This window comes from Mixophyes fleayi, chromosome 5 (assembly GCF_038048845.1).
Source record: "Mixophyes fleayi isolate aMixFle1 chromosome 5, aMixFle1.hap1, whole genome shotgun sequence".
NCBI classification, from domain to species: domain Eukaryota; kingdom Metazoa; phylum Chordata; class Amphibia; order Anura; family Limnodynastidae; genus Mixophyes; species Mixophyes fleayi.
Window position 1 is genome coordinate 251603957 of NC_134406.1, and position 144179 is coordinate 251748135.

The 144179-nt window shown below is 41.1% G+C and overlaps 1 protein-coding gene across 1 annotated transcript; it reads right to left on the bottom strand.

Moving 5' to 3' along the window:
- Positions 1-38873: 38873 nt before the first annotated feature.
- NCALD (neurocalcin delta) lies at positions 38874-118315 on the bottom strand. The gene is made up of 4 exons (XM_075213899.1): positions 118132-118315; positions 57193-57589; positions 46547-46652; positions 38874-41757 (listed from the first exon to the last, which is right to left on the bottom strand). Exons 2-4 carry the CDS (start codon positions 57568-57570, stop codon positions 41660-41662), a joined length of 582 nt encoding a protein of 193 aa, XP_075070000.1. The 5' UTR covers positions 57571-57589; positions 118132-118315; the 3' UTR covers positions 38874-41659.
- Positions 118316-144179: the final 25864 nt, after the last annotated feature.

The window sequence follows — 144179 nt, forward strand, 5'->3', positions numbered from 1 at the left end:
ATTCTGCGCCTTCGGCAAGGGCAGCAGTCTGTGGGCCAATATGCCGTTCAATTTCAAACACTTTCCTCTGAACTATCTTGGAATAACGATGCTCTTGTTGCGGTTTTCTGGCAGGGCCTGTCTGACCACATTAAGGATGTATTAGCGTCTCGGGACTTACCTACAACGCTAGACCAATTGATTACCACCTGCAATCGGGTTGATCTTCGGTTCAGAGAAAGAGCTCTAGAAAAGAGGAAGCTGAAACGGGTCCGTGTACCGTCTCCTTTCCCTGAAGGACCCATGCAATTAGGCAAAGCATGTCTTTTACCCACCGAGCGAGAACGGCGAGTTAGAGAGAAACTTTGCTTATACTGTGCCAGTTCCGGACATCTGTTACATCATTGTCCTCGTAAGCCGGTTAAACACAACCTCCTAGCTGACGATGAGGAAGTGAGCCTAGGAGTGGCTCTTCGCTCCCCACAAGGCAAGGACTGTATTATCCCTGTCACTCTGAAACACGCTCAAGGCTCCCAATACATTTCAGCCCTGCTGGATTCTGGAGCAGCTGGGAATTTCATGTCTGCCAGATTAGCTGCTGAACTAGCCATTCCACTAGAGAAAATTCCAGTGACCATCTTTCTCTCTGCGGTTGACGGTAGCCGTATTCCAGGGGGTACCATTACGCATCAGACTTCTCCAGTGACGCTCCAAATAGGAGTTCTGCATTCTGAGTCTCTTACCTTTTTGGTCATCCCAGAAGCCACTAGCCCTGTGGTTCTCGGGTTTCCATGGCTTCAAACGCATAACCCCCATATTGACTGGTCGACTCCACAAATCCTGGCGTGGGCTCCAACTTGTTTCGGGTCCTGTTTACAACGTGTTCTTCCACATTGCTCCACCTCTGATAAGGAAGTTTTGCCAGTTCCTTCTGCCTACCAAGAGTTCACAGACGTTTTCAGTAAGCAGGCCGCTGAAACTCTACCACCTCATCGGGATTGGGACTGTCCCATTGATCTTGTTCCGGGTAAAACCCCACCGCGTGGCAGAGTCTACCCTCTTTCTATCCCTGAGACAAAATCTATGTCTGAATATGTAAAAGAGAACTTGGAAAGGGGCTTTATTCGCCCATCCTCCTCACCGGCAGGAGCCGGGTTCTTTTTTGTAAAAAAAAAAGATGGTGGATTACGTCCCTGCATCGATTACCGAGGTCTCAACGACATTACCATCAAGAACCGGTATCCTCTGCCCCTCATCACAGAGTTATTTGACAGAGTCAAAGGTGCGCAAATATTTACGAAGTTGGATCTCCGCGGGGCCTACAATTTGATCCGTATCAGGCGTGGCGATGAATGGAAAACCGCCTTTAACACCAGGGATGGGCACTACGAATATCTTGTCATGCCATTCGGTCTGAGCAATGCCCCAGCGGTTTTTCAGAATTTCATAAACGAAATCTTTCGGGACTTACTGTACCATACTATTGTGGTATATTTGGACGATATCCTCGTTTTCTCCTCTGATATCCAGTCCCATCGCAGACATGTTAAAGAGGTCCTCAGCCGTCTCAGAAGGAATAAACTGTATTGCAAGCTTGAAAAATGCACCTTCGAAGTTGAATCCATTCCATTCTTGGGGTATATCATCTCGGGCACCGGTCTCCGTATGGACCCAGAGAAGGTGCAAGCTATTCTTAACTGGCCTCAACCATCTACACTAAAGGCAGTACAGCGATTTCTGGGATTTGCTAACTACTATCGAAAATTTATTCGTGGCTACTCTACTGTAGTAGCACCACTCACCGCCCTCACCAAAAAAGGAGCTAATCTTGCCAAGTGGTCTGAAGAAGCCCAATCTGCTTTTCAACTTCTGAAACAAGCATTTATTTCTGCTCCCATACTGAGGCAACCAGATTTAACCTGTCCATTCTACTTGGAAGTTGATGCCTCATCTGTCGGAGTAGGGGCAGTTCTCTCCCAAAAACCAGCTGATGAGCAATGGCATCCCTGCGGGTTCTTCTCCCGAAAATTTTTACCAGCTGAACGAAATTATGCCATAGGGGACAAAGAGCTGCTTGCCATCAAATTGGCGCTTGAAGAGTGGAGACATTTACTTGAGGGAGCTCGTTATCCTGTCACAATATACACGGATCACAAGAATCTGCTCTACCTTAAAACTGCACAGTGCATGAATCCACGTCAGGCCCGATGGGCACTATTCTTTTCTCGATTTGATATCCATGTCACCTTCCGTCCCGGTTCCAAAAATCGCAAGGCCGATGCTCTGTCACGTTCTATGGTAAAAGAAGAAGATTCCATCATTGTGGATCCACGGCCTATTATCAGCCCACTCAGCATCGCAGTCAGTAGACCCGACAATACACCTCCCCAGGGGAAAACTTTTGTTCCTGAGAATCTGCGTAAAAAATTGCTCCAATGGGCACATTGTTCCAGATTTGCCGGTCATACTGGCATCCGCAAAACTCAATCTTTCATATTGAGAAGCTACTGGTGGCCTACGCTTCATCAGGATGTTCAGCAATTTGTTTCCGCATGTGGCAGCTGTGCCCAACATAAAAGTTCAAGACAATCTTCAGCTGGTCAACTTTTGCCTCTGCCTATTCCCACCAAACCCTGGACCCATATTTCTATGGACTTTGTTTCCGATTTGCCCAATTCTAATAATTTCAATACCATCTGGGTCATCGTTGACCGATTCTCTAAAATGGCGCATTTTGTTCCTCTCCGTGGACTCCCATCAGCACCTATCCTGGCTCAGCAATTTATAAAGGAGATCTTCCGTTTGCATGGGTGTCCTGAAGAAATCGTCTCAGATAGAGGAGTTCAGTTTGTGGCGAAATTCTGGAGATCCTTGTGCCAAGCACTACAGATCAAACTAAACTTCTCTTCGGCCTATCATCCCCAATCCAACGGGCAAACGGAAAGAGTTAATCAAGACCTAGAAACATTTCTCCGTTTGTACATATCCTCTTCTCAAGACGACTGGGTAGATCTGCTTCCTTGGGCAGAATTTGCTCATAATAATCATTATCACGAATCCTCTGCTTCCACTCCATTTCATACGGTCTATGGCCTACACCCCAGGGTACCCTTGTTTACTCCACTTCCTACAGCTTCAGTACCTGCCTCTGAAGTTTTCCTAAAGAATTTTTCAGGCCACTGGCGCCAGGTACGGGAATCTCTACTTAAAGCGTCCCAACGCTACAAAATTCAGGCCGACAAAAAGCGACGAGCCATTCCAAGCTTGAAACCCGGAGACAGAGTCTGGCTGTCTACTCGTAATCTACGCCTCAGAGTTCCATCTATGAAATTCGCTCCTCGCTTTATTGGACCGTTTAACATCTCCCGAGTCATCAATCCAGTGTCCTACAAATTACATCTACCATCTTACCTCAGGGTACCCAACACCTTCCATATCTCTCTCTTGAAACCACTGGTGCTAAATCGGTTTTATACACCCAAACTGGTTTCTCCTGAAGTGCAGACTGAACATGGTGACGAATATGAAATTAAAGAGATCTTGGACTCTCGGTTTCGACATAAAACCTTACAATATCTAGTCGACTGGAAAGGCTATGGTCCAGAAGAGAGGGCCTGGATCAAAGCTTCTGATGTTCACGCTCCATCTCTCATCAAAAAATTTCACCGCAAGTTTCCAACTAAGCCCCAATCTAAGTGTCCAGTGGCCACTCGTAAGGGAGGGGGTACTGTCACAAATCGGGATCTTAGCCGCACTTACCTCATCCGCCGCTGTCATATCACGGCTACCTGGGTCCCTTCTGGTCATCTGCAGCATTCCCGTTCTCCACACCTTCATTTGTAAACAAACACATACTGTCTGTCCTGCTGCATGGGCGCGGCCATCTTGGATGCAGTCAGGTGATCAGTGCAAACCAACCAGATTCAGAAGCTGTGATCACATGAACTGATCAGCCAATAGTTGTTTGGGACATCCTATTTAAACCTGCTGCTGTGATCTGTTCATTGCCAGAACAACACACTTCTCTCCAGAGGATAGTTCTTGGCTCCAGTGTTCCTGACTGCATTACAAGTGCAGTAATCCTGTCTGCACTCCTAAGTGCAGTGTTCCTGACTGCATTACAAGTGCAGTGTTCCTGACTGCATTACAAGTGCAGTGTTCCTGTCTACATTTCCAGACTGCTTATTCCCCTGCTATATTCTACAATCAGCACGAACATGAGCAAGAAGTTCATCCAGGCTGCTAAGTTCTGTTTCACTCCTGCTCCAGCTAGTCCCAAGGGTCCCGAATCGGATCAAGAAATTCAGACGACCGTGACAGATCCCCAGATGTGAGAGAATATATAAGTTTTCTTATTTAGATATGCAGAATTTTTTTCCATAGATGCCAGGTACCAAATTTTATTAATTAGTTGTTGTCTAGATGGAGGATCAGGGTTTTTCCAATGTTTGCAACTAGACATCTAGCAGCATTGAGGATTTGAACGGACAATTTATCTGCGGATTTATCCAAGACCTCGATAGGGTAACCTAGGAGAAACGACCAAGGACACTTGGGGAGCTGGCTGGAAGTAACATCACTAATTAAAGTGGCAACATCATCCCAAAAAAAGGTATTACGTGGGCAAGACCACCAGACGTGGATAAAGGACCTCTGCTCTCCACAACCTCTCCAGCATAAATCAGAGGTGGAACCATATATTCTTTTCAGTCTAGTGGGCACCAGGTACCAACGATAATAAATTGTGTATGCATTTTCCTTGAATAAAGGTGAAATGGATGTTTTAGAAACTCTCTTTCTAATTGTTGCCTACGCATCCTCATTAGGATGTCTACCCAAGTCAGCTTCCCACCTGAGCTCATGAATGGGGGAATCAGTTTGCTTGTAGGAGACCAGGAGGCCATAAAGTGTAGAAATAATCCCCTTTTTGTATGGGCGGTTGTACTTCATGCAAGTATATTCTTGCTAAGTCTGGCTCTGGTATAGACAATTGTCCGTTCTTTAGGGGATAATCCACTATCGATTTATCTGTGAATTTTTGGGACTTTTTGTTTTCGAAGGTTACATCTTTCCTGAGAGATTAGCTGTACTTTCATGATTACAATTTGTTGTTATATCAATACTCTAAACATCCTTAAGAACTTTTTACTGCAAAAATATCTGCTTATGTAAAAGTCCGTAATTTATCTAGAGAACTTTTTTTACAGGAGGTCATTAGCAATTTCTGAACAACACAGCAGTGTGTGATTTTATTACACTTTATATGATTAAATGTGCTTTTCAAAAATAAAGTTTGATTGCAATCACAGACATGAGTGTTTATTTTAACCTATGATGAGTGCATTCTGAAATTGTTCATGACTAAAGAAATAGAGTACATAGCAGCAAAGAAAACGTGTAACGATGCGATTAAACAATGAGGTTGTCACAATAATGACTTGTGGATGCCACTGACTGATATTGACACCACTAGACTGGGAGTCTAACACACCCCCGGTGATCACCAGGGACCCGCACAAGGGAGGGTGATCCAGAGGGTAGGTCAGAAGCAAGCCAGAGGTCAGAATCCAAATAACAACAGAGCCCAAATCGCAAGACAGAGAGAGGTCAGGAACAAGCCGGAGTCAGGAACCAGAGAACAACAATAGGAGCAAGGGAGTAGGATAAAGCACGCTGGAGTCGGTGAATCAATACTCTGGCACAGGTGTGTGGGAGGAAGTGCCTTAAGAACCCTAACCAAGCCCCTGATTGGAGAGTAAACAGAGGCAGTCAGGAACACCTGACTGCCGGCAAACACTGAAGAAAGAAGCGTCCCATTGCGAACCCTACTGCGCATGTGCACCAGGCGGACCGGTAGTACGTTCCGTTGCTAGGCAAGGGGGGGGGGGTAAACGGAATTTGTATGTAACAGGGTTTATACTAGGGATGAGCGCACTCGGATTTATGAAATCCGAGCCCACCCGAACGTTGCGGATCCGAGTCGGATCCGAGACAGATCCGGGTATTGGCGCCAAATTCAAAAGTGAAACTGAGGCTCTGACTCATAATCCCGTTGTCGGATCTCGCGATACTCGGATCCTATAAATTCCCCGCTAGTCGCCGCCATCTTCACTCGGGCATTGATCAGGGTAGAGGGAGGGTGTGTTAGGTGGTCCTCTGTGCTGTTTAGTTCTGTGCTGTTTAGTTCTGTGCTGTTTAGTTCTGTGCTGTTTAGTTCTGTGCTGTTTAGTTCTGTGCTGTTTAGTTCTGTGCTGTTTAGTTCTGTGCTGTGCTGTGCTGTGCTGTGCTGTGCTGTGTTCTGCAGTATCAGTCCAGTGGTGCTGTGTGCTGTGCTCTGTCCTTCTGAGGTCAGTGGTGCTGCTGGGTCCTGTGCTGTGTCCTGTTCAGTCCAGTGGTGCTGTGTCCTGTGCTCTGTGCTTCTAAGGGCATAGTTATTTCCCCAATATTCCCCTGTGTTTAAAAAAATAAAAAAAAGTTTTTTTAAAAAATACCAAAAACTACTTTAATATTTTTTAATTACCACAAAATTTTCACAACCAATCCTGCAGTATAAGCCCATTGGTACTGCAATATTACCAAGTTCACACATTCAGCAGTAAAAGTCCAGTGGTACTGCAATATTACAAAGTTTACACATTCTGCAGTATCAGTCCAGTGGTGCTGTGTCCTGTGCTCTGTCCTGCTGAGTTCCGTAGTGCTGCTGGGTCCTGTGCCGTGTTCTGTTCAGTCCAGTGGTGCTGTGTCCTGTGCTCTGTGCTTCTAAGGGCATAGTTATTTCCCCATTATTCCCAAGTTTTTAAAAAATAAAAAAAAAGTAAAAAAAAATAAAAAATTTTTTTTAAAAAAAAATATATAATAATTATAACCAAATTTGCAAAACCAATCCAGCATTATAAGTCCATTGGTACTGCAATATTACCAAGTTCACACATTCTGCAGTATCAGTCCAGTGGTGCTGTGTCCTGTGCTCTGTCCTGCTGAGTTCCGTAGTGCTGCTGTGTCCTGTGCCGTGTCCTGTTCAGTCCAGTGGTGCTGTGTCCTGTGCTCTGTGCTTCTAAGGGCATAGTTATTTCCCCACTATTCCCAAGTTTTTTAAAAATAAGAAAAAAGTAAAAAAAAATAAAAAATTTTAAAAAAAAATAAAATATAATAATTATAACCAAATTTGCAAAACCAATCCAGCAGTATAAGTCCATTGGTACTGCAATATTACCAAGTTCACACATTCTGCAGTATCTTGTGCTACATATAATGGAGACCAAAAATTTGGAGGATAAAGTAGGGAAAGATCAAGACCCACTTCCTCCTAATGCTGAAGCTGCTGCCACTAGTCATGACATAGACGATGAAATGCCATCAACGTCGTCTTCCAAGCCCGATGCCCAATCTCGTAGTACCGGGCATGTAAAATCCAAAAAGCCCAAGTTAAGAAAAAGTAGCAAAAAGAGAAACTTTAAATCATCTGAGGAGAAACGTAAAGTTGCCAATATGCCATTTACGACACGGAGTGGCAAGGAACGGCTTAGGCCCTGGCCCGTGTTCATGACTAGTGGTTCAGCTTCACCCACGGATCTTAGCCCTCCTCCTCCTCCCCCCCCCTACAAAAAATTGAAGAGAGTTATGCTGTCAGCAACAAAACAGCAAACAACTCTGCCTTCTAAAGAGAAATTATCACAAATCCCCAAGGCGAGTCCAAGGGTGTTGGTGGTTGTCAAGCCTGACCTTCCCATCACTGTACGGGAAGAGGTGGCTCGGGAGGAGGCTATTGATGATGTAGCTGGCGCTGTGGAGGAACTTGATGATGAGGATGGTGATGTGGTTATTGTAAATGAGGCACCAGGGGGGGAAACAGCTGATGTCCATGGGATGAAAAAGCCCATCGTCATGCCTGGTCAGAAGACCAAAAAATGCACCTCTTCGGTCTGGAGTTATTTTTATCCAAATCCAGACAACCAATGTATGGCAATATGTAGCTTATGTAAAGCTCAAATAAGCAGGGGTAAGGATCTTGCCCACCTAGGAACATCCTCCCTTATACGTCACCTGAATAACCTTCATAGTTCAGTGGTTAGTTCAGGAACTGGGGCTAGGACCCTCATCGGTACAGGGACACCTAAATCCCGTGGTCCAGTTGGATACACACCAGCAACACCCTCCTCGTCAACTTCCTCCACAATCTCCATCAGATTCAGTCCTGCAGCCCAAGTCAGCAGCCAGACTGAGTCCTCCTCAATACGGGATTCATCCGAGGAATCCTGCAGCGGTACGCCTACTACTGCCACTGCTGCTGTTGCTGCTGTTAGTCGGTCATCTTCCCAGAGGGGAAGTCGTAAGACCGCTAAGTCTTTCACCAAACAATTGACCGTCCAACAGTCGTTTGCCATGACCACCAAATACGATAGTAGTCACCCTATTGCAAAGCGTATAACTGCGGCTGTAACTGCAATGTTGGTGTTAGACGTGCGCCCGGTGTCCGCCATCAGTGGAGTGGGATTTAGAGGGTTGATGGAGGTATTGTGTCCCCGGTACCAAATCCCCTCGAGATTCCACTTCACTAGGCAGGCGATACCAAAAATGTACAGAGAAGTACGATCAAGTGTCCTCAGTGCTCTTAAAAATGCGGTTGTACCCACTGTCCACTTAACCACGGACATGTGGACAAGTGGTTCTGGGCAAACGAAGGACTATATGACTGTGACAGCCCACTGGGTAGATGCATCCCCTTCCGCAGCAACAGCAACAGCTGCATCAGTAGCAGCATCTACAAAATGGCTGCTCATGCAAAGGCAGGCAACATTGTGCATTACAGGCTTTAATAAGAGGCACAACGCTGACAACATATTAGAGAAAATGAGGGAAATTATCTCCCAGTGGCTTACCCCACTTAGACTCTCATGGGGATTTGTGGTGTCAGACAATGCCAGTAACATTGTGCGGGCATTAAATATGGGCAATTTCCAGCACGTCCCATGTTTTGCCCACACCATTAATTTGGTGGTGCAGCATTACCTCAAGAGTGACAGGGGTGTGCAGGAGATGCTTGCGGTGGCCCGCAAAATTGCTGGACACTTTCGGCATTCAGCCAGTGCCTACCGCAGACTAGAGGCACATCAAAAAAGCTTGAACCTGCCCTGCCATCACCTCAAACAAGAGGTTGTGACGCGCTGGAACTCCACCCTCTATATGCTGCAGAGGATGGAGGAGCAGCAAAAGGCCATTCAGGCCTACACAGCCACCTACGACATAGGCAAAGGAGTGGGGATGCGCCTCAGTCAAGCGCAGTGGAGACTGATTTCCGTGTTGTGCAAGGTTCTGCAGCCATTTGAACTTGCCACACGAGAAGTCAGTTCCGACACTGCCAGCTTGAGTCAGGTCATTCCCCTGATCAGGCTGTTGCAGAAGCAGCTGGAGAAAGTGAGGGAGGAGCTGGTAAGCCATTGCGATTACAGCAAGCATGTAGCTCTTGTGGATGTAGCCCTTCGTACGCTTTGCCAGGATCCGAGGGTGGTCACTCTTTTAAAGTCAGAGGAATACATTCTGGCCACCGTGCTCGATCCTCGGTTTAAAGCGTATGTTGTGTCTCTGTTTCCGGCGGACACAAGTCTACAGCGGTGCAAAGACCTGCTGGTCAGGAGATTGTCCTCTGAAGAGGACCGTGACATGCCAACAGCTCCACCCTCATTTTCTTCCACATCTATGGCTGCGAGGAAAAAGCTCAGTTTTCCCAAAAGAGGCACTGGCGGGGATGCTGATAACATCTGGTCCGGACTGAAGGACCTGCCAACCATTGCAGACATGTCTACTCTCGCTGCATTGGATGCTGTCACAATAGAAAAAATTGTGGATGATTACTTTGCTGACACCATCCAAGTAGACATGTCAGACAGTCCATATTGTTACTGGCAGGAAAAAAAGGCAGTTTGGAAGCCCCTGTACAAACTGGCTCTATTTTACCTGAGTTGTCCCCCCTCCAGTGTGTACTCGGAAAGAGTTTTTAGTGCAGCGGGGAACCTGGTCAGTGAGCGGCGAAGGAGGTTGCTTCCTCACAACGTTGAAAAAATGATGTTTATAAAAATGAATAATCAATTCCTCAATGAAGTACAGCACTGCCCTCCAGATACTACAGAGGGACCTGTGGTTGTGGAGTCCAGCGGGGACGAATTGATAATGTGTGATGAGGAGGAAGTACACACTGTAGGGGGAGAGGAATCAGAGGTTGAGGATGAGGACGACATCTTGCCTCAGTAGAGCCTGTTTAGTCTGTACAGGGAGAGATGAATAGCTTTTTTGGTGTGGGGGCCCAAACAAACCAATCATTTCAGCCAAAGTTGTTTGGTAGGCCCTGTCGCTGAAATGATTGGTTTGTTAAAGTGTGCATGTCCTATTTCAACAACATACCTCTCAACTGCAGCTCATCCCTCCTCTGCGGGGATAATGTCTCCTGTGCTCTGACACGTCACTCTGTGTACTCTCAGCCTCAGGATCTGACACTACAACTACCATGCCTCTTTTAGCAGCCCTCACTCCAGGGCCTCTTCCATGTGCAGTGTCCCCCTCTCTCTTGGGTTCACTATAGTGGCATGGAGTTCTCCCCCTCATCCAGGGCACACATTCCTTGCCCTGGCTCAGTCACCACGCTCAGACTTCCAGGCAATGCTGGGGGAGCCTGGGAGCTTCCACCCCAGGTCCCCAGCTACAACTCTCCTCTCCTGTGTCTTCTCTCTCTTTCTGACACTTTAAAGATCGTGCCTTTAAATGAAAAAGTCAGTCTTCATTGCACGACTATGTGCAACAGGGACATTTTTTTGGGTTTACAAAGTCAAACAATAACACTTCGACCCTGTCTGTCTGGGGTCTCTCAATGACGAATTGTCTGTAGCATGTTTGGAGGAGGTATTGTGGCCCCGGTATCAAATTGGGTACCGGGGCCACCCCACTATGCAGTCCAGATACTTGTTTGGTGGAATTCAGACACGTGGAGGGTTTTTTAATTATATTGTGGCCTCGGTACCAAATTGTGTACCGGGGCCACCACACTACGCAGTCAAGATACTTGTTTGGTGGAATTCAGACCAGTTGAGGGTTTTATTATTATATTGTGTGGACCACTCTATCTATACCACACTACAACTCTATACCACTCTATTTCCTACTTTAATTCTATTTCATACTTTAATTCTATTTCCTACTTTAATTCTATTACTAATTAATTACCATAAAGAGGAACAAAATAAACCAATTTTACCAAAAGTATAATATGACTTAGACTTACAAACACTACACTTTAAAGATCGTGCCTTTAAATGAAAAAGTCAGTCTTCATTGCACGACTATGTGCAACAGGGACATTTTTTTGGGTTTACAAAGTCAAACAATAACACTTCGACCCTGTCTGTCTGGGGTCTCTCAATGACGAATTGTCTGTAGCATGTTTGGAGGAGGTATTGTGGCCCCGGTATCAAATTGGGTACCGGGGCCACCCCACTATGCAGTCCAGATACTTGTTTGGTGGAATTCAGACACGTGGAGGGTTTTTTAATTATATTGTGGCCTCGGTACCAAATTGTGTACCGGGGCCACCACACTACGCAGTCAAGATACTTGTTTGGTGGAATTCAGACCAGTTGAGGGTTTTATTATTATATTGTGTGGACCACTCTATCTATACCACACTACAACTCTATACCACTCTATTTCCTACTTTAATTCTATTTCATACTTTAATTCTATTTCCTACTTTAATTCTATTACTAATTAATTACCATAAAGAGGAACAAAATAAACCAATTTTACCAAAAGTATAATATGACTTAGACTTACAAACACTACACTTTAAAGATCGTGCCTTTAAATGAAAAAGTCAGTCTTCATTGCACGACTATGTGCAACAGGGACATTTTTTTGGGTTTACAAAGTCAAACAATAACACTTCGACCCTGTCTGTCTGGGGTCTCTCAATGACGAATTGTCTGTAGCATGTTTGGAGGAGGTATTGTGGCCCCGATATCAAATTGGGTACCGGGGCCACCCCACTATGCAGTCCAGATACTTGTTTGGTGGAATTCAGACACGTGGAGGGTTTTTTAATTATATTGTGGCCTCGGTACCAAATTGTGTACCGGGGCCACCACACTACGCAGTCAAGATAGATAGATGCGTATTGCGTATCATAGATAAAGTACATTCAGTGGTGTGGGGCAAATTGAAAAATATTCAAAATGCACTGACATTATCAAAAACAAGAGGTTGTCACACGCTAAAACTCCAACATGTATATGATGGAGAGGATGGAGGAGCAGCCGTATGTGTAGTGTAATGCAGATCTGTTGAAGGTTTTTTATATATTTTATTGTGGTGCCCAGTGCCCACTCCTCTACGCAGTCCAGGTACAATTATTGGTGCGAATCATAAAAGTTCAGGGTTTTTAAGATATTGTGGTGACCCACTCCTCTACGCAGTCCAGGTACAATTATTGGTGCGAATCATAAAAGTTCAGGGTTTTTAAGATATTGTGGTGACCCACTCCTCTACGCAGTCCAGGTACAATTATTGGTGCGAATCATAAAAGTTCAGGGTTTTTAATATATTGTGGTGACCCACTCCTCTACGCAGTCCAGGTACAATTATTGGTGCGAATCATAAAAGTTCAGGGTTTTTAAGATATTGTGGTGACCCACTCCTCTACGCAGTCCAGGTACAATTATTGGTGCGAATCATAAAAGTTCAGGGTTTTTAATATATTGTGGTGACCCACTCCTCTACGCAGTCCAGGTACAATTATTGGTGCGAATCATAAAAGTTCAGGGTTTTTAAGATATTGTGGTGACCCACTCCTCTACGCAGTCCAGGTACAATTATTGGTGCGAATCATAAAAGTTCAGGGTTTTTAAGATATTGTGGTGACCCACTCCTCTACGCAGTCCAGGTACAATTATTGGTGCGAATCATAAAAGTTCAGGGTTTTTAAGATATTGTGGTGACCCACTCCTCTACGCAGTCCAGGTACAATTATTGGTGCGAATCATAAAAGTTCAGGGTTTTTAATATATTGTGGTGACCCACTCCTCTATGCAGTCCAGGTACAATTATTGGTGCGAATCATAAAAGTTCAGGGTTTTTAAGATATTGTGGTGACCCACTCCTCTACGCAGTCCAGAAAGATACCTTGTTGCAACGTTTTGGACTAATAACTATATTGTGAGGTGTTCAGAATACACTGTAAATTAGTGGAAATGCTTGTTATTGAATGTTATTGAGGTTAATAATAGCCTAGGAGTGAAAATAAGCCCAAAAACTTGATTTTTAAACTTTTTATGTTTTTTTCAAAAAAAATCCGAATCCAATACCTTAAATCCGAACCGAGACCTTTCGTCAAGTGTTTTGCGAGACAAATCCGAACCTCAAAAATAACGAAAATCCGGATCCAAAACACAAAACACGAGACCTCAAAAGTCGCCGGTGCACATCCCTAGTTTATACCTTCAATAACTGGATATGGTCCAATGTAACGGGGTGCAAATTTCATGGATGGTACTCTTAAGTTTAAGATTTCGAGTAGAAAGCCATACTTTCCAGCAATTGCAAATGCTGTTCTGTCAGCCTCAGTTCCAGGAACCGAATATAAAAATATATATAGTGTTTTAAAAAAAAATCTCTGTATATCCTTAATAATATAGACCACTCCATGGTCTCCCACTAAGCCCGGAATACTGTTATATCTTCATATGAACTACAAACAAGAGATGTGACAAATTAACAGAGCTTCGAGGCTATCTAAACGGACATGCACTAGATGAAGCAGGTGGTAACAGCGATTCCCATCCTATTAGGTTAATGGAGACCATTAAACCTTTTAACAAAGGCATCCAAGTCTGAGACCACGCCCTTGCTTGGTGTTATAACATACTCACTATCAGTGCCGTAACTAGAATTTAATGCCCTGGGCGAGAGAGGCCATTGGCTCCAAATGGACTGCCAACTCTGTCCTACTCTCTCCTACCTGTTCTTGTAGATTTGATTATCTGTTGGTTTCTTCATCAACATCATCAACATTTATAACGCCAGCATATTCCATAGCATTTTACAATTGTGTTTTAAGCTCACTTGTTGCTTTGCAAGATCCAGCTTGCCAACATGAACAAATGTTATATGGAAAAATTACAAAGGAGCTGGGTTGCAGATTTGCGGGGCAGACCAAGCAATGTCCTAGGTCCTTAATCCACAGCACCAAATCGTCTCATGCATTAATGCAGCATTTTTGCTTTTAGAAAAAAAAAGTGTTCCCTCCAGGATTCATGTCTTTTCACCATTCGATCGCTGCTGGAGAAATGTTCCCAGTCAGATAATTAGCCCACATTTGGTGGTCTTGCCCTAAATTAGTAAAATTTTGGAGTAAAATTAAAGAAATGTATCAAAACTATAACCACTGTCAACGCTGCTCTCTCACTGCAACTTTTTCTCCTTCCGTTCCCAATGCTGGATGATAATAAATACTGTGATAAATGAATACGCCACATCTGCAGCTCTGTGACTTCTCAGTTAGCAGCCTTATGGAAGTCACCAGCTCCATCCTCGATCACAGCTATTATTAATAGAGTTTGGAATATTTATAAAACGAAGCGCACCACATGCCTTCTCAACAATGAATCGAAAACATTCCATGTTACATGGAAACCCTAGTTGTCTTACTATAATGTTTATAATACATTTTGCATTAATCTTCTTTATATACTCTGTTTTATACTAATAATTCTAAATTCCCTTCTTATGAAGAGACCGCTGTCTCCCTTCCTCACCTCTCCTCTTTTTCCTCCATTTATTTATTAATATTGTATATTCTTATATAATATTAACGATGATATATTATCTTCTATTGTATTTATTATAATATGATATGATCCAAATATTTATGTAATTATGATTGATAATATTGTATCATACTTGCCAACTCTCCCAGAATGTCCTGGAGACTCCCGAATTCCGGGTAGGTCTCCCGGGAGAGCTGGCAATTCTCCCGCATCTGCCCACTTCCTAGTCTAGTGGGCAGATTTCAAGCCTCCGTTATGCAATTCACCGGGAATGGCATCATTTTGGCACCCCCCCCCCCCCCCCGTGGTAAAAGGATGCATTTGCGTCATTGCGTCACCGGGGGTGGTGCCAAAACACAATTAACAGAGCCCGGCCCCCTTACGCCGACCTCCACACCAAGACTCCCAGTGGCCAATCTTCAAAGGTTGGCAACTATGTATTGTATTTGTGACTACTCTGTTTTGTCTGTCATTAAAAATAATTTACATTTATTTTGGGGGTGGAGGGGAAGTGGAGTTTTACTTATGCTACTGATCTTCCTGTCCCATTTTTAAATGTAGTCTCTATAACATTCCTGCACAACCTGTGGTTCTCCTGATGTTCTGAAAGTACAAGCCCTGCCAGTTATTAGTTGGCTATCATCTGGCAAAGCATGCTGGGACTTGTAGTCTCACAACACCTGGAGAGCCACAGGTTGCTCGGACCTGCTCTATAATGTCACTGATGCTGTGCGCTTGCAGGGAGACTGGCTATTGAGCTGTGCACTGTTGCTGCCAATGGGGCAAGTTAAATTATGCAGCACTGCTTGTCAAGAATTCACCACGAAGGAGCGTTTAAAAACAATAACAGGGGTGCACGCAAATTGTGTATAATTAGGTTTCCTGTCTTATAACATAATTAGCAGCAGGGTGCATCATTTATAATGTCAACCCTTTGTGATCTATTTAATAATACATCTCCAACATTATAGTTTATCACTGTATTTGGTAAATTGTCAGAGCTATAATTGGGCTTTGTTAATATATATCCATATCCAGCAGTGTAGTCATTTTCCATAAGATGTTATTCCATTTTTAATTCTAATTACTCAACTGATTTCTCAGCTTTCCTCCTACACAAGAAACGACTTTGCTTAAAGAAAACCCACATACAAAGACACAAAAGTGCAAACATCACTGATTAGCACCTCTACCCCGGAGGTTCTGCAGCAGCTGAAGATTTTTTTAGTTCTAGAAGTCAAAGTCATTTGCCAGGTTGTACTGTTGCGGCCTTGGCTGAAAATTGCACAACGACCCTCTATTGATGGCAATAGCAACAGTGCCACAAAGACATAGATAGTCCCACAAAAAGCAAAGCAAAAAGAAAGCCCCATGTAAATAATAAAAAGTGCATTAAAAACTACCAAATGCCAATTCATATAGAGATGCTACTACATAGAGTCCCAGTGCTTTGTTATTGGAGTAGAGCGGCCCATATGTAATATTGTGTTGTTACATATAACACAGTTGTGATCAAAAATGGACAGCGTTAGAGAAGGATTTTGGCACACAGAGGAGCGGTGAGAGATCAGTGTACCATTACTTTGCTTGCGTGTCCTTGCTCCGTCTCAATTCCTCTTTTGGGCATATCCCCCGGTTGACAGTCACACGGTGGAAATTGTTTACTCTTTCCTTCTATTTGCCTTAATACATAGACCCCAGTGTTTCGTTTTTATAAGCCTTTATAAGCAGCCTTTTCTTTTTTTGATGATAACTCCTTCCTAAAACCAATACATTCTAGACCAGGGTTCCTCGACTCTGCTCCTCAAGAACTCCAGACAGGTCATGTTCTGAGGAGTAGGATATTTGGTCATTAATTATCCCATATGTTCCTACAAGAGGGAAATCTTAAAATGTGACCTGTTGGGGATCCTTGAAGCATAGTTGCCAACTCTACCTCACTTCCAGTTAGTGTCCCAGGGCTAAGGGTTTGTCACTGAAAATGTCCCTATCTTTCAATATTGACAGCACAATTAAATGTCTATTTTACTGTATGCTGAATACAAATCTTACTATCTAATTTTATTCACTGGGCTTTATAAATTAATATTTCTGAGGAGAAGTAATTCAAATGCAATATGCATGTTATAATCAGATTCATAAAACTGTCACAATGAGGATTGTACTGTTCCAAGGACCTCTGAGACGGTATCGCTCGCCATGTGCTTCAAGGCATCGGCTCAGCAGCACAGTGTTCTTGGAAACTATTTTAAAAATGTTGGCATCTACACTCAAGGACGGGAGTTGATGAACACAATTCTAGTCAAATTAGGGAAAAGATTACTAAACTGCAGGTATTAAAAAAATAGGAGCGGTTGCCTATAGCAACCAATCAGACTCTAGCTGTCATTTTGTTGAATGTACTAAACAAATGAAAGCTAGAATCTGATTGGTTGCTATAGGCAACATCTCCACTTTTTCAAACCCGCAGTTTAGTAAATATACCCCTTTGTGTTGTACTATAGTCACCAGAATATAGACTCTACATTTGGGTACTCTGCATTATTCTGGAACTGACAGCTTTATCGTGGCCTTGCTTCACATGCCCCAACCCCGTGCATGCTCAGACTAGCAGAGAGGGGGCCTCGGGAATTGATGACATATATAGCCGGGACCCCCCAGAATTGTGCTATAGGCCCCAGCAATTTTGTGTTTTGCCTTTTTCTTTAGGGTGCATAAAATAAATCTCAATAATTACAGCACAATAAATACTGTTATGTCTTTTTTTAACCATATAAAAGTCAGAAATATTTGCCTTTTTATAGGATTGTGCCATACACAGAGAATAAGGGATATGCTATTTTTGCTATTGCACAGCACAGTAATTAAACTTTTTTGCCTAGAGGGATGTGGTTGTCTGGTGTTAACATAAGCTGGAAACCCTAGCTTCAATGAACTCAACGACTTACCCACGCTGTTATCTCAATATTTGGCTGTACAACCGTGCGAGCATGTGCTCACACAGATTAATTCCAGGCTCTCTTCCTGTCTGTAAACCAAAGTGAATCTGCAACATGCAATATCAGCGGCAAGCTTTCCTAGCACAAAAAGGTGTTATTATCATCATCATCATCATCATTTATTTATATAGCGCCACTAATTCCGCAGCGCTGTACAGAGAACTCATTCACATCAGTCCCTGCCCCATTGGGGCTTACAGTCTAAATTCCCTAATATAGACACACACGCACACGCACACGCACACACACACACACACACACACACACAGACAGAGTCTAAATTCCCTAATATAGACACACACTCACACACAGAAAGACAGAGAGGGAGAGACTAGGGTCAATTTTTATAGCAGCCAATTAAACTACTAGTATGTTTTTGGAGTGTGGGAGGAAACCGGAGCACCCAGAGGAAACTCACGCAGACACAGGGAGAACATTCCCACTTAACTTCCTACCTGTTCTTCTGACTCTTCCCCTTCATTCCCCTTCCCCTAGCCTTCACTCCCCTTCATTCCCCTCCCTCTATCCATTCCTCCCTCTCTCCCTCCCTCCCCTGTGTCTCTCTGTCAGTCTACCCCACCCCTTAGATTGTACGCTCCTTTGAGCAGGGTCTTCTCTCCTCCTGTCTTCTCCCCTTTTAACTCTGCTCGCCAGCTTCCCTGCCTTCCACCTTGAGGACCCTCTTCTCCCGTCCCCTCTCGCTCCCTCCTCTTCCCCCTGGGGGTCTCCCTCTCATCCGTTCCCCTTCCTCCTTGGGGCCGTTGTTGGCAGACGTTCCCCTCTCCCCGGCCCGCTAGCTGTGCCTTGAGCTCACTGAGTTACTGTGAATATTGTTTACTGTACTGTGCTGTCTCACCTCGTATTGTAATTATGTTTGTCCCTGTACGGCGCCGCGGACACCTAGTGGCGCCCTATAAATAAAAATTAATAATAATAATAATAATAACATACAAACTCCACACAGATAAGGCCATGGTTGGGAATCAAACTCATGACCCCAGTGCTGCGAGGCAGAAGTGCTAACCACTAGGCCACTGTGCTGCCCATATTATTACACAACTGCAGGACTCCATCTTCAAAACCTGACGCATTTCACCCACTTCTAGCTAACAGACAGGAAGAGGGGTGGGAGGTATTCACAGCGGCACAGAGTAGCATGTGAGTGAAGTAGCTGGGCTGGTCCCTGAAGCCATACGGGAAATGCTTTTAGCACAGATTGGTTTAAATGACAATGTTTATGTTTCTGGTCCTTTGAAGGAAAATATATCCCCTGATAGTTAAGCTATGTGAAAACTAATGACACAGTAACTACAAAACGACCTACTTGATTTAGAGAGATTAAGTGCAGTATTGTGTGTAAATGACAGGTTCGCTTTTTGTTTTCTCAAGATTTTAATATTATTTATATATCGGCATCGCTAACCACCAGGAGGATTAAACAACTGGAGCACCAAAGCTTGCTCATCCATCTATACTATAGTGGAGAAAGCTCATAATAAAGTTAATTACATGTAGCGTATTGAGTTCTTGTGTGACTGCATCTATTGGACCCTCTCGTCTAGATGCACACTTTAAGCTGCTGGGAATGGCCTCTCTGCAAACGCATGTGCAGCTGTGTGCTGACACAAATCACGATTCGGAAATACCAGAAAACCATTCTTTAGTGGATCCTAAATGTCTTCTAGCTAGATCTACTATTAAACCTCTGCAGATTAAAACTCTGGTATCTCCTAAGCTCTGAATAAGTTGCTGCACTGGGCACATGTCTCTTGTTTCTCTGGACTTGCTGTTGTCGCGAAAACCTGGCCCTCATTTGTCTAATCTATCGGTGATCCACTGTGCATCAAGATGTGAGATATTTTATTTCTGCAGGCTTAATATGTGCTCAACAACCTCGACAAGCAACTCTGGGTCCTTTGCATCCTCTGCCTATTCCTACAAGACCATGGACCCATATCGCCATGGATTTTATTACTTACCCCAAGAAAGTGTACCACTATTAGTAGTGGTTCATTTCATTCCATTAACTGGTCTGTATCAGACTGTGGAGTACAATTTGTTTCCAAATTATGGAGATCATTATGTAAACTTGAATATTCGTCTCAACTTCTCCGTGATATATCATCCCCAGTTGAAAGGTCAAACAGAATGATTGAATTATGATCTGGAGACTTTTCTTAGGATCTATACCTCTGCCAACCAAGATAGTTGGATGGACCTTCTTCCTTGGTCACACAACAATCACTTTCATGAGACAAGTTCTTCCACTCCTTTCTGAACTACATACAGTCTCCATCCTCAGCTATCAAAGTTTTCCTCTCTGCTTAGTACTGAAGTGACTGCAGTTCATTCATTAAGCTGAGATTTTTCTAAAATCTGTAGTGATGCTATGAAGAACCATAAGAAGTCCCTTATTCCCTACCAAAACATTTAGGATAAGAAACACAGAGTTGTCCCTATGATGAAAATAGGAAACAGAGTTTGGTTTTCTAATCGAATTCTGCAACTGAAAGTGCCTTGTATGAAGCTCATAGCTCAGTACATGGGTCAATTAGAGATTCTTCAACCCAGTGGCTTTCAGAATTAAATTTCCATCACCTGTCCGCATTACCAATACTTTTCATATATCTTTATGCATGCCAGTTCTATTTAAAGATCAGCTCCGTCTCCCATTGGTTCTAGCCTCCATGTCCTGTCTGCCTCCTGCTGTATAAAGCAGCTCTGGCTGCACAATGGTCCAGTTTATGAAGTCTCTTGTCTTGTTAAGTTGACTCCTGTCTCCTGTTCCAGGTTGTTCCTGGTAATTCTAATAGTGTGTTCCTGGCAATTCTAATTGTGTGTTCCTGGTAATTCTAATAGTATGTGTCATGAATCGGGGTCTTAGCCCTGTTTACACCACTCGGCGGTATCATATTACCGTACATCTTCCTCCTGGTCGTATGCAGCATGTTATCCTAGGACAAGCCTGACTTCTGTCTGCAGCACTGGAGGCTGCCATCTTTGGTGATACATTTGCTAAGCTTCCTGAGTCTGAACAGCTGATCCCATTCCCCAATTGGCTTCCTCTGCAGACTATAAGAGTCCCCTCCTACACTCAACAAGTTGCCAGTGCAACACTTCCTAGTTCCTGGTTCCAGATCTACAGTGGCTGTTGTTTTGTTGCTCCAAGCTACCTGCTGAATACATCTACCCTTCATGTGTAATCAGCTTCATCCGGATTACTGCTTCTATTCTCCCGCTGTGTACAGGTCTCCACCATTACCTCTGAGTGAATTCAACCTCAACCTGCTGCTGTATTATGGACTTCTCTTAGTGAGTTTAACCATTCGTGTGAATTCATCTTCATCTATTACATGTACTGCTAACCTTTAACCATTTGTGTGAATTCAACTCATCTGCTGCTGTAATATGAACTGCAAACAATATCCATTCGTGTGAATTCAACTTCATCTATTGCTGTTGCATGAATTATAACCATTAACCATTTGTGTGAATTCAGCTTCATTCTACTGCTGAAATAAATACCTTGCTAGTTATTCCTCGTGTGGATTCACCTTCTTTGCACCTTCAAGCAATCTCTATGAGCAAGACATTTATCCAGCCCCCCAGTTTCCACTACACTCCTGCCACAGTTAGTCCCTGGGGTCCCGACACGGATCCCAGAAACCCTATTGCTGTGACAGTATGTTCCTGATAATTCTAATAGTGTGTTCCTTGGTAATTCTGTTCCAGTGTGTTCCTGGTTATTCCATCTCCTCCTGTGTGTTCCTGGTAATTCAATCTACTATGATATATTCCTGGTATCTGCAATCATCCGCTTAGTATCTATAGTTATATACCGCCTATATACATGATAGACTACATCTATCTGCCGGTCACGTCTGATACCAGTACGAAGGGCCGCGACCTGCGCAGGGTAGCAGCGAAACCTGTAACTCCTTGCATGGGCTCCCCGGTGAATATCTATGTTACGTTAGACTCCACGCCTACATTGTAGGTAGTGTCAAATCAGACCGACTGTTTGATTACAGACTTACCTGACACATGGCCTTGTCCACACCTACCTTTCACATCATCTGTGAGAATTGCTCAGGAGTCTTGGTGGACTCCCAGAAATCCAGGAGCCTTCCAGACATATGAATGGCTGCTATGAGCCCCAGGGCCGGTGCTAGGGTCCATGGCGCCCTAGGCATTTTTACAAAATCGGCGCCCCCCCCCCCCCCCGCAAAAATTGGTGCCCTCCTCCCTCCGTCTTTCCTTACCTTGTCTCACCACCGCCGCCTCTCTGCTCCGTCTCCTCCCCTCCACTCACTGACACTAGTGAGTGGAGGGGAGGAGGCGAAGCAGAGAGGCGGCGGTGGTGAGCAATAGCCTCTCCCCCCCCCCCCCCCCCCCCCCCCCCTCCCCGTGCATCTGAATGCTGTGCGGCGGCCGTGACAGGTATGGTCAGCGGTCGCCGCACAGTTTCAAAGTCATTTACCATTCTGTGGCGCCTCCAGGCGCCCTCCAGAGCCCGGTGCCCTAGGCAAGTGCCTAACCTTGCCTAATGGGAGCGCCGGGCCTGATGGGCCCCCTTTCCCTTTCTTCTTTCTGTACCCTCTTAATTTCCTTTTTGAAAGAAAAATCAATAAAAATTATTGATGGAATAAAAAAGATGCATTGGTACATGATTCTAACAGGCAGTTGCATAGCAATTTTTGCAGCTTTATAAATGGCCCTTACCATGCAGTTTACAAACTCTTCTTCCTCTACTATCCACTAAAACAAGGTATTAATAAAATATGTCTAAAAAGCAAAAGACTGCGGGGAATAGCTCCCTGTAAATGGATTTTTACTGCTCACACATAACACAGCTGGAGTGCTGCAGGAGCCTTTCAGACATGTTATGTAAAGTGCTGGGTGTTCATGTCAATCCCAGTCCATCACTTTGTGTGTAAATACTTTCCCACAAAGTCTGCGACAGAAAGCGTTCTCATACAGAGTGATTGGTGTGAGTGGGATGAAGCTCAGTGTGTCCTTGTATCGGCCTCACGCCTGCTGGCAAGCTGATGAGACCCTAGGAAGAAATATGCATTGTAATTACTGTACCATAATCCTCAATGTTTCTTGTAATTGCACTCATTAATTTGGTGTGGTTGGAAATATTGATACCCCTTAGTAAAAGCATTGCTTTTCATCTTTTAGGCAATTTATATTTATAGTGCTTGGCTGCAACAGAAGACTGTGTGGGTGCAATATACAAAGAGGTGCTGGGCCAGGTTGTATGCAATCCCCAGAGTCATAGAAAGCTTTGAGCTGTGCCCTTGCCCAGGCTGCTGGGTCCAGGGGTCTCCAGCGAGGTGATGCAGGATTCATTACTTCATTTTTCATTAGCATGATTAAGATTTGTTTTACATTTATACAACTGGGGCTATGCCCACCCATCTCAGGGGCAAACCCAGGATTTGTAGATGGGGGTTGCCACACCACCAGTGGGCGTGAGCAGCAAGGCTATAATATTAGACAGTGCTTGGCTGCTCTCCAACTCTTACTATCCCTATAATATATATGGGCAATACTGCCTGCACTACTGTTAGGTGCACACAGATTCCCTTTACAAGCAGAGCCATGTGAAGCGGGGGCAGGGTCCAGCCACCTCAATTATACAGTGCTCCAAGCTTGGAGGGGGGTTTCCAGGCACTAGAAACCTCACCCCCCCTCTTGGTTTGCCTATGCATCTCACTCAAGAGTGCACAAAGAAGGGCAGGTGAGGGCTGGCAAATTTTAGCCCAGGGGACAAGTCTCCACTCAGCAGCCTATTAGGAACATTTTAAAGAAAAAAAAATGCAGGTGACCCAGCCGAAGGTAGCCCACTATGGGACGGCCCAACGGCAGATGCCCCTCTGCCCCCCAGCCTGGCCTTGGAGAAGGGTCTGGGGGAACGGAACCCTGTCCAATCAGAAGCTCAGAACGTGTGTGTACAGATTCCACTGACATAATTGTTTTTCACTATCAGTATTAAAGTGTGAGTAATAGTTTTTAAGAACATACATTGAACATGTTCACCTATGTTTACAAACCCTTACACTCTCTTATAATGGACTGGAACATATAGCAGCATCAATATGAAAATGCAGTCTAGTTGAAAAAGTTATATTATGTATTTTACGCAAGTAATGCATTAATGCTGTGTTTGCAAGTAACTAGCATTATATTACTGTATATTGATGAGTGGTAAACATAAGCTAGAATATCAGGATTGTATTGATTCCCATTTCTCCACAAGCGAGTATTTTTCATCTGTTTTAATATCTTGTGAGCGGTAAATAGAGTTTCATGGATTTTCAAGGATTAAAATTGAATTATTGCCAATATTTTACCTGGTGCTAACCCATCTGAATGCTGCAGGCAATGTTAAAATTGAAGTGAAGCAAAGCCAAGCAGCATCTTGTCTGAAAGTATGTGTGTACTGATCTATTTATATATTATCGTCTAATTGTATAGTGCCGACATATTACACGGCGATTTCCAAAAAATATGGAATCATTCACATCAGTCCCTGTCCCATTGGAGTTTACAGTGTAAATTCCCTACCACACAAACACCAGAGTCTATTTTTGTCAGAATTCAATTTACCTACCAGTATTATTTTGCGTTGTAGGAGGAAACCGGAGAACCTGGAGGAAACACACACAATCTCCATTCACTTACAGCACCAAAGTACGTTTAATAGGATTTAAGAACAACACATAACATTAAAGCCTGTGGGGCTGATTCATTAAAGAGAGCAAAGAATAAAAAAGAACAAATTTGCACCTGAGCAAAACCATGTTGCTTTGGAGGGGGAGGTAACTTTAAAATATGGGGACAGATTTGTAGTTGGGATAGAGCATATTTTAGATCAACTTTAAATTTCAGTGTAAAAATAGCTATCAAGTATTTGTGTGCTACATGAAAAAACAGAGTATTTAACTTATGTGCAAAATAATAAAATCATTTGCACCCCTTGCATTGTAACATGTTTTGTCCAGGATCAAACTTACAGCTTTTTCTTGCTTTGCTCTCTTTATTGACTCAGGCCCTGTATGTACAAGGTCTAAATTACCTGTTTTTCATAACAGACAAGGAAGTTTATTTCTGCATTTTATAACATCTGAGTTATTGAATGTGACACGCGGGATCTTTTCTGTGCTATAAACTCGGAAATACATGCAGTTAAGTAGAAATGGCACTTCCATTTGTCCACTCGCTCAGGAAAGGCAATTGGATTTTAATTTAATTCCGCTGGATCGACTAATATAGCACATTGCAGCAGGGGGAGGGGGGGGGGGGGGAGGAGGGTAGTACACTCTCAATTAATTTACTAAGTCTTACTGTTCCTAATATCCAAGGGTTTCTTTTATTCTGTATAAAAACATCAATTCTCAATGCCTATTCTTATTTTAGGGATTAAATTATTATTTATCAAATGTGTGGATTATAAAGACAAAGAGACAATATGTTATATTGCAGAATGTGCTACCTGCTGTGAATTATATAGATATTGGAAGCTCTGTGGCTGTCGGCCAAAAGCTTTTATAGAGATCACAGAAATCCAAGATGACTTCTAATGTCCATAATAATTTACTATAGGGGATGAATTATTTCTTATAATGCACAATATTTCCTCTTGATGAAGTGGTTTTAACAGATTTCACCAATTATATGTGATGACAACAAGAAGTACTTTATACATATTTAAATGTCACTTGTATATTATAATCGTATTCAATCAATATGGCCCAGTGGACATTATTGGTCACCAATGATTTACCTAGACTGCAGGTCATGGGCTCGTAGAAAATTATTACCAAGGGCACAAGCCCTGAATCTCAAGCACTGCATTGTGGGTCATTTTTAAAAGTTGATCTCTATTTTCACATTTATAGCAACACAAACTAACATGCTCTTCTATCACCTGTAACTTTCCACTGTTAGGGCTAGATTTACTAAGCTGCGGGTTTGAAAAAGTGGGGATGTTGCCTATAGCAACCAATCAGATTCTAGCTGTCATTTTGTAGAAGGTACTAAATAAATGAAAGCTAGAATCTGATTGGTTGCTATAGGCAACATCCCCACTTTTTCAAACCTGCAGCTTAGTAAATCTAGCCCTTAGACTGGTCGTAGTGATTATGAATGTGGTGAACTTGCTGGTTAAACTGGTCATCCGGAGTTCTGCGTTCTCGGTCATATTTAAGGTGCTTTTACACAAGTGTAGAATACAGATTATCAATCCACTAGGACACTGAGGTGCCTCATAAACTTGGAGACAGTCAACTTGTGACTAAACCAATATTAGAATGCAACACATAGCTCCATTTTGTTTCTTAGTGATGTCAGCATTTCTGATTTTCCAGAAGTACCATTTAGGCTCAACAGTAATGTAAAATACAAGTAATGAAAAAAAAACAACCTAACAAACCAGAAAATATTTCTGTCCCTATACCTCTCTAAGGCCTTGATTAAAAGCATGTATCCTTCGAACACAAAATAGGTATGGTCACAGAGGTGTAAAACAAACTGTGCATACCGTGGCACAATGCAAAAGACGACTTCACATAGCGATATGCAAATTTGCTAATTTATTCTGCAGTGTTCACAGAATAAAACATGAAGTTTCGGGACAGCAAGTCCCTTCATCAGATACGATTAAAAGTGACATACTAGACATGTCTATATAGGACTCAACCAATCATGGAGTAGGACAAAGTAAAAAACCTGCTATTGGCAGCACGGTGGCTAAGTGGTTAGCACTTCTGCCTCACAGCACTGGGGTCACGAGTTCAATTCCCAACCATGGCCTTATCTGTGTGAGGTTTGTATGTTCTCCCCGTGTTTGCATGGGTTTCCTCCCACACTCCAAAAACATACTAGTAGGTTAATTGGCTGCTACCAAAATTGACCCTAGTCTCTCTCTCTGTGTGTGTGTATGTTAGACATCACTCCATGATTGGTTGAGTCCTATATAGATATGTCCACTATGTTGCCTATCCCATGAAGGGTCTCACTATCCCAAAATGTCACGCTTTATTCTGTAAACACTGCTGAATAGATTTACACATCGCTATAAGGAGACTTCCCCTACATTGTGCTGCTGTATCCAGTTTGCTTTGCGTTGGCCATGTTGCCTTGGCGCTGACCTCCTGGGTGGTGTCAGCATTGTAGATGATGAGCAGGGATTGGGGGGGATCGGAGGAGGGAGGTTACGACCCTGTGAATAAGGGGAGGTGTTGCATCGTGGCAAGGAATGGTTAAAGGCCAATGCCGCATGGTAATGGCCCTGCCTCCATATATTACAATTATATTGTTCTTCCTTGTTGCTTATTAATGTAAATGGCAATTCCTCAGTTAATGGCAAAATCACCCTTTATTCAGACGTATACTCCATCCATAAAGCCACAATAACAACTGAATGTAGTAAAAATCACACAACTTTTCTTGGATACTCTGCATAATTCTGTATAATCCTACAAAAGACTGATAAACAAAGTTCTTTATTCCTCACTGTGCATCTACCATCCGCTGTTTGTCATGAGCTGACAAGTGTGAGAGCCGAGTACGGAATTACACAATAACAGAGAAACTAATCTATGTTGTGTACGAGAGGTTACAGGACAGAATGATCCATTTTTTACATGTGGCTTGTTTTAGGGTTTTTTTTTGTTTTTGTTGTATTAAAGTCCGACAGCAAGTGAATTCTTGCGGACATATTGGATAAGCAGTTAATCCTGCTCTGGAAGAGCTTATGGCCAAGGTTAATTGGCAGTAAGTTATCTGAAAGGATGTTAGAATGAGATGTTGGAAATGTTATGGCCACAGAAGGCTTTGTAAGATTACATTCTGCAGGGCAGGAATGTCCTTATTGACATAATATCATATGGCGCTCTGGTTGAGCCGCCTCTCCTGACATCTTTAAAACATTTAACTCATATACAATTTAGCAATACGAGCATTGTATATTGCAATGTAACAGCATCATTTACAATTGACAAACTGAAAAATAAAATTGCAATCTTTTGCCAACTACTTACTCCCGGTTAAATATTAAAATTTAACTAAGTTATTCCTCCCGCTTTAGTGGAGCCGTGTGCCCCCCCACCCCCACTTCTGTAGTATAGCACCAACAAAATTGGGTCTGAAAATGGGTGTGAGTGGAAGAAGGACCAATGGGAAGCTCCATGCTTGTGGCTCCATATTGCTCGACGTGGTCACTGACTTTTGTCTGTGCTGTACATTAGCAATGCTAGAGTTCCGGGAAAATCTACTTCGACGTGCAGTTCCCGGGGCTCCACTAAGAGAAGGAGCAAATTCATTAAGCTCTAACATTTAATAGAGAGTGCCGCTCAATTCTTAATCACAGTCATTTGGCTGGACTGATGAAACTATCATTATGTTTCTGTTTAACAATATATAAATCAAATAAAAATAAAAACGAATAAAAGTCATGGACAGTGTTGAGGTGATGTAGTGTTTGGAACCTGAATCATCAGCACACAGCCTACCCATACTCTAAGACCAGTGACACAATGGAGTTTATCACCTGATACAGTTTATAAAGTAATATGGTTTTCACAGAACACCACCTGTATTTACATATTGTAATTTTTAGGATTACGACTACCTTATTGTCACCCAGCCTCCTGTCAATTCAGGGGACAAAATAACCTTGTCTTCCAGAGAACAGAGGCATACTAATGGTATTTTTTCATTGTCCCTTTGGAATTTTATAACAGAATAAAAGGATTATTGTACTTACCGTTAAATCCGTTTCTCCAACATTCTATCAGGGAGACACTGCTACATTTGGGATGTTCCAAAGCTGTCCCTAGGGGAGAGTATACACTGGCGAACGTGCAGCCCGACAAAACGCTTCCGCCAAAGCCCCCATGACACGCTGCCCAAAAGTTACTCACCAGCCGACCAGAGCTACACTAGGCCTGAATGGTGGACCAGATCCACCTGGCTATGGTCACTGACAATTTATCACAGGTGACTAATATTATTATTATTATTATCCTTTATTTATAAGCGCCACAAGATTTCCACAGCGCTGTACATAGTACAGACAGTTGACCATACAGGGTAAAACAGAACAGAACAGTTAACGAATAAAACCAAGACTCCAGGCATAGCAAGTATAGTGAAGTTGGAGAGGGAGAAAAGGTGGAGACAGGAAGGAAAAGGGCCCTGCTCATAAGAGCTTAAATACTAAAGAGAGGGTAAACAGACCGCAGGCAGAACAGGGAGTCAGTGGAGGGGAACAGGCGCAAGAAGAGGGCAAACAGGGGAGAGGGAGGTGAGGAGAACAAGCGTGGAGGTAGGTGGATGGCTGGTAGGTTTTGACGAACAGATGAGTTTAAGTGCCCATTTGAAGGTGCACAGATTAGGGGACAGTTAGAGCGAGGAAGGTCATTACAGTGGAGGGGGGCAGCCCAAGAGAAATCTTGAATTCTGGCGTAGGATGAGGTGATCAGAGTGGAGGAGAGGCGATGGTCATTGGTCGATCGCAGGGAACGGGCGGGAGTGTGAATGGAGGAGGTTTGCAACATAAGGAGTACTGGAGTGGGAAAAGGCCTTGTAGGTGAGGGTGAGGAGTTTGAAAAAGGATTCTGTAGGGGAAGGGGAGCCAGTGTAAGGCAAGGCAGAGGGGGGAGGCAAAGGATGAGCGGAACTGAAGGAAGTAAGTCTCGCAAACGCGTTTAGTGTAGAATGAAGTGGAGCGAGGTGGGAGCGGGGGAGGCCAGTGAGGAAAAGGTTACAGTAATCAGGACGGGAAATGATGAGTGCGTGGATAATGGTTTTGGTGGCATTTTCAGATAGGAAGGGCCAGATGTGGGCGATGTTAAGTTGGAAGCCACAGGACTGGTCGAGAGATTGAATGTGGGGGACAAAAAAGAGTGAGGAGTTGAGTATTCTTATTTCTAATTTATCACACTTGAGTTTAATCCAAACATATAGCTTAAGCTAAAGAAAAAGATCTGAAAACCTCTGAGAATGGTTTTTTGGATATACAGACTTGAGTGTATTTGTGGGACTTGTTATTTAAATATGCACAAATTTTCTCCATGGTTGCTAAGTGTCACATTTTATTACGGAGTTGCCGTTAGGAAATCTAATATCCAGTGCTATGCAAGTAAACATCTGGTTGCACTGGGGATTTGCATGGTTTATCAGAGCATTTATCCAGTCCCTCCAAGGAAGGACTCTCTTTTGCACTTTTAAGAAAGTCTGTTACCATATATATATATATATATATATATATATATCGTGGCAATTGGGACACTTTGCCCCCTTCTAATAGAGGAAAGATTGCAGAGAGGGCTACAGACCCCTCCATCCCTGCACAGGACAGGTGGAGCACCTGGGTCTAAGGAGTTAAGGAATCGGCTAGAGCAGTGCAGGGGAAGAGGCATAAATAGCTACACTTGTGTTGTGGGTGAGAGACTGCTGCTAGAAAGTGGCCAGTGACTAGTTAGGACCTACCTGTGATAGCCAGTGTTTAGGGCTATGGGACTATGTTTATTTCTGTCAATATTTGATTTGATTGCTGAAGACACTGTCAAAGTGGTTCAGCAGAAACCTGTGTGAGGAGCCATCTGTTTGCACGCTTTTCACAAAATATATATATATATATATATATATATATATATATATATATACACACACACACACACACGTACACACACACACAGGATAATATTTATTGTAGGCAAAACTGAAACCAGAAAATCATAGACCTGTGAGCATGACTTTTGTAGTAGATAAGTTATTTGACAGGATTCCAATGCCTGCTATTGTGAAAAATATGGTAGAAGATAATTTGGTAGCATTTTCGTCATGGTTGGATGACCATTCATACAAAACAAACATGATTAGTTTTTAAGAAGAGGTAGGACTGAAACTGGATGTTGACAGTGCACTCAATATGATACTTTTGGATCCTGCTAAAGTGTTTGACATTGTTCCACAGAGCCATCTGGTGCGCAGTATAAGAGTAGTTGGTCTAGGAGAAAATTGACCTTAATCTATGTAGGGTTCTTAACACGGAGCAGTACAGCCACTTGCCACAGAATAAATTTGCCAAAATCAGCTGTGCATGAAAGACAAACAATTTCACATCAGAAGAGGAAAGTATTCTTTACTGTAACAGTAGTTATGTTCTGGAATTCCTTATCATATGAGGTGGGGATGATAAATTAACACATTTAAAAATGGATTGGGTGCTGTTTTTATAAGAAATATTGTAAGTAACTCTAATGAATGGAACATTATGGGAGAGGGAGGTGACTGATCCTGGGAACTTAAATGTTTTGTCTATGTAATCTATGGAATTTCGTGTAGATGCAGAAAACAATAAGCATAATAATAATAATAATAACATCTAATTGTGATAGATACAGGAAAAGGAAAATCATTAGCTGCAAATCATTTCCTTTGATGATCCTAGTGGGGACCTTAAAAAAATATTTTCTAAAATTTAAAAGCATTACACCTTGTCACAGTAATATTATTCCTATTAATTAAAACATTTAAGATATTGTTTGGGTCAGTCTATATTACGGTTCTTTTGCTACAGATCTCAATATTGACAATGTTTATGCAGAAACAGATACCGGTACCTCAATTAGTGACATTGCATTTAGGTGTAAAATTTATACTAAATCACAGCAGCCAATCAAAAATGAGCTTTTTATCTGTCTAGTGCATGTTAGACAATGAAAGTTAGTGTTTGATTGGCTGTTATGCTTCAGTACAAATTTTGCTCCTAAATACAGCGTTAATTGAAGGCTTCTGTGCAAAAACTGTTGGTGCGCATCTATCTCCCTTATTCTCCATTTACAAAAAAAATTAATTTGTTTGGATTTGATTATTGGCATCTGAACTTCAATTGGAGAACTCAATTTATGATTGAGTTCTATATCATTTAGCTACAACCTTGCTGTAATATATAGAAACTTGACAACATTATTTAGTATACCTAACATGAAAACCACATTGCATTTGACATTGGGTGTGTAATCAGCATTTACACTTGCAGTCGGGATGGTCAATAGAGGACACCGTGAACGCGAGTGACCAGAGAAAGTACTGGCCAAAAGCCGCTGCCGCTCCCGACCACAGGTGCAAGCGGGAATGGATTCCTTAGAACCATTATATGTTGCATTCCCATATCCATTTATATACTGCTACTTGCATTAAAAATACTAGTACAAAGCATGATTTTTAGCGCCAATAGACAACTGGCATTGCAGCAATTCACAAACTGTGGTGTCAAATTTGGTGCTAACTTGAGCAACTTCTGGTTTGGTCATTGTGACTGTAGCAGTTCTAAGATGAGTTTCAACATTAGTGGACAAAGTACTTTCAATGAAACAGTGATGTAATTAACACTTTTGTTCATCATAACTTCCCACTGCAGGTCACATGGAGAATGCTGAAGGACTAAAGTTATGGTGATAGCACAAAATTCATGCTGTTATTGTCTTGTCTTTCACTAGGAATATCACTGACTGGTATTGTCGCTACTAAACTGGGAGGCACGGAGTCTAACGCACCACTGGTGTTCACCAGGGACCCCCGCAAGGAGGTTTGTGCTTTGCTGTGTGTGATGTGCAGGTTGCGGTTCTCCCAGAGAGAGCACCGTGCAGAGAGAGCACCGTGCAGAGAGAGCATAGCGCAGACAGAGCACTGTGCAGAGAGAGCACCATGCAAAGAGAGCCTAGTACAGACAGAGCATAGTGCTTAGAGGGCATATTGCAGAGAGAGCACCATACAGAGAGCACAGTGCAAAGAGCATAGAAGGCATAGTGCAGAGAGGGCATAGTGCAGAAAGAGCATAGTGCAGAGAGTGCATAGTGTATAGAGGGCATAGTGCAGAGAGAGCATAGTGTATACAGGGCATAGTGCAGAGAGAGCATAGTGTATACATGGCATAGTGCAGAGAGGGCATAGTGCATACAGGGCATAGTGCAGAGAGGGCATAGTGTATACAGGGCATAGTGCAGAGAGGGCATAGTGTATAGAGGGCATAGTGCAGAGAGAGCATAGTGTATACAGGACATAGTGAAGAGAGAGCATAGTGTATACAGGGCATAGTGCAGAGAGAGCATAGCGTATAGAGGGCATAGTGCAGAGAGAGCATAGTGTATACAGGACATAGTGCATAGAGAGCATAGTGCATAGAGAGCATAGTGCATAGAGGGCATAGTGCAGAGAGGGCATAGTGCAGAAAGAGCATAGCGTATAGAGAGCATAGTGCATAGAGGGCATAGTGCATAGAGGGCATAGTGCAGAGAGGGCATAGTGCATAGTGCAGAGAGAGCATAGTGTATAGAGGGCATAGTGCAGAGAGAGCATAGTGCAGAGAGAGCATAGTGCAGAGAGAGCATAGTGCATAGAGGGCATAGTGCAGAGAGAGCATAGTGCATAGAGGGCATAGTGCATAGAGGGCATAGTGCATAGAGGGCATAGTGCAGAGAGAGCATAGTGCAGAGAGAGCATAGTGCAGAGAGAGCATAGTGCATAGAGGGCATAGTGCAGAGAGGGCATAGTGCAGAGAGGGCATAGTGCATAGAGGGCATAGTGCATAGAGGGCATAGTGCAGAGAGGGCATAGTGCAGAGAGAGCATAGTGCATAGAGGGCACAGTGCAGAGAGAGCATAGTGCAGAGAGGGCATAGTGCAGAGAGGGCATAGTGCAGAGAGGGCATAGTGCAGAGAGGGTATAGTGCAGAGAGGGTATAGTGCAGAGAGAGCATAATGCATAGAAGACCTAATGCAGAGAGCATTGTGGAGAGAGAGCATACTGCATAGAGGGCATCATGCAGACAGAGCATATTGCATAGAGAGGGCATAGTGCAGAGAGGGCATTGGGCAGAGAGAACACTCTACATTCCGTCTCCTGAACAGGGGGCACAGGTGAACACAATTTGTTTTGTTTGTTACACAGTGGTCAATGCAAAATGTATTAACCAAACTAAATCCCAGTGTATAACCTCTTTAATGTATCACTTGATCCACAGAATTCTTGAGTTTCCAGTATTGAAATACTTCCAGCATCTGAATACTGTCACCCTATTGTTTCTGCTCTTGATGCTTCAGTTGGCACCTTGAACGTAGGGATTAAACAATACCAATAGGGTGAACCGGTCAGACTACTCTGTGCTAGTCCCTGTACTTTGAATTTAATGCTGTTACAGCATACAATCTGATTTCCCTAACACAGGCACACAAAGACCAGTGCCAGTTTAATCAGATGCCAATTAAATCATAGTATATATTTGGATCATGAGAGCACCAAGAGAGAATCCACACAATCACGAGTAGAACATACATGAAGAAGTGAAACATACAAACTTCACATAGAAAAAAACCAGCAAACCTTTGTGTAACCATTATATTGTGTTTTTTTTGTTGCTTACACATTAAAACCACAAAGATGGGGTTACTAGGCAGTGTGACATCATCATAATGCTGGACAATTATTATTATTATTTATCCATATTGGTTTTATGCCTGTCAGACTCTAAACAGGATATATTCAGATAACAGTTATTCAAGACATTTTTATTAGTGTTAAACCCAAGCAACAGCTTCCAAAATTGTAGAAAAGTCCTTGAAGTAACTTGACTATAAGCCAGGAGACCGAGAGCTAACAAACATCTATTTATGAAGAAACTGAAAGCGACAGATATAAGTCAGCAAATGGCTTGAGAAGAATTCTTTGTAACTACATCTCAGATATGTAGTTATGATTCCACCTTCATACAGATTTATTGGCATGTTAGCGGACTATACTGCCCTCAACCAATTAACTGTTCGATCCTAAATTATTTCTGGCATGAGTAATATTTTTAAACCTTTATTCAGGAAATAAATGCACTGTAATCACTTCATGTTCGGTTGTATGCGGTGCATGTCCTTCGCAGAGCCAAAAAGCTGCGGCGATGGTGGACGCAGCATCGGTGTATGCCAAAATAGCCGTCAACGGTAAATGAACGCAACAAGCATCATCCATGGTGTCTCCGGAGTTGGTAAAATTACTGTTGGGTAAGACAGAGCATGTGTTACAGGGCTCCATAGATCAATGGTGGGTAAGTTGTTCAACTGCCAGTCCCATTATTCTTTTCATTTTCTGCAGGATGTACTGATTCTCAAGACAAATTGCTCTGTCAAGACTTAACAGATTGAGGCCTGTTTTTACAACACTGATAGGGACCGATTCAATTAGCAGCACGGTGGCTCAGTGGTTAGCACTTCTGCCTTACAGCACTGGGGTCATGAGTTCAATTCCTGACCATGGCCTTATCTGTGAGGAGTTTGTATGTTGTCCCCGTGTTTGCGTGGGTTTCCTCCCACACTCCAAAAACATACTGGTAGGTTAATTGGCTGCTAACAAAATGACCTGTCTGTGTGTGTGTGTGTGTGTATGTTAGGGAATTTAGACTTTAAGCCCCAATGGGGCAGGGACTGATGTGAGTGGATTCTCTGTACAGCGCTGTGGAATTAGTGGCACTATCTAAATAAATGGTAATAATAATAATTAGCGAGGTTCCGTAATAACCTAGCAGTTATGTTTCAGTGCACATTACCAGCAATTGTGGCAAACTTTGCTCATTTTTGTTCGGACCCCTATGAGGTGGGAGTAAAAATGAGCAAAGGCCATTACCAATAACCGCACGCGGTACATCCACCGGGTCACTATGGAACCTTTTCGGCAATCGACACGGTGAAGGGAGCAGTAGTCTGCGTTAGTTGCTCACAATACCAATAAGTCACTGGTATAATATCTGTATCTGGAATAATGTAACTACATGAATACAGACATAACTAATTTTCTAGTGAGTATGTGCGTGAAAAGTGTGTTTACCATCCGTTCCTGGCCTTGTCCATAGCTCTAGACTGGTTTTCCCATTAAGTATTTACACTGGTCCAATAAAGACCTAAAGAAAATAATAGCACTAAAATTGATTCACTATTACTCTTAAAAATTACAAAGTCTTCTATTACGTGTCCCATGGTTTGGTTGCCTAGTGCACGGTCAGTGTCTCTCCAGCTCGTGTGGAACTATATGTCCCAGCATGACCTATTTCCAACTGCCGCTATTTATCTTTCCCTGATTTCTTTAACTCTTATGTTGTTAAGTTTGTTTCCTATATTTTGTCTGCAGCAATTTACAGTCTATATACTGTTTAATAATGCAGCAGGGAACGGCAAAATCAATAAAGTGTACAAGCGAGGTATAACCATGAATATTTATGTCCACTCAACGGCCTCACCTCAACATTATATCCCACATCCTCACTTATAACCACTATCACTGTGTGCGATAAGTAACACGTAAGTGTGAAAGACTGATGGGAGGTTGTGGTTGAAATAGTCTCCCGGCCTTATTGTAAATGGAAGTGTTTCCAAATAGATAGCCCGATGTGAAATGTGTGCCATGACTGTTTATATTTAATTGCATAGACTTGTACAAAAAAGAACATTCTACATCCAAGGGAGGTGCCGAGTTGGGGAAAGAGGGGCTTTAGTTAAAAAATAATAATTATGGCTAGAATTCTCCTTAAACCAATCCCATCTCTCTATCTTGTATTTCAGACACTTCGTAGTAACAAAGGAAACTGAAGGGTGTTTTGTGATATACCAGAGCTATCACTTCCCCTATCAGGCTGCTACAAAAAGCACAGCACAGACTCCGGTATACCCTTCAGTGTGAAGGGTACGAGGGAAATAATTAGTATTTTTAACAGCTGACGTCTAAATTATTAACATTTTATGACAATCCCAATAATGTTTGTAAGATCTTCATTTCCTTGAAGAACCCAGAGGGACTACTAAACATAGACTGCAATTTGGCCTTATACAAAAGACTTCCTAGTGAAGTGGGCAGAATTAGGTCCCAAACGCCGCGATTCCCGGTGAATCGCGGCATTTGGCCCCACCCCCCGCTGTCAAATGATGCGTTTGCGTCATGAATGTGAGTTAATGTCACAATGTGAGTTAAGTAGCTGGGAGGCTATCTAATTGTTCATACCCCTTGGGGTAGATTTATCAAACCTTCTGAAAGTGGAGGTGTTGCCCATAGCAACAAATCATATTTTATCAACCATTTTCTAGAATGTACTAGATAAATGATAGCTAGAACCTGATTGGTTGCTATGGGCAACACATCCACTTTTCCTTTCTAGAAGGATTTATAAATCTACCCCTCTACCAGCTATTACAGCAAAGAAAATGCTGATCACTTTCCAACAGATATCAAAGCAATTCTGTTAAGTATGTATATGGTTTACATTTTATTATTTTAGAATTATTACAAATAAAGTGGAAGATTCACTTTAACACTGCTAAGTAAGGAACATTCCTCATGGGACATTAGTACATCAAAAGCAAACTGATGGATGGGTTGAAAAAGAGAACTTGAAAGGTGTTTTGATTACACAAGACAATTTGGTGAGTGTATATATCATTATCATCATCATTTGTTTATATAGTGCCAGCAAATTCCGTAGCGCTTTACAATTGGGAACAAACATTAATAAAACAATACTGGGTAATACATACAGACAGAGAGGTAAGAGAACCCTGCCCGCAAGCTTACAATCTATGGGTAAAATAACTTTTGACAGTGAGCATGAACTACCTTCCCTGTGGCACATTGACTCAACGTAGCACGGTGGCTCAGTGGTTAGCACTTCTGCCTCACAGCACTGGGGTCATGAGTTTGATTCCTGAACAGGAACCTTATCTGTGTGGAGTCTGCATGCTCTCGCCATGTTTGCGTGGGTGTGCTCCGGAAGAAACCCCCGCAAACACTGGGAGAACATACAAACTCCAATCTTTTGTATAAGGCCAAATTGTATTCTATGTTTAGTAGTCCCTCTGTGTTCTCCAAGAAAATGAAGATCGTACAAACGTTATTGGGATTGTCATAAAATGTTAATTATTTAGACCCAGCTGTTAATGACAAATATTCTCTGTACATCGCTGAGGAATTGGAGGCGCTATATAATCTGATGATGAATGCAGAGAGAAGCACTATCAGTTTTCTCCACTAAAGTCATCAGTGCCTATTTATAGCCACTGGATTTTATGGCCTAGAAATTAACTCCAAGTCCAATCATTCATTACCATTAGCTCAGCATGGTCCATCTGCCATGGAAGGGGCCTAAGGATATTGCAGGATCTTGGCAGCACTGTGCGACCCTAGGCATGACAAAGTTATCTACATGACAAACGATTGTGTGAACTGCCTAATGTCCTGCGCTCTCAGAGGCTGTCACTGAATTTCGGCCTCAGAAATTTATGGACCCTTGTTGGGGATTGTTTTACAACTATTATAAACAAAAATAGAAACTTTCTCCCTAGAGATAAAAAAAAGGGTTCCATGGGGAAGAGAGAGAGAAGAGGAAAGAAGACATCCTCTAACAAGAATCCTGTTTAATCTTCCCTTTGAATGAAATACACTATTAGTCACTGAAATGTGAGGTAGGATTAACTCACCTCATGATTTATAACAGCCAGGTTGTGACATTCTGTTTTAAATACTATGGTAGGGAAAGGAACGCCCATGCCAAGATTTATTTGCTGAAAAAAACACATTGTAATTGTTTATACAGTGAAAGATTTTAAAATTCTACATTCTCCTTTGCAACAGCATCTCTGTGAAAAAATTGCAAACCTTTCTTTTTTTTTTATTAATATTTATTTCTTTACTTAAGAAAAACAAAAAACTCTAGTAACGTCATTTATGTAAACGTCAAACCACATTGTTTTGCATACCAGAAATATTCACAGTTCGGAAAATGATATGTCATGCATTGAAAATGCAGTAGGATTGTTTGACATGACAGAATCTTTGCAATGATAAGCAAAAAAAAAAAAAAAAAGAAGATATAGATCTAGTAGGGGGTGGTGTATTTGGGTATGTAAAGGAAACATTAAATTCACGTTTCTTTCTGGAAGAATTAGGCTGCTTTGTGTCATTTTTCACCGTCTTATTTAAAGCTTGGTAATGATATTTAACAACTAGCAGGAAATAAAATGATTTGTAATAAGTCATGCTCACGTAAACTACACTTCTTTAATCCTTTATGGAAAAGCAAAAAACCATAATCAGATTAAGTCATTATTTGACCCAAATTCACAAGACACTTTACAAATTCTTCAAATACACTAAAAGTTACATCTGTACATGGTGGGGTATACTACTTGGAAAGGTTAACTAGGAAGACCTACAGGCTTGTACTACACAGTCTAAGCACAATGATACAGGGTAACTGTCCAATTAAGTGTGAGCACAAGGATCTATGGGGGGGAAAAAAAATCATAAATTGAATTATTTAAAACAATGGTGCCAGCACAAGAAATGCACTTGGCAGCCATGCAGATATTCGCTCTAGGAGTTACAGCATACCATCACTCTTTGCATCATGTTACTAAATAATTCAAATTGCAGTAAAGTAAAACGATGTGCTGTAACCCATAGCAACCAATAAGATACCAGCTGATAGCAAAGAACAATCATGTTCTGTATACCATAGCGACCAATCAGATGTCAGAGTTCGTTAGTAGGACTACACTTAACTGCTACAAGCTGATCTGATTGGTTGCTATGGATTACACCCAGGGCTACCCACAGGGGAGGACTGGATTGACACATCTCAGAGTAAAAGCCTCAGATTAGAGGGTTAATTTATTAAAACTTCTAAAAATGGAAAAGTGTAGGCGTTGCCCATAGCAACCAACCAGATTCTAGCTAGCATCTATCTAGTACATTCTAGAACATAGCTAGAATCTGATTGGTTGCCAAGGGCAACGCTTCCACTTTTCCTTTCTTGATAACTCTACCCCAAGCTTTTTAATGAGATCTACAACATGAAGCGGTTTTTTTTTCTGCATTGCTTTTAGATGAATGTTCAGTCAGCAAACAAAACTATCACAAATTAAGAAATCAGCTCAGGTCTACGTTAGGACAAGTCAAAACCTACCAACTTCGTTTTATTATCAGTAGAGCTTGAATTAGCTTCTCAGATCAATTTCCAAGATGTAACAGAAGAATTAATAATGCCTGTCCTGTAGCATCTAGTCCTTGATCTTGCTCAGCTCCAGTTTTTTCTTAGTCTACATTATTACATTTGTTTTTCTGTTTAACATGTTATGTTTTTTTGCATTTGATTGCTTTACCTTCCCCAACACATAATAAAATGATTGTTCCAAACTTAATTTTAATTGAGATATAAAATATTTCAAGCTCATCTTTCAGGGAGAGGTGGGCCAGGGATTAAAAATTTCCTCGTGGTGTCATAATTCTTAAGGGCAGCCCTGGTTACACGTCATTGCTCTTTGCACCAAGTCATTCACTAAACCCAATTGTGTTCCATAAATTCACAGACTTCTCTCTCCAAATGTTCAGCTCCTAGGGATTGTGTATACTAGCAGAGGAATAGTGCGATAGAGAGATCTATTAACAGGTGTAACTAGCAGTCACCAGGCCACATAGCAAATATTTGGGAGGGGGGGAACATATCAATTCACTGTTCTGCTCTTCTGATAAACGAGCAGGGCTGAAATAGTCGCAATAGAGCCCTCTTAGAACAATAGAGACCTCTGGATTGGATGATTACACATCACCGACCCCACCCCTCCCCAAAAATACTCACTGTGCCTCGCATACCAGACGCATGGGCTGACACGGCGATAGTTACACCCCGATCTCCCTGCACAACCTCTGCTGCCCATACAAACAGCAGTGATAGAAGGGGAAGACTACAAGAAAATGGTTCTCATACCAATTTCTTCTGGCAACCCTGACGCTGCGCGGCTGCGTGGATCTATATTCCACCCTGTTTCTCCAGAGGTCCCGGATGTGTTGAAAAGCAGCAAAAAAGGAAACCCGCCTGCGTGGAAGAAAATCTCTCCATAAACAAATGAGCGTATGGTTGCCTGAAGCAATCAACTTGTTAATCAGGTATTCGATGAAAACATCATTCTAACCTATGACTGGGCAATAACACGCTTACATCAAATTCTGTAACCACTGAAGTACATCAATCATAGAACTGAGGGCAGATTTAACTAAACTGAGGCACGATAAACGTACTAAGGTGTCATTTTCTGAAAACTGTGACTCCTTTATACCGTTTGAAATACGATTATTTCACCAAATTGTGCCAATTCAGGCAACTTTTGTGGCAATACATGCACATTTCTGGTAATGCTTGTATGCTTTTATTGCAATAATAACATGAATTATTGATCCTAAAATTACCTGTCACCTGGAGGCAGCCATTTTGTGGCCTGAGTGGATAATCATGAAAATGTAATCTACTAAAATGTACTTACATCACTAAACCATGAGGCGCATATTCCTCATGGCTCAGTGGTGTCACTGACAGGCTGAATATTGGACCCGCCCACAAAATGGCTGCCCCCACAGTGTTGGTGCCACTCACCAGCATGAACACAAGTGAGTGTTCTTAAATCACTTTTTAGTTAATGTAAATCGTTTATGATGCTCTGCAATTGGCAACAATGGACTAAAACAGTTAAGGAACTGAACTAAGCCAAATCTCAACCACAGCCATCTTAAAATTTGTTGATCAGCTCTGTAAAAAAAATCCTTGAAGGGTGGCGGATGTCTCTGTTATCCAGCATAGTAAAATGGCAAGGGAAAAAGGGTACAGCAAATGTCCTGCACCAAATGTTGAACCAATTCACTTGTCATCCAAAATGGAAGATACCACAGAAGGAAGTAGGTACGTTTGGCCATGACGTGTTAACACCACAATAAATTTAATTTTGGCAAAAAGAAAAGAAAAGAAAAAAATTTGACGGGTTTTATCGAAAAAATCGTTCAGAACTGTCCGGCACTGCTTGGGTCACATTGAAGTAGGCGGACGATAGACGGGTCGCTCTTCGCCCCTCTGATAAACTCCTCCAGTGACAGTTTTCCTGCGGACAAGAAAAATGACAGATTATTTCTGCTTCAGAATATAAATAGCTCAAGAAACTATAACTAATAGCTAATGAAGTGCTTAAAGGGTTTGAACATAAATTATTTGTCCTGGAGTGCTTTGAAAAGTTGGGGGGAGGGGAGAGGAGGTACACAAAAGTCAACTACCTTTGTTTGCAGCTCTGAGCACTCCTGCATCTTTCACAACCCCCCACCCCAAGCTGTCTATTACTGCGAGTGGCATTAAATACCACTTATATGTTAAAACCCCCTTTAATTCATTTATTATTACCCTTTAAATTGGTTGCATGGTGTCCTTGTGTTCACAGTTGATCATTTCTTTAGGCAACAGTACAAGCTTTGAAATGGCATTAAAACCGGCAATCACCTATAAAACTATATAATCCATATAAAAGGGAATTTATATTGACCTGGAACTGTACGGTTTATCTCTGTGTGGCAGAGTACCGCAAGTGCTCAAACCCAGTCCTCACGAGCTACCAACAGGTCATGTTTTCAGGATATCTGTCTGAAGAAACATGTGGGATAATCACTGACCCAGATAAATAGATGAACTCACCTGTGCATGATTAAAGAAATCCTGAAAACATGAACTGTTGGTAGCTCTTTAAGACTGAGCACCTGTATGCTAAGGTTCAACTGTGTTCACCCTCTTGCTGAAACCTCATGTGAAATAGGGTAGTGGGGGCATTTTCTATTAGTCCACGACCCTTCTAGGATATTGGGCTAGATTTACTAAGCTGTGGGTTTGAAAAAAGTGGAGATGTTGCCTATAGCAACCAATCAGATGCTAGCTTTCATTTATTTAGTACCTTCTACAAAATGACAGCTAGACTCTGATTGGTTGCTATAGGCAACATCCCCACTTTTTCAAACCCGCAGCTTAGTAAATCTAACCCATTGTGTGTACTTCCCCTTAGACAATAATTAGACATTTGACATGAAGTCTCTCCTATGTTCTGGAGTGGATAAATGCAGGGTAACTATATAGCACTAGAGAGCCCATCGCTACGCAGCCTGTGAGCTCACTTTCTGAGTCTCTCTAATGACGATATTATAGTTTAATGCTATTTGATGAAATCCCACGGCCTGTTAAATCTACAGGTGGGCACATGGAATAACTTCAACCTCATTAGCTTCCATTATAAGCCGGCAACACATTAGGAAACATTGTACATAAATTATTTATCCCTGTAATCATTGATGTGCACAGCTGTAATCAGTAAGTTATTAGCAAAACGAACTGAAAAGAGTCTGCAGGTACATCCAATCTGCTTGACACAGGTTCTGATTTCACATAGCATTGCTTGCTATGCTTTTATTAAGCGGGGTGTATGTCATGTATTATAATTCTATGCTTAAGAGCACTTAAACAAAACAAATCTGAAGGTTTCTTGGACGTCTGTATAAATGCATGGTGTGCTCCTTGCACTGCAAACACCCCACATCAATGCTGGAAAAAAGGTTCAAATTGTACTCAGAGAATGTGAGCACAGCTTCAAATACATGAGGTTATATTTCCATAGGGATCTCACTGTTCTCTCCTTTCATATGTTTCACAAAGGCCTCAGACACGCGGGGAACACATAGCTATCTATAGGAATCCTCAAAATAAAAAATAAATAATATATATATATATATATATATATATATATATAAAAACAAATGTATAAGAAGCGCTGACTATATGACTTCAGTACCACCCTCTTCATTAATTACAACTTTTCCAAGCTTTGTCCTTAAAGTCTAGTTGTTTGATCCTTATTTATGTACTAAACATGTGGCGAGAGCCAATTGGAAACCAAGGGGTATATTTACTAAGCTGCAGGTTTAAAAAAGTGGAGATGTTGCCTATAGCAACCAATCTAGCTGTCATTTTGTAGAATGTATTAAAGAAATCATAGCTAGGATCGGATTGGTTGCTATAGGCAACATCTCCATTTTTTTTTCAAACCCCCAGGACTGTCTCTATGGCGTGACCAACATTTCTGTATTTGAAAGGTCCAATTACAATGTGATTTGTGCACACAAAACTGCACTTTCCTGCAGAAAATGACAATGGAAGCTGCAGGAGAAGTGCGATCTAAAGTAAGAACATGTAAAATAAAGTCTACTGTAGTAAACGTTATTATTCTTCCTCCAAACTATTTTTTGTCTCAAATTAATGATGAAAGCGAGGAGACATCATCAGGTGATAAATGTATTAAGTGCTGATTTCTGCAAGTCGCTGGAAATCAATGAGTTTGCAGTTCAAAATTTAAAGCGCCGATGGCTTTAAAGGCAAAACAATGCCTTTAAAGCCATTGCCGCTTTAAATTTTGACTGCAAACTCGACGATTTCCGGCGACTTGCAGAAATCAGCACTTAATACATTTACCCCCAGGACTGTCTTTAAGCCATTTGACACTTTACTGAGTTTAAAGCTTTGTTTTACATTGGGCAAAGTGCAGCCTGTAGGGAGCGTGGAAAATTTCCAGAATCCTTCCAGAAAAGTCATTCAAATAGCAGGAGAATCAATCGGTGCAGAGTTCATCGGAATCAAGAGCATGCAATATAGTGTTTATTGCCCAAGTATTGTGACAGCCCGGCAAGAGAGAGACTATCCTGACCAGGTGACAGTGGCCACCAGCATCACCTGACTACCTAGGGACATCACCAAATCCAGAGTAAGTGGTACCTTTACTAGACACTCAAAATGTTTACTTAATCATAAAAGTCCTGGCCAGGTAACACCTCCTGCGCTGGCTATTGGAACCACTTATCTTTCCTTCAAGGGTGAATGACTGTTTTTAGCTTGAAATTTATAGACAGTCGTAGGACATATTGCTAAGAAATTAAATAAAAGCTGATATTACCGGATACTCTGTATCACCATAGCGGCTATACTAAAAGTTCTTAATATCTATATTGTGCAGAGGTATCTTAGCCATTGTCCTATCAATTATCCTGTACTGAGTGTTGAATTATCAACAGTTAAGAATTCAGTTTTACAAGAGAAATATGTCCTAATAGTATTTCATGTGTTGCTGCACCATATTATTTAGAATTACGTTCTTCTGATACATCAATTATAAGAAGAACTAAAACACTATTCGGGTAAGGTAAAGCTGCACCATAGAGATATCTCTCAACTGTTAGAATAGTAAATTCACCTCAACATCAATGAGAATACCGGTGTAGCTGGATTGTACGTTAACTTGACTTAAGTAAATGAGATTTGTTTAACTTAACACTTAGCCATAAGATCGTTCTAATTGTATTAATGTCTAATTAATCCTGCCCTAACCCTCGATCCAAACCCTTCACCAAACGTCCCACACCTCTCTCTTTGTGTTCTGAGTGAGGTGGACAATTAGGTGCATTTGTGCTGTCGCATTTTATGGGCAGCAATATCGCCCGTAAAAACTTTAAGGTATGATCACAAAAAGCTGTCAAACTAGAAAGGTATATATATATATATATTTATTTATTTGAAGCTTCAAAAGAGCCAGATGAAGTTTACAGTGAATTTATACATTTGTATTTCCAGATTTAGCTATAGCTCACTGATAACTAATCTTCCTTTCTAAATGAGCTTCCCTAAATCAAATTTATTCAACCCTGAGTTTTTAATAAAGTGCTAAAATGTCATTAATGTTATACAAATGAGCAAAAAAAATATTACTATGGAATTTCCAGAGCCGGATGGTTAATGCTACACTAAGGTGCTGCACTGTTGGCCTTAGGAAGATGGGGGTGGTTTAAAGTACACCAATGAGCTGCACTGTTGGTTTTAGGAAACGGGGGTGGTTCAAACTACACCAATGAGCTGCACTGTTGGCCTTAGGAAATGGGGGTGGTTCAAACTACACCAATGAGCTGCACTGTTGGCCTTAAGAAACGGGGGTGGTTCAAACTACACCAATGAGCTGCACTGTTGGCCTTAAGAAACGGGGGGTGGTTCAAACTACACCAATGAGCTGCACTGTTGGCCTTAGGAAGACGGAGGTGGTTCAAACTACACCAATGTGCTGCACTGTTGGCCTTAGGAAGACGGGGGTGGTTCAAACTACACCAATGTGCTGCACTGTTGGCCTTAGGAAGACGGGGGTGGTTCAAACTACACCAATGTGCTGCACTGTTGTCCTTAGGAAGACGGAGGTGGTTCAAACTACACCAATGTGCTGCACTGTTGTCCTTAGGAAGACGGGGGTTTTTCAAACTACACCAATGTGCTGCACTGTTGGTTTTAGGAAATGGGGGTGGTTCAAACTACACCAATGAGCTGCACTGTTGGTTTTAGGAAACGGTGGTGGTTCAAACTACACCAATGTGCTGCACTGTTGTCCTTAGGAAGACGGGGGTGGTTCAAACTACACCAATGTGCTGCACTGTTGGTTTTAGGAAATGGGGGTGGTTCAAACTACACCATTGAGCTGCATTGTTGGCCTTGGGAAACAGGGGTGGTTCAAAGTACACCAATGTGCTGCACTGTTGGCCTTAGGAAGACGGGGGTGGTTCAAACTACACCAATGTGCTGCACTTTTGGCTTTAGGAATTGGGGATGGTTCAAACTACACCAATGTGCAGCATTGCTGGCCTTAGTAAAAAGACACGTTAAGTTGGTGGCTCTTTTATGGGTGCAAATTATCTTTATTAATGACAGATGATTATTCATGTTGTAATATTGAACACAGTGTTTAAAGACTGAAACAACTCGTACATGCCTGAACCCTAAATTGTGCTGTTTGAAAGTTGGACTTCCCCCCCTTTTGGTCAGACACATACCATCTCGGTTGGTATCCATTTGCCGAAAGATTTTTTCTGTTCTCTTTTCTGGTGTTGACTCGTCTTCCGGCATTTTCATTACTGAAGAGACCATCTTGTAGATCGCCTGTAAGACATAAATACATTTTATTATCATGATATTCACAGATGCAGTCAAGATTCCCCAAGGGACCTTCTACTTTTCATGTTATATGCAAGCCAGCTGAGGTTAACATATGTGTGTAACATAACATTCCGGCAATCAGCGAGAGCCCTCTATACTATATATATATATATATACAAGTACTTTTATGTGCAAGGATGTAAGTCTATCGCATAAAGGACTCCGCATATTTCACAAATGACAGCTGCTGTCTCCTCAAATAGCTTTGTGGATCACCGGGGAAATTAAGGAATCAATACAAAGGAAATAATAAGCTAAGAGATAAAAGCAGAAACCAGTATTGCTATGAGTTTTTTTTGTATCAATATACTCTGCAACAGTCATGATTTGCTCTAGTGCGCCAAAAATTCAACCAATATGCATTGGGAGCAGCAGTCTGCACCAGCTGGTGGGGGGGCGATCCTTGCTAAGTACAGAATAGGTGCACCTGTGTATTTAGTTTTGTGGGGGACTACAAAACGCAGATTTAATTTTGTGGAGCAAGACTATTAAAATGAGATAAAAGGGTTGGAGAAAGCACATATTTTAGTCGGAAGTACCCTACTTTGTGTAAGGGCACGTCGCCATTTTCATTCTGCAGTGGGAATAATAAGAGACCGCTCCTGATTGGTTGTCCGTCTATTCAGTAGATGGAATAGTCAAAACGTAACTCATTTGCGCAGGGCCTTAGTATAGAGCAGCTGCGTTGTTACTGCTGTGTATTTATTTATTTATTTACAAGTCAATAGATTCCGATCAAGATTCAGAAGATATAAGTTTAGTATTTCACTACCACACTACAGAACAAAGGGGAAAAAAATGATTTATTATTTAAAATACGAAATCAAAATTATTTATTTATGGAGAAAAGGGGACACACTACATTTATTTAAGGGGGCACACTAGATTCAGTAATAGTAGAAACAGGGCACAGTAGATTAATATAGTAATATTAAGAAAAGGGGGCACCTGGCACTCTTTTTCACTTGTACCCACCAGCCAGGGGTACAAGGAGGGGGCCAATGACATGTTTTAATGGGAGGGAGGGCTGTTTTGCATTGATTTTATTTCTCACGCTGTCAGACAAGATAGCTCTAATCCCTGGGGTTTGAGCCATCCCGCCTCTCAGAAACACCTCTACTATTTTGCAGACGGTTTTCCTGGCGGGTTTGCAAACCACAGTTTAGTAAATCTGGCTGTCTGTAATTTGATCATTGTAATCAGGATTGCGATCTGTAAAGCGGTGGTTTTTAAAAATGTCGCTTTCAGCCGCGTTACTGGCGGTTTGGCCTCTAGAAAATCCCATGATTTGAAGGTTTTGAAAACCGCTAAAAACCACCCTTTTGCAAATCTACCCCTTGAACTGTCTCTACATCAGTGCAAATCTCCATACCAATACCGAATATATAGTGTTATTTTAGGTTTATATATTTTATACAATTTGGTGTACACTGTCCTATGGTGGAATCAACTGGAACTTCATATCTTTTGTATTTAGGGCAGTCATCCAAAGTATTTCATTTTCTTCTACATTAAATGTGGCTGAGGCAAACTCTATGACAATTTGATTGACCAAAACCTGAAAAGAGGTCTAAGAAAATGTAAAACATTTTTTTCATCCTCTCAGAAAAATGTCACTATTAAAGCCAGTGCATGGGTCCCGAATATCAAGTGTGATTTTGTACCAAGAACATTCATCTTTGAATACCTTATGCTAAATTGGGTTCATCTTCCAGCTAAACACTCACTGTATGAAAGGGACACACAGAATATGATGACCTGGATTCTCATTTTTATCATGGTCCTTCCAATATTTGGCCCAATGGAAGGGACATGGTCCAGAAAAATGATCCTGGATTCCTATCACAAGGGAGAGCTGTCAGACCACCTCACTACAATCGCTGGGTAATGTCAGATGGTGTTACAAACAGCTGGTTTTGAGTGATTAATGGATAGGAGCCTCTGATAGGTTCTATGTGGTTCCTGGGTATATTGTTCCTGTGCTTCTTTGGTGGTTTGAGCCTAACGTTGACCTTACCTTTTGTGTCTCTGAACCTGTTATATCCCTCTGTTCCCTTGGCTCTGGTACCCTGTATCCCTATGCAGATAAACACATTTGTCTTGTGCATAAATCCTGGGATCAACTGTGTACAAAACTTGCTTAAGGGAACGTGGGCTGCTTTGGTGGTGTTGATCATCCCACGATCATGTTTTATTGTGCCAAAACAATTCACATCGGTTGATTTGGTTTTTTGAACTTACTAAAAATTATCATTAACAGTGGAACGATGTCGGGCAAACGTGGAAGCGTGTACGCATTCACGACCATTTGTCCAACACTTCTTCCGACCGTTCCTCTGTATATCTGTAGAGTGTGCACAAAGTCGTGATCTTTTCAGCAGATGGTTATGAGAGATGAAGAGCACAGATCTGAAGGTAAATTGTGTAAGTATGTAAGCATGGATGGTCATGCTCAACGGGACTTTCAATCGTTGGTGAAATCATTACAGAAATTGCATGTGAAATAAGATTGCATTGGTATGTACCCAGCTTTACACGTTCAGAGGAAAAAGATTTGTCCACATTACTGTAAGTTCTACGTATGTAACATAAAACAGTTTACTAAAACAGATATCCAAGTGGAACTTAATGCAAAGATGTTTTATAAATAATTATTATTAAATATAATAATAATAAAATCAGTCACAAAATTGTTTAAATCTTGATGATAATCTACAGGAAGATGGTATTTAAGACACCAATTTTTCCTTGACAGATTAAGAAAAGAGATGGGAGTAAAATGCCTTGACACTGGATCGTTATAATGTCTTTCTCCTCTCTCCACCAGGTAAATTAAAACTTATTAGGAAATACAACTACTCCCAATTTCCATATACAGATGAGTCTTCCGTTAATTATCCATTTGGTCCGATGTAAGTGTGGAATTGAGTAATGCGTTTGCCATCTCACATTAAGGTATCTGGAGATTCTCTGTAGGGCATACAGTACTGGTTGGATCACTCACCAGGCAGAGAGAGTAGGAACAGGATATTACATGCTGGGACAACATTATAAGCTTGTGAGTAGGAATTTCTCTTAAAGTTTCCCGTTGGATGATGTGTCAGCTTTCAAGATATTTTTGTGTTAAAGGCCAACCTGGATCCTTATCACATTTTTTGTTGCTGAAGTTCTGCCGATATGTGTAGGAGGCCTGACAAATATTAAATTGCATTCAAAACAACTAAGTCTAGCATTCCAGGCAATATATTTGTTTAAATTACAATGTCTGTCTTTATAAACAGCTCACTCACGCATCTGATTGGAACTCACACACATGAAATGTTGTAGCGTTTAAAAAATGAAGATCGGTTTCATCATTTACAGACATCGATTTTGAAATTTTACTAGATTTTAAATAGAACTGAATGAAATATAATTAGTTCATTCATCTCCCTTACTCTCCTACCACTTTGGTTGACAAATTCAAATTGTTATTTTTCTGCAGAATATTTTGCTATTCCCAATGCATTCACTTCTGATTTTCACACCAGTCTGTGTGGTGGACTATCTTCTTTCTTTGTGTACTGCAATTGTATTTCAATAGTTCGACCTGGAACAAAATAAAACTAAAAAAAAAAGCATGTAAGTGTGTACAATGAACCTTTCTTTATTATAACAAACATCTCCTGACCTAACATGTGCATGTGTGGCCAGTTTACCATTAGGTCAAGTAAATATTTGAAAGCAGTATCCTATGAAACAAATATTTTTTTTTTTTAACATAAATCAATGTGGCAGGCAGTAAGAAGAATGATGATATTTACCATTTTCCCTTGTTTTTTTCTTCCTTCAGACGGCTATCAATGATTTATGATTCTGGACTACTACGGCAACTCTAGTCACATTGCACATGATGTAATGAGCAGAGAGACTTTGGAACAACCCTCTGTCTTCTTTTGGCACTGTGACATCCTCCTCTGCCAGTCCATCACATGCTGAGAGCTGTGAGCCTGTGTCTGGCAGTCTTTTTTGTTTGCCAACCAGAGAGCTTTTTAAAAGGAGATGATGTGTTGGAGTATAGCTGAGAAAAATGACTATCGGGTACTTGCTTCATCAGCCCCACTAATTCCGCAGCACTGTACAGAAAACTCACTCACATCAGTCCCTGTCCCATTGGAGCTTACCGTCTAAATTCCCTAACACACAACACACACACACACACACACACAGATTAGGGTCATACAAACTTCACACAAATAAGGCCATGGTCAGGAATCGAACTCATGACTCCAGTGCTAAAAAAAACTTCTATTGTGGACTGGTGTTTGAAATCACTTTTTTTAAACTCAATGAGACTATTTTGGTTTATCAGACTTAGTGGATCTTGTTCCTGCTGGTAAGCCCCGGTGATGACGTTACAGAAGAATTCTCGATAAAGCGAAAAAATTTGACTCTCACTTTTCACAACATAGACAATGAGGTTGACTTTTTAGTGCCCTAACGCATGTCAGCTGAGAGGGAAAATTGTTTTGTTTCCTAACAATATATATTATGCAGTTTAAGATTTATTTTCACTTTATTTTACTGTGCAGCTAGTGAAAATCTGAAGACGTCGACATATAGCATACTGTTTGCAGGGCTGATGAAAAGTTAAATACCATCCATAAATTCCAATAAAATAGTACCGCCCGTGGTCATTGTTAAAATTACAGCATGTGTGTCTGAGTTTATAAACAATAATTTATGAATAAACTGTTTCCCAAACATGTGAGTACCACCACAATAAGGATCATATAAAACATGTAATATGTTTTAGTACAAGAAAAACCACGAGTAAAACTGCATGTCAAACGTGTTTTTACTTGCAATTGGTCTATAATTGGAGCAGTAAGTGGGATCTTTTCCAGGTGTAGGGAAGAGAACAATGTTAGCATGGGTGGTAGCCGGCTCAACGGTTGACAGCCCCCTAAAATGTCATTAAACAGGTCAGTGAGCCTAGGCGCAAGAACATCAGAACATTTTTTATAGTAAGGAGGAGTGAAACCATCTGGGCCAAGAGCAGAAGATGTTTACAATGATTGTATTGCCTGGTGGATCTCTTCTAGAGAGATGTCGGTATTCAAGAGCAAACTGTTCTCTAGGTAACGGGGGTAGGGTCTTAGTCTTTAAGTAGTCATCTATCAGCTCAATTTGAGTGTTAAGCGAGGGAGGGTCAGATTATATAAAGATTCATAGTAATTGCTGAATTCCGTAACAATTTCCGTAGGATCATAAATGGGAGGGTTGTTGCACCCTCGTCTAATCTTGACAATCAGTCCACGGGCTCTTTTTTGTCATAATTTGTTTGCCAGCATCGTGTTGGCTTTATAAGCCTTGTCATAAAAATGTTGTTTCACATTTTTAAGAATGGAAGCAGCCCATCTAGAGAGTAAGGCATTAAGTTGGCCTTTAACTGTATTTGTCTGAGTGAGATAAGAAAAGGGGGCATTTTGTGACAGGTTAAATTTGAGGCCAAACTAGATTCCAGAGTAGAGATCTCATTTGCCACTTGCCTGCGGGACATGGCAGAGATGTTAAGAAGTTTACCTCGGATTGTCTCCTTACGGGCCTACCAGAGAGGATTCTGGGTGAAACGTTAGGAGTGGAATTAATGTATTCAGTTGAGATATCTTGACGTGTCTTAGAGTCTAAGAGGATGGTGTCATCGAGACGCCAAGCACGGTGCCGTGGGATTGTGTTCGATAAATTTAAAGAAAGGGATGTACTTGCACGGTCAGAACATGAGAAAGGGCATGTGGTTGTGTTGGAAACAAGTTGCATCAAGAAAGGCTAAGAGCATATCTGTGCAAGAGTGGTTACTGTGTGGGGCGGAATAACGAGTGTAGTTCCTAAACGAGGGATGTTTTAGGCGCCATAAATCATACATATTATATAAAGTAAGGTGTGGGACCAGTGCCTGGGCATCCCTAGCAAAAGTAGGAAGAACGAGAAGGGGATGCAGGGGCTTTGTCGATTGTAGGATTAACTACCAAACTGAAATCACCACCAATAAGAAGGTCCCGGCAAAAAAAGGATTTTTTGTCCGAGATTAGAGGCATAAAGGGAGACCAGTGTGAAAAATTTGGAACGGATCGTGCCAATTAATACAAGGTCTTCCGGGTCTGAACGGGAGCTGAGAAGCGTAAAAAGGAACTTTATTGTGGCTAAGGATGGTTACTTTCCATTTTTTCATTTACATGCTTTTTAAGGGGGTACTTAATAAGAAATGTATTTCGACTTCACGATAAAACTAATTTCCTTATGTAATACATTTAAAGAGCAATTAAAAACATGACAGAGCTAAGCATGCAAAGCATACTTAATTACCAGAAAAATCAAGAACGTCAGGAACATTTGGCAAATATTGAAGGTAGGACTACACCGAGATTCAGTATATTATAAACCAGTGGATCAGATACTTATGGGTGCATGATCAGTGGACAGCAACTTTTGGGTTTAATTGAGACCAGTCTTGATTTATGTTACATTTGGTAGTTTTTATATATATATATATATATATATGTGCATTTTTATTAGAGATTGCATATTAATAAATATTTGTATTGGATATACCATTCCCAGCCTATACTCACTATTTACTTCTGCAAAAGAGAGTTTGATTTTTCTGGAAATTAATTATGCTTTGGATGCTTAGCGCTTTCATGTTTTTTGGATTATTTTCTATTTAAAGAGGGTTCTGCACCAACCTCCTGTGTAGTACACCTGCTGGTACTATAGCAGTATTTATATTATTAAGCTCAGCACATGACATATCATCATCATCATTTATTTATATAGCACCACTTATTCCGAAGCGCTGTACAGAGAACTCATTCACATCAGTCCCTGCCCCATTGGAGCTTACAGTCTAAATTCCCTAACACACACAGACACACAGAGACAGAGAGAGAGATACTAGGGTCTATTTTGATAGCAGCAAATTAACCTAGTAGTATGTTTTTGGAGTGTGGGAGGAAACCGGAGCACCCGGAGGAAACCCACGCAAACACGGGGAGAACATATAACTTTTTTCCTACTTTTTCTTAAAAAGCAATTAAAGCCAGTATTTGACGTAATTGTATATGAAAGTCTGTGTGTTACTAAGCTGAATAAAATACATGAAATAACTGGAGTGTTTGTAACTAACTAAATACGTCCAACATTTTTCTTTTACCAGTATCAGATCCCAATAGGACATTGCCCTAAAGGTGTGGGGGGAGTTTCAGCTGTCTGTAATAGTTAGAGCATCCGTGAATCCTGGTTATTCCAGAATAGTCCCCATTTTTTTTAATTTAAAACCTTTAACTCACAATACATATCTTTTCACAATTTAAATTTCCGAGATAAACCCAAATTAACGGGAAGAATCAGAGAGGTTTCTATAACTATTTAACCTTACATGGACCCCATAATAAGGTATGGAGTTGATTTTATGTCCTGAGTAAACTTCTGGTCACATGAGTGTCCCAATTTTATTTTTATATTTCAAAATGACAGGATAGTCAACTACAACGTTTTGTGTGTTTGGAAGGTGTAGAGAAATGTCTCTTTGATATGAAGCTTAGATTTGTGTAGTTTTAGATTAAGCAAATTCTCTGTCACTTTTGTCTTTGTGGCTATATAATTTTGACAGTGTTGCTGAATTATTCCTGCTATAAATCAGGGATTTGAGCCGCAAAATCATAATGATAATTTTTTATTCCTATGGAAACAGATCCGTCAAGTAACACATTTTTCATTCTGACACGCTAAAGAATAAGCTCTGAATAATCAGTTAATTAGAAATAAAGGCCATTTTAATTACAGTAATGGCTTATGAAACTATGCTTCTTAAAATTACAATCCTCTCTAAAAATGAGGTGTCTTTCTTTAACATAATTCATTCTGGCCATCTGTAAGTTGAGAGATCTGCTAATAAATGATTTATTGTTTGCTCAGTGTAATGCGGTTATCATGGTAACCACAGTCACATGACACAGAGCACAGAGGCTTTGGAACCTTTCTGCTGCCATCACATGACCACGGAGCAGCTACATGACTGACTGACTCTCACTCAGAGATCAGGTTACAGTCTTATGTGTTGCAGCAGAAACTGAATTTGTGAGACCATTTTTTTTGCAATGGCAGCTGCAGCAATCTCCCCTACAGATCCATTTTACGAAGGAAACAGAGTTATTGGAGAATCGCACGGACACATAACCGGTTCAACTGCATGTTAAAAAAGTATAAAAGTTGTTGTTTATAAAACAAAACAAAAAAAAATCTACCTGGGGAATCGTGTATTCCTATCCTGTAAAACTGTCTGCACAGCACCTACAAACTCACAACCATGTACATACAAGACACAGACAGAACTGGGAATGAGGGGGCCCAGGTGCAAAAATATATTTTTCCTCATTTTTCACTCTCATCACAAACAACACATACACAGTGAAGTGGGTTTATTGACAGTATAGTATATCAATGTTTTCAACCCGAAGGTATCTTTCTCAAATATCTTGAAAAAGGCCCATGTGAGGCTGATATACTGTAAATGAATCCACTGTACTCCGGTTACTGAACCTATATCAGGTTTCCTTTTCTAGTGATTACATTTACACAAATACCCATACTCCTCTTGGACTAATTAGACAAATGGGGACTCACTTAAAGCCGATTCTGTGCATTTCTGTATTGCGTATGGCCACTAGAAACGCGTACATGTACATCTAGATATTTACATATAGTTGACTTGCGTCAACTAATGCGACTTTAGCATCTACTACTAACACTGTCAAGTCGCATCTCTGCTACCATTGGCCATAAGTATACACATCTGTACGCCTGTCGCCAATCATTCTGAGCTGGATGCTTCTACAGATAAGTCTGACATACATAAATAGGCTTTTTTTTATTTTACATCGAACACTAAATGAGCCCCATGGAGTAAAATACCATGGTATAAGGTAAATGAATCTTAATGGAGACTTGTCACTATCAACAATGTGACTCCTGCCTACTCCCATCTCTGAAACCTCTTACTGTGCTGCTTCTTCCTTTCTGCACATTGCAGAGCATAAAGGTACAAATGAAACATTACTTCCGGTGGTGCCCCTGACTGACAGTTCTGCCCCCGTACCAGTCACTCTCAGCTGCCATGTGATATAATGCATTTCTAACACATTTCAAATGACCACACTACCAGATACGACACTACCAAAGGACACTTTTTCTTAGACACACACAAACTAATTATAATTTACAATACCACAAACCTTTATACCTGGTAATATAATACAAGGTGCATCTTAAAGAACTGGACAACAAATAGATAATCGTGGCTGCCAATTGGAGTTGTGTCGCTTAGACCTCTACAAACCAGGAACAAAAAAAAAAAAAAGATCCGGGTCTAAATGAGACAGTGGGAAGGTGTGTATAGTACGGATTAACTGGGCAATCCGACAGATATAGTCTACATTGTCTAGTCAGAGCTGGGTCCAGGAAGGGTGAAGCATCCTTTGAGTGATGGAGGTGCAGTTGCTACAGAGAGCCGCCTTTCCAAACCCCCTTTATTTTGTCGGCCTGTAGCAGATGTGCTCCAGTGCAACCAGCCTGTTACTAGGACGGCACAATGCACCATACTGAACGATTAGAGAACACACAGCAAACTGTGTCCACTCTAGTGCAGTGACGACATGATGCATGGAGAACAGCAGAGAAGGGAAATAGATAGGAGAAAGAATGAGAGTTACCTAAGTGAGAAAAGAGAGGGAGGAGAAAAGAGTTAATGGAGAGAGTGCTGGGGGGTTGGGGGAATAGCGGAGCTTCAAATTTTGGTACAACGGAGCCTGTAGATCTGCGCTCCACCCCTGCCAGTGTTTATATATAAGTAACGGCTTGGAGTTTTGCTGGTATATAATAGCATGGGTCTATTAAGCTGTATATTATGGACATTGGGACTGAATGTGGTGGACATGGAGATCTATTGGACTCTGTAGTGTACATTAAGGACTTGGGGTTACGTATCGTTAATGAGTATGGCTACCTCTAAGTATTTAATTCTTCCCATAATAAGTGACAGTGACTGATTTACTTGAGTCCTAGTTCCAATCATAAGTCATCCTCAACCACCTCAGAAACCATCACGCAACGGCGGTGGTGTCCTGGTAATCACATCTCTGATTTGGTAAATATATTAGTGTCATTCACGGATTTACTCTTAAAAAATTTAAATATATTCTTGTGTTACATATTAAACCTTGTTGAAGTTTTCTGTGTTTAATACAATGTTGTTTTTGCTTTGAAAAAAAAAAAAAAGGCCGTTACTTCCCTTAGTAGTGGCGGAAGGTGGATGGATGTGTAATTCTGAATAGTTACCTTGGGCACAGAAATGCATTGTCCCCGCTCTGTGTCTATTAATGTTTATCCTCTATAGTTTAGTGTCAGATAATAAGATTAGAATAATAATGTAACCATGACTACACACCTGTACTATTTCCAGCATTTCCGACTTGCTGATATAGCCGTTTCCATCCAGGTCATACATACTGAACGCCCACTTCAGCTTCTGTTCCAGCTTCCCCCTGGACGTCACGCTCAAAGCAATGATAAATTCTCTAAAATCAATTGTCCCATCGCCATTAGCATCAAAAGTACGGAATACATGTTCTGCAAATTTCGAAGCGTCCCCATATGGGAAAAAGTTCCCGTATATTTTCTTAAACTCCTCCATCGTTAAATGTCCACTTGGGCAGTCTCTCAAGAAGCCTTTGTACCACTCCTGGATCTCATGCTCGGTAAAGTCCGTGCTTTCTAGTAAATCCTGCATGACCTCAGGACGTAGCTTGCTGTTCTGTTTCCCCATGTCGACGTTTGGTTTTCAACTTAAGGTAAAAAAAAAAAAAGACAGAAATAGCTGTTAATACAACTAAGCGTATATAAAAACGTATTTAAACAAGTGTTTAGGCCATGCCCTTTTCACAATACCCCCTTTGCATAGTGCAAAGGGTTAGGGTTAGACCATCAAAGGCAATTTCAGGTTTGGCACAAATACTACAGGAGTTGCACTGTGCAATTGTCATACACAGTAAACACATATATACCATTACCTCTAATATATACACAGTGGGACTCATTCAAATCTCAACGTGGCCTTGGGTTCCGCCCTAGTTGGCAGATAATCCCGTCTAGTGCTATACTTTTGGGTGGATTGGTTTGACCCCTTCCACTTGCAAGTTAGCTGAGAAATCCATTTTGTCAGCAAACTTTGCCCAAGTTGTCCTCTCACTCTGATTAATGTAAGCCATAAGGAAAGCTAAACCGAGCAGTATTTAAGAAGGGTGGGGTTATAAGAAGTTGGACATTGACTACAAGGGTGCGCCAGTGCCAAAACAAAGTGATATGTGTTGCGTGTAACCCACGCAATTGTTTACAGGTAAAGTACTAAAAGATGTAGTTGTTTTGTTTTTGTTTTAAAAGACAATAATAACCTTGTACTTTTACCTTATTCAAACATTTAGCTACATTTTCTTCTTCTTTTTTTCAAAAGGATTTGTATAATTTATAATTTTTTAAGTTTACAAGGTTATTTTAGAGTGATATTATGAGATGGTAAAACGCTGAAACACAATTAAATTTTTGCAACTTAGGAAGAATTTTCTTGTGCAACATTATATTTAAAAAAAGTTACTTCTACACAAAAGCAATAAATCAATGAAAAATTGCATAAAAAAGCAAGTAAGATATATCTCACATTATGTATCTCTTATCATACCTACAGCTTACATCTCCACAGTAATAGAACTCAACTTGTAAATGAATAAATAATAGCAATATGACAAAACTACTAAACTGAAGAATCACACACAAACAGTATAACAGTACTTCTTTATAGCTGCCCAAAAAAAGGTAAGTCCACAAACCTACCACAGGGTGGCGACACCTGCAATAAAATAACATTGCAGCCTGCCATAGGTGGGTTACATAAGAAACTGAATAATGTAAATATAATTTATTTGGATAATGAGGAAAGTATTACAGTACAGCTGTTGTAGGAGACTGGGCTTCTGAGTTTCTTTATAACCACAAAGTAAGTTAATACTGCAATTGGAACCTACATATAAACATGGTAGATACAGCCAAGGATGTAGAAACAAACTGCAAAACACTAACTAGGCACTAAAGGATGCAAAGAAGGAATTTGGACTTTGTATTTAGGAATCTAGACAGTGAAAAATGGACCATATCATGTGATGACTACTAGCCTGTGGATACAATCAAATGCTGTCACGTAAATGCTATTTTTCAGAAGACTCTTCACCTAAATAGGAATGGCATATTTGCATATTGTCCCACTAGAGCAAGCCTGGCCAACCTGTGGCAGTCTAGGTGTTGTGAAACTATAGGTCCCAGCCTACCTTGCCAGCTATCAGCTGGATATCTACTGGCAAAGCATGCAGGGGCTTGTAGTTTCAAAACACCCGGAGAGTCACAGGTTGGCCAGGTCTGCTCTAGAGTATGTAAAACTTCCCATAAACCTTTACAGTGTTTCAGTGATGCTGTCTCTATGGTCTACTCTCTCGGAACATTTGGGAGACTGACAAATTTTGAGGAGTCCTCCCAGACTCCCGGAAGTGAAGGTCATCGTTCCCTTCCCTGCCACATCCCACCCTCTTCCCTAGAGCAATCTAGTCATCATGGCCTGCCAAGCAGCTGCACGATGATGCTAACTGTGGCATTGTACAGTGTAGGAGGGGCCGTGATGATGCAGATCGTGGCGCCATGACCCTTTCAGTTGCCACTTGTACCTCTCCCCTCCGGAGGTCAAAAAAGTCGGCAAGTATGCTCTATAGTAATGCACATACAGAGAAGAAAAAAATCCCATAAACTGCACTGATGAGCTCTAGCAAGGTGAAACAGTCTGTAGGTGGGAATGCTCAGCTCTGGCCAGTGTCATTCTCTGAATACCCAAGGGCGGGGGAGGGCTGGCAAATACTAGCCCGGGTGGGCAAGATTCGACTCAGCAGCCTATTTAAAAAAAAATAAAAATGCAGTGTGCCCAGTGACCCAGCCCAAGGTAGCGCACCATGGTACCGGCCTGGAGGGCAGATGCCCTCCTGCTCCATAAGCCCAGCCTGCCCCTGCCCAAGGGGCAAAACAGTGACTCCAGGGACTAACTTATAAATAACATTTCACAGAACCCTCTTCTCTTAAATACGACACCGAAAGTTACAATTATAACCCATAGACCAGTCCCAATTCTAATGTGTGTAAGATTTTATTATTTGATAAAAATCAGATTAAGATTTCCTAGCTAATTTAAGACATTATTTTCATTTCTCACATCATCTATTTTCTATAGAGTGACATAGTAATGAGGTAATTACTTTGAAAGCCTGTAATGTGTGGGTGGAAGCTGATATACAGGAAAACTAATAATAAACACTTATAGATAAGATGGGTGATCTTAGTAAGTAAAAGGTTGAGGAACGCTGATCTAATTCATGTAAAATACTGGTTGTAGCACAGCCAGAGAACGCGGCTGTAGTTAGGTTACAAGAACGGAGAGTGTCTGGCTTTCAGTCTCTTCGTATAAATAATACAGTGCTATGAACTGCTGCAAGTTGTCCTTGATAATTACAGGGAAGACAGTCTATAGTTGTAATGTCACCGACATCCCAATGACGTACATGAAAATTATTTCTGCCGTGTACCAGAGGCCAATACACTGTGTTTTAAGGTCACACTGAAGTCTATCTTAGTTTATAACCACATAAACTTGTTGTGCCAATCAAAATATAAATGTTTCCGATGTGCATACATTATGGGTATAGTTTAATATTTTGACTATTTTCTCCTTTACATTTTGTCAGATCGAAATATTTCAGACAGTCATAATACTCTGATTACTGGATTTCTACCAATACAGAACTAGGCGACCATATACTGCTTTGTTCTGTGTATGAGGCCACTAGACTACAAATGGATAGGACACTTGTCTGTGTTAAGTTAATTGATGCCACTGTCAATCAGTGGCCACAAGAAGTTATCTGAAAGTGTCAAACGCACTTCCTCAACAAGACCAACGTCTCTCCAAGTGGAAGCAGATTATATACTCAAATCCATGTAAGAAATACCATATATTCTATATTTAAGGCTTTTCCTCACAGGCACTTTTCCCAGCTTTCTAAAAGCATTTTGTTTTTTGCCCTTTAAATACTAGAAAACTGCATCTAAATACTCCCTTAGGACACATTCTCACAAGCCTTTTCGCACATGGCATTCCATTTGGAAACCACTGGGGAAGAAGCAAGGCATTCCGGCTCAGCTGATCGATTCATCTTTATGCTATGCTGCCAATGCTGTGAAGTGGAGGAGTCCACAACAAAACACTATATAGAGTTACAATGTGATTGGGTGGCGTTACAAATTCTTGCGTGGACATGCCACAGACATCAAAGAGATTTAAAAGAAAATGCAAATCAACGCATGCAACCGTTCACCTTCTAAAAGCGCCGTTTCCCATCTTAAAATAGAGACACTGGGCCTGATTCATTAAGGAAAGGAAAGCAAAAAAAAAAAGGAGTAACTTTGCACCTCGGCAAAACCATATTGTATTGGAGGGGGGAGGTAAATTTAAAATGTGAGGATGGATTTATAGTTGGGGTAGGGCTTGTCCTGGATCAACTTTTAATGTCAGTGTAAACATAAAGCTATCAAGTATTTGCATCCTACATGAAAAAAAAAAACAGCCAGTATTTTCCTTATGTGCAAAATAATAAACTCATTTGCACCTCTTGCATTGTAACATGGTTTTGCCAGGGTTCAAAGTTACTCATTTTCTTGCTTTCCTTTCCTTAATGAATCAGGCTCTATTCATTTTACATGCTGCTGAGACTACAAACACAAATAACACTCAAACACTAGATTTCTCTGCAGGTCACATCATTGATTTGAATCCATCGGTGTGTGCAATTAAAGTGTTTCAATTGATTTACAAATAAATACACCTTAGTATATTTATCCCATATATTTGGTTTGGTTTATGAACCAAATTTCTTCTTGTTTTTTCCACTTTATTTTTTTATAAGGTCCATAGAACAATGTTTTCCCCAGCACCTATTTCACTATTTGTTTTTACTATCCAACCGGCTCTTGGAGCCCAACAAAATCCTATTATAATAGAATAAACCATTTTTTCTAATATTAGAACAGGCACTACAGCACAGCAGTGTGTGTTAGACCACTGACCACCAGTCTGACCAGTCCTGGCCACCAGTCTGACCAGTCCTGGCAGGTGTGGGCATTAACATCCAACATTTTTCAACACTATACATAGTATTACAACTGCCCCCACCTGGTTGCTTCTTAGTGCTGGCAAAAATTTCTGGGGAGAACACTGTAGAACATATCAATTATACGTCATAGCTGAAAAGATCATTCTCTCAGAATATTAGTATTAATAAATATAAATCTGTGGTTTCCCATAACCATTGTTCTGATGAGGTCAAATGAAGTATAACTCATACAGCAACAGAACATCGCCACCTAGTGGCCACATTGTGCAAAACGTCACTACCAAGTAACTTGATTTATACCTTATTTTACTTATCAAGAAGACCGATATTCAAACATTTTAGTAAAATGACCTTGTTATCCTCATAAACAGCGTGACTTTATTATTAAGTGTTACACATGACTAGAGCTGGTCACACATCTGAATTCATCCCAGTTTGAAAATATCTGCTACACAGGATGTACCTGGGTTCTAAAACCTAGGAGAGAGCAGAGTCATTTACAGCTTGGTGAGCGTGAAGTCACTGAATACCAGTGATCCACAGTAAATCATGCCTGGCTCCAGAACCTACCATTGGATTGGCTTCCTCTGTAGCTCACATCTCTTCTGCTGGGCTGTAGGAAGCGATCATACTGCATAAACTGCATATTGAAAAATACTCTCTTCTGAGTGAATGGGGTTCATAGTGAAAAAAGTACTGTGCAATAACGGAAATAAATACCGTAATAACAAATTATTGGACCTGTTTACAGGTCGCCTTTAATGTGTATTATTCAGAATACTTGGAAATTGTGGTTTTCCGGATAGGGTTATTTTCCTACATATTTGTAGCACCTTGCCTAAAATCTACTAAATCATATTCAAAAAGGGCCCATCTCTCTGCACACTGCCCCTGGCATTCCCTTCTCATTAAATTGTTTAGCAGTGCTCCTCACAATGACTGTAAGAAGAAACACTTGGTGACACTGGGGGGTAAATGTATTAATGTCCGGATTCTTCAACTCCGGCGTGTTCAGCGTCTTCGGCGATTAAATTTAAAGCGGCGCTGCATTGTAAAGGGAAACACGCTGGAGTGGAAGAATCCGTACATTAATACATTTACCCCCGGGCCTGATTCATTAAGTAAAGTTAAGCAAAAAAGTGAGTAAGTTTTCTTACTCAAGCTTTCTGGACAAAACCATGTTACAATGCAAGGGGTGCAAATGAGTTTATTATTTTGCACATAAGGAAAATACTGGCTGTTTTCATGCAGGGCACAAATAATTAATAGCTTATTTTTACACTGAAATTTAAAGTTGATCTAGGACATGCCCTACCCCATATATAAATCTGCCATCACATTTTAAATTTACCTCCCCCTCCAATATAACATGGTTTTGCCTTACTTACTTTTGCTTAACTTTCCTTAATGAAGGCCCAATATAATTAACGTTTTTCCCTTTCTAGCTTTCAGCATCTTCTGGATAATAGGTTCCCGGGGAAAAGTTTCCGTACTGTTTAGTGATAATTGGTGAAATAAATGCTCATCATAGAAAAAGGATAACTCCAGCTAAAGATATATTTTTTATCTAAAAAAACAAAAAGACAGTTGTTGTCAGTGCATGTCCTTACACGGCATATCTGTGTGTATCTAATAAAATGAAAACATGGGGTATTGGTTCGGATTTTGATCAAAACATTTAAGCCTGCACCCCAGCATTAAGGGTATATCATTGTATGCAGGTCTTACATTGACCTATATGTCTATAACACCATTAAAATGCAACTTAAATCAGATGCACTAACCTGCCAAAAACATGGCATTTATATTGCAGTTCAGCTGGTACCATATTCAATATGGAATTTACCTGACACGGGTTTATTTCCTCTCTGGTTTTGTTTCAAAATACTGGCTAATGTCTTAGCAGCTGTCCATCAAGCCTATTTAAAGCCTTTTTGGATGTGGCTTATAAGCCAACCCTTGCTATGTGTAAGCCTATATACCTGTGCGGTAAGGCCGGGGAGACCCGCAAAGCTAATGTCTGACAACAGGAGAGCAGTCACCGGCGGTGACCCCTTTAACAGATAGGGATACGCCCTATCTCCAGGAAATACACTTTCGCCAGAGATAGGGCTTTTGAACATTTAATAAATAAATTTGTCCACTTACTACTGATCAAGAATGATGTCATCCAACAAGACATATGGAGCTTCTAAGAACTGTAGGGGCCACAGAAATGCTTTGGAGGGGCCCATCTGACCTATGGGCCAACAGTTGGACAGACCTGGATTAGAAAGTGAGATGGACCTTTACACTGCGCTTTGGATGGTAATGGGAAAATAAATAACTAAAGTTCTTTCCTTCAACAACGAATGTTTATTTAATGTTTCAGACCCACTCCCATTTTTTTTAAAATGTTTTTCCCATATGATTTTATAATAAGTAATAAAACAGGCCTGACACTAGAAATCATTGTTTGTAGTACTACCATACCCACTGTCACTTTTCCTTGACTTTCATTCCATTCCACTCGTGTTTCTCTGAATACTACCTGTTCCATTTCTGTAAATGTTTCTTCAATTCAATGCACTGGAGAGCCTACAAGTGCTAATAATAGGGCACACAGCACAACCGTGAATAAAACACTTTGCGCTTGATAGGTGTTAAAAAAAGGACGTGTGTCTGTGCCTTTAAAGACATGAAGTTTTCTGTTGGTATTACAGGTTTACTCTAAGATGTAGAATAAGCTTTTCTGGACATACGTTGTCAATCTGATTTGTGCTAATGCTTCTCATGTAACATGCCAGCAGGTGTCTTTCCTCTCATTCACAACACTCCAAGACCTAATCAGCCTTGAAGCTATTTACATATTTCACACTCCAGCACTCAGCCAGGTTACCGGGTGAACGCAGAACAAGTATAGAATACGTGAATGCACACTGCTACAAGGCCAACAGAGCCTGCATTACTTATCACTGCTAGCTGGGATAAAGGACATCTGCAGCATACAGTAGATAAGCAATATCGTGTATTGTACCATTTTTGTATATGTGTTTATTTTATTTTTTTGGAAGTGGATTTCATGGTGTGTGAATCTATAATTGCAGGATAGGAAGGCAGACCACATTCAGCTCTCCCTTTACAGATAACCCCACCCAGCTCTTACTTTCATCCCATGTTCCCTTTAAAATAGTTATGCCCACATTTGTAGCTATGTATTGTCCCAACTGTTGGAATGTTGGTATTTGCCGCTAGCCGCACACTGTCAGCAGTGCAGGGGTGAACGGGTGAAAGCAAGGGTGGAAGGTCGGCAGTGATCCAACACTTCAGATGCACTAGTCACACCTCTCAGTGTGACGGGACCATGCCCCCTTTTTGGAGGTGGCCATGTCCTGATTCCCAAACATACATTGGGAAATATGATTTTGTGTGTGTGTGTGTGTGTGTGTGTGTGTGTGTGTGTGTATGTGTGTCTAAATTTAATTAATTTACAGTCTATGAAAAGAGCTGGGATGAAAATTTGTTCTGCTGCGAGGTTGGTCGGGTAGGACTGGGAACATTTACGGTCAAACTTCTGCTGGTGAGATGGGTAAAACATCCTGGCTATATGTTCCCACAACATAGAAGTGAGATTAGGTGTGTAGAGGAAGGAAGGGGGGGGGGGGGGCAAGGGGACATTAGAGTTGTCTTTATAAGAGTTGCCAAGTTGTGAGTGTAGCATAACTTAGAGTGTGTCTGACAACATGCAAAGTACAGGAGAAAAACAGGTCCCATTAAAATGATAGTACAAGACCCAAAGAAAACCAGTTCTGGCAAAAATCCTTATTTGAAGGCTGTGGACATTGTCCATTCATATTCTTTCAAGTAATACTTGAATATTTAGAACATGTCAATTATACATTACTCAGCTCCTGTACTCAGCAGAGAGAGGTAAGAGATGGTAGCCGATGTGCATCCATATCGTCTGCACAACTCAAGGAAGCACAGAGCGAGCAATCATCTACCAGTGACATCTGCTGGCACTCCACTTAGTGTAAAGTGTGCAGAAAAATGTCTGCATATTGTTGTGCCACAATATCTATAACATCTATATAGTACACCACATGGCCAAAAGTATGTGGACATCAGAAAATCACATCCAAATGTTCTTGATGAACATCTCATTCCAAATCCACAAGCATTAATAAGGAATTGGTCTCTCCGTTGCTGCTGTAACAGCCTCCACTCTTCTGGGGAGGCTTCCCACTAGATGGAACATGACTGTGTGATTCGCATCCGTTCAGCCACAAGAGCATTAGTGAGGTCGGGCACGGATGTTGGGCGATAAGGCCTGGCTTGCAATCAAAGTTCCAATTCATACCAAAGGGGTTGAATGGGGTTGATGTCAGGGCTCTGTGCAGGCCAGACAAGTTCTTCCACATCAAACTCAGGAAACCATTTTTTGATGGACCTCACTTTGTGCACAGGGACATTGCTATGCTGAATGCTGTGTGGAGTTTGTATGTTCTCCCCGTGTTTCAGTGGCTTTCCTCCCACACTCCAAAAACATACTGGTAGGTTAATTGGCTGCTATCAATTTGCCCTTAGACTGTAAGCTCCAATGGAGCAGGGGCTGATGTGAGTGCATTCTCTGTACAGTGCTTCGGAATTAGTGGCACTATATAAATAAATAGATTAAGATGATGATGATGAACAGGAACAGGCCTTCCCCAAACTTTTCCGCAAGTTGGAAGCACACAATTCTCTAGAATGTCACTGTATGCTGTAGCATTAAGATTTCCCATCATTGAAACTAAGGGTCAAACCATACAAAATACTTCCAGACCATTATTCTTACACACTCGGGTAGGAAGCATGCATCCTGGGGGTGTGTACATTATCTGATATACCGGACATATTTGATGCATCTATATAGCCTGGGTGCCTGATCTCAATCACGACATGCAGGATCTTTGAGAAACCACTTTTAAATTTTGCCCCATTACCATCCAGGGTTAATTTGTTTCTTTCATTGTAACTGCCAAATATTACTTAGATGTGCTGACTTTATTTTAGCTGATGTATATTGCAGTTACGTTTTCCATGTATCCTAAATGTATTCAGTTCTCCGATGTCGTAAAGCTATTTTTATATATTGTTATAGTAATGTATTTTCAATAAATAAAAAAAACTATGACAATTTTACAACTCTTATCAAGATAAACATACAATAAAAATATATAAAATAAATAAATAAGTAGGTCATTTTATTTAATTGTCAGTGTAAAAAGTTATAATATAACTTCCTTTCTATGTCTTCTATATATATGTGGATTGCATCATACTCTGATGCTTACATTGGCACAACAAAGCTTCCTCGTGTAGCTATACTGAAGGCGTGCTGAAAAACTGTACACACCAACAGAGAGAAGCTCTCGCAGCAGTATATCCAGGACTATCCATAAAAAGTAGTGTTATTTGTACTTTCATCATCTATTTGTTTATACAGCGCCACTAATTCAGCAGCGCTGTACAGAGAACTCATTCATATCAGTCCCTGCCCCATTGGAGCTTACAATCTAAATCCCCGAACACACACACACACACAGAGAGAGACTAAGGGCAATTTAATAGCAGCCAATTAACCTACCAGTATGTTTTTGGAGTGTGGGAGAAAATCAGAGCACCCGGAGGAAACCCACGCAAACACTTTCCTTTAGTACTGGAATAAACACACTTTTGAGTGAGCTTTCATCATTCTACTTGTGGGTTGTAACAATCTGCTTACAGCTTGCTGCTTTGTATTGACAGCTCCTGCCTCCTGGACTTTATTATTTGTGTTTCATTTTATGTGTTATCAGCAGTACCTCTGATCACCAGAGGTGCTGCTATTGTGCCTGCTTCTTGCGCTTTAGGAATTATTCCTTGCACCTGGGTGTTTCCCCTATTTATACCTGTCACTCCCAGCATACATTGCTGGTTATTGTTGTTACATTCTGTTGTTCCTGCCTTCTGCTTTGCTTCTGGTTACTTGCTGCTTGGGATCTCTCCATACCTTCTGCTTCCTGCATCAGCTTGTACCTGGTATTTACTACAAACTCATGATTACCTACTATTTGTACACTTCAGCAAATAAACATTGAGTGTTTTTCACCATATTCGTGGCTCCTAGCTGTATTCCTGCATTTAACCGTGACATGGGTGCAGCCTGTCCTCCATATACGTTTTTGAAGGATGAGTGTAAGTGACAACTGTGTCGGACTGAACCATTATAAAACGTGGGTGAGTTTTGTGATACAGGAGTGCACCGTATTTCTATTTGAATTCCACACTCTATGGTATTTCAGTCAAATGGAATCCTTCGTTTTATTCCTCTCAAATCTGAATTTGAATAAGGAACAGATAAAGTCTTTGAAAACCAGTATGTGCCTCCTGAGTTACTACAGACTAATACTTATCATTAAAAGGGAGCACCGTGTTTACACGCACGTCACCTTCACATTACAATTCTATGTTTAAGGGTGTATTCCCACCCTGTATATAAATACAGGGCACTCTCCTGGGTTTCCCGCACTGGTGACAGTGGGAATGTTGGCATCCTATCTCAGCCACTTTCACTATTTGCTTTGCTAAGACAAGCTGAAAATAAAAGCAAGACTTTGGCAAGCATTGCTGTTTCAATACAGTAGAGTCCAAATTTGTCTTTTGAGGCTGACTCACCAAGTAAAATAAAAATGGAAACAAAACCCTCACTTTATTAACACTTTCAAGAGAACTGTTGGGTCATAAGGGATGGACCCTCTCTCTTAATCATTACATGTGGGGGCATTAACTAATGTAGTCCATACAGTATGTTACTCAGCACAAGTCGTGTGAGCTACAATTTGCCATTTGAACAACTTTCTCAGGATCTCCACTGGCACAATATTATTTGGCTGATGGCTCATTACCAACATATTAGAGAATATCTGGTATCCCGCCACATTTAAAGTCACTTAACTACTTGCCAACTGCTCAATGTTTCAAACAGTGCAACGGCTCCAGAGAGGGCGTCTGGAACCGTCTCATTCGGATCCTGGCGCCCCCATCAAAGTGCTGCTCTCTCAAACTGGAAATCCTGTGACCTCACTACAGTGACATCACAAGAACTTCTCCCCAGCACAGGGCAGACCCAGCAGAGTGCGGGAGAGAACTGAAGCAGCTCAGTTGAATCCAATTTACACGGATATATTTTGTGCTGGCCCAAACAAACTTAGACATGATAATAATAAAAAAAAGGTGAAGACAATAAACGAAGCCATAAAACTGCACGCTTTCAATATAGCCCTATCACTCCTTTGAACTTAAAAGAAAAAATATTTTATTTGTTGCTATATACGGAAGCTATCTGAATACATATTTTCGTAAAATAACGGGATTACACTAATTGCATAAATGTTACTAAAAGCAGTATCTTCAAAAGGCGTATTTTATTCCCTAAATTTGCCTAGGTTTCCCTAGAACTTACAATAAAAAAAGATTATTATTCTAATATACTACCAGAAGAAAACCCAATCTATACAGAGAAATATCATATAAAATTCACATAAGTAAACTAAAAAAAAAGAAAAGAAAAAGTGCACACCACTTGGTCATAAAGTGGGGGAAGCAGTTAAATATTTTATCTACTCAATTCCCCTCTCTGAATTACACAACAGTGGCTACCGTTGACAGTGTGTTGGCACCCATATGATTCCAAAATCATATCCAGAGAGAACCAAAAGACTGGGTCACCAATGACCCCAGTGAGCTAACGTGTGAGATCACTGGGAACCAATAAATGTTTACGTGTGTGGCTAGTTCTCCATTGTTCTGCATGTGGCCTGGTGCCTGAACCATCAAATCTATAGAATGTGGCCATCCATGTGTGTCTCCAAATTGCTTGCCTATCTTGTTTGTTCAGCAATTGTGCGGAATAATTGTATGGTAACGTGAGTGGGCAGCTTCACACATAATGTAGATTTAGAGTAAGGAGAAAATCCAGTGAGACGGCGCAATTTAACTTTGTCAGACCTCACATAAAAAACATATTTCTGTTACTGTAATCGTGAGAAGTAGCTCATTACATTTTCTCTGATTCCTGTGGTTGTACTAATTACATGAATGTAACCATGGCAGCAATGTAATTTTAATAAAGGGGTTAACAGGAATTCTACTGGATTGAATTTAGCCCTGTAAATTGGTCTTGCTGTAGTATTCTAGGTAGAAATGTGTGGGCAATATATCTCTATTTAACAGAGCTTGGCAGTACTTGGTTAGCTAAAGCTATACAAGTGTCAATATAGGGAGATGAACTGTAACAATGCATTATAAGCATAACCTTAGTATATACATGGAAGTGTTTGAGTTAGACGCATCTACAATGCATGTGTAGGAGAGAGACTTCTGAGCCGTGTTGCACGATCGGCTGTATAAATATTCATGCAGTATGAGTCACTGGCCGCTATACAGAATCTTCCTCAGGAAATCCAGGAGAAATTTATTATGATAACATTCAGCAGTAACAATACAATCGCCCGGGATACAATAAACTCTGTTTTCTCTGTAGCAGTGAGAGATCACGTATTGCCCTTCTCTCTTTATAAACTGATGATCCCAACAAGGGACGTCTGAACCCTTACATAGCCCGGTGAATTGCTGCGTGTCTGCATGTGCGCAGGTGTAATTAAGTCTGCAGCTGCTACAGAATCTCTTGGGGGAAATACCGCTGTCAATAACGTACAGCTACTGTATAAAGCAAAACATCAGCAACAGTAAACGGAGACCAGTACTTAATACAAGGTTATTAAAGGGGTGGTAACCCTATATTATTCCATTTTCTCACTGTGTTATTGGTATAAATAAAATATTAAGGGATTAAGATATAAAAAAATATTCTTGTTATATGACTTTACCCTGTTTCAATGATGGTAATAGTAAGCCTGCTTGCAGAAGTTACCATTGTTTGACTTCTCTTGCCAACAAATCTACACATAGAGCTCCGGTCAGTTTTATTGAGGTATTCTCTCATAATATTATATCTTGGTGGAGGAGCTTGGTGTCAAGTCAAATGCCTGACATCATTAAGGTGGGGCATGATATAATTGGGGGCGTGGTCTAGAAAGGATCGAAAAATATGGCAGGCAAAAAACAGAGCCCACAACACACCAAGCTTGCTTTTATCACTGTACAGAGGGATACCATAACACTATACCTAACACATATATATATCCCTTGTGAAACGTACTGTGCAATAAAACTAAGACACACATTAGAACAAGGCACTTGTTACACTCAGTACATCCTTCCATTCCCGGTTACAGGACTTTTCCGGGCTGCGCCCACTCTATGGAATTCTCTCCCTCGCACATTAAGACTCTCCTCTGGTCTACAAGCTTTCAAGCGTTCTCTGAAAACCCACCTCTTCAGACAAGCTTATAATATTCCTCAACCACCCTCTTAACCTCACTACATTACCCTATTACCACCCGTTATACAACTACCCCTTGACCAACATTGTTGTGTGACAGGATCATTTAGCTTATGAGTCACTTTTACCTTTGCAGTCTGGCTGGGCCGACTGCAGATGTAGACTTAACCTCATGTGTCAAACTCCCATTGTCCAATAGCTTGCCAGCAGGACCTTCTCACCTCTTTGTCCGTTTTACCCAGTTTGTTTATTAGCTTACTATGTTTGTCCCTAATTGTAAAGCGCTACGGAATATGCTGGTGCTATATAAATAAATGATGATGATGAAGACACCTTTGTGCTTACAGTGCCTTTAAATAGTGTTTACAACAGGCTAACTCAATTGTCAGTCTTCCACAGGAACTCTGCTCTCACTAACTTGCGCAAGCCCTAATTAAACCAGTGGATTATATAACTGGGTCAGTCTAAAATAATGATCTCCATTCAGTTTTAGCCATAATTTGTTTGTCTTGTTTATGTGGTATGTACAGCAGCTGCATTGATTTTTTATTTTGCACAGCAGAACCAATAGTTATATAAAAATGTCACCAAATGAGTCTTATCTTCAAGAAGTGTCCCTGTTTGTTTTCTAAAGAGGAATTCTAGCTCTCAAGTTTTTTGTTTTTTTTTAATACTATATTCCACACCTGTCAGTAGCAATTTATACCAGCTTCACATCTCTTGTTTCAAATCCTGGATACAATTCTTGGTATCTGTTCTTTATTCAGTAATGAGGTAACATTTATCGTCAGGGTATATAAATTTCAAATACAATTAATTATAATATGATCATAGAACTTTTATTTTGGTTGAAGCAGTGTCCTGGGATCAATGAATCCATGAATTAAAAACTGTATTCAAGTACTGTTATCACCAATTATCCAAACGTTTTCCTACAAGGAAATGATGAAATTGATACATATTTATCTGTTTACTGGAATAAAAATGTAACTGCATTCAATGGATTCCCTAGTGAGCTGAAATATATCTTGCACTCTAGATAGTCAGTAACATAGTCTGCTCTGCACAGAGATTAATTCATGATTATTCTACTGTGTGATGTGTAATAAGTCTATGTTGCTATTTTTTTCTTCGAAGATTAATGCATGGTAATATTTAGATCAATCTTTGGGGGAATTCCAGCCTCCTGTGTACTGTGGCTTTGTCATTGTAATGACGGAGATCCCAGAATCACTAACAATGTATACACATTTTAGCTCTGCTTCAAAAGAGCAAACCAACGACAATTAAACGTAATCCAGAGATATGAGAACAAAAAGCACCTGCGCTTGTCCGTCACACACCTGGCGCTGTACAGATCTAGCATCCAGGTCACCCTGTCCATTATTTGTGTCTATAAAATCTTCAGTCCCTCCAACATGACCCCTTACAACTGCTGCAAAACGCTCTGCTGCAGAGTTTCCCACTTAATTTACTACTGTAATTACCTGTGCTTAACTGATGTTAAAAAAATCTACTTTACGTGAATTACTCACTTTAGCACAGGTAACTGCAATAGTGAATTAAGTGAGAGGTTCAGAAGCAGAACATATTGTACCAATTTTCCTTTGTCCAAGTGCCTTGTTCTAATGTGTGTTTAAGTAACACAAATGTTCCAGCCGTAGTAACACCTGAAGCACAGAGGCCTGGAGTAACGTTTGCTATAAACAAAGAGCGATACAAGAGACTTACTAGGAATAATAATACTACACAGACCTTTTCCGGATGATTGAGACTCTCAGACCAGTGTCCAGTCATCCTGATCCTGCTCTGTAGGGACTACTGGTGCAAGCTGCATGTCATTCTGACTATGCATTGTTGGACTATTTTGTTGTCTGTAGTCTGTGTGCACTTGGACATCTTGCTACTACATGGTGCTGTGTCATTGTTGAACCTCTTTGTACTACCTAAGGCTGAAGCTTATACTTACTGAACTATTAGATCCATCTGCTGCTACATAGCTCCAAGCTCCAAGCTCCCTCCCTCCATCAGAACTTCCCCTAATCTGTCCAGTTTCAAACGGGCCCTAAAAACCCACCTTTTTCTTAAAGCCTTTCTGTCTCCCACTTAACTTCCTACCTTATCTTCTGCCTCTGTCCCCCTACTCTCCCTCTCTCCCCTGCGTCTCTCTGTCTGTCCACCCCTCCCCTTAGATTGTACGCTCCTCTGAGCAGGGCCATCTCTCCTCCTGTTTCCACCACTTCTAACTCTGCTCTCCAGCTACTTAGCCCTCCTCCTCGAGGGTCCTCCACCCCACGTCCACTCTCGCTCCCTCCTCCCCCCTGGGGGTCTCCCTGTCTTCCGCGCCCTCCTTCTTGGGCCCCGTCGTTTGCGGATCCTCCCTCCCCCTTCCCCGCCCTCTCTAGCTGTGTATTGAGCTTACTGAGTTGCTGTGTTTACTGTACTGTGCTGTCTCCCATTGTATTGTAATTTTGTTTGTCTCTGTACGGCGCTGCGGATGCCTTGTGGCGCCTTATAAATAAATATTAATAATAATAATAATAATACATAGCACTGATATATTGCTGTGCTCCGTTCCTGCATTGACTGTATTCAGTCCAGTTCTTCTGAAGTTACTAAGCAAGATCATCGCCCTTCGCCCTCTAACAGCAGTGGTAGAGGGTAAAAGAGTTGAGAGTTAGGAAATAGAAATGAGTAGGAAATTTATCTTGATGGATTTAGCTGAAAGCTCCATTACATTACAGGGCAGCACGAAGGCTTAGTGGTTAGCACTTCTGACTCACAGCGCTGGGGTCATGAGTTCAATTCCTGACCATGGCCTTATCTGTGTGGAGTTTGTATGCTCTCCGCGTGTTTGCGTGGATTCCTCCAGGTGCTCCGGTTTCCTACCACACTCCGAAAACATACTAGTAGGTTAATTGGCTTCAATCAAATTTGACCTTATTCTCTCTCTGTCTGTGTGTGTATGTTAGGGCATTTAGACTGTAAGCTCCAATGGGGCATGTGAATGAGTTCTCTGTACAGTGCTGCGGAATTCTGCAGTGCTGATTACATTCACCCAATTGCCTGTGATCTAAAGAGATGCAAGACATTCCTCATAATAAACGGTCCAAAAAATCTCCTACAGGGACTTTTTCCCTGTAGGTTGTAACATTCGTTAGGAAACATATTACTTGTAAGCTGTTTGTCTACCGGAAGCCAATGATATTAGGGTGGATCTTCCAGAGCTGAGGGAGGTATTCCAAAGTATCTCTGCTCACTACATTAGACTGTGGTTGCCTTAGTGGTCCAGAATGTATTTTCTCTTGCCACAGTGATTTATGTTAAAGAAAAAAAAACAATTGATTTTTTCATGGGATTGCTGCTTTAATTTAATCCTCTAGAAAATAAGTGATGGCAGTTTACAAATTTCAGACTACATTTGCCCTTAAACATAAAGGGCCATTAAGGAGAGTAAAGCATAATAAAGGAGTAACTTCCCACATGGGCAAAACCATGTTGCATTGGAGGGGGAGGTAAATTTAAAATGTGGGGGCAGTTTTATAGATGGGTAGGGCTTGTATTAGATTAACTTTAAATTTCATTGTAAAAATAAAGCTATTGAGTATTTGTGTGCTTCGTTAAAAAAACAGCCAGTATTTAATTTATGTGCAAAATAACAAACTCATTTGCACCCCTTGCATTGTAACATGGTTTATCCTGGAGAACATTTACTTCTTTTTTTGCCTTACTTTCCTTAATGACTCTGGCCCAAAGTGTAAACTTTTATCTTACTATGCGAAATTGGGAACATGTTGGGATAAACATAACCACTATATATTCTTTATTAATCAAGTGCCAAATCTATTGTGCAGCGATCAAACACAAAGTGACAAAAACAAACGTCTGCAAACTTCATACTGTACAGGCACACAGAAGTTAAAACGTTCTTTTCCCTGAGTTGAACATTTTTGGAACATGACCATTGGGAGGACATAGAAGGGATTATTCATTAAAGTCCAAAGCAGCTGTTGTCTGGGGGTGAGAACACTGACATCAAAGACCAGTCTCCGAAGGGAGTTTCCAGCCAGTAAGCAGCCAGCAGCATTATGTTCTGCTTCTAACCATGTTCCAAGGTGCTCAACTGAAACATTGTGAGAACAGAGTAAAGAGAAGGGAATGTGAAAAGCAGGGTTTGATCATAGGAATATATTATCAGTGTAATTAAGGAAAGGTATCATCTATGTCTTTGTATTACATTTGTATTAATAATATTACATTAAAGCTGCAATCTTACGGAAAAAAATAGGTGTTTTTTTTAAAACATAAATCACTCTGGTTCACACTTTGAAGACAGAAACTTTTCCCTTGTATTCTTTAAGCTGCTATTCATGATTTACAGTTGCTAGGTGTCATAATCTCCATGGAAACCACAGTTACATGACAAATAATGTTATGAGCAGAGAGGATTTGGAACACCCCTATTCTCAACATGCTCGTTCTCAGCATAATCTCCCCTCACCATCTATTTATAAATCACCACTAATTCCACAGCGCTGTACAGAGAACTCACTCACATCAGTCTCTGCCCCATAGGAGCTTACAGTCTAAATTCCCTAACAAACACACACAGACTGCATGAGACTAAGGTCCATTTAATAGCAGCCAACTAACATACTAGTATGTTTTTTTGGAGTGCGGGAGGAAACCAGAGCCCCCGGTTACGCAAACACGGGGAGAACATACAAACTCCACACACATAAGGCCATGGTCAAAAGTTGACCCCAGTGCTGTGAGGCAGAAGTGCTAACCACTAGCTACTGTACGTCTCCTCCCCATTCCCCTATCTTGTACATGCAGGGACATAGATCATGTGACAGGTCAGGGAACACTTTCCTTGGGAGCAAGCCTGAGAGTTGAAATGCAAATGCCTTGCAGTGACAGCCATACTGGTATTCGACACAGAAATATTTTGTAAAGGGAAGAAAGAGTTATAGGAAGATATCCAAGACAAATTAGCTTTATGTTACATAGATACAAAACTTGCTGTTGTGTATTTGGGACTGCAGCTTTAAGGGGGTCATCAATCATCTGCTTTTGTCTTTTTACCAGTCCTTTAAACTGTCATTTTACACAATATAATATGTGCAGGGTTCTTATATCATCAATCTAATTACTAACCAGGCTTAGGTAACCTGTGGCTCTCCATCTGCAGTTTCCTCCCTTCCATTGTCTCCAAAACAGAACTTGCCATGTAGCCAGGACTATTGTTACTTTGTTGCAACTCGGCAAAACCATTTCTTTTTAAACTACACACTTTTTTTGCAGCAATAATCATTTTGATGGTAAAAAGGCACAAACTGTTGTGTGTTCCATTAAACAGTTGTCATACTAAACCCAGTTACAGTGGAAAATTAGAATTTGCGGTATGGAAAATATAAATGTATGAAATGTAATAGTTTTACAATGAAGGCAGTAGGAGAAGTGGCGGTATGGCGTACCTCTGCATACCAGCCCACATTGACCACTGACTAAACACCAGAATATTATGCTTTTAAAATCTGATATGTTGAGTGAAATTCATGCCCAAATATTGTAAATTCCTCAATAAATATGCTGGTTTAAAAAATTCTGCTATGTGTTTTCTCAGAGGGACTACCACGTAATTCCCATGAATTGCACGTGAACAATGCTGAATTTTCCCATGCTGAGGTTATCAATTCAACTTCTAGGGGTAAATGTATCAACTGCCGATTTTTTTCAACTCACCGCTATACGGCGAGTTTGCAGTGAAAATTTAAATCGGCAATGGCTTTAAAGGCATTGCTTCTTTAAATTTCCACTGCAAACTCGCCGAAGAGCAGTGAGTTGAAAAAAATCAACAGTTGATACATTTACCCCATAGACTGGGATTAAGTTTTCTTAAGGAAATACACAGAATATAAATGTCAGTCTTTTAAAGCTATTTCAAATAAATATATTTACCAGTGTAGTCCATTGGGGAATAAGTACTAAAAAATAAAATAAAAAACATTGCAATTACTTCAAAGGGTAAAAAAAAAATATGCATATAAAAAGTTATTAAAAATGATAAATCAGAAATGAACAAAATCCCAATTGCTATAACCAGCAAGTTTATTCCCCAGAAAATATTTAGGTAAAGTACATCAATGGTAAAAATACTGAATGTTTGTTCCATGAAAATATTCTGATGATTCGGTCAAATGAGGCTTGTTTGAGTTTAAAGACTCTCTACAGACTGGTATGATACCAATGGACTGACAAACAAAGCAAGTATGGTACCAATGTTCAAAAATGAATTGAGATCTCGGCTTGGTAAATATATACCAGGAAGTTTAACTTATATAGTCTTTAGAAGCGGTTTCAGATATAGTTAAGGAACTACATTCAAGAATATACTCTTGAAAATTATATCACCAGCAACTACCAGCCTGGTTTCATAAAGACCTATCCTGTCAAACAAATCTTTATGCATTTTATGAAGTAGCAAATAGGAAACTGGACTGAGGGTTGGCAATGGATGGAGTAAATTTAGAATTGGACTGATGGTTGGCAGTGGAGTAGATTTAGAATTGGACTGAGGATTGGCAGTGAATGGAGTATATTTAGAAGTGGACTGAGGGTTGGCAATGGATGGAGTAAATTTAGAATTGGACTGAGGGTTGGCAGTGGAGTAGATTTAGAAGTGGACTGAGGGTTGGCAGTATATTTAGAAGTGGGCTGAAAGTTGGCAGTGGATGGTATATATTTAGAACTGGACTGAGGGTTGGCAGTGGATGGAGTAGATTTAGAATTGGACTGAGGGTTGGCAGTATATTTAAAAGTGGACTGAGAGTTGGCAGTCGATGGTATATATTTAGAAGTGGACTGAGGGTTGGCAGTGGATGGAGCAGATTTAGAATTGGACTGAGGGTTGGCAGTGGATGTAGCATATTTAGAATTAGACTGAGGGTTGGCAGTGGATGTAGTATATTTAGAATTGGACTGAGGGTTGGCAGTGGATGGAGTAAATTTAGAATTGGACTGAGGGTTGGCAGTGGAGTAGATTTAGAAGTGGACTGAGGGTTGGCAGTATATTTAGAAGTGGGCTGAAAGTTGGCAGTGGATGGTATATATTTAGAACTGGACTGAGGGTTGGCAGTGGATGGAGTAGATTTAGAATTGGACTGAGGGTTGGCAGTGGATGGAGCAGATTTAGAATTGGACTGAGGGTTGGCAGTGGATGGAGTAGATTTAGAATTGGACTGAGGGTTGGCAGTGGACGGAGTAGATTTAGAATTGGACTGAGGGTTGGCAGTGGATGTAGCATATTTAGAATTAAACTGAGGGTTGGCAGTGGATGTAGTATATTTAGAATTGGACTGAGGGTTGGCAGTGGATGGAGTAGATTTAGAATTGGACTGATGGTTGGCAGTATATTTAAAAGTGGACTGAGAGTTGGCAGTCGATGGTATATATTTAGAAGTGGACTGAGGGTTGGCAGTGGATGGAGCAGATTTAGAATTGGACTGAGGGTTGGCAGTGGATGGAGTAGATTTAGAATTGGACTGAGGGTTGGCAGTGGACGGAGTAGATTTAGAATTGGACTGAGGGTTGGCAGTGGATGTAGCATATTTAGAATTAGACTGAGGGTTGGCAGTGGATATAGTATATTTAGAATTGGACTGAGGGTTGGCAGTGGATGGAGTAGATTTAGAATTGGACTGATGGTTGGCAGTATATTTAAAAGTGGACTGAGAGTTGGCAGTCGATGGTATATATTTAGAAGTGGACTGAGGGTTGGCAGTGGATGGAGTAGATCTAGAATTGGACTGAGGGTTGGCAGTGGACGGAGTAGATTTAGAATTGGACTAAGGGTTGGCAGTGGATGTAGCATATTTAGAATTAGACTGAGGGTTGGCAGTGGATGTAGTATATTTAGAATTGGACTGAGGGTTGGCAGTGGATGGAGTAGATTTAGAATTGGACTGATGGTTGGCAGTATATTTAAAAGTGGACTGAGAGTTGGCAGTCGATGGTATATATTTAGAAGTGGACTGAGGGTTGGCAGTGGATGGAGCAGATTTAGAATTGGACTGAGGGTTGGCAGTGGATGTAGCATATTTAGAATTATTAGACTGAGGGTTGGCAGTGGACGGAGTAGATTTAGAATTGGACTGAGGGTTGGCAGTGGATGGAGTAGATTTAGAATTGGACTGATGGTTGGCAGTATATTTAGAAGTGGGCTGAAAGTTGGCAGTGGATGGTATATATTTAGAACTAGACTGAGGATTGGCAGTGGATGGAGTAGATTTAGAATTGGACTGAGGGTTGGCAGTATATTTAAAAGTGGACTGAGAGTTGGCAGTCGATGGTATATATTTAGAAGTGGACTGAGGGTTGGCAGTGGATGGAGCAGATTTAGAATTGGACTGAGGGTTGGCAGTGGACGGAGTAGATTTAGAATTGGACTGAGGGTTGGCAGTGGACGGAGTAGATTTAGAATTGGACTGAGGGTTGGCAGTGGATGTAGCATATTTAGAATTAGACTGAGGGTTGGCAGTGAATGTAGTATATTTAGAATTGGACTGAGGTTTGGCAGTGGATGGAGTAGATTTAGAATTGGACTGATGGTTGGCAGTGGATGGAGTATATTTAAAATTGGACTGAGGGTTGGCAGTGGATGTAGTATATTTAGAATTGGACTGAGGGTTGGCAGTGGATGTAGCATATTTAGAATTAGACTGAGGGTTGGCAGTGGATGTAGTATATTTAGAATTGGACTGAGGTTTGGCAGTGGATGGAGTAGATTTAGAATTGGACTGATGGTTGGCAGTGGATGGAGTATATTTAAAATTGGACTGAGGGTTGGCAGTGGATGTAGTATATTTAGAATTGGACTGAGGGTTGGCAGTGGATGGAGTGGATTTAGAATTGGACTAAGGGTTGGCACGGGATGGAGTAGATTTAGAATTGGACTGAGGGTTGGCAGTGGATGAAGTATATTTAGAACTGAACTAAGGGTTGGCAGTGGATGGACTAGATTTAGAATTGGACTGAGGGTTGGCAGTGGATGTAGCATATTTAGAATTAGACTGAGAGTTGGCAGTGGATGTAGTATATTTAGAATTAGACTGAGGGTTGGCAGTGGATGTAGTATATTTAGAATTGGACTGAGGGTTGGCAGTGGATGTAGTATATTTAGAATTGGAATTAGTAGAGTTAGCAGTGGATGTTGTATACTTAGATTTTTCAGTTGCTGACGCTGTTCCTCACAAACGCTTATTGTATAAGTAAAGACTATTGCTCTAGACAACATCATATTAACTGTATGGAAAATTATCTACACAGTTGAGTCCAGACAGGAGTTATCAATAGTTCATTCTCCTAACTGGACTAAGGTTATAGTGGTGAAATTTTGGTTATTACCAACCTTTGTCAACTTGAGTCATAACATCAATCTATTTAAAGAACAACTCTTCCTGACAGTTGTTAGACTTGACATAAAGCATTTATGCTTTTATTGTCAAGCCACTGACAACTATAGACTTGTATATTCACAACTGCAAAAATAATCCAATCAGTTCTTTCCTGAAAGCCTCGTAACATGTTAATGTAATCCTGCCTGCTCAATATTAGATAAAGTTGTCCCACAGGCCACTGTGATTAAAAAGTGCATTAAGCATTTAGATGACTCTAGCTAATTTAATTTTTTTTCAGCCTTCACTGTAATTGTACATTACAGAGTAGCACTGGGTGAGAAATACAAACACAATTTATACTGTGAGGCTTCTGAAAATGATTTTCATTACTCACTTAACTAATGGGTTTTGCTTTTTCCATGCATTACCATGCGTTACTAGTGCCAGCAACAGCAGTGAATTGAAGATTAGCTGATTTTTTTCTACGAATGACACTCAGGCCACTTACAAAGAGCATAGCGAGAACACACCTCAATCTGCGTCAGGTCACATAGATTTCCACCAGAGCCTATAGATTTATAGAGCACGCTCTTGTGTGCAGAAGTTTGCACATGTCAAGGGCATGGCTAGCTTAGCACAGAGCTCACAGCTGGTGCGCCAACACCAATGAGCTACCACCTGTACTCATAGAGAGAGCACTTCTTATGAAATGATATGCAAATTATCTTGCAATACAGTCAGTGATCATGACAGACAATACTCAGATTGCAGTCAGTCCCCAACGCTCATTACGTTAGAATAACTTCTCCGTTTCAGTGACTTTTGTCTCCTCAAAACACCTTTGTGCTCATTTCAATTAACCCTTTCTAGAAATGTGGACCTCAATACATCTTTACCTGGGTAGCTTACATAGGTAATATTTCTTTCGAGCCTCTGATGCAGTGGCAATTGATAAGCAGACATATGGGTAAATGCAGATAAAACATTCTCAAAGCTTAAAAAATAATATATATAGATAATACTCTTACATTGTAAGCTTATTTGGACATATTTTGTTTCATTGCATGTAATTTGCTTATATAATGACCCCCCCAATGTACAGCGCTGGATGATATGCTAGTGCTTCCTAGGATAAAGACAATGATAGTAAGAAGAAGAATCTTACCCTCCTATACACATTTACTTACAAATATACACAGACGATTTCCTAACCATGAATAACACATCCAGATTTTCTTTAGATAAGATTCAATCATCACAGCAGCTTCTCCCATGATGAGCTGAAAACTAGGGTTTAGTTGAGTAGTAAATAGACTTAGATTGAGGCTCTTGGCCAAACAATCTGACCTAAAACAGTCTTAGGGCTAAATTTACTAAGCTGCGGGTTTGAAAAAGTGGGGATGTTGCCTATAGCAACCAATCAGATGCTAGCTTTCATTTATTTAGTACATTCTACAAAATGACAGCTAGAATCTGATTGGTTGCTATAGGCAACATCTCCACATTTTCAAACCCACAGTTTAGTAAATATACTCATTAGGCTTCCTTCCTTTCACAATCTTTATTGTATTTTTACAGTTTGTAAGCAATACGGTATATCATACTTGCCAACCTTTTTAAAGTTCTTTCTGGGAGATCCCATGCCGTTTTTGTTGCGGGAGGCGGGGCCAAAATGCCACTATTCACTGCGAATCACGTCATTTTGACAGCAAGAGGCCGTTTGTGGGATATTTGCCTGCTCTCCTGGGAGTCTGGGAGATCTACCCGAATTTCGGGAGTCTCCCGGAATGTCCGGGAGAGTTGGCAAGTATGCGGTATATCTGATATCATTTCAGTTGGAAGGGCGGTATGAAGGAATCAAAAATAATCTTTATCTATGCCCAAGTGTATATTTTGGAAAATCCGAATTAGGAAAGGGCATCAATGTATTACAAGATGTGCAAATCAGTTACAAACCTTTTCAGTTTCTCATTGACCATTATATATCTACTTTTGATGAACAAATCAGGGAAAGAGGTTAATGCAAAGTAGTTGTAGTAGGAAGCATTATACATGGGTGGTTTTGGGCTACTCTCATAAGGTTTAGCTGTGGTCTTCCTGATATTGATAAGCCAACATTTAGGTCTTAGTAACATAGATTTGTCAGTATACCAGCAGTGTGCAATCACAGCTACTGCAAAATATAACCTTTGATTGGATGATCTCAGCAGAATCGTCCATCATTGGTTTTCCTGTAGCTTCAGCAGTGTGAACAAGTTTTTTGCAATTCTTTCTTTTTTTATTGTAAGCAACTGCAGCGGCGAAAGGAACACGAATGGACAAGTTATAGGATTACACTGCAGCCTGTAAGATTTCCAGCTGAAAAAGTGTAAATTGTAGCCTGACTAAAGATCACATGTGAGGCCCAGTGTACTATCAAAGACTGTTGACTAGTTATACATGCTGCATGCATAGTGAACACAACATTGGTGCTTACAGTCTAAATTCCCTAACACACACAGACACAGACAGGGAGACTAGGGTCAATTTTTTGATAGCAGCCAATTAACCTACAAGTATATTTTTGGAGTGTGGGAGGAAACCGGAGCACCTGGAGGAAACCCACGCATACACAGGGAGAACATACAAACTCCACACAGATAAGGCCATGATCGGGAATTGAACTCATGACCCCAGCGCTGTGAGGCAGAAGTGCTAACCACTTCACCACCGTGCTGCCCCATATGAGAGTTTTCAATGCTATTTCAAACCTATTGTACCTGTCTCCTACACACAGTAGAGCCATCATCATGCTCCATACTGTCTTTGTGATGCCAGTAGTTCCTAGGGGGCTGCATTCTCACAAATAGTGGTTCAGCCCTAGTGGTTGAAGTGCAAATTTAGAAGTGCCCATACAAAAAATATACTGGGAATGTTAAGTGAATGGAATGTGATAGTGTTATAATGAAGGCAGTAGAAGTGGCTTTATGTCATACCACCGTATACACCCCCCACTTCACCCACTGTTCAGCCCACAAAATGATTACTTCCACTCAGCCTCATTTTAGAAACGGAAGACAGACAAGACACAGCACAAAATGCTCTTTGGTGAAGGCAAACACCTTGCTTTCCGATGATGCAAGATGATGATGGTGTTTGTGGAAGAGCAGAAACCGGCCACTAAGAGGAGTCAGGAGGAGCACATTTGTAGTGCAGAGGGGCACACAGCCATCTTCCACTATGCAAAAGGACTTAGCTGTTGGGAGTTTGGGCCTTGTACTTTACTTTTAATGGGGCACATTCTGTACCTCGCAGATGCACTTAGAGCAACATAAAAAAAAAAAAATTCAAACACTCAATTGTGCCACTTGTAGTAAAAGCAGCCCCATACGCCCTCTTTCTGGAATATCACAGTGCTTATTACGCATAACCAAGATGCACAAATCGCATGTGAATTTGGAAAGTAATTGAAAATATGTCTTGCAGCATCATTAACATAATTGAGTCAATCTATGGGGAAAACAGCCAAATAAAAATAAATGTAGACTGGCTCATGGGTTAGGATCAGAATCTTAAGACAGTCAGAGTTGGAGAACACTGTTGAAGAAAATGTCTATTTTTCCATCAAATAAATGACATGTACACAGATATCCTACAGATGTGATATTAAAGAACACTATGTTGACAGTGATTTGCTACATATGTTTTGAGATTTTTATGGTTGTGTATAAAAGCACAAAGATACCAGACTGGTTAATTTGCTATTGAGAAATCTCATTCCAAGCTGTTATTTTTTTATTCAAGAAATCTTTTCAAAGCTTTATTCATCCATCCATATAAATCATTTGTATGTGCTAAATAACATAGACTTTGCAATGCGTATCAGTTAGAGGTATGTTACATTGGCTAACATGGGACGTGTATTTCTTACAACACCTTCTTAATTTACTGGCACTATGCGAAGACTGACTGCTATGTGCATCATGATACCCTATCTCAGGCTAGCATGCTACAAGACGACATTTCAGAGACCTCTGCCGATGTAATATTCCCAAGTCCCAATGTCGCTATTCTACCCTATAATGTAATTCTCTGGACTGCCCTTTCAGGGCGATATAAGTAGGTCTTTGGATCACCTTATTTATTACATACATTTTAAATTGCAGAGGCGTAAAATGTTACTGTAATATCTTTTTTACATATCGTTTTTTTGTTATGCGTTACTGATGTTCACTTTATAGTATCCTATTCCATTCTACCACTCTGTACAAACATAAGTGCAATTAGTATTCTGGTTGGCTGTGCGACCTTCGCTATAATGCAGATAGCGGCAGATAAAAGGTGACATCTCTGAGGTCTAACAGGTCAGGAAAAAGAATCTGTTAATTAGACAACCTGGCATGTTTGACCCGTAGGATAATTTGGAATGTATCATCTAAACAGGGTATGGGGACTGAAATCCCAGCTTCATCATACAGTTGAATACAGATAGGGGATACTCTTAATAAAATATATCAGCAAATACTGTATTAAATGTTTTGTCCTGAGGTTCCTTTATAGCATGTAGCTACATGTAGAAACCAACCACTCAGACTAAAAATGGCCAAATGAATGATGAACCTGTGGGGAGGAGCGATGAACATGTGGGTGGGCAGCGATGAGCATGTGGGCGAGGAATGATGAACATGTGGGTGATCAGCGATGAACATGTGGGCGAGCAGCAATGAGCATGTAGGGCAGGAGCGAAGAACGTGTGGGGGGAGGAGCGATGAGCATGCGGGGGAGGAGCGAAGAACATGTGGAAGAAGAGCGATAAACATGTGGGCGAGCAGCGATGAGCATGTGGGCGAGGAGCGATGAACACGTAGGAGAGGAGCTATAAACATGTAGGGGAGGAGCGATATAGGGGAGGAGCGTTAAACATGTAGGGGAGGAGCGATGAACATGTAGGGGAGGAGCGATATAGGGGAGGAGCGATGAACATGTAGGGGGGGAGCGATATAGGGGAGGAGCGATGAACATGTGAGGGAGGAGCGATGAACATGTAGGAGAGAAGCGATATAGGGGAGGAGCGATGAACATGTGGGGGAGGAGCGATGAAAGTGTGGGGGAGGAGCGATGAAAGTGTGGGGGAGGAGCAATGAGCTTGTGAGGGTGAAGCAATGAGCATGTGGGGGAGGAGCAATGTGGGGAAGGAGTGATGAACATTTGAGGGGGGGTCTGGTGGACATCTGTGGGAGGAGCGATGAGCTTGTAGGGGAGGAGCGATGTGGGGAAGGAGTGATGAACGATGGGCATACAGTTTTATCCAATGCAGAGAGCACAGCAGATCTTAGCTGCACCCATGGGTAATAAAACGGACAATTATAATGCACAAGATAACGGACATTTATAATGCACAAGAACACACAGACGCCAGACAAATAAAACAAGGAAACATTGCAGTACAGCTTGCACAAATTGATAAACTGAAGTTAATATTTTGCCTGTTTCCTGGTATTTATAAAACAATGTTTGATGTTTTAGCACTTGTCACTCTACACACGGCTACAAAGCATCTCTAGGAGCTACGATAGGCACAAAGAGGACTGGACATGAATCTATACTATCAAATGTAGCAACTGGTTTTATTTCCTAAGTAATATGCAGTTAACGAGTAAAGCGAGAACTGAACAGAATACATTAGACATGATCTGTTACAATACACAGCTGGGAAATTGAACTTTTCTTAATTTTCCACCTACAGTTTCAAAAAAATTAGGTCAGTGAATCTGCCGATGAAGTAGTTAGATCCAGTAGCGCATTAACTATGCATCTGAATGTGAACTCATTCTGTCACTACACCGGGTCTGTCTGTACTGATGGCTCATCCACAGTGGTGAGCCTGTCAACCAGAGGCGGGGGGGAGAAGTTAACATGCCCCCATCATTTTGCACGACTGTAAGCAACATACAGCATATACTGTATAGAGCATTCAGCTATGCCTCTCTCCACCTGTATTAGACAGGACCTTAGGTAAGATATATATGTTAAAAGTTACCTAGTCTCATATTAATTTAAAATATTTGAGGGGAAAAAAGTAAAAGCGGTTAAAAAAAAGGGCAAAAGTACAGCGCAAAAGTTCTTCTGTGATGTTTATGCAGATGCTTTACATATAAGCGCGTGGATTTGCAGGCCAAGATGACTGCACCTGCAGAAGTTTGCACTAGATTGCGTCATTTTGGCCCCTTCCCCCAGCGGAAAAATGACGTGTGATGGGTAGGCCCAGGTTTTGCACCCACATACAAAAAAACAGATTTACTTTTGTAGAACAAAATTATTTAAATGATAAACAATAGGACAGTGCAGACTTACAGGGTTGTCTCACTCTATACTTTTAGTGGGATGAATTTTGCACCTTTCAGTCTCACTTTTGTGAATGGAAAGTCCATGTGTGGTACAACAACACTTTTTTTTTTTCCTTCAAATCTTTATTTATAATAGAAACCGTATGACAAATATCTAAACACATCTAAAGTATTGATGTCTACCCTTCAGTTTTGAACAAGGGAAACTTGCATATTATAAGGAATTATACATCCATAACTGAATTTTCTATCACCTAGGATTTCATTAACCTATATAAAGGTCATGGAACACCTCTTTATATTCTAATATCCTTATAATTTACAGATGTATGGGTACATACGCCTATATATCTAAATGCAACCAAAACCTGGTGCTTACATTATGATTACCACAGTGGGCTAGATTTATCAAACCTTCTAAAAAGGAAAAGGTAATGCCCATAGCAACCAATCAGATTCTAGCTATCATTTATCTAGTACATGCTACAAAATGATAGCTAGAATATGATTGGTTGCCATGGGCAACACCTCAACTTTTCATCAGCAGTTACTTCTCGCAAATTAAACATAAAATAAATGGCCATACCTTACAATGTAAATAATCAAGATCAAAATGATTGGTACAAAAAAATAGTTCGGTTTTAAATTTAGATTTCATGTGCACACACATGCACTATTCTCTGACGTTTCCGTTCTCTTATCTCCGGGCACGCTCGCCATGAGTTATATTAAGAGGTGACTTTTTGCTATGAAGTGGAACTGGGTTTTTCCATCAATAATTTTTGGAAACTGTAACTGTGTTTTCAACAAAGCATAATCTGCATGAAAATCACCCAGGGCTAAATCTACCCTAGCACTGATGTTTTATAAAGCAACACTAACTCTTATTTTCCAAACCACTGAAGCCCAGAGACTCAAGCTGTCTTCCTATTACAAGGGACAACAAAACACGGGGTCTTCTTCAGTGCAACAGACTCCCAACTATCAGCAGTGCTAGAATTTTATAACAATAATTTTCATATACATATAGATATGTTAAGTAATGAAGTGAGGCCAGATTGGGAACCACCTTTGCCAGGAGGCTGCCCTTCATGGGAGAATAGTAGTGAGTGGCAGATTGTGGTGGGGGTTCAGAAGTACTATAGACCTTGTCCTGTTCTGCTACTTCCTCATTGCCTCACAAAAAAGCCACTGGGAGCTGTGACTTACATCTGTAGACAACGTATCATGTATGACAGTATGAATAAATCAGGGCACCGCAGGGAGCCAACTGCAAGATATAACTGTCGGTTCACAGCTGTTCTTCCCCCATAGCAATGATCAGCAGCAGTGGCAGATTAGTGAGCAGATTATGTTATGGGGTGTGGGAGCTGCTCTACACTAGCCAGCAGGTTGGGGAAGCCTGATCTACACTAGCCAGCAGGTTGGGGGGGCCTGATCTACACTAGCCAGCAGGTTGGGGGGCCTGATCTACACTAGCCAGCAGGTTGGGGGGCCTGATCTACACTAGCCAGCAGGTTGGGGGGGCCTGCTCTACACTAGCCAGCAGGTTGGGGGGGCCTGCTCTACACTAGCCAGCAGGTTGGGGGGGCCTGCTCTACACTAGCCACCAGCTTTGGGGGCCTGCTCTACACTAGCCAGCAGGTTGGGGGGCCTGATCTACACTAGCCAGCAGGTTGGGGGGCCTGCTCTACTCTAGCCACCATGTTGGGGAACCTGCTCTACACTAACCAACATATTAGAATATTTTCTTTACTCTAACCAACAGTCTGGGAGACCTAGCTATGCGGGGCTTCAGTCAGAACAGTTTATTCACTAAGAGCCAACCTCATCTCTGGTACATCAGCCATGAAACCTCTCTCAGACCTTGTCTATAGACCAGGAGCGAGGTGGCAGAGAGTGAGGCATCAGCATTACTACGTTACAGAAATTAGTCTTATAGAGTGTTGGAGTTAAAGGCTAACTCCATCTACAATCTAATTTTTACCGAATATCCTCTTTGAATTATTATTATTATTTTGCTTTTAAATAGCAACATCATATTCCACTGCTCTGTACAATCATAGTATTTTTTTCATTCACATTTTTCCCTGACACAGATGAGCTTACCATCTAATTCTACGTCACACCTGGACCAATCTTGCCTAATAAAACTGCAAGCATGTTATTGGATTGTAGGAGAAGGAGCACCCACTCTCATGTCAGGTCTTAACAACATGCTTTTAATTAGATTCTTCACTGTACTTGATCCGTAAACGATTTCACCTGTTAAATGTCTCCATAAATGAATAATTGGGCTTTATTCAATCCCTTAAGTGCTGGAGGTTGTCTTGCAGCATCCAAGTACAAAGGATTAGAGAGGCAGATCATCCAGCACACAGTTAAACAAAAAGCTATTTTGAATGTGAGTGTGACAAGTTAACAGGATATAATACATAATTCCCCAGCTATTGGCTTGTATACACAGGCAATATTATATTTAAACGGAAATAACATGAATGTGAACAAAAAGAGAAGGAAGTGTGGAGATTTTAGAAGATCAGAAGTTATGTTTATATTTGGCAGATAAATTCTTATTGTACAGTATGGACAATAATTGAAAAGTAGGGATAACAATTCTTTGTGCCTTGTCATGTTCTATTAAAACTGTATATTCTATTTAAGTCCTGCATTTATATCACTTTGGAAAGTGAACACAATTTATATTTACTATTATCAATGTCCCCTCTTTCTTGATGAACACGGTGGGAACAAAGAGGGCATAGCCTTGCATCATTTAATATATCTCTGTATGTAACTAGTGTTGAAAAAAACATTTTTAATCAAATTCTCTAAAGTTTGTGGGGAGTCCACGCCCATTCACTTACTATAACGCTACTTCTAAATTTCCACTTTGGCATATATATATATATATATATATATATATATATATAACACTGGACTCAGCTTTTAAAATATATCTTTGTTTAATAGCGGCACGAAAAATGTAACTTTCCTCCTATAAAAGCTTGAGTTAGCAGCGTAATAAACTGAAGTTTGGTATTTCAACAGCACATCACAAGGTCAACAAAAGTAAATTAAAAATGAACTGTTGATCCTAACTGAACCTCCCAGGCTAAAGGGCATATTCTATGTTTAATTTGGCATAGTACGTATATGCTAGACATAGCTTTATTCTGTCTGTACAGAGATAAGGGCTTGTGTCTGTCTCCCTTTTGCTTACTGTCTGTCATATTTTTGGACCTTCAGTAACTTCAGTATCCTCACCCCCTGCCAGTTAGCCATGACCCCAAGTCATTACATTTTGTGGGGATTATCATACAGGAATATGAAATGCATGACAGCTTTGGGAGTAGATAATGGTATAAATGGGATTAACGGAAAGAAAAAATACAGTACTTTAATAAAATTCTGGTATAAGCTTATAAAAATCCTGCAAAAAGACAACCATAATACATTCATTCATACCAACCATCATTCCAGATCGGAAAGTCAGGACAAAATAGACCAAACCAATGATACGCCAAAACCCCACCCCAATTTACCCAAATCACACCCATTCCAAGAATTCCACAAGCCACGACCCCTGAAAATCAGGACTGTCAGAGGAAAATCAGGACAGTTGGCAGATAAGTGTCATCACTTAATATTTACACTATACAAATATATAGAACAGGAAACCCAATACTTCTTCTGCCTGTTTTGCTTAGCCATGATTCAAAACCACAAATAGAATGGAATCCTGCGAACTGACATCAATCTAACCCCCACCGGTCACACGTCAGGAGTATGTCAGCTCACAGGTTTGGATGGGTATTGATCACCTGACTAAGAAGAAATGACTGTTTGGTGAATTGATTTATTTTTTTAGTACAAATATCTAAAACTGAGTTTATGAATTATTTAAAACAATTTGAACGCACAGACTTTCCTACTCCATAAATTTTTAACATTTTAGTCTTTAGCAATTGCCAGAACAGTACCACACTCTGTTTAAGTGAAGCCCTAAGCTGAGGGCAATTAAAATATTGTGTTATAACTTCATCAGCACTGACCATTAGGGGTTAAACAATTTTGGCAGCCAGCCAATCACTTCTGAGGGAGTGGCTTTCCCAAGAGGTTATAAATTTGCGGGAATTAGTGGGCTGGCTCTCTCTTAGTCCTGGATTTCAGATACCTCCCTCCCGCCCGGCATAAGTTGGTCATGCTACGATTTAAGTCCTTGTCTTATGACAAGGCGCAGTAGGTAGGAGAGCAATGCAGTCAGCGACTAATTAAAGGTGCTACCGTTGAATTGGCCGCACGTCACTGCCCCTTTTGCAGTAACCTGACTCTTGGTCCTCTGGGGTGGAGGGTCCCTTGTGGTACGCGGAAATGTGAGTCCAGAAGGGGGCAGTCGTGATAACGCCAAGTTTAGTACCGGCCAATGGTAAAGACTTGGGATTCGTAAAGTCTTGGGACAGCGGTATTGAAATTCACCTTACGCTGTATTGGTTTAAAGATTGGTTGTTAGCTGACTGCTTCGCTCTCGTCCCACTAAATAAAATACGCCCTTTTTGCCAAACTTATATCTGGTGTCCGTGTCGTTATTTTAGATAAGAAGGTTATCAGTGTTTAACTATAAGGTATAAGTGTAATGATAAAAGGTATTAACACTGAGCATTTTACTCTACCCAGAGTGATATGTATTATGTAATCACCAAACCATTCAGTCTCTCTGGGACATTCTGCTTCATAAAATATGGATGTACTTATTCCGTAGCCTGGTTTTTCTACCGCGTGCAGGATGTGTATAACCTTTTCACCGCCTCTCGTGGTTAATATTGGACAAGCACAAAATGACTTCAAGCATCAATCCCATCTTCCACAAAGGAGATGTGTCTTAGTGACAGGCTGATTGCTGACATCCAGCAGCCTCCAGGCAACATAGAAAAAGACTTATGACAATACACATCATTTTGTGAACTAAAGGCCGAAATATATAAATGATCAAAGGTCAAAATGGAATGAGTAGTAGGGGTGACTTTCCGTACACAGCAACACATTTAACAATACAATGTAACAAAAATATTCTACTTGACATGATTATATTTTACATGTCCGCAAAATAAAACAATTTGTATTTTTTATTTTTATTTTAAGGAACAAAATAGAAAGTCATTTTTGTCAAGCGTGGAATTATTGTGTTATTTATTTTTATCCGGGTTGTTTTTCAGTGCTGGTAAACTGGAAAATCCCTCTTCCATGGAAGGAGTTACGCAGAAGATTCTAAATCACAAGTGTATATTCTACACGGATTGGTCATGTCTGGCAAGTAATCCCCGGACACCAGGAATGCCGCAGAGCAGGGAGCTCTGGAATGTCAGCAAATCCCCCTCTTTGTACAGTGTGAACTTGTAAAAGATTTCAGCTGGCAACACACTTGCACTAAAGATTTGTTTTTGTATCACATGACATTTAATAGCGAAATACATATCATTCCGCGATGCTGACTGGCCAGCATATGTCTGATGTGAACTGAAGGCCTGGTCTATATTTAGCTTAATGACTACAGTCTACAGTCATCGCAGAAAAAGGTACAAGCAATGCTAACTCACTTTTTCTACTATTCAAAGTGGAACATTTACGGTAGGAAAAAAAGACTAAAACGGAGGAGCATTGTAAAGTTTTTACAAGACACAATCAAATAAGGGATTGTCACTCAGAGCTGTGATTTTGGAAACTGGGGTTGACCTTTTGAATTTGCATCCAATCTTAAGAGTCGCATAGATGGTAGAGCCAGGTAAGAGCTCTATCAAGGCTTGGCATTAACTGGTGGAAAAGGGGGCTAAAATATGCATCCTGGTAACCACAGCAACGTCCCCAGATGTGCACCCTACACTGGAAAAGTGACCATAAATGCAAAAGCCAGATTGCATATGTCACGCTTGTGGTTTCCACAATGGCTTTGCCAGCAGTAATAGCATATCATTGTACAATGCCATGTCTGGGAGCACTGAAAGCAGACAACCAATGTTAACGGTTCCCGCCAATCAACTGGAGACGGGGGGGGTTCATTTAAAGGCACAGCCTAGAATTATGTGAAGGGTATACTGTAATGTGCTGCAAACAGATTGTTGCAATGTGAAGGAACTATTATATGTTGGTATTATGTGTTGAGTAGGGGTTATGCAATGTGTGGGGGGCCACAGGCTGGTGTAATGCAAGGAGCATACCATGCATACCACTCATGCACAGTGCATGTGACATCAAGCTCCTGCACTTCCACATCAAGTTGTATTTTGCCATCATCAACAAGGAGCAGGGTTAGACCGTCAGTGTCCAGGAATGACATCACATACACAATGCTGTGCAAACGTTATAGGCAGGTGTGAAAAAAATGCTGCAAAATAAGAATGCTTTCAAAATTAGAATTGTTCATTTATTTTTAACAAAATGCAGAGTGAATGAACAGAGGAGAAATCTAAATCAAATCAATATTTGGTGTGACCACCCTTTGCCTTCAAAACAGCATCAATTCTTCTAGGTACACTTGCACACAGCAGGCAGGATGTTCCAAAGATCTTGGAGAACTAACCACAGGTACTGCTTCATCATGCAATACCCCCAGGAAGGCGTCTGATTGGCTCCAATAATATTCTGCAGCAGGACAACGACCCCAGACATACAGCCAATGTCATTAAGAACTAAACTATTAACACTTCTATTTTTGAAAGCATTCTTACTTTGCAGCATGTTTTCAACACCTGCCTAAAACGTTTGCACAGTATTGTATATCACGAGATACAGCATTAGATAGCACTAACCATTCCTTTTACAACACCAATCAAAACAATTATATTTCATCAAAAGCCATGTTGAACTATAAATACACAATTAACAATAAATAAATAAATACAATGCCTCATAAATCTAAATGTAAATTGTTGAATAAACAGTTTAATCAATGTATAGGAATGATGCCCCTGTCTTTATAAAGCAATAAAAATTAGATTCTACAAACAAGACTTATTTTATGTCAAGCTCTCTCCATTGACTTTTGCAGTTTTTTAATCAAATCAATTCACTTTTACCTAAAAAATGCCAGAGGAGAAAACAGAATAGAACAATCATTACTTTTTTTAATGACATTTCCATACCTCAGAATATATTAAACCGCATTAAGTGGCCAATTCTATTGGTTCGAGGATACGGCCGTTAACGGTGTTTACCAATAATTGTCAGGACGACTGATAGATCAATTTGTGATTGGCGATCACTCATGTCTTTGTCATTCAATGGCTAATGCATACAAGGATCTGAAGTTATTAAAATGTATCCACCTGCCTTCTGCCAATACATGTCTCTGAGATGATTGCCAATATCTTCAGCCCAGCTGTCACGCTGTATTGATTTCCTGCCACGGACTTAGATCAATCCCTCCCTGTGTGTCACAGCTAGGACAGACCCAAGATCCAAAATACACAACATTTCTACCTGTAATTGTCACATACAGCACAGCAATTCTTCCTGTAATATAAGATTAGAGTGCAATAGTCCTATTACTGGAAATTCAAGTTTATGTTTTCGCAATTAAACTGAGCTCTTCAGGAAAACAACATTTGATATGCCAAGAATTTAACTACTTCTGCGCTTAGTTTAAAGGATGTTAAGACTTTGATCTTTGGCGATTTAACTCCTTCACTGTTTTACAGGAGTAAAAATTGTCTGAATCGTTGCAGTAATCACCATGGAAACCTCCAATCATGAAATGAGGCTCAATCTTCCTCCTCTATTCTTAATCCTGAGAGAGTTCTGTTTTCCCACTAGAAAGAAATCACTTGCCATTGTCTATGTGAGAGGAAAGAAAGCTGGATGGATCAAGGACTTAGTCTGCCCCCCCACCTCCAAAATGCAGTGTCCATTATGTTACCCGAAGTACTGAGTAATATGGGAACAGCATTCAGTACATGATGAACACCCACGTAAAAAATATACTGCAGCTACGTTTATCTTCCACGCACGGTTTGTGTCCTAATTTCATATTTCCTAGAAACATTTGTGCCATTCACAGTATCCATACAAAAATCCATTTAAAGTTTACTCCCCATATAGCAGTAGACTACATAGTAAAATGTATCATTAGCTAAGAAGGAGTGAGTCTTCTCAGGGGCAAACGCAGGATTTGTAGAGGGGGGTTTCCACACAACGCCACCAGTGGGTGTGACCAGCATGCATGGGAGCGTGGCTATAATATTAGACAGTGCTTGGCTGCTCTCCAACTCTACCTATCCCTATAATATACATGGGCAATGCTGCGTGCACCACTGTTAGGTGCACACAGCTCTCCCTTTTCAAGCAGAGCCGTGTGAAGCGGGGTCAGGGTCCAGCCACCTCAATTATACAGTGCCCCAGGCTTGAAGGGGGGTTTCCAGGTACTAGGACCCCCCCCCCCCCCCCCCCCCCCCCTCGGTTTGCCTATACGTCTATATATGATCATATACAAAAAGTGGTGGAAGTGGGCTGGTATACGGTGGTATGCCATACTGCCACGTCTCTTACTGCTTTGGTTGAAAAACGATCAACCTGCATTCACTTACATTTTCCATACCGCCCACTTCGACATATGTGTGTGTGTGTGTGATACCTGAACAGCCACATGACACATTCTAGGGAAAAACACCCCTTTGCTTAGTGACCCCCTAGATGTTCATAAAACATATCAGCCCTCGTGTATCAGAAACTCAGCCTGGTCTGTGCAGGAAAACAATACAACCAAGCCCAGGTTTCAATGGGGGATGAAATACGTAGGAGAAGAGCGGGCACGCGTACCACTAGCCTTAAGAATGTGCCTTGCTGCCCCTTTATTTTTTCGTAAGACCAGTGTTTGTTGTAAAACGGTGCCCACGCATGTTATGATCTGTACAACCAAACAGCGTGAAAAGATCTGTACAGATTTCCCAGGACAGTCTATTTTCCAGACTTACTTGACATGGCGTGTGGATTTTATAAAATGTTAACTCATGAGTCAACTGGATTAACAGGCTTAGCAGGAAGGACACCCGATAATGCAGGTTATCAGATATGAGATAATAAGAGTGAAAATGCAACTGACATGCCAGGTACTCATCCATGTTATGTGCTGATTAGACTTAGTATGAAGATAGCGACTGCTAAAGCATTGCACGTGTGTACTGATCCGATTGGATAACATTCCAAGACTGGGCTTCCTTGATATGTGACAGTTGACAGTACAGGAGATGAGAAATATCAGTTCTCAAATAATCCCACAGAAAAAATAAAAACTATTAAACTAATGTCACATGTTAATAATATAGGCATTAATGAGAAAATATTACAAAAAAATAAAAAAATAAAGGCTTTTTGGAATCTCTTCCCCCATGAAATACATTTATTAGGATGTTATTAATGTCTACTGTACATAACATACATTTTTACAGTTGCTGCTGATTGTCTGTTATAGCATGTCTATACAGCCGTCATCATTAGTAATTGGCTCATAGACTAGACCTCTAGCTGGAGCAAGAAATGAAAAACAAGTACAATAGCAGTTTAAGCCCCTTCATGATTCAGATCCATCAACTCATATTCAATTGTTGGCTTTACTGCCTAAAGTAACGCGGTGCGCACTATTACCATCATTACGGTAATAGTGCGCATAAATACCGTTATTATGGTACTTTTCTAGCTGGATTTCAGCTCGCGGCTCAGGGAATAACGGTAATACTTTTAAGGCCGCGGGCATATTCAACCATTGAATATGCCCAATAGAGGCTTATTTAATAACATTGGTTAAAGTACAAATTGCCACTAAAACTATTAGAACCAATTAGACATCTGACTTACACTGCATGGATAAAAAGCTAACTGCTGATTGGTTGCTTTAAGTGCAGATTTGCATCTTTGAGAAAAGTTAGCAAATAACCCTTATAACGTTTACAGTAAAATATGAAAATGTTATTAATTTATAATAAAATGTATAAAGTTTTACTAGTTTCATTGTTTTCAGCAACTTTCTACAAACCCCTGATATAGATGTAACTGTTTTATTTCACTCGTAATCAAACATGAGCTGTGCAAATTATGTCTCAACGGTGTCCCTGTAGAAAATAGCGAATGTGATATAAAATGATCACTGAAAATGGAGATAATGGGAAGACTACTCTTAATATGGAACCTGGTTGGCATCAGTGGTGAAATTAAACATCAGGATGACAAATAAATGAAAATAGGAATCTGTCTGTTTGGAATGCACGGTCTGATGTGACAGAGTTCTATATTTAAAATGTTTCCCTTGATACTCTGACCAGTATGTGTCATTCAGTCCTTGCAACCAGCCCCGCATGCCACAACAAAGCCTATCCTCCCCCCATAACACTGCCGTGTTTTATCTGTTCGACTGGAGAGAAATGTGAAAATGGTCTAAAAAGAAAAACTCTTTTATGTGAAACTTTCTTTAGGAGAGGAGATAGCTGGGGTGCAAGCACAATGATATCTGTGGCTGGAAGCAAATCACTTCATCTTCTATAATGCGGCTGCTTGTAACGTGTTGCATAACCTCACTTAATCACACAACATGACTTTTCTAGTCACTGATTAATCCACATGTTCAGGTCCATTTTATATAAAAAAAAAATTTTGCACAAGGCTGCTTAGGAGCCCAAAAATAAAAATGGGAGAGATAACGGGGGCAAAGCAGCTACACTGAGATTTATGGGACTGGCAGGGACTGCGTCTTACCATGACTTAGCATACTGCCCCATTTCTGTGACGGTGCTACAGCTAAGCAAGCGTAAAGGAGCTGAAGACTGACAAGTGTCTTGTGCACACATGCCTAGCAATCCAGTGGCAGGGGCTGTAATGTGTCATTACATCACTAAAAGCAAATAAATGATAGAGTGAAAAAGCAATACACCAAAATGTGAATATGAAAATGTATTGCACGTACTGTATACATCTTTCAGCTATATACCTAGGATACAGAGCTATAGCATATCCCATGGATTACAAGAAGATCTCCTTGGAGGAAAAATAATTTTTTTATTCTTAATAAATCGGTGAACAAGGGTTTGGGGAGACTTCACTCATACTTGCCAACTCTCCCGTAATGTCCGGGAGACTCCTAAAGTCACCAGCATACATTAGCCCGCCCCCTGTCATTTGCGCTGTGGTGGGGGGAGAGGGAAAATTACGCCATATGCCGCCTCCACACGCCCACCTCTTCCCCGGATCTCCCGGAGGCCAACATTTAAACGTTGACCAGTATGTTTTTACTTCATTACGTTTATTTAACGATCTTGTCCATGTTTTATTTACATTTTAGTATTATTTTAGTATAACGAACCCGTTACCATATACTCAGACACCCGAGGGCTTCCCTGTTGATAGGGGGGAACCAGTCCAAGCTGCTCGAGCTGGTGCTGGGCTTGAGCACGAGAAACACATGGGCAGACCCATAGATTTTACATACATTGTGGTTTGCATTTGCGTTTTTGAAGTAAATGCGACGCCAGTGGGCAACCAGCTTAAAGACGGTCATTGGAGCCAGGTCCTGCTACCGGCCGCTATGTAAAAGCAGAACTTCTAGCAGTTTAGTCTGGAGCACTTAGGTTTGTGTTAGCACAATGCCAAGGAGAAAAGACATCTGCAATGATCTCAGAAGAACAACTGTCGCTGCTCATCAGTCTGTAAGGGTTATAAGGCTATTTTCAAACAATTTCAAGTCCATCGCTCTACAGTGAGAAAAACTGTTTATAAATGGAGAACACTGACAGTTGCCAATATACCCAGAGGAGGTGTCCCAGCTAATTCACCTAAAATATCAGACCTTGATGATGTTCAGAGAAATTGCAAAAAACCCAAAATATACATCCAGGGGTATAATGGTTTCTGTCAACATGGAAAATGTTAAAGTACATGACTCTACCATCAGAAAAAGAGTGAATGAGTATGGCAGTCATGGATGATTAACCAGAAAAATAGCCCCTTACCTCCAAAAACCAAATAAATAAACAAACTGCAGTACAGCAAAGTTGCATTTGAGCGAAACACAAGATTCTATAACAATCTCCTCTTCACAGACACCAGCAATGTGGAGTTATTTGGTTTTAATGCAAGGAAAAAACAAACACATCCTATCAGCACAAGTCACTTCATAGAGACCGACAAGCACAGAGGTGAGGGGGGTGATGACTTGGGAGATGTTTTGCAGCTTTCCACTATGAACTCCACTTTTTACCAAAATAATTTAGGCCCTCTAACTTGGATGGATATAGAACAGGAAGCTTCGGGAACTGAAAACATACTACTGCATCATACACTAATCCTCAGCACACCAACAAATCTACAACTGAATGGCTGAAAAATAAAAGAATCAAGGCTTTGGAATGGCCATTTCTAAGTCCAGGCCTCAACTGCATTCAGATGCTGTGGTGGAACCTTAAGACCTGTTACCCTGTGGCATTAAGAAAAGGCGTTTAACATGAAATATGTAACCAACATCTTACACCAGGGGAGAACATTAAGTTGACCCCATTGCATTATTGGAACCGGTAAGGTTCCATTTCCATTTACTGGTCTTAAAGAGGGGTGTATAAACAAACTTAAACATCAATGAAATGAAGAAGTGTTTGCTAGGACTTGGTGAGGACTAGACAATTGGTAATTATGTCCTGATTTACAACAGCAGAGCTTTGGAAAATGCTGTTCCAGACGTCTGTAAGTACATGGAACACAATTAATCACTTAAAACATCATGCGCATGCCAACTGTTTCATGTGTCCATGATAACATGAGATAATTCAATTACAATTCATAAAATCAGTGTGTATTTCTGCAACTGAAGCAGGTAGGAATGATACATTTTTCTATACATCATGCCTCCTGCCTGAAACTGGCAGATAAACAAAATATATAATGGGTAAGATTAGTGTCACATGCATCAGGGGTTAAATATAAACCCAGCAACTCGCTGCACACAGTAAGCTTCGGACTGTGCCCGATGCAACGAGGACGGGATCTGTGCTGTGATTGACATAATCCCACCTCAGGGAGCTACATGAGTGAGAACACTATTTATGGTAATTCCAGCTAATGCTATACACAGGGGGCCTGAGTCATTAAAGAACGCATCTGCCGGTTATATGCGTATCGTTCCAGAAAATCACGCTGCTCAGAAGCGGAAGATACGCAACAGAACTACAGCCTACGATTTGGGGGACTGAACAGAGTGGGGAATGGGTGGATTCATGTAGACAATATAAGGTAAGGGTGTTCTCAGGCAGCCTCGTCCAAGTCACACTCGGACGTACACAGAAGTACGCTAGTTTCTGACGTATCTCTTGCTCCAACTGGAGGACTAGTTTAAGTTCCGAACACTAGTGCTGTTGGCACAGTATGTATGTGAAAACATGTGTTTGTAATCAGGAGCAACTGTAAATGTAATTTATGTACAGTAGACATTAAGGACAGCCTAATAAGGGGAAAATATCTAAAAAAAATATTATTATTTTTAAAAAAAAATTCTATTTATAATCATAAATGACTATATTATTGACAGGTAACATTAATTACTTTTTTTTTTTTTTCTGTTAGTTCTTTTGAGATTTTATATTCCACATAGGTATTGTACGTATCCTGCAGTGTCTGATCTAGAGCAGACTGAACCTACACCCGTGGTTATCACCACACGGATCCTTGTTGACTTCAGGAGTACGCAGAACCGATTTACGTGCAGTTTAAAACAAACGCACAATGCGCTCAGTATGCATGCAATAATGACTCAGGCCCAAAGGGTTTCTCCAGAACAAAAGAAAATGTATGTATCAATTTTGCAACAAACAGATCAAAAGTGCATTAAAACAAAATAAAATTGTTTTATAAAAATGTATAAAGTATGAGTAAGTGTGTAAAGTATAGCAATGTTCATCTGCCCATGATTGTACCAAATACAAACTATAAAACTTGTATCTCTATAGGTTAACGTTTTACTAACTGTACAAAGTGGTGTAAAATCTGGTGCTAAATAAATATTGTATTATAAAAAGAATGATTAATAGACGTCCATAATTAAACAGCTACACAGAAAGAAGCCAAAATAAACATGGGTTGTTCAGATATGTGGGCACATCTGCATTGTCCACATACACAAAAAGTAAAGTTCAATAAAAAGCCAAAGTTGAGTGCTGCCAAAACTAACTTGGTTGAGATAGTAGCGTACAAATGTACAGATAATGGGCCTGAGTCATTAAGGAAAGTAGGGCAAAAAAATGAGTAAATGTTCTCTGGGACAAACCATGTTACAATGCAAGGGGTGCAAATTAATTTATTATTTTGCACATAAGTTAAATCCTGGCTGTTATTTCATCTAGCACACAAATACTTGATAACTTTATTTTTACACTGAAATTTAAAGTTGATCTAGGACCTGCCCTACCCCAACTATAAATCTGTCCCCACATTTTAAGTTTACCTGCCCCTCCAATGTAACATGGTTTTGCCCAGGTGCAAAGTTTCTCCTTTTTTATGCTTTGCTCTCCTTCGTGACACTGCTAACTGTGCAGACCTACAACTCATTAAAAGCAGCCATAAGAAACAAAACAAGGTAAAATGGTCATCACCAAGCTTCTTCTTATAGTCTGTCACAGTGATTTATGTTAAAAAAAACACAACTATCTTTTTTCATATGACTGATGTTTTAAGGAGGACCCATCACCTTTGTTGCATTATGGATAACACAACCATTGAACAAACCTATATTTTATTTATTGCTATTTTTTCATAGCTGCAGCATGATGAATTTGAATGTTCAATGTATAAATTAGATTTTCCTGCTGTGTGTTGTGCGGGACATAATCATCATCGACATTTATTTATATAGTGCCGACAAATTCCAGAGCGCTTTACAATTGGGAACAAACACAATACTACTACAATACTGGGTAACACAGACAGACAGAGAGGTAAGAGGGCACTGCTCACAGGCTTACAATCTACAGGACAGAGATTTAGGGCGGTCTCTGTTTAGAGCAGTTATGTGATAACAGCTTATTTGCCGACTCTCCCGGAATGTCCGGGAGACTCCCGAAATTCGGGTCGGTCTCACGGACTCCCGGGAGAGCAGGCAAGTCTCCCGCAACTGCCTAGCCTAAATGACGCGATTCGATGTGAATCGCGGCATTTTGGCCCCGCCCCCCCATGACAAAACAGCATTTCCGTCTCAGGGCGGGGCCAAAATGACGTGTTTGGCCACCCCCGCCCCCTCCCGCCCTCTAGTCACCCTCTCTCGGACTACACTTGCCGAAAGTAGGCAAGTATGGATAACAGCGAGCATGCACAAAATTCTGCTGATGCAACTATTGACAGTTTCATGAACATTAATACACCCAGTCATGAATGGGAGCTGGCTACCAAAGGGCCCGAAAAAAAAATTCTAGGAAGATTGTAAGGGTTTTTTTGTAATATAAGTAGGGCTGTTGAATTGTTAAATAAGTCACAGTGGTGATATTATTTATTCTTATAGGCTAACTGTATGCAGCTCTCTGATTAGCTGATCGACTGGCAATATTCTACTAGTAATGCCTGGACGTTTTGGCAGCCAGCCAGCTCAGAGCATGCCGTCACACTAGTAATGTCTTGTTCTTCTGAGATCATTACTTCTTAAAGGCATTCTAACCTATTTTTATTGTCCTTATAGCTTACATCGATCAATGTGTTTGTGAAATTCCTGGTTACTATTTTATTTTTGCTGTTTGATGTTTATGTAATAAGAACAGTGTGTTACTGCACTAATAACTTTCACATTAGTTTCCTGCCTCCTGATCTTCCCTGACCTCTTGTGCACCCTCCTACCACTACAGCTTCCTACTAGCCAGTAATAGCAACAGGAGGGAAGAGCTGAGTGTGTTAGGATGGATGGACTATAGTGTAAAGAAAGCCTCTAATCTAATCAAATATGTATTTTAATAATACATATCTTACCCACATCTCTTTAGTTTGTTACCCGCCTACATACATATGGGAGCCTGTGCAATAGCAATAATATAAGATATAGATCTGTTCACAACTCAATTAGAGAAATAATCTAAGAAAATAAAACAGATTGCAGTGATAATTTACCTTGTTCGTCAGTCTACTTCTTTGTATGCTTTTTCTACCCACTTACTCTCAATACAGCACTGTGCAAAGGTTTTTTTTTTGCATCTTTGTAACCAAAAAAGTGCAAATGACCATCTGCCTAGGACAGTGTTGGCTAACCTATGACACTCCAGGTGTTGTGAAACTACAAGTCCCAGCATGCTTTGCCAATATATAACAACTTATTGCTGGAAGGGTATGCTGGAACTTGTAGTTTCACAACACCTGGAATGTCACAAGTTAGCCAACACTGGCCTAGGATTAATATTTGCTTTGTAACAATTTGATTTATGATTACATTTTACTTATATAACAATCAGAAGGTAACAAAAAGAATTGCACAGGCTCCTTTTACACCCAATACAGTGCAGGTACCTGATCTATGAAACCCCCCCCCCCCTCCTTGTTTTGTGCCAATACAGCACTTGGTGAACTCTTACATGCTTCAGTCAATGGACAGCAAAACTAGGGCTCTTCTCTTCTATGCACACATAACGCTGTCATTTACGAGACAAAAGGAACAGGAAATGGCTTATTGTGGGCAATGTGGTTGCAGAAGATGTACGTAATCTGAAGAATATATATGCATTTATTTTGTGACATAGTTTTGGCTATATTATAACTGCTTTTATTAACTTAGCACGGAAAAGGTTGAAAAGATTCTGCTCTAAGTAACCCCTTGTATATGTTGATGTTTGCCGGCTACCCCTTAAGCATGGAATTGTTCAAATCACTGAGCTTACAGTAACAATATATTTTTAGTCGGCTGATCATCACAACAAATAATCAAATTTACTTCTACTAGAGAAACGCTATCTGCATGGATAAAGGATGTCTTTCCCCAGACTTACGTGTTAATTGCTAGACAGAGGGAAGGGGGTGATATGGGTGGTGTGGTCTTATTACTAAAACTTGTGTGAAAGTGAGCTATTCTCACTCTTGCAGGATTATAATGAAAGTCACAGGTTTTCATTAGTGGTTCCCGAGCTTTGTGATGTTGTGACACAACAGCTGACACAGATGACACGTGAATGATTGTTTTGTGACACACTAAGGATAACAAACTAATAATAGAACTGTAGCCTTAATTAAATATTAGTATGTTTGAACATCAATGAATTGCAGCCAATTTTTTTTTACAATTTAAATACTCCCTTGCCCATGATACCAGTGTCATATCAATGCGTGTTTTCATTTTTATTTCAATCTGTTACTCAGAAATTCTTGCAACCCATCCAGTTTGCTGTCGTGACATAAAAATGTATCCTGACATACATGAATAGTTGGAAATTACTGAGTTAAAAGTATAAGGTTTGAGCTGAAATATTATTATCTTCTATTTATAAGGCACACGAAAGGTCAGTAGTGCTGTAGAGAGAGTATAAAGTAAAACATAGCATAGAAAAGCAGGACAAAGCATAAAATGCAAAAAGCAGTACAATAACAATATAGGCAAAGCTCTACAATATAGGCAGAACAATATTATGGCAATAATCACCGTAATCAGCACCCAGGAACCAGTAAAGAGATAATCTCTGCCTAAAATGTGAGGCATGGGAAGATGGGTAAATAAAAGGGAGTAAAACAGAACAATAAGAAACTGTACCCAAAAAAAGTGGGCAAAGCAAACAGGATCAGAATCCTTGACTGAAGAAAACAGGGAAGGTACTGGCATGGTGGTGGTAATTACAGTGGAGGCAGGAAGACAGGAGGGAAGAGGGCCCTGCTCATGAGAGCTTACAATCTAAATTAAGGAGCAAACAAACGGGCGTGATACAGAAAGGGTGAGACAGGGTGAGTAGGGAGGAGTGAGTGATATCATCAGTATTTAGAGGTCACTTAATGTGTTAACCCATGATAAAGGCACTGGTTAGAACGAAACGGGTTCTGAAAAATCGTAATGCAAACTGAATGCTACTGAAATGCTAACAAACACCAGTGTAACGATTGTCTCGTTGTCTGAACGCAGAGATCCCTGGGGAGATGGATACACGTGTTAGCCTGGTTTAGCACTTGTCGAACAGAGGCACGGAGTCTAACGGGTTCCACGGTCTTCACCAAGAACCGCCGCAAGGCAGGATGGACTTTAGCGGCCGGGAATACGCAGGTCGCGGCCCTCTGAACAGTCACTAGGCATGACACAGTGGAGAGAAATGAAAATGAAAATGAGAAAATGAAAATCTGAAAGCAGGTCAGCTAGCCGAGGACTAGTACAAGGTACAAAATCAATATGCAGAAGAAAAGTCGAAAAACAGGTCGTAATCTGGTACACAGGCAGTAGCGCAGTACAGAATCAGGATCCGAGGAAGAGAGGTCAAAACAAGCAAGGACTGGTACACGAGGGGTTAACAGGCACAAGCACTTTCCAAGAAACATTCACAAGGACAGCAGCAATACAGCATAACAGGGAGTCAGTCTGGGTAAGGAAACCTGTTGCTCTGACACTGTCTGAGTGTGAGAGTGATTTTTATATACACTGCAGAATATGCCGCCTCCCAGCCGCAATCATGTGACCGCCCAAACCAGGAAGTGCTGATCTAACGCAGAGACAGAGGGAATCACAGTGGCCTAGTGGTTAGCACTCCTGCCTCACAGCACCAAGGTCATGAGTTCTAATCCCAACCATGGCCTTATCTGTGTGGAGTTTGTATGTTCTCCCTGTGTTTGCGTGGGTTTCCTCCAGGTGCTCCGGTTTCCTCCCACACTCCAAAAACTTACCTGTAGGTTAATTGGCTGCTATCAAAAATTGACCCTAGTCTCTGTCTGTCTGTGTCTGTGTGAGTGTGTGTGTGTTAGGGAATTTAGACTGTAAGCTCCAGTGGGACAGGGACTGATGTGAGTGAGTTCTCTGTACAGCGCTGCGGAATTAGTGGCGCTATATAAATAAATAAAGATGATGATGATGATGATGATGATGAATCAGCAGCACAGGAGTGTGACCAGAGAGGTGTGTGTGACAGCCAGTGACCCTGGTAGTGAGTGTGACACTAGAAACAATGGCTTCTACTGTCAGACCCCATTACATGTGTTTGATTAGTATTAAAATCACCAATGGAAACTTGCATTCCTGTACTGTGACTGCCACTTGTAAATGATACCTAATATTTATTATTTCCTAACTGAACACTAACACAGCCAGATATTTCTCTTCTTCAGAAGATCCTTTGACAAAAGCTCTAGATGCTCTCAAGATATGTGTCATTATCTCAACACGTCTCTGCAAGCACATAAAAAACTGAGAAAGTTCAATTAAAATTCTGGCCTGTAAGACCAGGTGAAGCTATGCAGTCACCATCTTGATGGATGTTTTGTTTTTGTATTTTTGAATTAAGCATGTTTTCATTTTATGAAGAAATGTAAGTGTGCCTGTCATCTATGGTGGGAGCAGCCATTTTGTGTCCTATGACATTCTGTAAGGCCACCAACTAACCAGGAATTAGTGACATCGTTGAGCTACGAGGCACTCTGTGGCTGCCTTCGCTGTGTATAGACGGCACTTTTCTCTCCTTTCTATAATTGTAACTTAGTGAGCTAAATATGGAAAACAAATGTGTAGAGGATGCCCAAGAGACATACTACAGATTCCATATGACCAAAATAACTACTCTAGCTGTAAAGTCACCTTTATAGACATATTATCCAAGCACAACCACCCACACACCACTTTCCCCTACCTCCTAACATTTATCAATCATGGTTTGCGACAAAGTCTGTGCGCCGCGTTAGGTGGTCATGCAGCTGTAATGTAATATAAAACTGTGAGTAATTATTTCACAGAAAACATTTTCTTTTCCTAAAGTTAATATAGTTCTCTGGCATTTTTTGCTTTTCTAGATTCTGGAATATTGATATGCATTGCTGGCAGTTTCTGCAGGGTGAAGAACTTTTCTCTCTGTCTAAAGAATGTACCATCGTTGTCATGAATGCATCTAGACTGAATTAAAATCCTACTGTATTGCTGTCTGGTGTAACAGAACGGAGACATAGTTATAGACTTATTGACATATCAATGGAACGTCTCCCACAGAGACCAAATTATAATGAAAATGGTAGAATGTATGTTTGACGGTGACCAGGAATAACTTAGCTCTCCGTGTTTATAAACACTGCAAAGGAGTGACTGTCCGCATAGCTCATTATCCTAACATTATAGGCAGCACATAGACTTCTGATACTGACCTCATAGTTCTAAAATGCAGTAAACAGGAGACATGGCCTGTTTTTCTATTCATCATCATCATCTATTTATATAGTGCCACTAATTCTGCAGCGCTGTACAGAGAACTCACTCACATCAGTCCCTGCCCCATTGGAGCTTACAGTCTAAATTTCCTAACATACACACACAGATGGAGAGAGACTAAGGGCAATTCAATAGCAGCCAATTAACCTACCAGTATGTTTTTGGAGTGTGGGAGGAAACCGGAGCACCCGGAGGAAACCCACGCAAATACAGGACATACAAACTCTACACAGATAAGGCCATGGTCGGGAATCGAACTCATGACCCCAGTGCTGTGAGGCAGAAGTGCTAAGCACTAAACCGTGCTGCCTATTCCATTTAGTACCAAAGACTGTGCTGTAAATTTAACTGGACATTCTGGGCCTGATTCAGAGTGGAACGCAAATGAAAGTAAAGTCTCAGTACGTGCGAATCATCTGCAAGCCTCTAATTACAAGCAGCTCACTAGTTCAGGTGGTCGTCATCATCATCATCATCATCATCTGCTACTTACACCTGGCTCTGACCACCTACAAAACATACCGCTTCTTTGTTCATATCTGTGACTACGACCCAGTCTGATTGTGTACGCAATCCTTGAACACGTCTTTACTTGTCATTGCCTAGGTTAGAATACTCCTTCCCATCCCCATCACACCTTTTCAGCTGTAAGGAGTGGTCAGTGCCAAAAAAGTTGTGGGTCTTAACGCCCGAAGTTGCGTCAGCTCACTTTCTGAGCATGCGCGAAAAAAAGATACACTACACAAACAGGCGTAATCTCATTCTGTATCCGGCCCTCTATGTCCGGAGCTGCGTACACACTGTACGTGCTATATAGAAATCAGGATAAGAAAGGATAAGATTTTAGGCACATAAGAACATATTTAAATGTGTTACCACTTTACAGACAACCAACTTTCTCATGTGTTGCTGGAAAAACCCCACATCTCCATTACTTGGCCACACTTACATAAGCAGAAATTAAAAATTGAGAATTCCTTTAACAGCAAAACACTGGAAATAAACTCAGGATTACCCTGATGCTCTTGCCAATTAAAGTTTGCTAAGGAGAAACAGAGCAACTACACACTTCTCATGGATGAACCCCTGGGATCAACAGCCGACTTCCTTCTGAGTAGGTTTCAATAGCATGAAAGGAACTGAGTGAACAATGGCAGCTGCCTCTGACGTGCACTTTGCTGCTGAATTAATTATACTACATTTATTAATACTATGCATGTATTCCAACTGTCATTGGACTTCTGTAATATACTGTACATGTTCTGTACTCAACTGAAATAAAACCATACTTAAAATGAACGTACCGATAGACAGTTTTAAAGAAGATATACTATATTTTTCTTTTTTAATTCATTGATAAAATGATCTGCAACCATTTGTATTTCTTTTGCTCTTTAAGGGCACATAGACACAGGCGTTAATTGCATGCGTTTGACAGGTGTCCTTAAAGCCTAGCAAACTTCCTTGAGCGCCAATAGTCAGAAAAATAATGTAAGCACAGGGACCTATGAGCACACACTTTCTGACCAGCTATTGCGCCACTTCCTTCTCTCCAGCGCTCGCGAGCGACAAAAGATAGGAGTTCTACGGGGGCGCACATTAAGTACATAATAGACTGTGCTGCAGGGAAGCTTTGAGAATACGCTTTAAACACATTATTAAACGTGAGGACAAAGTACAAGCTTTCGTTTGCGTTTGTGTACGAAACCCTTGTGGTTAAAAACATGTCATGAAATTGTAAACCTCTTGGAAGTAGTAAGAGCAGCCGTTTAGTACTTTACAAGGGGAGATGTCCCTGGCAGATGTAATTTCAGAAAAGGAAGGAGAAACCAATAAACCATTTGTTTAATGTTTTAAAGCTGCCACTCTTATTATCCACTTTAAATTAATAACTAACTTTCAAAGTGTCAGTCCGTACAGGTTATGGTCTAGGGTGCCTTGCAAAAGTATTTAGCCTCCAACATATTTTTCACATATTATATTCTGAACTTCAAATAGATTGAAGTACGATTTTTTTGGCACTGATCCGCCAAGCATGGAGTTCCATATCAAATACAAATAAAAAGTGCAAAACATTTCCACAAATTACTAGAAATGGTTACATTAAAAACTATTTAAGCCATTTGTGATTGCAAGCTCAAATTTGCACAGGTGCAAAACACTATCTGAATCCCACAATTTGTTCATCCATTCCACCTGTGTAAGAAATTAGCGAGTGACATGTGACTTATTCTTTAGTTTATATAAAAATAAATTATTTCTGTGTAGAGTACAGTAAAGATCCCCCTCCTCCCCCCCAAAAAATAAAAATATGTGTGAAGTTGAATGCAGCATTCCAAACAAGTCAAAGTTATAATTATAGAAGGCACAGATCTGAGGAAGAGTACAAGACCATTACAAAGGCATTGTATATCCCTCAGAAGTCAGTCATCACACAGAAGTGAAGTAAGTATGACACTACTGAGAGACAAAGGGCCTGATTCATTAAGGATCTTAACTTAAGAAACTTCTTATTTCAGTCTCCTAGACAAAACCATGTTAAAATGCAAGAGGTGCAAATTAGTATTCTGTTTTGCACATAAGTTAAATACCGACTGTTTTTTCATGTAGACACAAATACTTGATAGCTTATTTGTGCACTGAAATTTAAAGTTGATATTTGTGTGCTTCATGAATAAAAAAAAGTCAGTAACTTATGTGCAAAACAGAATACTAATTTGCACCCCTTGCATTGTAACATGGTTTTATCCAGGAGGCTGAAATAAGAAGTTTCTTAAGTTAAGATCCTTAATGAATCAGGCCCATAGTGCTTAGAATGAGGTTTGTCCTGCAAACTTATTTGCAAGTCAAGAACTGCATTTTTTGGAGAAATACTGTGAAGCAGATTGTTTCACTGAATAAGCTACAGAAATCAGTGGCTGCGATGGAAGATAATGTACACGGGCCAACAAAATTGTAAAACATTCCACAAACAAGACCTTTATGAGAGGGTTACAAGGAAGAAGCCTTGGTTGCAGAAATAAAACATATTTTTGTTTGCACAACGCCGTCTAGAAGATTCTGCAGAGAAGAGGCAGAAGCCTTGTGGTCTGACAGGACAAAGAGGAACTTTTTGGTTTGAATGCTAAGCAGAAATCAAACACCGGACACCAGCCAGGTAACGCCATCCACACCGTCAACAATCAACTGTTATAGCATCATGGTATGGAGTTGCTTAAAAAGAAAAGTCTTTCAGAATCCATACTTTAATCCTATCAAGAATCCGTGGCAAGACCTCAAGCTTGTTCTCCATCAAAGCTCCACAACTAACCTGACCCAGCTTGAGCAATTCTGCAAATATTGCTCCATTTTACTGTTCAAAGTTAAACACTACAGAATATTTCACCCGAAGCCATATCAGTAACGATTTTGCAAACGACTGGAAAAAACCCAAAGTCCCGTTCAGCATGTCGATTCATGTGTACACACTATACGTGTTTTAAAAGATTTACCCTCAGATCCGTGCTCTTCATCTGTTATAACCATCTGCTGAAGAGATCATGACTCTGTAAAATCTATGGAGATACCGATTGTGAGTGCGTACACACTGCAGGATTGGAACAACATCATTCCATCATTGAACGAGATTTTAAGTCCGGTTTAAATATCAAATGACACGATACAATGAGCTTTGGAACAACCATTGTTAGTTTATCGGGCGATTAGCCGATTGTCGGGCCAAAACCCTGCAGTGTTTAGCCAGCTTTAATCCAGACTTATCCAAAATGAGGGCTTGCTCTAATAGTACATAAAGGAGGTACTGGAACTGCCAATCCACATGGGTTGCAAAAACAATAAATTCCTCCAGCCGCTCGAAGTTACACAACAGTTACCTTTCTTGCTAAGATCCACATTTTTATTCAACACAAACTGGGGGATTAGTGAAGATTTAAAGGCCTTAGTAACTATACCCACTTCCATTATACAATGGACTCCTCATTTTTCCATGAAGCACATATAAATACATCCAGCAAAGGTTTCATTTAGGTAATTCTGTCGCTTCAAATTCTACAAAGTCACGTACAGCAACAAGAGAACCAGGAGCAACAGGAGAGGAGTACATGAAGAGTCTACGGTATTACATTGGAATAGTTTAGCTGATAATGTAAGCTTGATGGATGCACTCATTACACACACTGACAAACCACAAGATTCCTTGCATTACACATGGGATTCTGCTTAAAAAGGGCATACAAAAGAGTGGAGACTAATTGGATGAGGATTTTCAATCTACTGGGAATGAAGCATTTCCAATGAACGGCTTCAGGGTTGATATGTTGGAAGGTGTGATATTCATTTCAGGAAGATTCATTTGAGACCACAATCTTCTAGAATAGGTTTCAAGAGGAACCTCAAAACACTTGCGCTTCCTCTTGCAGTCACTGCAAAGACTGCTGGAAACACAAGTCAATAATTAATACATAACCACTGCATTGTATTCAATGAACACTATTACAAAAATCAGCAAATTATTTGAAAGAAGGGTCTTATTATCATAAATTATCCGAGAAACTATCAACACAATTAAAAAAATATTTTAAGAAGACAAATGGGGAGGAGGAGAGAGGTAGGAATGGGGTGGCAAGTGGTCAGGGGTTTACGAATATTAGTCATGTGTTTCAGCAAGAGCGATGAAGATTGTGAACTATGTTCATATCTGATAAATAATTACCCAGTTGTATCACGGCTTATTAAGGCATGGCTCTCAAGTCCCCGGAGTAGCCCAAGAGATAGACCTAAAATAACTGTGGACTGTCAAACGGTGGTTGAAGGAGGCTCAGGTTCGTAATGACTCGTCCGGGCAGTCCATGTATTTTGGAAGTTTACTGGCGTGTTAGGTAGGGTAGCGGTGATACTTTCCAGTTGGTAAAATGACCAAATGCTGTTTATAGTTGCCGAAATCGAAGGGGGGGAGAAACATCCTTCCAATGTCCTGCTATTAGGCATTTTTGCAGTGTTTAAGATATGTTTAGTTAATTTTTGCGTAGGCCGTAGCGTGCCAGGAATGGGCCCGGGGGGTAGCGAAAATAATGGAGTCTGGCATTTTAATCTGTGTAATTGACTTGACAAGAGCATGAACTTGCTGCAATAGGGTATAGACATCAAATGTGCATCAGGTTATCCCGACAGCCAATTTCGGTAGCACTGTGGCACAATGGTTAGCATTGCTGCCTCACAGCACTGGAGTCATGAGTTCCATTCTGAACAGGGCCCTATCTGTATGCAGTTTGTATGTTCCGCCCCTGTTTGCGTAGGTTTTCTACCGGTGCTCCGGTTTACTCTCACATTACAAACACATGCTGAGAAAACCCAGTATGTGTATGATAGGGAATATAGACTATATAAGCTCCACTGGGGCAGTGAATGATGTGGATGATTAAATATCCTCTGAAAAGCACATTGGAATATGTAGGCGCTGTACAAATTACTGTTACAAAGTCATAATCATCTGTGGTTCAAGTGGAAAAGTAGAAGTGGCGGTGTGGCATACCACAGTATACACCCCCACTTTCACCACTGATAATAATAATTAAGGTAACTTCTCTTCAGCTGCAAATTACCTTTCATGTCATCCTTAAAAAAAAGGCAAAGATCACACACAAAGGGTTTGTTTAGCTACATATATTGTAGCAGAGTCTACAGAATATCTGCAATAGCAAAAAAAAATGAAAATTGAATAGCTTCCTCTTTTAAAACTGACAAATGAATGAAAGGTCCAGACAGAGGGAATGCCAGGCCAATCCGCCTGCCAATAACGTGTCCACAGGACAGCTTTAGACAGAATAACAAATTGTCTTAATTATTAAGACTAAGGGCCTGATTCATTAAGGATCTTAACTTAAGAAACTTCTTATTTCAGTCTCCTTGACAAAACCACGTTACAATGCAAGGGGGGGGGGGGGGGGTGCAAATTAGTTTTCTGTTTTGCACATACGTTAAATACTGACTGTTTTTTCATGTAGCACACAAATATCAACTTTAAATTTCAGTGTACAAATAAGCTATCAAGTATTTGTGTGCTACATGAAAAAACAGTCAGTATTCAACGTATGTGCAAAACAGAATACTAATTTGCACCCCTTGCATTGTAACGTGGTTTTGTCCAGGAGACTGAAATAAGAAGTTTCTTAAGTTAAGATCCTTAATGAATCAGGCCCTAGGACAGCACTGGGGTCTATACAGTGAACGACTACTGGTTACACTAGAAGTTTTGACGTTAGATTCCAGAAGGGGATTAAGTTCCACAGAAACATTTTACAGCCAGCAGTAGACAGATTAACAAACATAATTTTAACACCAGATTTTTTAAAATATGTGAGTGCAGTTAGACAAACAAGTCAAATTTGCACAAGGGAGGTCAAGTCCCCGATAACAAGGAAGCATTAATTGCATGACTGTAAATACAACTTAAGCTAATCCAACAACTGTATCTCACTACAACTTCCTCAATGTATTTCTCACTTTCAACAACAGAAACGGCCCATGCAATGATTTGCATCAGAGACACAATAACAGAACTGCCACTCTGTAATTCTAAGGTACATTAACCTTTGGACAATTTACTAAAAGAAAAAAAACTGAGGAAGTCACAGTTCTACTCACACTATGAGACTGACTCATTAAGGAAAGGAAGACAGTAAGTTTTCCCCTGGACAAACCATGGTACAATGCATGGAGTGCAAATTAATTTATTATTTTGCACACAAGTTAAATACAGGCTGTTTTTCTTGCAGCACACAAATACTTGATAGTTTTATTTTTACACTGAAATTTAAAATTGATCTTGGACATGCCCTACCCCAACTATAAATCTGTCCTCACATTTTAAATTTACCTCCCCCTCAAATGCAACATGGTTTTGCCAAGATGCAAAGTTACTCTTTTTTTATGCTTTATTTTCCTTAACGAATCAGGACCTATATGGTTCAACAGATGGGATAATTAACCAAAAACACATATGAAAGTAACTTTAGGTGGATTTTTACTTTATGAGAGACGAGAAAATTTTCCCTGCACACAGGTGACATCAGCACAGCTATGTAAGTTGGTGCTTCTTTCTTATTATAATTTAATGTTTTTTATTAACAAGACTCTGCAAATCCTATCAGCCAGGGGCGTATGTGGAATTTTATTTCACAGGGGGGGGGGGGGGCGATTTAAGGGTGGCGATTTAGTCCCTGCCCCCTTTTTGACAGCTAAGGCTGCCCGGCTGTTCTGATTTTAAAGCACAAACAGAGCAGCCGGGCAGCACAATCTTCCTGCCTGTCTCTGCCGAACGGACCTGCACATAGTGTGCAGCAGCCGGCAGCAAGCTCCTGCTAGGGGGAGCTGCCCCGATCCCCCCCCCCCCCCCCTGGATCCGCCACTGCTATCAGCCAAGTAGCAGATACTCGTAAAAAAATATACTGCCGGCCCCCAACGTTTGGTAGTACTTTCTACTGAGTCAGTGGCACATGTTCCCTGGCTCCTTAAATGACCATGTTGGCTCCTAGGTTTGATTGACTGGCGTCCGAATACTACATTATAAGTAGCAGCCAAGCAGAGATCAGCTTTATAGTGTAATCAGATGAACTTTTATGTTACCAGTGTTGCTATGGGTTATGCATATTGTTTTATTTTGCACTGTCCTATCAAATAAGCCTCTATGTATTAATACTTATGGAGGAATACCTGTATCAATTGCTGAGGAATTAAATATTGCAAGATATTTAATAATTTGCAACAAGGTGAAACCATTGAGCAGGGCCGTAACTAGGGCTGTGCGAAAGGGGCGACCGCCCAGGGCGTAACGCTGGAGGGGGCCGCAATTAGGGAATATTTTAGGTTAATTTGGTTAAAATTGAGGGCTAGGGGGGCGGCATTTGTCTTTCTCGCCCCAGGGCGCTAGAATTCTAAGTTACGGCTCTGCGCATTTGAGTAAGAACGATTGAAAACCACCACAATATCTATAATGACCAAAGATTACTTTAATTTCCAAAAATTAAATCCCCCCCCCCAATTTTCTCTTCATTATTGTTCAAATTTAAATGCATAAAAAACAATAATATAGCAGACACACACCTTAATTATCAACCACACTAAAATAAGAGCTCTCACAGGAAATATTATACATTTCAGTTCTACAAATGTTGTAGTTGTGACCGTTTTAGCATTCAACATGCTATATCTTTCCCTCTCTTTGACTTTATCAGATTTCAAAGTTGCTAATTTTAGAAAAAGTTGCGCAATAATGAAATTTTACAGTACAAAATAGGTGCAGAAAGAACAGGAATGGACCGAGCTCTGAAAAGACACAGCAGACTTGTTCAGATGCAAAAGAGACATAAATTTATAGAAGACGGGGATCGCTTTTATAAATATCAGGATAATTCTAAACAAGACGTATGTCACAATCAGCTGACAACTGTTTTGATACCCAGCGTAGGGTAGTTACTTAAATATGCACAGTGCAGTAATCTAGAGGAACCAACTTTCATCAGACCAGATCAAAAATAAATATTCACTGGTTGCAATGGGCTACTGAATAGAGCAAGTTTAGCAGTTCATATATATCCCCCGTTGTCTAACACTTCCTGCCTGTCTTAGAGGACCATGGTTGCACATTGTATCACCCACCTTAGCCCACCACAGAATGCATCTGAAGCCAAAAGTATTAATAAAATTATACTAATACCTTAACAGTGCTGTAACCATATCAATAAGACATTCACGTCTACCAGTCATTTCCAGCGATCTAATAAAAGCAAATATCTCACCGCTGTGGGCGCTACTTACTCCCTGTCATTTAATAAAACTAATGACACAGCTACACTTACAGTAGTGCCCTACGATTATTAAAAATGAAATAGATTACATGCTGAGCGTTGGTTCCCTATGGTGAGGCAAAATTGCACGACACTGAAACTCTTTCATATTGTCGGATTATCCTTGCAAAACACAAATGTACCCGGGCCCCTAGGGGACTGGTAATTATGGGTTGCCCAGTAAGTCAAAAAGCAATAATAACCTGCGGTGACAGGCCTCATGACCACAGTGTATTTATCCTACAAATATAAATACACATCTCACACACCTTTCCTGACACAATAATGTACCGGGCAATTAATGGGCTAATCAATGAGTAAGATGCATTCAGTAGAAAGCTTACAATCAAATTATTTTGAAGCAACTGTGTTCACGTGACATAAGGGGAAAAATAATGAGTTCTGTCAAAAAAGTTAAACATTCATTTGGATGAAAATGTCATTTAAAATCATTTGTTCCTCACAAAAACTGTACATAATCAAAAAAGTCTTAAGATGCTTTAGCTGACAGACTACAGTGACCTAAATTTCTTTCCTAACGCTGTATTCTAATTTTATACTTCCTAAGTCCAAATTCTGCCTGCATCCATCATGTAGCTGCGATGTAAAGATAAACATATGTTAAGTTTACTTATGTCTACTTAGAGGAAGTTATACATAGATATAAATCACATATTTTGAGGACACTGACAGGCATTACACAATGTACTGGAAATCTCAAGGGACGTTCAACAGCCACCAAATTAACGCCGGAGGAAACGGGAATTGTTGAATTTCAAAAATAAAGATGAGACCGCACCAATGTGTGCCAGTCATCTAATGAACTTCTCCTGGTTACAATGTCACTCTCTATTTATTTTTCTCACTCTCTGTGACAAGCAACAGCTGAAATGCCTTGGAAAAGCTGTGCAAGCGCAACACAACAGAAGTGATCATGGAATAGAGTATATTTTCTGTCAGTAACAGATTGCATCATATAACTATCACATTCCACCCACAGTACAGGCTGCAACTACTTTCACTTTCCATCAATTTCACATCTAAAATTAATCAGAAGCCGCCAGATACTGCAAATCCTACATGTAGAGTTTCAGGTCTCGCCATACAGTAGCCAATCGTATCTATTGCACAGTGTGTGTGTTGTGTGTGTGTGTGTGTTGTGTGTGTGTATATATGTGTGTGTGTGTATGTATATATATATATATATATATATATATATATATATATATATATATATATATATATATGTGTGTGTGTATGTATGTGTGTGTGTATATATACATATATATATATATATATATATATATATATATATATATATATATATATATATATATATATATATATTCACCACACACATATACATGCTGGTGTGCACAAACTAATGCCACTGCACCCACGTGACAGTAAAAATGAGTGCATTACAATATAAAGACATATATAGCATAGCAGACTGCAACAGACAGTTTCCTCCTGATCCAAAGTCGCAATGGTTGTACAACATGTGGATACTACTCAGTGTGTGTCAGTGTCACAACATGTGAATACTACACAGTGTGTGTCAGTGTCAGAGTTTATCTGTGAACAGAAACATGCAGAAGCCCTGCAGTCATTTCCTCCAGCCTTATCACTGTGTTGCAATCTAACAGTCTGCAGGAAAGTCTAATCCCAGCTACATGTGTCCACACTGCAAAGTTGTGTCTCTTTCCTTCCACCCCCTCTACATACAATGTTGCAGGAATGAGCTGAGCTGCTGGAGGGCTGCTGCCTGCTTACCAGATGCGGAGGTGAATCGGGAGACTTAACACTCCATTCTCGTGCAGACCGTGAGAAGCAGCAGAGGAGAGGTACTGTGCGCTGGTACTGTGTGCTGGTACTGTGCGCTCCACCATGCACCAGACTCACAAGCCTCTGGGCTGAGGGTGGCTTACTGCACAGGCTCTGCCTCCAGATGACGTCCACAGTCGCTGTCACATGGCCACATGAAAGCCAAGAGAGCGCTGGTTGTCGTAGCAACTCCAGGGCTGCTCTCAAATTATTTTCAATAGGGTCATCCGTCATTCTGTGTGTGCACATCTGAATCATTATAGGCTGCCTGCAAATATGGAACACCCCCCTTCTCATTTACATAGCAGATGAGGTGCAGGGCCCCCTCCTGCAGATGAGGTGCAGCACCCCCCCTCCTCCTCCAGAGTTTACTGTCGCTTTCTAAGATTTTCCAAATATTTGTTCATTTTTGCAGTGTTTTTGGGTCAATGCTTTGTGGGCAGCTTACAAGACAGGAGGGGTTACTGCGGCTGAAAGAGTTAATTTGGAGGGTCGTGTGTTTGCATAACAAGTGGGAGACTTTCTGCTAGAGAACAGGTCCAGCTGGACTTTGCAATGTTGTACTTTATTATCCATGTTAATCATCATCATCACCATTTATTTATATAGCGCCACTGATTCAGCAGCACTGTACTGAGAACTCATTCACATCAGTCCCTGCCCCATTGGAGCTTACAGTCTAAATTCCGTAACACACACACTAGGGTCAATTTTGATAGCAGCCAATTAACCTACTAGTATGTTTTTGGAGTGTGGGAGGAAACCAGAGCACCCGGAGGAAACCCACACAAACAAGGGGAGAACATACAAACTCCACACAGATTAGGCCATGGTCGAGAAATTAACTCACGACCATAGCGCTGTGAGGCAGAAGTGCTAACCACGTAGCCACCATGCTGCCCATGCTTATAATATATTCAATGGAAGAAGAAGGTTCTGGTTTGTTACTGGACTCCACTATCAACACACTACAGAGTAAAAATAAATTCATTATTCACACACTTTATAGTCCACATCTATAATAAATAATATACAATATATACAGGTTATTCCCTAACTACACTCATTTTAATTAATGTTTAAGAATTAAGTTGTTTAAGGAAACACTGAGAGTGTGTGTTCTTTCTTTTCTACTGTTATTGTTTAATGAGAAGGGGAGGAATATAAGTGCATTTAGCACAGGTTTAGGCAAAAGGTAAACTGACAGACGGTATACCACTGCGTATTTGTCCCATAGATTGTAAGCTTGCGAGCAGGGCCCTCTTACCTCTCTGTATCTGTTACCCAGTATTGTTTTATAAGTGTTTGTTCCCAATTGTAAAGCGCTACGGAATCTGCTGGCGCTATATAAATACATGTTGATGATGATGTCAAATAAATAATAAATATTACCATCTTCAAATAGTGAGTTTAATAAAATAGCAGCTAATAAAAAATGTATTTTATTACTGATATATAAATATATTTTAATGTGAATATTTAGATGTGAATTACCGATAAGGCTGCACGCAGACAGCACTTCTCAGAAACTGTGGTATGCCTACGTTCAGCTGAATTCAGCTGCTAGGTGAGCGTAGCTCAGACTTGAAGTAATAAAGCGCTAATTGTCCTCTATGAAGAAGTACACATCCAATGCTATAACTGGTGTTGATTGGAAGAAAATGCACTTTTCTTGTTGTCAATGACAGTTACAGAATTCCGTGCGTACTTCTTCATAGAGGACAATTAGTCTTATTTATAACTTCCAGTCTGAGTTCTGCTCAGGCACTTGTAAAATAGCATATTGCAGACACAAGCTTTAGCAGCAATAGCTATTATCTACTGTTCTTTCCTTAAGATATATTCAGGTATGAAACTTGTAATGATACAAGGCCACTCGCGTGACATGAATCTGTTGTGGCCTGCTACAAGTGAAAACAAAATAGGCATATATCCGCTAATTAAAATGACATTATGCTAATATTGCTTATAAATATATACACGCATAGGCAAGAGCGTAACTATCACCATAGCAGTCAATGTGACTGGGGCCCGGCAGATCAGGGGGTCGGGGGTCTTTATAGTACTTAATATGGCTCCATGATGAATTTATCCAGGCAAATACATGATTTTGAAGATAAAATAACTGTACTAGTGCAATTAGTACTCTGCCATGTTGCATACTGACCTGGCATGAATTAGACACTGTGGTGGGTATGACCTGGTGGGTATGATGGTGATACGTAGACGGCCCCATTGCTATTATACTGTTAGGCCTGACATTTCTATCTGCGACCCTGTACAGATTACATTTTTTAGTGACAACTGCCAAATAGCTAGTGGCTTTACCATTTGTTCTCAGGTGTTCAATGAGTATGGTACGGGATACTGGCCCATGATTCCCCCACTGTGTCACATAGTTTTTGCCAATAAGCTGGTGGTGGATTTTAATCCTGAAAAGTTTGTTCCATATCATGCCATAAATATTTGATATAATTGAGTTCTAGTAACTGGAGAAGCCAGTGCATTAAGCTGAATACACCGTCACGGACTTGGAGCCATTCTAAGACATATCTGTCCTGGTGACATCATCAATCATCATCAACATTTATTTATATAGCGCCAGCAAATTCCGTAGCGCTTCACAATTGGGACATGGGGCATTATCTTACCAAGAAGGACCACACACATGTGGTTATGCACTTGCTCAGTAACAATGTTCAGATATTGTGTCACATTTACATATTGCACAATTCACATGAAGAAAACCAATATGTGGCATAAAACCACTAATATCTTATTAGCACCACTACTTTTGCCGACACCCAGCAGGATGGAGGATGGCATGTTGGTATTCTTCTTTTCCTGTCCCCCTTTAGATGCCAAATACCTTTTCTGTACAGAAAAACAGTAAATATTTGTCATTACAACAAATGATATACTTGGCCTACAAACATAAATATTTAGCATGGTGGTAGCTCAATGTCCATCATATACAGCCTAATGACCAGCATATACATCTCATGTCCACCTCCTACAGTTCCAGTACCCACCGCTTACACATTCATGCCCACCATGTTAGTCTCATGTCTACTGCAGACAAATTCCCACTGCATACAGCTTCATGCCAGTGTAACATCCCCGTCCCGCCAACATACACTGACCAATGAGAACTCACCCCCAGCCCTGAGAGCCAATCACGTGTGCTCAGTCCATGTCTAAGAACCAATAGAATACAACGTTTGCAGTAGTAATATTGCTCTAAGGAATAATTTTCTTCTTGAATTCCGATTGGCTGGAGCTCCCTGGAAAAAACTAAATGTTAGCTCTGACACCAATGCCATTGATAGGAGAGGGAGTTTGCTGTTTTCATAAACTCCCTCATCGGGTGACATTGTGCTAACATGGTAGGACTGTGTGAAGTGGAAGGTGTGTAAAAATCACCCTCTAATAGGTGCAATGCTGCAGCCTTCCCAAAATGTTGTCCATGTCCAATTCTATACAACTTGATATTCCCTGTAGAATTTCCAAATTCCTGACTCTGGCGTGTAGATCTCAGAGAACGCAACAGGCTTTCCACTTTGTCAGGAGTTGTGAGGTACACTCTAAGATTTGGGAAGCAGATTCCTCTCTAGATATCTCAAATAGTGTGAGATTGGATAATTTTATGTGTGGCATAGGCTGAGCCCCATGCAGCTGTCCTGATATAAAATCTAAATATGCTTTTTGGCATCTGGTACTGATCAAGATCTAACTTAATATAGACAGAATATCTGGTAAATATGCAGCTTTACTGATAAACAACTAACTTAAAGGGGGAAATTCAAATCAGTGCAAGGTCCCTAAAACAGTGCATTCAGGTGCAAGCAAAAATCAGCAATGTTTTAATTACTTGTATGTGACCCTATGGGACTTTGCGCTGAATTGAATTCCCCCAAAGAGTCCTTCTGAGTCATAAGACTTTGTAAGAGCCCTATAGGACGATCTGAAACCTCTAACTAGATGGTAACATATATTGACTGTCCTGTATAAAATGTTCTCATACTTGCCTACTCTCCCGGAATTCCCAGGAGGCTCCCGAATTTCAGGGAATCCTCCCACACTCCCGGAAAAGTAGGCAAAGCTCCTGCATTCGCCGAAATTTACAGCATTGAATGGAGGGGGTGGGGATTAATTGTATCATTAAGCCCCACCCCTGCTATTCAATGCCGCAAATTTCGGCATTTTATAGTGGGGGCGGGGCTATGGTGACGCAACGATGTCGCCACGCCCCCCTCCTACCCCTTGTCACATGACATCTCCCCCGGATCTCCTAGGGAATAAATCTTAAAAGTTGGCATGTACTGTATGATCTATCCTCTTTATATGTGCTGTAGATCCTCATAGATCACCCTATTTCATATGTTTTGGATTTATGACCATGTTAAGCTACATTTACAAGTTTCAATGAAATAATCACAAAAGTGAACACTTTCCAGGTCTTCCACAACTCAACCTTCATGATACTCATTATCTGAAAATATATAGATAACTAATCTATACTATACTAAGCTTACGGAAATAAGACTTCAGGGTGCGAAGTCGGTGGCTCAGTCTGGGTAGTCACGTTGGGCCTGATACTGAATTAGGAGCAAAGCAAAGAAAATGAGCAATTTTGCATTTTGGCTAAACCATGTTGCATTAGAGGGGGAGGTAAATTTAAAATGTAGGAACAGATTTATAGTTGGAATAGATCAATTTTATTTTCAGTGTAAAAATAAAGCTGTAACCATTAATGCACACCTAAGTATAACCCACTCTTCCAGTAGATAAAATGTAAAATAAATAAATATATTAGGAGAAGTATTTTCTAATAACATGTTCCATAAGTTGAATGAACTGAGGAAATGTTTGGAAAAATCGTAAGGACATCATAAAACGTTAAGCAATTACATGAACATTTTGTTATATAATTGTACTCAATTGATATTTCCCTGTGGATTGCTGTTATGGCAAGAGGTAGACACTAATTACTCCTGAAAATACATTTAAAATGAAGAAACATTTCTGCAAGAACTTTGTTTTCCTGTGTTTGTTCCAAAATTCCGTTGGAGATGTTGTACATTGAAAAGAACACTGCCCTGTGCACTTATTGTGAAGAACATCATCCTGTTAAACAATGAGCTACGGCAAAGAAAAAGTGGTTAGACTTCTGAGACAGGACCGTTTCCACTAGACTTCAAGACTAATGAAAGAGCTTAGGAAATAAAAGGTGAAAAAAATGCTTTCGGGAAAAGTGTTTTAACAGGCGTGTAAGAGGAATGTTAATAGAAGATAAGAAATGGCAAATACATTCAAATCTACTAAATTTAATGACTTCACTATAACATTTCAAAACTTACAGAAGCCTCTTGGGGGCTATATGCAGCAAATCTTCATAAAAAGGAAAAGTTGCCCATAGCAACCAATCAGAATCTAGCTATCATTTTCTAAAATATACTGGATAAATGATAGCTACAATCTGATTGGTTACTATGGACAATATCTCCACTTTTCCCTTTTTGAAAGTTTTGTGACATGAAACTGGTAAGAGTAACTGTATCTACCAAATTGCCTTGGTTTACTTATTCTACAGTAGCTTGAAAAATGCAAACTATCGAATAAGGGGAAGGAATTGGGGTGCTGAGGAAAAGAGGGAGGGGTCTTTTCTTTCATTAAAGTGTAAAGTACCCACAATGGAGGCAGCCATTTTGTAGGTAGAAACATTAATAAGCCTATCAATTCAAATGGAAATAGTGATATTGTGCCTGATTCATTAAGGAAAGTTAAGCAAAAGTAAGCAAGTAAGGCAAAACCATGTTGCATTGAAGGGGGGGGAGCGTAAATTTGAAATGTGATGGCAGATTTATAGTTGGAGTAGGGCATGTCCTAGATCAACTTTACATTTCAGTGTACAAATAAGCTATCAAGTATTTGTGTGCTACATTAAAAAATAGACAGTATTCTTCTTATGTACAAAGTAATAAACTCATTTGCACCCCTTGCATTGCAACATGGTTTTGTCCAGAAAACTTGAGTAAGAAAACTTATTCAATTTTTTACTTGACTTTCCTTAATGAATCAAGCCCATCATCACAAACTACCTCATGCTTTAGTGATGTTACAGTACCTAGTAAATTCATAGGTTGCAGTCTCAAGAGTATCATACCTCCCAACTGTCCCGATTTAGGCAGTGCAGTCTCGATTTGAGGGACAGCATTCACCCACAAGTGGGAAATTTGTGAGGTATGTCTCATTCACTGCTGCTCTCATGGTACAGCAATGGAGGTATTTGGAGTAGAGGGGAGAAGAGTAGGTTTGGCCACACCCCTGGCTACTCAAGGGGTGTGGTCAAGCCCCATTGTGACTTGGCCACGCCCCCTGTCCTCATGCCGGAAACCCAAATGTTGATATATAATACTGGTGAATAGGCTGTATTCCCACGGATATTAGTTTAGCTGTAGTTGCTGGGTATACTTAAAAAGTCCATGGTATTTTGGCTGCACCACTGGATTTTGTGCAGTCATGTTCATAGTGAAATGGACTCTCTTAACTTTTAGTATGAGGATTCTCTTGCTCTTCACAAATCATATTTTGGTAAGATTTTCAGTTGGTTCATGGCTGATAAAAGTATCAGCAATGTAAAGGAATGCACATACAATGAAACAATACGTCTTTTGTGTGATATAGCTTGGAATGCACATACAATGAAATAATACGTCTTTTGTGTGACTTTGCTTTCAGAATTACTCGCTACAGATGCAGCAGACCGTGATGTAATGGCTGAATGTTCCCAAAACAGACAAGCAATTAATTTATTCACTTTTAACGCAACCTGTATGTACATGCCCAAATTCTGCAAACTGCCGGGGCCTTAATGTGCATATCTGTCCCTGCATTTGTAGGTGCAATTCATATGTGTGTATCTTACTATTTGTTTTATTTTTGTGGTTGTTTCATAGTGAGAAAGAAAGAAAGTGATAGGGAAAGTGAGAGAGAGCGAAAGAGAGAGAGAAAAGAGCGAAAGAGAGAAAAAATGAAAGACAGAGAGGGAAAGAGAGTGAGGGAAAGAAAGAGTGAAAGAAAGAAGGAAGGTGATAGGGAATGAGTGAAAAAATGAAAGAGGAAAAGAAAGAAAGAAAGAAGGTGATGGGAAAGAGAGAGAAAGAGAGAAAAAAGAGAGGGGAAGAGAGAAAAATGAAAGAGAGAGGGAAAGAAAGAAAGAAAGAAAAAAGGAAGGTGATAGGGAAAGAGAGAGAGATTCAATGAGAGAGAAAGAGAGAGCCGGAAAAGAGAGGGAAAGAGAAACAAATGAGAGAGAGAGGGAAAGAGAGTGAGGGAAAGAAAGAGAGAGAAAGAAAGAAAGAAAGAAGGAAGTTAATAGGGAAAGAGAGAGAAAGAGAGAAAAATTAAAGAGAGAGAGGGAAAGAAAGAAAGAAGGAAGTTGATAGGGAAAGAGAGAGAAATGAAAGAGAGAGAGGGAAAGAAAGAAAGAAGGAAGTTGATAGGGAAAGAGAGAAAGAGAGAAAAATGAAAGAGAGAGAAATAGAGTGAGGGAAAGAAAGTGATAGGGTAAGAGAGAGAGAGGGAGAGAGAAAAGAGAGCGAAAGAGAGAAAAAAATGAAAGACAGAGAGGGAAAGAGAGTGAGGGAAAGAAAGAGAGAGAAAGAAAAATAAAGAAAGAAGGAATGTGATGGGGAAAGAGAGAGAAAGAGAGAAAAGAGAGGGAAAGAGAGAAAAATGAAAGAGAGAGAAGGAAAGAAAGAAAAAAGGAAGGTGATAGGGAAAAAAAGAAAGAAGGTGATAGGGAAAGAGAGAAAGAAGGAAGGAAGGTGATAGGGAAAGAGAGAGAGATTCAAAGAGAGAGACGGAAAAGAGAAGGAAAGAAAAAATGAAAGAGAGAGAGAGGGAAAGAGAGCGAGGGAAGGAAAGAAAGAGAAAGAAAGAAAGAGAAAGTAAGTAAGTATTGGTATTACCCCTTCCACAGAGAAATGTTGGTAGCTAGGATAGTAGTGATCGATAGGGAGACCCACACACCTGCACCAGCTACAAATCTATTGTACTCCTTAATAACTACCGTATATACTCGTGTATAAGCCGAGTTTTTCAGCATACTTTTGTATGCTGAAAAAGGGCACTCGGCTTATACACGGGTGAACTTACCTGGTGTCCGGTCCCTCGGCTTCAACTTCTGCATATGCGTTCCAACACAGGAAGTTCGGCATTTGGAACGCAAACTTGCGTTCCAAATGCCGAACTTCCTGTTGTTGGAACGCTCTCTCTCTCTCTCAAGACTGTGCGGAGAAATTGTTTGACCTGGTGGTTAGTTTTGCTAAAAGCAACAAACGAAAAGTAGCAGTGTGGCCTTTGCAGATAATTTTACTCGTTCTGTGGCCAGAAATTATTCAGGACATTTCTAAGGAAGTTGTAGACGAAAACAAAATGAACAAGGTGAGAATGTCCATTTCTACACAAACTCCAGTTAATAATCTCACCTATACGGAGATTAACATATTGTGTAGTACAGTTGAACAAGAATAAATGATCACAAAATAGCATTGAACATGGGCTGTATAATTGTTACCAAATTATAGATATACATAATATGGCAGTCAGATATTGATAAATAATGTGAAAACTACCTGGGAGGGATTTAGTTTCATGGTAAGATGGCGTTTTAGTCTCTCTCTCTCTCTCTCTCTCTCTCTCTCTACTAATGAACAAACAAACAATACAGCCACCATGTTCATACATTTATATCCCTAAATGTATATCCCTACCCCTTTATTTAGGTTAGGTTGTACCCAATGCCAATGATTTTATAATCATTTATGAATGTTCCTTGTCATCTACTGTTATTTATGGTTTAGCTAAAAATGATTTTATAGATTGAACCTATCATTTTTATTTAGGTTTTTAAATTAGCGCTCTTTTCCACCCTAGGCTTATACTCGAGTCAATAAGTTTTCCCAGTTTTATGTAGTAAAATTAGGTGCCTCGGCTTATATTCGGGTCGACTTATACTCGAGTATATACGGTATTTTAAAACCTATTCTAAAATCCTGACAACTCACTGAACCAAGTTCTTTCCTCCCCGATCCATTACGATCAAGCGGACGTCATCCCAGGGCATGAGGCTAGGGACAATACGTAGTGAGCCTTAGACCTAATGCACATCATTAACTCCAGGAGATCCCCAGCCATTATTCTGTCACTCTGCTGAGGAACCATTTCCTGGAGGTTTATGGCCCAGGCTGTCAGATCTTTCTGTATATAACGAAAAAAGTAAATACCTTAAGGCGCTTGGTTTGGCTATGGACCCTGTTCACAAATTGCAAGAGCTCTGCCACCTCTAACCAATAAAGTAAAATAGGGAGATATGCAGATCTTTATGTATATCTGGTAACTTGTAAATTGTTTTGTTGTCCTCTACACTGAACCATCAACTAAAATCCTAATCAATGGAACCCCATCTGAGCAGGTATCTATCCGCAACGGGACCAGGCAAGGCAGCCCACTGTCCCCCTGATTTTTGTCCTGGTGAACCATTTGATCCAATAACATTGCATATTAGGGGCCTGATTCATTAAGGATCTTAACTTGAGAAACTTCTTATTTCAGTCTCCTGGACAAAACCATGTTACAATGCAAGGGGTGCAAATTAGTATTCTGTTTTGCACATAAGTTAAATACTGACTGTTTTTTCATGTAGCACACAAATATCAACTTTAAATTTCAGTGTACAAATAAGCTATCAAGTATTTGTGTGATATATGAAAAAACAGTCAGTATTTAACTTATGTGCAAAACAGAATACTAATTTGCACCCCTTGCATTGTAACATGGTTTTGTCCAGGAGACTGAAATAAGAAGTTTCTTAAGTTAAGATCTTTAATGAATCAGGACCTAGGTCTGATCCCAGCATCCGCGGAGAGCAAGTCAGGAATGACAGCTCTAAGAACTCGCTTTTTGCAGACGATATTCTACTTTCACTAAGGCTGGGTACATACTATAGAAAATTTCTCCCGATGCGACATCTTTAACGATTTTACCAACGACAGAGAAAAAATAAAGTCCCGATCAGCAGCCGATTCATGTGCACACACTGTATATTTTTTACATGATTTACTTTCCGATCTGTGCTCTTCATCTGTCGTAACCATCGGCTGAAAAGCTGGTGACTCTGCACACCCCATAGAGATCTATGGAGCCCGCCTGTGGTGAGTGCATACACAGTATAGAATTAGAACGACATTGTTTTGTAGTTGAACGTCATTTTTAGTCCGGTTTAAAAATCAAATAAAACGATACGATGAGCTTTGGAATGATAAACGTTCATTGTTGCAGCGTACACACTAATGCGATATAGGGTGAAAGGGTCGTTTATTGTTTGATTGGCCCAATAATCAACGTTATCGACGTTACCCCCTTGATTTGAAAGGAAGGAAATTATTAATTATTGGAATTCAAAATTTTATTGAATCTATTCAAAATTTCTTTGAAAGCTTCAACTTCAAAACTTCAGGTTTTGGAGAAATGATGTTGCTTCATTTTTGATACGAGAGCATCAATATTGGGGCATTTTAATGTCAGAGCAATTTGGATACAGTCTTCAGCGTCCAATCGATTTCTCTGCTTTGTTTTTATGTTCGTTAGAGTGAAAAATCCTTGTTTGCAAAGGTAGGTTGTTGCAAAAGGCAGCAACTTTTTGACTGCCTCCTCATGTGCAATTTTGATGCCTTTGCAGCTGTTGACATCCAAAAATATGACAGATCTGCTTTGTTTTCAAATGCAGTACATTATTGCATCAAAGCTCAAGAAGTGCCTCTGCCAACCCTTGAGGCTCTTCTGGTACAACAGCAATTTCACATTTAAAGGGGGTCTATAATCCAACTGACAGCATGTGAATCGGCAGCATTACCCACAGGAAATAATTTTCTACCCCATTTGGGGTAATTTACCCCTGTTCCCTGACCACTGCTGTAGTGTGTAACCAGCCTAACCAAACCATTAACCTCCCTGCCCAACCTCTACAAAACCATGCAAAGAGATATGTGAGAAGAGAGATATTAGGCAATAAAATCAACTTTTTGAGAGGTCATAGTTCTCTACATCTCCACTCAGGACACTGGATCCTTAAGTCAAGCCTCAACTCCAAATGAGAACAAAAATAAAGTGCCTTGGAGGGAGGGGGGTGTTTAACATTAATATATGTCTTATAATATCAAGAAAATGTCCCCCAGCTGTCTCATGATAATTTCATGGCTGGGCAGGATCATGGCAGTAACACTAAACATAATCCCTAAATGGCTGGACCTTTTCCAGACCCCACCAGTTGTTTTTCCTCTCCCATTAGTAAGTAGCATGCAGAAAGTTCTGATTGAGTGATATTCCAGCTTACAATGTTAATGTTATGAATAGTTTATTTGCACTGTTTGTGACTTCGTAAAAACATGGTCTGTTTTTACTTGCTTGGTTCTGCTAATGTTTAGTTATAATGTTTTGCTGACCAATCAAAATAAAGAATTCTAAATACAGTAAAAAAATATTGGTATTAATTATTTTAAACGTCTCTTTAACCTGCTAGCTGTAATATCAAACGTGATTCACAGAGACAGTTGGTATCATAGACACTGCGATTAAATGTACAAGTCAATGATTTTATTTCTAAATGTTCCCATTACAATAATTTTGTTAGGATAAGCTGAAATTTATGATGTACTGTTCATGTGTGTGATACGTATATAAACAAATGTTGTCGAAGGCATATTATATGCTACTAAGGATAGCCATCTTAAAGATGTAAATAATTATGTTTCATAGCTCCAAAGTAGTTATATTTAGTATATTACACTTTTATACAATAACATGATCATTCTTACTAGTTACAAAATTGGCTTCGTGGGGTATATTTACTATACCGTGAGTTTGAAAAAGTGGAGATGTTGCCTATAGCAACCAATAAGATTCTAGTTATCATTTATTTAGTACATTGTACAAAATGACAGCTAGAATCTGATTGGTTGCTCTAGGCAACATCTCCACTTTTTCAAACCCGCAGTTTAGTAAACCTAATCACTAGAGTAAAATGTATCAAGCTCAGTTTTCGCAGGTCTTAAAACGGCAAGTTTATTAAAGGCAAACTTGGCGTGTTGGGTTGGAAAATATATAAATGATAATTGCAATTTATAAATAGTAAAACATCTGCCTTGATTTATAAAATTGAGCTATAAAACTGTGCCCTCCCGTCTACTGCTATTATATGAACATTCAGAGCCGATGTACTGAAAGCTGGCAGTGTGATGATGTCACAGGGTGTTACTCAAGAACACAGTGAGCATGCTCCTGCCAGGTCATGGAATTAACATTTATAGCTGCACAGAAAATGGCTGCCTTCATACAGACATGAAAAAGCTGACTATCGATTAAGCCAGTGGTTCCCTAACTTTTGCAGTTCGCGGCACCCTTAGAGTCTCCAAAAATTTTTCAAGGCACCCCTCTAAAATAATTACCGAGCAGTCCCGTTTTATAAGTATTCAAAAAGACGAAATAAATATTTAGGTCAGAACAGAAATACTTATTTAGTTGTATACAAAAATAATACACATAAATCCAAGGGAAACTAATTTATTTATGTATATTTTTTTCAATTATATTTCTGTCAAAGAATAATTTACAGCTAACACACTCTGTGCCCCCTGCATCCACACACTCTGTGCCCCCCTACATCCACACACACCATGCCCCTCTACATCCACACACACCGTGCCCCCCTGCATCCACACACACCGTGTCCCCTGCATCCACACACACACTGTGCCCCCACACTCTGACCCCTCAGCCTCTGCCCCTCGCTGTGCCCTCAGCCTCTGCCCCTCGCTGTGCCCTCAGCCTCTGCCCCGCGCTGTGCCCTCAGCCTCTGCCCCGCTCTGTCCCCTCAGCCTCTGCCCCGCTCTGTCCCCTCAGCCTCTGCCCGTTCTGTCCCCTCAGCCTCTGCCCGCTCTGTCACCTCAGCATCTGCCCGCCCTGTCACCTCAGCCTCTGCCCGCGCTGTGCCCTCAGCCTCTGCCCCGCGCTGTGCCCTCAGCCTCTGCCCCGCTCTGTCCCCTCAGCCTCTGCCCCGCTCTGTCCCCTCAGCCTCTGCCCGCTCTGTCCCCTCAGCATCTGCCCGCTCTGTCACCTCAGCCTCTGCCCGCTCTGTCCCCTCAGCATCTGCCCCTCGCTGTGCCCCCGCCATGGACAGGAAGAAAAAAACTACTTACCAATCCGGCGGCGCCCGGGACCCAGCATCCTCCTCCTTCCTCGTTTCTCATTGAACGTCACGCCCGGCATTCAGTGAGAAATGAGGAAGGAGGAGGATGCTGGGTCCCGGGCGCCGCCGGATTGGTAAATAGTTTTTCTTTTTCCTTCCTCTTCTTCCTGTCCACGGCACCCCTGTGACAGCGCCGCGGCACCCCTGGGAGCCGCGGCGCACAGTTTGGGAACCTAGGGATTAAGCTATACAGTTATACTGTACAGTAAATTTAATACATGTTTATTTATATGTTGTCACTTCAGAAATATGTTTAGTGTGCGTAGATGACACTTGTAGAAAACAAGTGGTAGTTAAAAATCCCAATCCTCAAGACACAGTGGGTAGGTTTATCAGGTCAGGTTTTCTAAAAAAAGCAAAAGTGGGGTTGTTGCTCATAGCAGACAATCATAATCTAGCTAGCATTTTGTAGACTGTACTAACTAGATGATAGCTAGAATTTGATTGGTTGCTATAGGCAACATATCCACTATTGCTCTTTTTAGAAGGTTTGATAAATCTACCACTGAGGGTGTTGTTACACAGGAGCTTTATTGGAATATTATCCGTGAACACTATGGTGTATATTTACTAAACTGCGGGTTTGAAAAAGTGGAGGTGTTGCCCATAGCAAAAATGACAGCTACAAAATGACAGCTTGAATCTGATTGGTTGCTATAGGCATCATCTCCATTTTTTTCAAACCCATAGTTTAGTAAACACACCTCCATGATTTTTTAGTTGGAAAAGCACTAGCTTTCAAAGACATAGTTTGTGCTACATGCATCTATTCTTTTGTAATATTAGCAGTTCACACAACCCCTTTAGAAGAATCACAGACATACATACAATATATATATATATATTTTGTTCCCCACTTCTCTGTGAAAATTTTCCATAAATGTACTTCTTCCAGCACACAAGGAAGAGGAAAAAAAAACACAATTTATAATTTTGCCTAAAATGAGGAAAACATTCTTCCTGCTTCTCAAATAAGGATCAGACTCGTGGATCAACATTCCAACCCAGCAATAATAATAAATGTTTTTCGATTGTATTTACCAAAGAAACAAAAACTGTAATCATAGCTGCCTTCAAATTCTTCTGTGATGAATAAGGTAAATGTTGTGAGAACTATCTATCAAGCTAAAATAATACATGAAGGGCTTGTATTTTTCATTAAGGAAAGTAAAGCAAAAAAATAGTAACTTTGCACCTTGACAGAACCATTTTGCATTGGAGGGAGAGCTAAATTTATAATGTGATGGCAGATATATAGTTGGGGTAAGGCATGTCCTAGATCAACTTTGAATTTCAGTGTAAAAATAAAGCTATCAAGTATTTGTGTCCTACATGAAAAAGCAGTCAGTATTTTCCTTATGTGCAAAATAATAAACTAATTTACACCCGTTGCATTGTAACATAGTTTGTCCCAGAGAAAACTTACTCCTTTTATTTTTGCATTACTTTCCTTAATGAATCAGGCCCGAAATCTGCAGCTCACAGTTATGTAAGATAAGGTGATTCTCTCTCCAGTTGACCGTGACCCTCCCATTGAGGGGCCATGACAACCCACCACTGTTAGCTTGAAAAACGCAGCATGAGCAGGAATTCCTGCACTGGACCATTGCAGGCATCTTGGGGAGGAGGGAACAGGACAATTCTGGGTATTGCCAGACTGCAGAAGAATTTGGATTTTATTTTATTTGAATAATTACACCCAGAAATAAATATATATTTTTGAGTGGGGTTAGCATTTAAATAACTGCTTGTTTATTCTACCAGAGGGCAAACCCAGGCTTAATAGCAATAGTTTGCAAATCATCTTGGGTTTACGAACAAAAATAAATATGTGACTATACCTAATTTTTTGTTGTTGTTGTTCAGGGTATTCCAACACATTATCCCTCTTCACATGAAAGAAGTACAGGTGATTTCCCTTTATCGATTTCCCTAAATTCATATAACCTCACCTTCACTCTCTAAAGGTCATTTACAAAGTATAAAATTGTAAGTCCACAGCACAAATAACGTCTTCTGACGTCAAGCTCGTATCTCCTGTTATAATGGTAAGAGCATTGGGCCTGTACATGACGATAGCGGCATCTGCACGCATAAAAGACCGCTCCTGATTGGCTGCCCGGTTAGTATGTATGCAAGCTCACCAGAGATTAACTCGTTTGGCATCGGGAAGAGCTTGTGTGTGGTCTGTCTCGTATGTTTCTGGTTTTTAGTACCCATACGGCTTACTTGGACCAAAAAAAGAAGAAGATATTTAGCAAGTATTTAGTAGGGAAATATTATTTAATTTTAAAATTATGGGGGCCATATTGTTTTAATGGATGTTGCAATAATCACTTATTTACACAAGGGGGCACTACAATTAATTATAAGATTACTGAGAGTCCTATTTATTATTTATATAACAAAGCACTATTTATTTATATAATGGGGGCCAACCGTTGTTGTGCCAACTCTTGTCCACTGCATCCTGGCACTTGTAGAGCCACAAGGATACCAGGTGGGACCCAATGCAATTCAGCATTGGGTTGGACCTCTCTATGTCCCAGAGCCTAATCATTTTATAAGCTATCCCCTAGAAGACTAGACCATGATGCTTAGTAGCCTGAGCTGGTAGATAATATTTGCTGTAAAACTGGATGTTCAGTCAGGGATAAGCCCTCTCTAACTACTCCCTCATTTAATATCTTATCATATATTCCAACAGTCATACAATGTATCACCTCTATTGTGGCAGGAAACCGCTCCTGAACCCCTTTATCAGTCACAAACCGCGCACTGTGCATTCGTGACTTGGAAGCTTACTGTAAGGAAACACACAGGATTCCAATCTAAATCTCACACTCACCTCTTTCTCTAGGGATACAGATTTACTGGTCCCTTTCCCAACACAGTCACCCGCTTACACACATCTCCGCCAACTGCCACCAGCTACCTATAACGCCCATAGCAAACCTATGGCTCAATTATGCAATTGCGCACACTCTGTGCTCTGGTAGCTAAATAGGTAACCCTTCACACAAACAATACAGAAGTGGAAGTTGCTCAATCAATTTATAGGCTCATTGCAGGTGCTTGAAAGGGTGGGGTTATCCTGAAAGGAACAAACACAGAAAAAAATCCCACAGCACATTGCTATAGCCAGCATAGGAGCTGCCATTTCTATTTGTACATAAAAATGTAAAAGTCTCAGTTGCACACACACTGGTTTCTAAAGAGTTAACCCAAGCCAAGCAATCTCTCTCTTCTAAACAGGAAATGGATTTGTTTAGAGCAATAAGGACAGAACTATTAAATTGTTAGATTTAATATTTAAAAGGTACAATGCTTACAGTTAATAAAAAACAATTAGATAATATATACTTCCTGCTCTGGACGAGGAAGGACGTGCCGCGCGAGCTCTCCACTGGGGTCATATCCTTGGCTCCTTATTCCCGTGGAGCAGCTCGGCAGCTCCCCGTTGTCCTTCCTCCTCTTCCCGCCTCACTTCTCACTTACCTTCACTCACCCGGCTTCAGCTTCAATCGGCGATCCTTACTGCGGCTGCATCCCGCGGTGCCACCTAATCGAGCCCCCGGCTCCGACCTGCGGCCTCCTGGCTCATCGCTGAATCTCCTGGATCGCTCATTTCCTGGATCTCCGGCCCAGCTGCAACCTCTGGCTATGACCCAGCTGGCTCCTCGCCTCTGCTCCTGGATCTCCGGCCCAACTGTCTCCCCAAGACTCTCTACCTCCTCCGGATCTTCACTGCCTGCACGTCGGTGAGGCCCACTTCCGGCCTGAATCCCCGGCCTCGTGTGCCGGTCTCCTCGCCTGCCTTGTACCGCAGCCGCCTTCTTGCCTCTGCTCCTGGCTTCCCTGGATCTCCGGCCCAGCTGCAACCACTGGCTGTCTTGCCTCCTCCGGATCTTCGCTGCCTGGCCTGCCTGCACGTCGGTGAGGCCTACTTCCGGCCTGAATCCCTGGCCTCGAGTGCTGGTCTCCTCCCCTGCCTTGAACTGCCGCTGCCATCATCCTCGCCCAGGTCACCTCCTCCTCCACTGATCGCCATCGGATGGTTCCCCCGTGCTCCTGGCCTTCAGCGATCCTGCTGGCTCTCCTCTCCTGATGCCCACCTCCTGCCGTGAGTCATCTTCCTCTATCCTCCTCTGATGTCCTCCATGTTCCTGCTCCCCCTCATCTCATCTGGTGCCCTGCTTCCACAACCGTCTCCCTGGAACTGTGACTGACCTCCTCACCGTGACTTTACCTTTTCCCCCTGGATCTGCACCTCCGCCTGCACCTCAGACTTGATTGGTACCAGATACTATTTTTCCGGATTGTATTCTTTATCTGTTTTAGGTACCTGCCATTTTTTGTTTTGCCTTATAATACTTTACCTACCTTTACTCTGTTTTGTTTCTTTTCTTCCTGATTCTACACTCACCTGTTACTTTTTTTTTACTACATATTTTTTACTATTTGTAACTGTTTTTATTCTGACCTGTTTCTTTGCTTCCCTTAGTATCTCTCTGTCCTGTTGCTCCATGCCTTCCACGCCCTAACTTTGTCATTGTCTCCCATTTTGCCATTGTCTCCCATTTTGCCACTGTCTCTCATTTTGCCACTGTCTCTCATTTTGCCACTGTCCCTCATTTTGCCACTGTCCCTCATTTTGCCACTGTCCCTCATTTTGCCACTGTCTCTCGTTTTGCCACTGTCTCTCATTTTGCCACTGTCTCCCATTTTGCCATTGTCTCCCTGTTGTCTTCCATATCGCCATCGTCTCCCTGCCCTGCTTTATCTATATTTCTCTGTCCTTTCTCTTTATTTCACTCGTTCTTCCTCCACCCTCTTTTTGCCATCTCTCTCCCTACTATGCCTCCCTGCTCTCGTTCCATACCCACACTCTCCCCCCGCCCTACCTCTCCTGCCCGCCCTCCCCCGCGTACTGCCCTTCTTGCTAACCTCATCCCCATCTCCCCCCTCTCCTCTCCCCCCTTCTCATGTGCCCTCTGGAACGCTAGGTCAGTCTGCAACAAACTGACTGCTATCCACGACCTCTTTTTATCCAACTCTCTTAACCTCCTTGCCATTACTGAAACATGGCTCTCCGATTCTGACACCGCCTCCCCCGCTGCCCTCTCCTATGGTGGCCTCACCTTCACCCACTCCGTCAGACCTGGTGCCCGCCCAGGCGGGGGAGTGGGCTTCCTCCTATCCCCCACCTGTACTTTTCGTGTCATCCCCCCTGAACCCTCCCTCTCCTTCTCCTCCTTTGAAGCCCACTCCATCCGCCTCTTTTACCCCATCCATCTCCGTGTCACGGTCATCTACCGCCCCCCTGGCCCCACCTCCCTCTTCCTTGACAACTTTGCTGCCTGGCTTCCTCACCACCTCTCCTCCGACCTCCCCTCCATCATCCTTGGCGACTTTAACTTCCCCATGGACAATCTCACTGACCCAGCTTCCAGCAAACTGCTCACCCTTTCTTCCTCCCTTGGTCTTACCCAATGGACCTCCTCCTCTACCCACTGCCTTGGTCACTCCCTTGACCTTGTCTTCTCCTACCTCTGTAGGCTCTCTGACTTCTCCATCTCTCCTTTCCTCTATCCGATCACCATCTCCTCTCCTTCTCTCTCTCCTCTTCTCCTGCTCCCCCCCCCTGCCTAAACCTTCTCTATCCATACGCAACCTTGACGCTCTTAACCCGGCCTCTCTGTCCTCCTCTCTCGATACCCTCCTTTCTCCCCTTTCCTCCCTGGCCTGCCCCAACCAGGCGGTCTCCCTCTACAATCTCACCCTCACCTCTGCTCTGGATGCGGTCGCCCCTGCCCACTCCGTCCACCCTCGCTGCTCCAAACCCCAACCCTGGCACTCCAAATTCACCCGCTTCCTCCAAAAATGCTCCGTACCGCTGAACGCCACTGGAGAAAATCCCGCTCCCTAGCGGACTTCCTCCATTTTAAATTCATCCTTTCATCATACAGCTCTGCCCTCTCTCTTGCTAAACAATCTTTCTTTAAATCCCTCATCTCTTCCCAATCCTCTAACCCCCGCCGCCTCTTCGCCACATTCAGCACTCTCCTGGCCCCACCCCCTCCTCCCACCCCCTCCTCCCTGACTGCCTCCGACTTCGCCTCCTTTTTCTCCTCCAAAATTGAGGCCATCCGACTTGATATCTCCTCCTCCACTCTCTCATCCACCCCCCCTCTTTTCCGTACTTCCCCCCTAGCCACCTTCCCTTCCACTCCTTCCGCCCCACCACCGGCGAGGAAGTCCACTCTATTATTTCATCCTCCCCCCCAACTACCTGTCCCCTGGATCCCATCCCCTCCCACCTTCTTCGCTCCCTTTCCCCCACCACCTGCTCCCACCTCGCTCACCTCTTTAATCTTTCCCTCTCCACCGGCATCTTCCCCTCCTCCTTCAAACATGCTCTCGTATCCCCCATCCTTAAGAAACCTAATCTTGACCCTACTTCTCCCTCTAACTATCGCCCCATTTCACTTCTCCCCTTTGCCTCCAAAATCCTCGAGAGGCTCGTCTGCAGCCGTCTTTCCTCCTACCTTTCCGAACACTACCTCCTTGATCCCCTCCAGTCTGGTTTCCGCCCCCTTCACTCCACTGAAACGGCCCTAGCTAAAGTCACCAACGATCTCCTCTCTGCTAAAGCCAGGGGCCACTTCTCCCTTCTCATCCTCCTCGACCTGTCTGCAGCCTTCGACACCGTCGACCACCCCCTCCTCCTCCACACCCTCCAGTCCTTTGGCCTCTCCGGCCCTGTCCTGTCCTGGTTCACCTCGTACCTTGCTGACCGATCCTTCTCCGTCACCACATCTGGTTCTCTCTCCCCCCCGTCCTCCCTTCCAGTCGGGGTCCCTCAGGGCTCCGTCCTGGGACCCCTACTCTTCTCTCTATACACCTCTTCCCTGGGTGAACTCATCAGCTCCTATGGCCTCAACTACCACCTCTATGCTGACGACACTCAACTATACCTCTCCTCACCTGATCTCTCTCCCTCCCTCCTCTCTAGGGTGTCCGCCTGCCTCTCTGCCATCTCCTCCTGGATGTCCTCTCGATTCCTCAAACTCAACCTCGCCAAAACAGAACTCATAGTCTTTCCTCCCTCTCATACCTCGCCCCCTGCTGACCTCGCTATCACTGTCGACAACACCTCTATCTCCCCTGTCCCCCAACTTCGCTGCCTCGGTGTCATCCTCGACTCCTCTCTCTCCTTCGGCCCCCACATTCTCTCTCTCGCGAAATCCTGCCGCTTCCAGCTGCGTAACATCGCTCGCATCCGGCCCTTCCTCTCCCAGGATGCCACCAAATGTCTTATTCACTCTCTGATCATCTCCCGCTTGGACTACTGCAACCTCCTCCTTACTGGCCTGCCCCAATCTCATCTCGCTCCCCTTCGATCTGTTCTTAACGCAGCCGCTAGGCTTATCTTCCTTTCTCGCCGCTCCGCGTCTGTCTCCCCCCTCTACCTATCCCTTCACTGGCTCCCCTTCCCCTTTAGAATCCTCTTCAAGCTTCTCACTCTTACTTACAAGGCCCTCGCCAACTCCACTGCACCCTACATCTCCACCCTCCTCTCTATTCATGCTCCTTCCCGCCCTCTCCGATCAGCCAATGACCGTCGCCTCTCTTCTCCCCTGATCACCTCCTCCCATGCGCGTATCCAAGACTTCGCCCGCGCTGCCCCCCTCCACTGGAACAAGCTCCCTCCCTCTATCAGAACCTGCCCTAATCTGTCCAGTTTCAAACGGGCTCTAAAAACCCACCTTTTTCTTAAAGCCTTCCAGTCTCCCACTTAACTCCCTACCTGATCTTCTGCCTCTTCCCCTTCACTCCCCTTCCCTTATCCTCCTTCTCTCCCTCCCTCGTGTCTCTCTGTCTGTCTACCCCACCCCTTAGATTGTACGCTCCTTCGAGCAGGGTCATCTCTCCTCCTGTCTTCACTTTAACTCTGCTCTCCAGCTACCTTGACCTCCTCCTCCCCGTTCCCTCTTGCTCCCTCCTCTCCTCTCTGGGGGTTTCCCTGCCCTCCGTGCCCTCTTGGGCTCCGCCGTATGCGGGACCTTCCCCTCTCCCCGCCCCTCTAGCTGTGCTTTGAGATCTCGGAGTTACTGTGCATTTTGTTTACTGTATCGTGCTGTCTCACCTTGTATTGTACTTGTTTGTCCCTGTACGGCGCCCTATAAATAAAAATTAATAATAATAAAATAAAGATTTCACATACAAATAAAATAATTGCAAACAGTTATAAAAACAAATGGGATGAAAGTACAGAGCATAACTTACATATAATAATCTGTATGCCTGGGTGTAGGCAGCAAAGAAGGACAGTCATTCAATTAGATTGATGTCCAAGCTGACTATTTGTTGTAACTGGTCTCAGCTTTTTAAAGACACCTTTACATCTTTCCCACCTCCAGGGGAGTTGTGATCTGTGACACTGTTTACAGTCACCATTTGCATGTTGCCTGATTTACTACCCAATGCTACTATGTGACCTATGAATTTCCCCATCTATTGATACCAAACAGGCCTAGGTACAAGGTATAAGTTGAGCTTATACTCATTTCCTCAACTTCTCTGTGTGGCAAAATTCTTAATTTGACATATGAGCTGCCCTTCATCATGCTATTGAGGAATCACTACTTTTATTGATTTTAAGTGGCATATTTTAAAACTGAATTGTTTTTGTCTATATTACATATAGCCTATGTCAGCACATGGTCTCCTTGAGCCAGACATCATGCTGAGCGGTTCCTAAAAGTCTATTCAGGTGTCAAAACTCCATCCTAGGCTAGGATATAGCTCACCGCAGGGGCCTTGTGACAGGTGATACTGCTATCTTCTAACACCGAAATGTGCAGTGCCACCGAATACACACGCAACAGACTCTCTGACTTCACATTTTACACTTTAGTAGCTCAACTTATCAATGGATTCATTTGATATAACACATATACACTGCAGTTATGATTTAGGTCTTAAATATACAATTATGTGATAGGTTAACCCTTATAAATAACTGTAAGTTCTCTATGTCCACAACATTTTTCATCAGGCTTTACCATGCTGTCAAACCTAAATTGCCTGTGAGATTTAGCCTAAAGCAAAGGTGATTTTCACCCCCCTCCCCCATTGCCAGCAGGTCGAGTTTTCACCTTCCAAATCACAGGATAGTAAGTCTGTATGCAGTTTGAGGCTGCAATCTGCTGACGATGTGTGGTGATCTTCAAATCGCCCAAAAATCTTCCCCCTAGTAAATTTACCCCTCTGTTTGAATTCTCATGATAATGCTGCACAGCTGTGTGTCATCATTTATTTTGCACCAGGTTAATAAATAAGCCCCTGATCTTCTGTGAGGTGGCACAACACGGCGGTTGCATTTTTTCTTAAAGGCTCCCAATGTGAATTTTTATTTAAACACTTGCTTTGCCAGAGATAGTGCTTTGATAAATAGGGCCCCTAGACTGAGATGACTGCACGATTAATTCTTCTAATGACTAGTCTATTGATATTTAAATTGTTATGTCTGACTTACTGCTTCTTTCTTTTCCCAGTGCCAGACCCCATTTACCGTTGTTTAGGGATTTAGCCTTGCATCTTGTGTTTTCTTTTTCTTTAATAACCTCTGATTTTGCGTATGAGTCCTCCTTACATGAAGGACAATGCCCAACCCTAACCAAAAATGAATTTCACGACTGACTTGTTTGACAGATATGTAACCCGATGAGTTAGTCACACACTGACCCAACGTGTCACACCCACAACTCTTACATACAACGCATTTCATGGAGTGTGGGAGGTCTATATACCTTAATAAAAAGGAATAAAAATACTCTTACCCCTAAGAAGCTCAAAACCAAATATACTGCTAGTGCAGGAGACTGGTCATTGGTCAGTATTAGAATAAGACACATGAATACAGGATTGCATTCATGTCTATTCTGTCCCTTGAATGTAGGAGGTGTTTCCACTGTACTGAAAAAAATAATTATATTATGCAATCAAGGATTCTATGCTAGGTGCAAACCCTTTATAATGTTCAACTTACACCTTCCCAATATCCCAAAACACCATAAGTAAAACAAGTTATTTTGGGGTCGCAGGTGATTTAGTAACATGAGCATTAATTATTTAATTTCTCAATTAACCCTGATAGACCCTTTGGGGTCTATACAATGCATCAGTGAGAGACTAAACCCTCCACTCAGGATAGAAACTCTACCTTTTCTAGAATAGACTAACAATTGTTCTGGAAATGTTTCTTTCCATGTGCTTTCTGCAGAAAAACATCTGGGGCCCGATTCATTAAGGATCTTAAATTAAGAAGTTTCTTATTTAAGTCTCCTGGACAAAACCATGTTACAATGCAAGGGGTGCAAATTAGTTTTATGTTTTGCACATAAGTCAAATACTGACTGTTTTTTCATGTTCAAATGCTGGAGACTTGCATGTTGGGAGGTATGTGAGCAGGCAGAGGCTGGATGGGGGGGGGGGGCATCTGCCCACCCCCTGCCGGTCCCGTAATGGGTACCTTGGGCTGGCTCACTGAGCCACCTGCATTTTTTTGCCATTTAAAATAGACTGCTGTGTCGAGTCTTGCTCCCAGGGCTAAAATTTGCCAGCCCTCTCTGGGAGTTGGCTATGTTTTGAAATGGGGTTCCTAATGTTCTCTGTAATTAAAGGGAAGGCGTGTGAAAAATATTAAAGGAATGCTAACTAATGATAACGTGATAAGTTGTTTGATTGCTATATGACTGTGAATTCCACTAAATTGTGTTGACACTGTTATAAGTAAAGTGCGTTCTCAGCCAAATTATGTTCTATAAATAAATAAATAACTAAATTAATGAGCCTTATGCCTGGACTTTTCAAGTGTACATTATACCTCTGTGATCCATAATGTGGGCAAAATGATCATGAGTCAGCAGAGCAGGAAATCTGGATGGGTCCCTCGTGCCTATGTCTGGCAGTACCAGTTCCACATAGACTGTTTAACAGGATATATAACCTAGACAAACGTTGACTGGTGCCTGGAATCCCCCCTCTAGACCAGTTTTACTGAGTCAGTTATCAATATGTACGTTATATAAACTGTATTTGTAGATTAGGAATGTAATTAGCATAAGAATATTTTGTTGAAAGAGAAAGTTATAATCATGCTCATATAACCACTACAATTATAAAAGTGCAGTATTCCATCGCTAATGGACAATAATGTATGTATGTACTGACTAATTGACCCCTTATATTACTATCTACAGATCGTGGAATCAACGTAATATTGGTGTAAGAAGACATCAGTTTACTAAGACTAAAATTATAACTCAATACAGCCACCAAGAATCGTATATTTTATCTTGGTCTCCTGTATCTTCACTTTTTTGTCAGTAATATTATTATTTTTCTCTTACATTAGCTATATATTTATAGTTTGCATGCTGTTAGGTTATTCTTATACCTGATATTAAAATAGTAAATTGTACTTATATGTAATGCTATTCATGTATATGAGAAGGAATTTGAATATGACGTGATCATGCAAAAGCCATTTAAAATGCTGCTGATATGTAGTTACAGAGAGGTGTCTCTGTCTTTGATTAATTTTAACTTGTTCTTTGGTGGAAAAGAAAGTTGGAATTATGATTGTAATACCTGACAACATTTTACCAGTGCCCATGTAAACGGTTGGTAACAGGATAACATATAGCCCATCTAGGACATTACAGCTCTGTTGTGCAATACATACTGTTATTTTTATATTTTAATAGTGTTGTTTAACATTTTTCTATAATAATTACATTTCATAAAACTGTAATTAATGCAAAATGTGTTTTCTCTGGCATTCTATCTACTGTTATAGTAGGGTTGCTATAGTTAAAAAGCATTATTGAAAGTATTCAGGTTGTCTACTCCCAGGTCGCCAAAAGGAATTTCGGGCGCAGGTACAGCAGCTTCTTTGTGACCCCTCCCAGAGCCGCCAAAGAGGTGTTGTCACACCAGGTTGGTAGCTCCTCACACTGCGCAGGCAGGCCAGGGCCCACAGACTGGCTTGGTCCTCGGTAATTTGTAACTGCTCACCTCCCTTCTTGGTACCCCTGTCTACTCCAACCCATTATCACCCACACCTACTGCATTTGTAATACTATGTGCACCCACATCTTCTGCATCTGTAAGACTATGTGCACCCACATCTACTGCATCTGTAGGCCTATGTGCACCCACATCTTCTGCATCTGTAAGACTATGTGCACCCACACCTACTGCATCTGTAGGTCTATGTGCACCCACACCTACTGCATCTGTAATACAATATGCACCCACATCTGCTGCATATATCACGCTATGTGCACCCACATTTACTGCATCTGTAGGCCTATGTGCAAACACACCTACTGCATCTGTAAGACTATGTGCACCCACATCTACTGTATCTGTAAGACTATGTGCACCCACATCTATTACATCTGTAAGACAATGTGCACCCACACCTACTGCATCTGTAAGACTATGTGCACCTACATTTGCTGCATATATCAAGCTATGTGCACCCACATCTACTGCTTCTGTAAGACTATGTGCACCCACATTTACTGCATCTGTAGACCTATGTGCAACCACACTTACTGCATCTGTAAGACTATGTGCACCCACATCTACTGTATATGTAAGACTATGTGCACCC

What these genes read in the sequence shown, in the direction of transcription:
- NCALD (XM_075213899.1), bottom strand. Translation starts at nt 57,570, where the DNA reads ATGGGGAAACAGAACAGCAAGCTACGTCCTGAGGTCATGCAGGATTTA. An exon ending in AAATGCTGGAAATAGTACAG is followed by an intron (nt 46,653 to 57,192) that starts GTGTGTAGTCAT and finishes TATGTCTTACAG; the next exon opens with GCGATCTACAAGATGGTCTC. An exon ending in AATGGATACCAACCGAGATG is followed by an intron (nt 41,758 to 46,546) that starts GTATGTGTCTGA and finishes TCTTGTCCGCAG; the next exon opens with GAAAACTGTCACTGGAGGAG.